Raw genomic sequence first — 131,073 nt, forward strand, 5'->3', positions numbered from 1 at the left:
GAATTTTGTCCGAAGGGTTTTGGCCCAAACTTGTCTTGCATACACACAGCCACACAATTGTTGGCCAACATTTACGAACGTAGTGACGTACTAGACGTACTAAGTGGTTTTTCATCTCTTTAGCGCCACCCTTTGGGCTCCTTCTGCTAATTTCGTGTTAGTAGAAGTTGGTGAGTGTTGATTCGTGCTTTTCTTTTCGCATTTTTCATTTAGAGCTTTTCAGTTCGTGCTTTTCAGGTCGTTTCTGAACGGCCGTTCGTCAACCAGCCATGTTGCGGAATTGGAGGAGATAACATGTTATTTATTATTGGCCTTGGAGTTATTGCTGTGACATTATTTTTTTGGTTGAATAATGATTTGATCTGGTATATTTTCTATATTTTTGGATGCATAGAATGCACTTTTTGGTTAAAGGGGTTGTAAAGGTTCACGTTTTTTCACCTTAATGCATCCTATGCATTAAGGTGAAAAAACATCTGACAATACCGGCCCCCCCAGCCCCCCCGTTTTACTTACCTGAGCCCGTTCACCTGCTGCGCTCGCCCCCGAATTCCTCTTCGCCGCTCAGCCTGGCCGTTGATTGGCTAGAGTGGATGGATTGAAAGCAGCGTAGCCATTGGCTCGTGCTGCTGTCAATCACATCCAATGACGTGGCACGCCGGGGGGCGGGGCCGAGTGATATAGTGGGCGGCTATAGCCGCCGGCTGTATCACGGGATCGCGCCCGCAAGAACTAAACACCATGCGAGGGAGCTCACATGAAGGTGTTTAGTTCTTGTGGGGAGGAGATGAGACAGCCGCCGAGGGACCCCAGAAGACCAGGTTCGGGGCCACTCTGTGCAAAACGAGCTGCGCAGTGGAGGTAAGTATAACATGTTTATTTAAAAAAAATTACCTTTACAACCCCTTTAAGTTCTATTGGCAGATAGCATGTCTAATTTTATTTGTTTTCTTTTTTATGCACAATAAAAAAATTGTGTAGATACTTGGCTATGTGTTTTATTTCAAATGACAGTTTGGGAGTAGGCAGTTACATTTAAAAAAATACAATGTAAAATTAACAAGGGACACCAACATAGTTGTATCTTTGATCTTATAAACTACGGGATAATGGTGTTGTGGTAACTTGACCAAAAAAATAAAAAAACATAATAATATTATTCTTGATATCACTAGAAAAAAACCTTTGAAAATGTGTTTTCAATAACTCCATCAGTATCACCAGCAAAGCAGCTTCATTATTATCCCATTAAAGAAGAAGAGAATTGTGCGCTGCATTTCGAGATTTCATAATTTGCCACGTCACGAATGTTAATTCTCCATTACGAATGCTAGTTTACAAGACCGACCGCTTCTGGCTCGTCCTTGCTTCCGAGCATGCGTGTTTGTACTTTGGACTTTTGTCTGGTGGACTTGTGTACACACGATCGGAAAGTCCGACAACAGACATTTGTCTGCGGAAAATTTGAAGAAATGCGAGCCAACATTTGTTGGCGGAAAATCCGACAACAATTTTCCGCCAACAATTTCCCGATGGAGCATACACACAGTCGGATTTACCGCCAACAGCCTGTCATTATTATTATTATTATTATTATTATAATACAGTATTTATATAGCGCCAACAGTTTACGTAGCGCTTTACAACTTGAGGGTAGACAGTACAAATACAATACACTTTGATACAGTAGGAATCAGAGGGCCCTACTAATCGAACATTTCCCATCTGAAAGTCAGATCGTGTGTACGGCGCTATAGTCGCAGGCGTCCCAGTACTTTTGGTAATATAGTGTATATCCCATAGTTTGCAGATGCTATAAGTTTCACACAAACCAATCAATATACACTTATTGGGATTTTTTTTTACCAAAGATGCAGCAGAATATATGTTGGCTTAAATTTATAAAGAAATGTGATTTTATTGGACATGTTTTACAACATAAAGTAGAAAATATTGGGGGGGGGTTTACCAAAATGTTTGGAATTTTTTCGTTTATATCGCAAAAAATAAAAAACACCCAGAGGTGATCAAATACCACCAAAAGAAAGCTCTATTTGTGGGAAGAAAATGATAAAAATGTAAATGTAAATGATATAAATTGTTGCATGACCGCGCAATTATCATGTAAAGTAGCGCAGTGCTGAATAGGTAGGAATGGTTCGGTCATGAAGGGGGTAAAACCTCCTGGATATGAAGTGTTTAATAAAAGTAAGAACAAAGTATAATGGCAGAACGCAGAACATGGTGAAATAGAGCGCGGCGTGACACAACACAAGCGTTTTCCTGCGCTCAGCGCACACATTGGACTGTGAATGGAACTGAACACAATGTGTACCCGAGATTCACACATTTTCACCCAAGATTCTCTCATTGAATCCTATGCTAAAAATGTCTGAGTCTTGGGGGGAGAAGAATGTCTGGTTGGTAACTAGTTAAAGCTTCTCCCTCAGTGCACAGCCTGTGTATGGCAGACAGACGATGAGCTCGGCGCTCGGCTGACGGCTTGTCACTGACATCTCCTCCATGCCTTCAGTAAGGGGACAGTTTCCTCCGCCGTACATCGATGAGCTCGGCGCTCCATTCACCAGGCGCTCTGCTCTCGTCCAATCCGGTGCCATTTGAGTCGGTGGTAGCGGGAAGAGGCGGGGTCGGCAGAGCGCGGGGAAATCAGGAGGTGGCGGGAGAAGGAGAGCGGAGGTGCTGTGTGTGTCCGGGACGGTGGCGGAGTGTGAGGAGAGGTGAGAGAGGTGAGAGAGATGACACCGGGACCGTCCCCGGGAGGTGTGTGTGAGGGAGACCCCCCCCCCGGGACCAGCGCTAGGACGAGGCTCCCATATCGGTGACCCTCCTATAGAGTGTGCGGGCTGTGTACCCGCTGAGAGGCCTGTGACAGAAATACCAATCCGGGACTACAGGCCTCTGTCACCGCTGTCCTGAGTGACACCGCACAGGGGAGCCCACCAATACCGGGACAGGGGACACTTCCAATACCGGGGGGGGGACACCTCCTATACCAATCCCGGGACGGGGGGGACACCTCCTATACCAATCCCGGGACGGGGGGGACACCTCCTATACCAATCCCGGGACGGGGGGGACACCTCCTATACCAATCCCGGGACGGGGGGGACACCTCCTATACCAATCCCGGGACGGGGGGGACACCTCCTATACCAATCCCGGGATGGGGGGGACACCTCCTATACCAATCCCGGGACGGGGGGACACCTCCTATACCAATCCCAGGACGGGGGGGGGGACACCTCCTATACCAATCCCGGGACGGGGGGACACCTCCTATACCAATCCCAGGACGGGGGGGGGGGGACACCTCCTATACCAATCCCGGGACGGGGGGGGGACACCTCCTATACCAATCCCGGGACACGGGGGGGGGACACCTCCTATACCAATCCCGGGACGGGGGGGGACACCTCCTATACCAATCCCGGGACGGGGGGGGGACACCTCCTATACCAATCCCGGGACGGGGGGGACACCTCCTATACCAATCCCGGGACGGGGGGGGGGACACCTCCTATACCAATCCCGGGACGGCGGGGGGGACACCTCCTATACCAATCCCGGGACGGGGGGGGACACCTCCTATACCAATCCCGGGACGGGGGGGGGGGACACCTCCTATACCAATCCCGGGACGGGGGGGGACACCTCCTATACCAATCCCGGGAAAAGGGGGGGACACCTCCTATACCAATCCCGGGAAAAAGGGGGGGACACCTCCTATACCAATCCCGGGAAAAGGGGGGGACACCTCCTATACCAATCCCGGGAAAAGGGGGGGACACCTCCTATACCAATCCCGGGAAAAGGGGGGGGACACCTCCTATACCAATCCCGGGAAAAGGGGGGGACACCTCCTATACCAATCCCGGGAAAAGGGGGGGGACACCTCCTATACCAATCCCGGGAAAAGGGGGGGGACACCTCCTATACCAATCCCGGGAAAAGGGGGGGGACACCTCCTATACCAATCCCGGGAAAAGGGGGGGGACACCTCCTATACCAATCCCGGGAAAAGGGGGGGGACACCTCCTATACCAATCCCGGGAAAAGGGGGGGGACACCTCCTATACCAATCCCGGGAAAAGGGGGGGGACACCTCCTATACCAATCCCGGGAAAAGGGGGGGGACACCTCCTATACCAATCCCGGGAAAAGGGGGGGGACACCTCCTATACCAATCCCGGGAAAAGGGGGGGGGGACACCTCCTATACCAATCCCGGGAAAAGGGGGGGGGGGGGACACCTCCTATACCAATCCCGGGAAAAGGGGGGGGGGGACACCTCCTATACCAATCCCGGGATGGGTGGGTAACTCCCTATACCACGGGGGGGCACCACCTATACCAATCCCGGGAATGGGGGGGGACACCTACACCAATCCCGGGAAGGGGGGGGGAACGACACCTACACCAATCCCGGGAAGGGGGGGAACGACACCTACACCAATCCCGGGAAGTAGGGGGGACACCTACACCAATCCCGGGAAGGGGGGGGAACGACACCTACACCAATCCCGGGAAGGGGGGGGAACGACACCTACACCAATCCCGGGAAGTAGGGGGGACACCTACACCAATCCCGGGAAGGGGGGGGGACACCTACACCAATCCCGGGAAGGGGGGGGGACACCTACACCAATCCCGGGAAGGGGGGGGGACACCTACACCAATCCCGGGAAGGGGGGGGGAACGACACCTACACCAATCCCGGGAAGGGGGGGGGGGAACGACACCTACACCAATCCCGGGAAGGGGGGGGAACGACACCTACACCAATCCCGGGAAGTAGGGGGGACACCTACACCAATCCCGGGAAGGGGGGGGAACGACACCTACACCAATCCCGGGAAGTAGGGGGGACACCTACACCAATCCCGGGAAGGGGGGGGGGGACACCTACACCAATCCCGGGAAGGGGGGGGGGACACCTACACCAATCCCGGGAAGGGGGGGGACACCTACACCAATCCCGGGAAGGGGGGGGGACACCTACACCAATCCCGGGAAGGGGGGGGGGACACCTACACCAATCCCGGGAAGGGGGGGGGACACCTACACCAATCCCGGGAAGGGGGGGGACACCTACACCAATCCCGGGAAGGGGGGGGACACCTACACCAATCCCGGGAAGGGGGGGGGACACCTACACCAATCCCGGGAAGGGGGGGGACACCTACACCAATCCCGGGAAGGGGGGGGACACCTACACCAATCCCGGGAAGGGGGGGGACACCTACACCAATCCCGGGAAGGGGGGGGGACACCTACACCAATCCCGCTAAGGCGGGGGGGACACCTACACCAATCCCGCTAAGGCGGGGGGGACACCTACACCAATCCCGGGAAGGCGGGGGGGACACCTACACCAATCCCGGGAAGGCGGGGGGGACACCTACACCAATCCCGGGAAGGCGGGGGGGACACCTACACCAATCCCGGGAAGGCGGGGGGGGGACACCTACACCAATCCCGGGAAGGCGGGGGGGGACACCTACACCAATCCCGGGAAGGCGGGGGGACACCTACACCAATCCCGGGAAGGCGGGGGGGACACCTACACCAATCCCGGGAAGGCGGGGGGGGCACCTCCTATACCAATCCCGGGATGGGGGGGGCACCTCCTATACCAATCCCGGGATGGGGGGGGGGACACACCACCTATACCAATCCTGGGATGGGGGGGGGCACCTCCTATACCAATCCCGGGACAGGAAAACAAAACCACCTGCAGGCCATTTTCAGGACCGGTGGTTCTCTGTGGGTTGAACTGGACGGGCTTGTGTCTTTTTATTTTTCAACCAGGCTATGTATGTTTTTTTTTTGTTTTTTTGTTTTTTGCTGTGTGTTCCTGTTGGGGAGATTCACTCTAATTGTCCTGATTACCAATGTCATTTGGAAACAAATGGGTAGTCACCAGTGGTGACTACATACCACCGAAAGAAAGCTCTGTCTCAAAAAAAAGGATAACATTCGTTATGGTATGGCATTGCATGACTGAGTAATTGTCATTCAAAGCACGGCAGTGCTGAAATTGCCTGTGCTGGAAGGGGGTGAAACGGCACCCGCTCCAGCTTCGGCTCCCCCCCCCGCAGCCTTTTGGGACACTTCACAGGTCCCAGAAGACTGCAGCCCATTCAGAGCGTGGCAGCTTCGCTTCGCGCAGTTGAAAACCAGCAGTGAAGCCCCAAGGCTTCACTGCTGGTTTCCCTTAGGATGGTGGCACCTGATACCCGATTGAAGAATCTGCTCAGGTGAAGACATTGTGGGATCCCTGGACAGTTAAGTGCCCTAATAAATGTCAGCAGCTACAGTATTTGTAGCTGCTGACTTCTAATTTTTGTGGGGGGGGGCTGGAGCTCCTCTTTAATGTGTGCAAAAATTCTCAAACGACAGCCTCACGTTCTTTCTTGTGTATGTTTGTTGCCACCTTCTTCTGGGTCATTCTTTGCTTCTGATCATGCGCGTTTTTTTTTTTCTATTCGATTATTTCTGTACTATAACACATTGAGTGACAATCAGACGTTTTATTCATGTGTGATAAAAAATTTTTAGCTTGCGCCTTTGTTTTGTTTTTTTCGTCCGAACAGTCGGAATTGGCTGTCAAAAGCACTATACTAAAACGACATTAAAGTGCCGCTAAAACTAGCGGTGCTTTACCGCTATTGGACCCGCCGCCCCAGTGTGAAAGAAGCCTAAGATAATTGTTCATTCCTACTGCAGATAACTAGGCCAGTTCTTTTAAACGACTTCTCATTTCTTTTCAGTTTTTTGGGAATATGGCTGCTAATCCAGAAAACGCTCAACTCTCGCCTTTACTAGAAACCTTGGAGGACACATCTACCTCACATACAGAACAGACGGATGCTTATCTCTCGATTGCCAAGTGAGTTAAATTGCATTTTGGAACTAGAAACATTCTAGATTTCTTTCGTGCAAATTATTGCAGTGGATGCAGGGCTTTAATTACTAAGGACTTGGGGCTGATGAGCTAACCAAATAAATGTTGGTGAACAAGGGAAGCTGTTTTCACTATGAATAACTGTGAATACCCACTCTGCTAGGTGAACAGCCTCTTCTTAAAGTGTATCCAGGGCCCAAAAAATGTAATATATTGCAGCCTTCCAGTCCTTGGATGTGGTGGCTGCATTAGTTTTTCTATATTTTGGCTTTTTTTTTTTTGTACCTGTTGATTCCCCAGGAACACAACTCCTGTCCTAGGATAGCATTGTTCATACTTCCTTTTGTAGCAGCAGAAACAAGACATGACTGTGTTATTGTCCATACCAGAGGGGAGTGGTTCTGTAATCCATAGAGATAGCTGTGAACAAAGCAAATGTCAGCAGAGTGCACAGAAAGTTATCTCACAAAAGTTCTAGGACAATCAACAGTTGTTTTTTGCACTTCCTAAGTGGATATAACAAAACACATTTAATGGTATTTTCAAAAGACCAGAGTTGATCAAATAGGAGAGGTCGGGGGTTTGCATACACTTAGTAAATCAAGCCCATGGCGTTTAATCTCCCATTCTGGTCTCTGGACCTTTTTAATGTTGAATGTTGCACTAAATAGAATATCATATTCCGCAATAAATATTTAGGGTGATGTATACCAGTTTTGTGTGTGATAATTTGACATTTGTCCTCTTTGTAGCCGTCTTAGTGGAGAAGATGGGAAAGTTTTCAATGTCTTGGTTGGAAAGCAGTTCTCCCGTCTCATTAAAGTTTTTAAGGTAAGAAGAAAAAAAGTCTTTCTGGGGCGTGCAGCGGTGACCCACTCCTGCAGGCGGAGCCAATCAGTGGGTTCCGACGATTGTTCGGGACATGTAAACAAGGCAGATCGCCGTTCTATGAGGAGGGAAGGTTGTGATTCTGTGTTCCTACAAAGCAGAAACATAGATCTCTGGCTTCCCATAGTACAAGCACCTCCCACCACAGTTGGCACTCCCTAGGCACACAGTTAACCTTTTGATCGCCCCTGATGTTAGCCCCTTCTTTGCCAGTGTCAGTAGTACAGTGCATATTTTTAGCACTGATCACTGTATTGGTGTCACTGGTCTCCAAAAAGTGACACTTAATGTCCGATTTTTGTCCATCGCAATATTGCTGTCCCACTATAATTTGCTGATCGCCGCCATTACTATTGTAAAAAAAAAAAAAAGAGAATTCCGTAAATCTATCCCATAATTTGTAGCAGAATACAAATTGGCCTAAATTCATTAAGAAATCTTTTTCTTTTTTTGCTGTTTTATAGCGGAAAGTAAAAAAAAAAATATATAATATATATATATATATATATATATATATATATATATATATATATATATATATATATAAATTTTTTTTTTTTTTTTTTTTGTTTATAGCGTTAAAAATACAGCATCGCACAACCGCGCAATTTTCAGTTAAATTAACTCGGTGCCATATCGCAAAAATTGGCCTGGTCATGAAGGGGGGGGTAAACCTTCCGGAGCTGAAGTGGTTAAAGCTGAACTTCAGGCTTTAGTAACCTTTAAATAGTTCATTTGGACCAAGCTAGTTCAAATGAACTTTTTACTTCATTAACAGATGCAGCACCTTTTATAAGCTGTACCACACTACGTTTCCCGGAACACAATACGGAATTTTTACATAGTGGGCATTTCTCATGGCAGTGTCCGTGTAAACAAACACTGTCTGCTGTGCAGGGAAAGAGCCTGTTGTTGGGGTGACATACGTCACTTTGTCCTTTTGGGGTATTCTGGGGAGGCAGAAGTGTAGTCACTGCACTGAAATGTAAAAAAAAACTGTTTTTAATGGTAGGTAGTGACACTTTGATGTACATGTAAACAGATGCTGCTCTAGGCATGTAGCTTTACTCTGCTGCATTACAGTTCAAATTTATAGGGTAACTCCACTTCAATATAGCAGCCTGGAAGGGCTGCACTAAATTTTAGGCATCTGCTGCAACACAAAAATTTGTGTTTTGGTGAGATGCTTCTAAAGGAATGTAGGCCTCGCCACTGTCCTCATTAGTCGTACAAGTGCATCAGCTTATCAATAATAAGTCACTCCCATTCAGAATCGTTATCCAAAAGACCTCTTTGGAGCAGAATCGGGGAGGACTCTGCGACAAAGGTTGATAAATCCTTACAATGTACATAGATCACCCGGATGGAATTGATTTTTTTTTTTTGTTCCTCAGCAAAAGTGGAGTTACTCTTTAAAGCGCAAGTAAACCCATCGATTTTAATAAAGTTTAAAAAAAAACTGATTTCCCAGCATGCTGGCAATGCTAACTGTCACATCACGCTCAATCAAACTGTCAAACCATCCAATGACTGGTGTCATAACTAATCACATGTGCAGCAAGATGGCAGCTTCCTTGGCTGAAAATGATAGGTTTTACTGCCACTTTAAAATTTGAGACAAAGTTTTACTCCTATTTGTAATACATTTTCATTTGTTCGCAGTAAATACCTTTTTTAGTTTTTCAGGATTCTATTTGGTTTTCTTTCACATGCCCTTAACATAGCATTTTATTTTGCAGACACACATTTCTCACCAGAATTCAGACCTCAGTAACGCAGCACTTCAAGCAATGGGATTTTGTGTATTTTACAGTAACATAGCATCCAGCTTATCAGGTATTAGTTACTGGTAATGATATTTTTTCTCCTGAGGGAAGTTTATTGCTTTTGTGTTTTTGATATTTTCTCAATACCATAGGTTTTATTACTATCATTTTTGTGCGGGGGGGGGGGCTTGTTTTGGGTTCTTAACTTTGATCCTGTTGATTTTACCTCTCCCTGGCCAAAAAATGAGGCGAGTGGTTGTCACTTCGACAATAAGACAGACAGTATTAATCCAATAGTTTGAAAGCCTTCCTCATTTTATTTTATGTGTGTTCCTAGAAAAAAAAATGCCATCCCTTCCTTTTCCAACATTTGAAGATTTCCCCAATAGGGACACAGACTTCAATAAAACCTGACAGGCTCTATACTGTCTTCTGTGCAAAACCTGGTAAAAACAAGTTGGGCCTCATTGAAAAGGTTGCTTGGAAAATAATGTGCAATCACCTGTACATGCTGTACTTCAGCAATAAGCAAAGGAAATGGAGAGAATTTTTCAGACTAGCAATTTAACTGGGGAGGCACCAATGCTGTTTTTTATCAGCAAGTACGCGTATTGATACATTGCGGTGTGATTTGCATCCATACAAAATGAATGGGAACAAATTGCACTGCAAGTAATTGCATGCAATTTGAACAAGAATGCGTTGTGATTCCTGTCCGAATGGCATGCAGGTTTCCTCGCCGCTCTAGTGTGAACCCCGGCTTGTCATAGTGTTTTCAGGCTTGGTTCACACAGGAGCAGTGCGGCGAATAGCATCGCATTCTTGTTTAATTCTGATGCAAAGTATCGGGAGCATTTTTACAAGTATCGGCACCGATATCAGTATATCTGTATCCCTGGATTTAACCATTTATAATCTTGCTAAATAGAAAATGTTGTGGACCTTATTGGCCTTCATCAGATATACAACTCCCCAAACAGTAAAAAATGTAGCCGCCACAGTAAACATCAGGCCCATTACTATACAGGTTATCTGTGTTTTGACATTTTAAATAGGAAGCGGTTTCATTTTTCTAGATAAAGAGAAACCTTGCAAGCCACAATGATATGTTGCCTCAAGAATAAAGAAACGCCTAGCTCCCTGCGTAGAACACGTCTCATATACCGTGCACCACTATAGAGAAAATTAAATATGCTGCGCTAAAGGTGTAAATACAATAATGTCAATAGTGTACATAAATGATCCAAACAAAATAAGAATAACGTAGTGTGACGTAGTACTATAACTACGTACTTATACTAATAACGTGGTATGCTATAGAGTTGTATTGTTAAATCAGTGCAAAATATGCGTATAAATCAACAAATACCACTGTGACATCAGTGCAAAATATATAAATCAACAAATGTCAATATACATAATAAACTTAATCAATAGACATAAAGTGCCATGTGCAGTCAATCTACAGCAGTAGATATATGTGCAATATTCAAAAAAAGTGCCAAGTGCCACACAATGGTGAAATATACAATATCAAAAGTTATGCTGAATGATCCGTGTTCAATAATATGGGTGTATGAAAAATGTCCATAAAAAAATCCAGCATGCTCCAAATATTTTTGTGCTTAAAAAAAACATGCTCCAGTGTACATTCTGTTAGCAGTGTTGTACTCTCATGCTGTCATAAACCTTTTGGCTCTTGGTGTACTGCATTTTAAAACATGTCCAAGTACAGTAAATGTGCTTCCTTTTAGTTATATTTACATACTGAGCTTCTGAATAGCTTATTTCATGGTGTATGATCAATGATTGCAGTTTAACTGGAAACGTCCTATATCTAGAATTAGGGGAATGTAGTTGCAGAGTACATTTTTAGCTCCCTTCATTGCTAGGTCAATGATTGAAATGACCTAAAAGGTGCCATTCTAAACCATTCCTTCCGGGTCTTTTCTTTGCCATTTCTCAGAAATTCCATCAGATGTTTAAGGATAAAATGTATGGTTCTGCACATCCCTGGAACCGGGGTGTGTGTTCAGCTGACTCAGTTTGTTAGTTCACACATTCCTTTTGAAAGGAGAGGCCTGTATGTTCTGTGCACGTTTAGATACATTCCTTAACCATTTTATGCATGTTTTTCTTTTAGCAACTGAGGTGGAAGAGTTACTGTCTTCACTTAACAGTATTGCTGTAAAATCAGCTGATAAAAACACATGCACAAGAGCACTTTGGGTGATTTCAAAACAGCACTTCTCTGCAGAAGATGTTGGAAAGGCGGTGAGTTCTCCAAAAATGTATTTAGCCAATCCACCATTGCACAAAAAGTTATATTGCTAATCTTCTTTTTTTTTTTTTTTTTTTTTTTTTTTCTTTTTGATTGAGTCCCCTCAGTAGAGCTGCACGATTCGTCAAGAATAGTTATCGCAATCCCCCCCCCCCCCCCCCCCGCCCCATTGCAATCTTGATAAAACTGTTTCACGATTCTTGCTATGCAAAGAATTCTCGCTGCTCTTCTAAAGCCACAGCCATCAAAAGAAAGGAAGAAAAAAAACAGGCAGTCTGCCAAGAATCAGAACTTTATCAGTTGAACTAAGTGTAAACATTGTAACAATTTTTTGCTAGAAAATTACTTAGAACCCCCAAACATTATATATATATATATATATATATATATATATATATATATATATATATATATATATATATATATATATATATATATATATATACCCTAGAGAATAAAATGGTGGTTGTTGCTTTATGTCACACTGTATTTGCGCAGCGGTCTTTCAAATGCAATTTCTTTGGAAAAAAATACTTTAATGAATTAAAAAAAAACTAAAGTTAGCCCAATTTTTTATGTATAGTGTGAAAGATTTTTACATCGTGAGAATCGTGATCTTTTTATTCTAAGCAAAAAAATCGTGATTCTCATTTTGGCCAGAATCGTGCAGCTCTACCCCTCAGAATGTCTTTTAATGGTTCCTTTATAAGCCTGCCTCCAAACTCATACCCCAGCATTTGACATCGATCTGTTTAAACCTGCTGTATAATTTGAATGTTGACATAGTTTTCTTGTTTTCCAGGTACCGTCAATACTTTCTACATTAGAAAACGTATTAAATAAAGATGTGCAGTCAGTTGTCATTGCCTATGAAGCACTAAATGTTGTTATAAGGTAAGAAAAAAAAATATCAAAGGGGTGTTTAACAAATGGTTATTTTGCAAAATGCAGAGTAAAGAATAAGTTCACCTTTGAAAATAAATGCCCCTCTTCTTGTTTTTACCTGAGGAAAAAAAAAATGCGTTTATTTTTTTTCCTCAGCAGCTTGCAGAGCATTGCTCCTGTAATCTGTGGATCACCGATGCAATGTCAGGCTCCTGCACAGTCCAGCTTTGTGCCTATATCCCCTTACAGGCTTTCAGTCACAAAGCTTGAGGAAGAGCGAACGGGCTAAGAGGGTGTCATCACCATCCTCACAGTCCATTGAGAACTACAAGCCATCTGCTGCTGTGGCAGACAGGTCTTGTAGTTTTTGTTTTTTTTTGTTTTTTTAATTCGGATTCCTATGAATGATGTGGCTGTGCAGGTGGAGCTGCTTTTAAAATGTCACAGTGGGGAGGTGATTCCCTGCCTGGGGAGGTGGGCACTGTGTAACTTGTAATATGTTACTAATAGTGTACTTATCCTTTAAAATGATCATACTAGACCTTTGATACAAAGATTTACAACAGGCTCTAGGACTGCTAATATTTATTTTTGCTGTGATGTCAATTGGGATTAGGTTCAGTGCAATTTTGTAATGTTTGCAAAAGAGCTTTTGTAGGTTGTGTTTGTACCTAACCATAGTGGAAGTGGTCTTATACTCAAATGCTGTGTGACCAGACGAGAATAGGTATAGTAATAGGGTAAAATGTCTTTCCTAGAAATCTTAGCTGTTTTAGGGATGGGCTATTCTCTGCTAAATGGGATAATCAAAGCTGAACTTTGATCTACACCTTCATAATGCCTTTGCGTTTTGGCCACACGAAGAACACTGAACGTAGCCTGGAACAGATTTTTCTTAGAAAACTGTGCGTTGCAAGATTTTTATTTTAGCCATTCTGAGCAAAGACCCTTTTATCATTGTTTAAAGAAGATAAGTTAAGAGAATCTGAACTCTTTTAAATGATATTTTTGCAAGTGTATGTAATGTCTCTTTAAAACAAAGCTGAATTTAAAATCTTTTTTGGTTTTGTTTTTTCCCCTAGACTGGTGGAACAGACACCTGCTCAAATGACAGATGAGGCAGTCCGATGGGCAAAGATTATTATCCCATTGGTTGTCCACTCTGCACCCAAGGTTCGATTAAGAGCCGCAACCGCATTAGAACTCGGTGTGCCACTCTTGCTTCAGAAGCAACAGGAGGTGGCAGCCTTAACAGAACAGCTCATGACCTCTGTAAGTATATCTACATAGACTGTGGTGCATGCTTGTAAGTTAGTGGTATTTAATCCTTTTTTTACTTCTGCCTCTGGAAGTATTAGCTTGGCAGTAACTGGATGTAAACAAATTTGCACACTTCTTTTTTTTTTTTTTTTTTTTTTTTAATCTGGCTCTGTGCTTGCTGGAAATGGTGGCATAAAAAAAAAATGGAATTTTCATTTCCAGTGTTACTATGTTGGGTACAAACCTTTTAACTCATTTCATTTTTTTTTTTTTTCACACATTAAAATGCACCTTTTGCATATTGCGTTTAGTGCGTTTATGGGTTTGGAAATTCTAGCATATTCTAGATAATGTGTGAGAGATATGCAGCCATCTCTAGGTGCCTACTCTTTCTGCAAGTCTGCATTCACACTAAAGTGTTTTCATAAATGTGCACAAATTTCCTGTGGGTTTATTTTTATTTTTTTTCATACATTTACAAAACGCACAAAAAGTGTCGCACTTGCAGTGCCCTTCATTGTTAATGGCACCCGAACATGGCAAAAAGACATGTAAATTTTTTGTGCAAAGTTCTAAAAGGGTGCATAGGCTACATTGCTCTGTGTAGGGATGCCCTATGCATGTGGCACGACGACAGGTAAAAAATGCCCATATGAATTTGCATGCATTGATGAAATGTTATAGTTCTTGTCCATAAATAAGAGAGGCTGGAATAAATAGTTCAGTCGCAATGTGATTGAGTGGGTGGGCTATACAGCTACCCGGATCACTTTCTCTTTACCGCTGAAAGCCGGCTGAAGAAAATGGTGCTACTGTGACCATGAGCTTGTGCTTAACCCTTCTGTCTTTGGACATAACTACTTTAGCTCTTTGGATATATGTAGTAAAACTTATTTTCCTTGGAGAAGAGGCGCTTAAGAGGGTATATGATTGCAATTTACACATTTTTAAAGGGGGACTGTAGCATTGGTAGAAAAATATTTAGAGGCCAATTACGGACAATTTTTTTTTTTTTTTTCTATCCCATGCAGTTGGGCTGTGCCCACACTGCGTGGGTTAACTGCTTGTTTTCTGTAGGGATGAACACAGCACCTACACTTGACCCTTTGGAAAATGGTGCTCACCCACATCCAGTGGTGGACTGTTCCTGATTCTTCACGTTCAGGGCTGGTCCATGGGTGTAATGTCAGGAACAGTCCACTGCTGGACCATGGGGGGTTGGAGCCAAAGGGACCGGACTTGTGCCGGGAGGATTAGGCGAGTATGTCTCGGCTCTCCGAATCCCCTAGACTAAAACGAGCAGGTAATCCATGCTGCCCCACTGCATAGTTAAAAATTACCCAGCGTTCTGCTTTAAACTAAGGTCTCTAAAGAAGACATGTGGCCACACAATGAACTCTGTTAACTCTTAAACTGTTTAAACAGTTCTTTACTGTTAATGTGATAAGGATGTGGAACACCCTTCCATAGTTGGTGGTGTGAACAGCGAGTGTAGAGAAATTCAAAAAACTTTTAGATGTGTTTCCTGGTGAACATAGTGTACAAGGATATTGAATATGGTAGACACACACACACACACACACACACACACACACACACACACACACACACTCACACTCTGGCCTGGTGTCTGTACTCAGCCTTACCAACTATGTACTGTAACTATATTGTGAAAGCAGTCTAAGTTTAGTAAGTGAGAGCCCATTTTACTTATGTGATTTTTCAGGCGCATGGTTGTCCAAGTTGTTTCCCTGACCTCTTTTTTTTTTTTTTTCCCCACTTAATATATTTTCGCTAAATACTTTCAGTTGGGGGGAGGTGGTGTTAAAGCAGGGTGTGGGTGCCTGCTTTTTAACTTGCATTAAATTTATTTGTGATCACTTAGAAGTTAAACTCCCAGGTAATTGTGTTTACAGACCCCCATTGCTAAATCCTCAATTTTGATTACATATTAATGCCAGTAGGAATTTGAATGTATTCTTTCCTCTGCTCTTAGAAAATTATTGGAGAACTCAACAAGCTGTTTAGTAACAAAAATGAGACCTACGTTTTGAAATTGTGGCCTTTGTTCGTCAAGCTGCTTGGCAAGGTAATCTTACAGTATCCATATGATTATATATGATTTTGTGGGCCTTTGCCTGTTTTCTCACAAATAATTTAATGCCTTTGCAGACATTGCATCGCAGCGGCAGCTTTATTAATTCCTTGCTGCAACTTGAAGAGTTAGGTTTTCGAAATGGATCCCCTGCAATCAAGAAGATTGCATTTATTGCCTGGAAAAGTCTCATTGATAACTTTGCACTAAACCCAGGTACATTTTATTGTATCTAAATATTCTGTAGAAGTTTTAGTGGATCTACTGTGCTTTATATAGATATGTAATTTTGGTGTGGTTTTTTTTTTTTAGTTTTGCTTCACTCATTTTTCTCTTTTTTGTGATGTTTATTCATACTACCCTGAAATTGTCAAAGTAGTACAGCCAAAGCTTATTTGGCTGCACTTCTCCTATGGATCCCAGGAGTGCAGTTCGATATACACTCCTGTGACCCGTTTTCAGCAGACAGTGGGCTGAAGCCCGCTGTCGGCTGAGGTCACAAAACCTGTCCAGGCTTAGGAAAGATTGCGACCATATGGTTGGGATCCACCCACATGCCTGGACCTGCATCCGGCTCAGCCTCTCAGCGATCCACTGAAAGCCTGGGCTAGCCGCTCCCACCCCCTCCACAGCCCAGCGCTCCAGTGAGCTTAGGGGGGTTTGGGTGCAGAGCAGACAGCGGTGGTTGACGGTCACTAGTTCTCTGCTCAGGGAGCCCTGAGAACTGAATGATCAGTGGTGTTTAATTGCTCGGTTCTCAGTCTTAGAGACGGTGGACAGATGCAGCATCAGACCAATGCGGCATCCACCTAGGTAAGTATGATTCCAAAACAAAAAAATCCCATTTTTTCTCATAAGACACTTTAGCACAATGTAAATCTTGCAGGTCTTGAACGTTAAAGTTTATGTTGTAAAGCATTAGGCACAGTTCTGTGCTAAATACCAAGTGGGCTGCACTTTAGTTAGTGCCTATTTATGGATTTAAGCCCTGGTTCACATTGCAGCATGTCAAATTGGCAGCTGTTGCCGGCAATGGCACCTTCCGAATCAGTGGGATGCCGCATTCGCGGTGCCGCACTGATTCCCAAAAGAGCTCCACACAAAAGGGAAGCTCCGCTTGCTTGCGCCCCCCGCGCCCCCCCCCTTCTGCCATATTTGGAACCTTTTGGGGGAGCGGATACCTGTTTTTTGACAGGTACCTGTCCCCACTTCTGGGAGACCTTAACAGGGCGAGATTGCTCATAAGTTCAGGCCCTCCTCCTTTCACCACAGCCAAGCCATTCAGAAAGCGCAGCGAGCTTTGCGCAGGCGGTTTCCCTCACAAGGAATGGCAGCGGCAGCACCCGAGGGCCAACTGAAAAATTGTCTGGGATGCCGACATCGCAGTATCCCTGGACAGGTAAGTGTGCTAATAAAAGTCAACAGCTTCAGTATTTGTAGCTGCTGACTTTTTAATTTTTGGAAGCGGGTGCTGGAGCTTCACTTTAGGCTAATGACTATTTTTAAGTACATACCTTGGTTTAGTTTACAGTTTAGGTTGTGGTGTATACATTTTAAATACATATGCAATAGATACACCAATAATGATCTAGTCCTTAACAAGCAATGGCCTTATGTGTCCACAGACATTTTGTGCAGTTCAAAGAGACTAAAACTCCTAATGCAGCCATTGAGTTCTATCCATGTAAGAACAGAAGCTCTGGCTTTGACTAAAGTAGAAGTGTGGTGGTATCTCTTGATACGTCTTGGATCTCAGCTGCCAATTCACTTTGAACAGGTATTACTGTACAGTATGGGTTTGTTAACTTTATTTTACTTTTTTTTTCTATGTCTGATTTTCTGTGTGATATTTGAAGATGAGTACTTTGAGTTAAAAGTACATAAACAAATTGTGAAGGCTGTTTGTTTGTCTGCAGGTTTGTTTACCTTTGATTCAAAGTGCTTTATGTGTAGATGCAGCTTCACCCCAGGCACATCAACTGCGTTCTGCTAACCTGGTTGCCTCTACACCCGCACAGAAAGGTATAGTGTGATTCTTCATTGCAATTTGATCATGGATGTTCACGCCACTCTCTTCTCTGCTGCAGTACATTTTTTGCATTATATTATAGTGTCTCATATTGTCAATCTCAGTACTGTGCAAAAGTTTTTAGGTAGATCTGAATAAATGCTTTTAAATTTATTAATGCTTGCAAAAATAGTGTTCTCAATTAACAAAATGGAAAGTAAATGAACAGAGAAATCCTAATCAAATTGATATTTGATGTGACCACCCTTTACTTTCAAAACGGCATTAATTCTTCTAGGTACACTTGCACACAGTTTAAGTAACTTGGCATGTAGGTTGTTCCAAACATCTTGGAGAACTAACCACAGATCCTCAGTAGAAGAACCCATATTTCTGTCCTAGTGGATTTACTTTAACCCTTTTGCCACCAGGTCCGTACGTCGTACGGACCTGACAGTGGGGGGGGGGGGGGGGGTGTATTGCACACAACCTGTGTGTGAAACTGACAGGCAGACTCCTGTCGGTCAGGTGAGAGAATTTGTGCGGCGCTGCTGCTGCCTGATTTCACTCACACCTCCCACCCGGTACCGGTGCATCCCGCCATGCTTCCTGAGCTTCGCTTTTCCATCGGCGGGCCCAGGAGCTCCATGGCGGTTGCTGGAGGGGGAAGAAGGGGAGCAGACACACGTCCGCTCTCCTCCCCTTCTTGTTGTGACCCGGAAAGCGACATCTCTGACGTCACTTCCGTGTCCCTGGCTAGCTCAACCAGGAAATAATGTTTTGCAGTGCGATCTGCATTGCAAAACATTTAGTGGAGCAGAGGGGAGACATGCAGGGTGCATATCTCAAAAAAAAGAGAACCTGTCATTTTTTGTCCCCTATGTGATGAAAAAAAAGTTAAGTATAACATTTTTGTTTTGCAATAAAATTGCTACACCCAAGCCCATAAAATCCGCCCCCCCCCCCCCCCCCCCCCGAAAAAAGTAGATTGCAATATACATGTTACATAATTCTACCACAAGACCTCCTCTGTAATCCTAAACTGATACCTATAGGGGGCTTTTGAAGCATCGTCTATAGAAAATATAGGGTACTGAAGTTTAGCGCCATTTCACGGGCGCACAAAAAATTAAGGTTAGGCATGTTGGGTATCTACTTGGTGCAACCTCGTTTTACCGAAAATGTGGCTAATTTATTGCGTTTGTTTGCCCTAAATTTCACGGTGTGTTTTCAGTTAAAAAAAAAATTTGCGTTTCCTATACTGTGTGACATAAAAAATTGAAACTGATTGTATTGTATTCTCTAGGGTATCTGCTTTCAGAAAATATATGTTTGTGGGCTTTGTGTAATCTTCAGGCCTAAAATTATTTTTTAAAAGTGTGTAAAAAAAAAACCAAAAACGTTTGCCCCGCTTACCTGATGGTGCTATCTGGACATTTCAGATACTTGCCCATCCAGTGGATCCTGCGTTGACCCACTGAGATGATTGCCCGTCCACAGCTCCGTCTTGTGCTGCCATGGAAAGGCCAGTTGGCTCATCCGGGTTCAGCTAGCGGGCCACTTGATGATGTGCCAATAGGCCCACCCTCTCCTCCTGTTCTTGAATGAAAGGCTATGCCTCCTGGGATATGTGATGTAAACATCCCAGGAGGCACAGCAGGCAGTGTGCATGTCATTCGCCTAAGGCAAGTGATGTGCATGGAGAGGCGAAGCTGACAATACATAAAAAAAAAAAAAAAATGATGTCCTATTCCTGCAGAGGAGGGATCATCCTAGGGATGGTGAAGGTCCACTTTAACATTATTTGTCCAGCCTTTGTAGTCTTGGCTGATAGGCATGTTGGAGCTGAAGGCAGTCACAAAAAGGCTTGAGATTGACTATAGATTAAGGACGAAAACTTTTCAAAATGGCTATAGCTTGATTAGCGCGTTCAATCCCAGAAAACTGCAGCACTCTACAACCTGATGCCTTGCATTCTCACTCCTTCACGTATAACTTGGTATAAATGGAAAGCCATACACCAATGTCTTCAGAGGCTTTATTCAGCCAACAAACTTCCTCAAATGGTTCCACCCCCATGACTACTCCTCTGATATGTTACACCAATGGGCTTAATCATGGAGGATTAACTAGCACAATTATACTTTTTTTTTTGGCTTGCAGGAAGTTTGTCATTTGCCAATCCAGTAACTCCAATGACTCCAAAAATGAACTTGAACTCCAGTCTCTTGGCATCTGTAGCATTTCCATCTGTTCATCTTCTGGGTATAGAGATGATGCTTCATTTCCTCCTGGGTCCAGAAGTTGAGCAGTTTGCCAGTAAGCACAAGCTTGTGCTCAGTTTAGGTATGTTGTAATTCCCTTTGTTGTGCATTATACTGTATTAAGAATACATTAATAATCAGGTCAACACGTATACTATTCTGCAGAGCCTCTCCAACATCCCTTGATCAGCAGCTCCTCTTTCTTCAGTAAACATGCCAGCACTTTGCTGAGTGCAGTACAAGATGGATTTATTACCATTGGAAAGGAAGCTTCAGGTAAGCTTTACTAATGCATTGGGGGAGGGGGTTGGCTAATAGTCTGGATCTACTACACACCCCCTGCACCAAAAGCATCATGGTACAAAAAGGTGGTTATAATTTGCCATACTGACATTTCTTTTCCTAGGTGCTGTGCTTTATGCTGTGTGGAAAGACATGATAGAGTTTGTGAAGGCAGCTATGGAGACAGGTAAATTAAATGTGCAACAATTATGGGGTTGTGGTTTATTGAAAGGGGAGGATCCTTAAGTGTTAAAGCGGATTTACACTGCATCTGAGCACCACAAACACCATTTCATTTGTAACCACCTCCCACTGTATTGTTAAATGACGGGGCACAGGGCAGCTCTCCTGTTCTGGGACGATGTCCTATGATGTCGTCCAACTCATGCGGCGATTGGTGGTGGGACATGGTGCATCACCGATCTCGGTAAAGAGCCCATGGTGAGGATCTTTACCCATGTGATCAGCTTTGTCTGATCACATATAAACAAGGAAATGCCGGTTATTGGCATTCCTCTCCTCACTGACAGCGTGTGAGGAAAAGAGAGCCAATCAGCGGCATTACCTCACAGGGGAGATCTGCACAGATAATTGGGGCACTAATCATCAGTGCAGCCCCAACAGTGCCCAGCAGTGATGCCAGTCATTGCTGCTGCCTTTCAGTGCCTATTAGTGCCTCCTCATCAGCGCCCATCGGTAAAGGAGGAAAGTTACTTATTTATAACCAACTAACATATCTATATATATATATATATATCTATAACTATATATAATTTATTATCTCTCTATCTCTATATTTATATTTTTTTTTTTTTTTTTTTTTTTGGGGTGGGGTTTTGCTAAAAAAAAAAATAACCCGGTAGTGATACCACCAAAAGAAAGCGCTCTTTGTGTGGGGAAAAAATGATAAAATTTTTTTTAGTTTGAGTACAGCGTTTTATGAGCGTGCAATTGTCATTCAAAGTAGGATAGCGCTGAAAATTGGCCTGGCCAGGAGGGGGGTAAAAGTGCCCAGTAGGCAAGTAATATAAATATTTAATGCAAACTGCCCCATCCATGTCTCCAGGCTTTATTTTGTTGAGAAATCACTTTGAAAAACAACCCCTCAGTATTTCTGGCTGTGGCCATCTTGAGTAAAGGCAAATGATTCATGTAGCATTTACTTCCTGGAATCCATCTGCCCTTATCTCAATGATGGCATTTAAAACTTTTTTTTTTTTTTTTTGTACAGATTTAAAAATGAAAATTTTTTTGAAAATTGTTGTTCCTTTCGCAGTTTACTTTGGGTGTCTAAGTACAAATTTGCATGTGTACAGTTAACACAACAGTTTGAATCCAACCTTAAACTTGTGTTGTATATCCTTTTTAGGTAGTAAGAAAGAACGGCAAGGCTCAGAGGTTTTGACCTGCTTGCTGCAAACTTTGAAAATTATAATTGTTTCAGATTCTCTTCAGGTGGAGAAGTGTTTGGTAAGTACATGGCAATGGTTGAGTACAGCAGGGGGATATTTGTGTTAATGGGAATGTTTGTATTTTCATGGTGATTTTGCTTTCTTTAGAGTCTTCTGGAGTGCACCGTGAAAGGACTACCTCAAAAAGTACTGGGATCTGCAGCATATCAGGTGGCAAATATGGATCTTCTTAATGTAAGATTTAATATAAGATGTTTGCCACTGCAGCACTAAGGTGCTGGGATTAATCTTTTGCACTTCTGCTTAAAGACCTGTAAATCTAAAATGCTATGTTGTGGTTTATTTTTCTAGGGTTAGGTCATATTTTTAGTAAGCAGGGTTTCTGTAAAGGTGTCGGTTGGGATAGGAGACGGGCAAATACTTATGAAATGCTTGTTTCTGTGACCGATGGTTCCATGTTTGACTTTTTGAAGGAATAAGTGATAATGAGTGTTTATAGTGAGTGTCAAATGACTGCTGTCAACACATTTGAGTTGATTGTGGCTCCTCAATAAAATGGATCATTCTCTTTTTGTATGGGTCATTGTCCAGTGGTATTAAGGAGTAATTGTTTGCTGTAAATTGGCAAACAACTGGGTATTTGCAGTTTTACACAATGAATTACATTTTTTTTCTTGTGTTTTACTGGGTCACACAAGGCTTCTGGGGAATGCATACTGCCTAACATTGGGATTAAATCTCAATCTGTTGCTTACCATTAAGGTTTTTTAACTTCATTTTTAGTAGATAGTTACGCTATGGGCTTGTGACAACCGGCTTCAAGCTTGTGCCAGTGGCATGAGTTTGAGATGCTTCTGGGGTAATTCAGAGTTTGACAGGTGCATTAACCTGTTCAGGTCCGCCCCGTAGCAGTTTTACTGCAACAGGGTGGGGCTTGTGCGCACACGTGATCCACCTCTTCTGGGTATGGCGCAGGTACAATGGACACTGTCTGCTGGCACCCGCCAATTGTTCAGTACGTAGGCAGAATGTAATGTAAACAAGGCATATAGGGAAGGCATAGATCCTGTGTTCCTGCAAAGCAGGGACATAAACCCGTGCCTTTCCCTAGTAAAAGCACCTCCCCCACAGTTCACTAAAACACTGGCTAGGCACACAGTTAACCCTTTGATCGTCCCTGATGTCCCCTTCCCAGTCAGTGTCATTAGTACAGTGACAGTGAAATGTTTCTTTTGGCACTGATCACTGGTCCCCTAAAAGTGTCAGTGTCCAAATTGTCCACCACAATATCGCAGTCCCGCTATAAGTCGCTAATTGCCACCATCACTAGTAAAAAAATAAACCTATCCCATAGTTTTATAAATGCTATACTTTTGCGCAAACCAATCAATATACGCTTATTGTGATTTATTTATTTTTACCGAAAACATGTAGCAGAATACATATTGCCCTAAATTGATGAAGAAATTTAAATTTTTTTTTTTACTTAACTTTTTTTAACCACTTCAGCGCTGGAAGGATTTGCCCCCTTCCTGACCAGGGCATTTTTTCCGATACAGCACTGTGTCGCTTTAACCACTTAAAGACCGGGCCTCCTGGAAAATTATTTAGAAACCCCAAACATTATACATTTTTTTTTCTAACACCCTAGAGAATAAAATGGCGGTCATTGCAATAATTTTTGTCACGCCGTATTTGCACAGCGGTCTTACAAGCGCACTTTTTTTGGAAAAAAATTCAATTTTTAGAATAAAAAAATAAGACAACAGTAAAGTTGGCCCAATTTTTATATTGTGAAAGATAATGTTACGTCACGTAAATTGATACCCAACATGTCACGCTTCAAAATTACGCCCGCTCATGGAAAGGCGTCAAACTTTTACCCTTAAAAATCTCCATAGGTGTCATTTAAAAAATTCTACAGGTTGCATGTTTTGTGTTAGAGGAGGTCTAGGGCTAGAATTATTGCTCTCGCTCTACCGATCGCGGTGATGCTTCACATGTGTGGTTTTACCGTTTTTATATGCAGGCGCTACTCACGTACGCGTTCACTTCTGCGCGCGAGCTTGTCGGGACGGGCGCTTTAAAAATTTTTTTTTTTTCTTATTTATTTTACTTGACTATTTTTTTCACTGTTTTTTTTTAAAAAAAAACACTATTCCTATTACAAGGAATGTAAATATTCCTTGTAATAGAAAAAAGGCATGACAGGTCCTCTTAAATATGAGATCTGGGGTCAAAAAGACCTCAGATCTCATATTTGGACTTAAATGCAATAAAAAAAAAAAAAATTTTTGTCATTTTGAAAAAATAACAGAAAAATGTGCCTTTTTAAGACGTATGGACGGAAGTGACGTTAAGACGTCGCTTCCGCCCTGCTATAGTATGGAGACGGGGGGGCCATCTTCCCCTCACTCTTCTCCATACCCAGCCGTGGACAGGTCCCAAACGCTGTCGACGGCTCCGGTAAGCGGTGGAAAGCGGCGGGAGGGGGGTGGCCCCTCTCCCACCGCGGATAACGGTGATCTCGCGGCGAATCCGCCGCAGAGACCACCATTATCCTAAACAGAACCGCCGTCCAAAAAGATGGAAACATCGGTTGTGGCAGCAGCTGCTGCTGGTACCGAGATATCCATCTTTAAACTGCCGACGTATATGTACAGGAGCCGGTCGGCAAGTGGTTAACTGACAATTGCGCGGTCGTGCGAAGTTGTAACTAAACAAAATTGATGTCTTCATTCCCCCCGCCACAAAAAGAGCTTTCTTTTGGTGGTATTTGATCACATCTGCGGTTTTTATTTTTTGCGCTATAAACAAAAAAGAGCGACAATTTTGAAAAAAAAACACTTTTGTACTTTTTGCTATAATAAATAACCCCTCCAAAAAAGTATACAAATTTTTCATCAGTTTAGGCCGATTTATATATTCTACATCATTTTTGGTAAAAAAAAAATCACAATAAGCGTATATTGTATTACCAATATGGTACACAGGTAATCCGCCCCTTCCTATGTGCCAAACACTGCGCTTATGGGACTAAAGCCTCACACTAAGCAGCCACGTAAATATTCAGAACTGTGCAAATTAATAATAAATGATTCACTATAAACTCGCCCTCACCAATAGTGAAATCAAATAGCGGCGCTAAAAAACTACAATTACCTCAAAGAAAATGTGTGTGATCACTAAAATGTGATAACCTAATTAACAGCTGTTTTTAACAGCACAATGTGAACTTGTGTTTCTAATAAACAGACATTGTGTAAACCATCTGTGTAATAAACTTATATCAAAAGCTAATAATAAACATATAAAGTCCAAAGATGAGTGAAACGTAGTGATGTAAGTGATGGTACATAACATCAAATGAAAAATCTTCAGTGATAATATCTTCCACCACACCGCTGTGATTTGTGACTTCCACTCCCCTTCAGCGAGCAAACTCGCCAGCTCTTTTTGCCTTACACTCTCGTGTTCGGCTCACAGGCTTTTCCCACACAGTAGGGGGCACAGTAATAACCTCCAATCAATCCCCGTTTAGTGTCCAGAGTATATATACAAACGCTCTATGTGGATATGAAAATCGTCATCAAATAGAAGAACAACCTGTGGCACCGGCCGGATGACCACAGGTAGCCCGTCCTGCTGGGTATACAGCGACAGTGGGAGGTGGCGCGATGATGCCGCTCAGCCCCTTATTTATTGTTTTTCCTGCTCCGCCATGACAGCTGTCCTCCTATTCAGCTGCTGTCTGGGAATGGAGATCGCCTGGTGTGAGTTAAATGACATGTAAACTACAAACCCCAGTGTGCAAAGGGTTTGTAGTTTACATGTGCAAACCCCAGTGTGCTCCCTTTGCACACTGGGGTTTGTAGTTTACATGTCATTTAACTCACACCAGGCGATCTCCATTCCCAGACAGCAGCTGAATAGGAGGACAGCTGTCATGGCGGAGCAGGAAAAACAATAAATAAGGGGCTGAGCGGCATCATCGCGCCACCTCCCACTGTCGCTGTATACCCAGCAGGACGGGCTACCTGTGGTCATCCGGCCGGTGCCACAGGTTGTTCTTCTATTTGATGACGATTTTCATATCCACATAGAGCGTTTGTATATATACTCTGGACACTAAACGGGGATTGATTGGAGGTTATTACTGTGCCCCCTACTGTGTGGGAAAAGCCTGTGAGCCGAACACGAGAGTGTAAGGCAAAAAGAGCTGGCGAGTTTGCTCGCTGAAGGGGAGTGGAAGTCACAAATCACAGCGGTGTGGTGGAAGATATTATCACTGAAGATTTTTCATTTGATGTTATGTACCATCACTTACATCACTACGTTTCACTCATCTTTGGACTTTATATGTTTATTATTAGCTTTTGATATAAGTTTATTACACAGATGGTTTACACAATGTCTGTTTATTAGAAACACAAGTTCACATTGTGCTGTTAAAAACAGCTGTTAATTAGGTTATCACATTTTAGTGATCACACACATTTTCTTTGAGGTAATTGTAGTTTTTTAGCGCCGCTATTTGATTTCACTATTGGTGAGGGCGAGTTTATAGTGAATCATTTATTATTAAGCGTATATTGATTGGTTTGCGCAAAAGTTATAGCGTCTACAAAATAGGGGAAAGATTTTTTTTTTTTTTTTTTATCAGGACTGCGACATTGCGGCGGACAGATCAGACATTTTTTTTTTTTTTTTTTTGGGACCGTTGACATTTATACAGCAATCAGAGCTAAAAATAGCCACTGATTACTGTATAAATGTCATTGGCAGGGAAGGGGTTAACCCTAGGGGTTGATCAAGGGGTTAACTGTGTTGTCTATTTCTGTAATCGTACATCACGGGACGGAGCCATAGTAATTACTATGTGGGTTATAGTCCACCTTCAGATGCTGGACACTGGCACACCCTAAACAGGAAGTTGCCTCCCTATATAACCCCTCACATACCCGGAGCATCTCCGTTTTTTCACCAGTGTTGGTCACAAGTGAAGATGTTCTTTGCTGAGCTCCACTGGAGCAATCCTTGCTGGGGCTAGCTATGCAGCTGGATCTATTCAAAGTATCTTTTAGGCCAAATTGAATGGTACCCCCTGGGCCTCGTGTCTGAAGAAACAAGGTCTTTGCTTGTAAACGCTTCTCTTTTTAGAGAGCTGGACCCCGGGATTCAGTACTTTTTGGTATTAAGGCCATAAAGTTTTACTGCTGGGGTGCTATGGTCCAGGATTGTGGGGTTCCCGGTTCCTGACGGTTTGTTAACCACTTCCCGCCCGCCCTATGGCGGATTGACATCCGGGAAGTGGTTCTGTTATCCTGACTGGACGTCATATAACGTCCAGCAGGATAACATGCCGCCGCGCGCCCACGGGGGCGCGCATCGCGGTGATCGGTGTGTCAGTCTGACACACCGCTACACCGATCCTGGTACAGAGCCTCCGGCGGAGGCTCTTTACCACGTGATCAGCCGTGTCTGATCACGCTGTCAATATGAAGAGGCGTTGATCGGCTCTTCCTCACTCGCGTCTGACAGACGCGAGTAGAGGAGAGCCGATCGGCGGCTCTCCTGGCAGGGGGGGGTCAGCGCAGCCCCCCCTCAGATCACCACACTGGACCACCAGGGAAGGGGCAACATGTGGATGGCCAGGTATGTACCCCATGGCCATCCACATGTGCCCAATCAGTGCCCACAAATGGGCACTGATTAGCACCATTATGTTGCAGTGATGCCCAACAATGCCACCCTTAGGGGCATCACTGCAAATAACCAGTGCCACCCATCAGTGCCCACCTATCAGTGCCCATCAGTGCCACCCATAAGTAACCATCAATGCCACCTATGAGTGCCCATCAGTGCCATCTCATTGGTGCCACTTAATCGGTGCCCATCAGTGCAGCCATATCAGTGCCAGTCAGTGCAGCCATATCAGTGCCAGTCAGTGCAGCCATATCAGTGCCAGTCAGTGCAGCCATATCAGTGCCAGTCAGTGCAGCCATATCAGTGCCAGTCAGTGCAGCCATATCAGTGCCAGTCAGTGCAGCCATATCAGTGCCAGTCAGTGCAGCCATATCAGTGCCAGTCAGTGCAGCCATATCAGTGCAGCCATATCAGTGCCAGTCAGTGCAGCCATATCAGTGCCAGTCAGTGCAGCCATATCAGTGCCCGTCATTGAAGAAGAAAACGTACTTATTTACAAAAAGTTTTAACCGAAACAAAGAAAAACTTGTTTTTTTTTTCAAAATTTTCGGTCTTTTTTTGTTTGTTGCGCAAAAAATAAAAACCGCAGAGGTGTTTAAATACCACCAAAAGAAAGCTCTATTTGTGGGAACAAACTGATAAAAAAATTGTTTGGATACCATGTAGCATGACCGCGCAATTGTCATTCAAACTGCGACAGCGCTGAAAGCTGAAAATTGGCCTGGGCGGGAAGGTGTTTAAGTGCCTGGTATTGAAGTGGTTAAAGGAACCCACCGTGATCAGTGAGGATAGGGTCTGTTGGTTTTACCACAGAAAACCCTGCGGCGGGAAAGGCAAGTTGAGTTTTCTAAGGAATTTTTTAAATTTTCTTATGAAATGTCTCCTTTAAAGTAAATGTTGTCATGCCTAAGTGTCATTACTGGGGGCTGTATGGAGCACGTACCGTCTCATGCTTTGCTCAGAGTCACGCTTTGTCACAGAAGCAGCAGACTTTTTTTCCTGAATATAGCCGGAAAGCGGTAAAATATATATATATATATATCTACATTTTTTTTTTCCAAAATTGTCAGTCATTTTTTGTGTAAAGCGCAAAAAAAAACGCAGAGGTGATCAAATACCCCCAAAATAAAGCACTATTTTTTTGGGGGGAAAAAGGACATACATTTAATCTAGGTACAGCATTGCATGACCACACAATTGTCAGTTAAAGTAATGCAGTGCCATATCGCAAAAATGGCCTGGCCAGAAAGGGGGGTAAGTCTTCCGGAGGTGAAGTGGTTAACCTGCATCAAGTAACAGATTTGTTTTTATTAGCCAAAAAAATGTGTACATTTAACCCCCCAAAATGTATGGTAGTTTACAAAACCTTTGATGGGGCAACTGCATTAATTTTCTGTTCAGGCTTGTTTTATCCTTTTATATTCAACTGGTGATTCTGCCATTAACACACTTCTAGATTAAAGCAGGCCATACATGGTCGAATTTAGAAAGAATTTTCTTTTGAAAATCAGAAATTTCATGCATTTTGGGATCCGATGATGCCACCATTGATTTTGAAATTCGACCAACCAAGCCTTCAATTTCACCTCATGTTGCTACAGAAAAGAATTTGCGTGGCTGGGAATCTTTTCTTTCCGGGAATTTTCTTTAATTGAACATGCGCATTTCTTTTTGGCTTCTCCCATCATTGATTAGAAAATAGTTTGTTTTTCAAAACATCTCCAACATGCCCAATTACTCAAATTCGATGTCCACACAAAAATCAGCTGTTACTTGCAGACACTAATGGTGCGAAATTCAAACAAATTCTTAGATAAGATTTTCGAGAAAAAAAAAATGTATTTCGAAAATCGACCAGTGTATGGCCTGCCTGACACTTGTTCTAGCACTTGAGTGACAGTACTTACTCTAATGTATCTGTGGAGAAGCAACGTTATTACCCAAGGGCAGGACCACAAATGCCTCCTCTCTGCCATAGAGCGAAGGACTCTGCAGGAAAATGCTAACTAATCTGTATTATCAGCTAACAAGACACACTGAGGTTTATTTACTAAAGGCAAATCCACTTTGCACTACAAGTGCACTTGGAAGTGCAGTTGCTGTAAATACGAATGGTGACATGTAAGGAAAATAAACAGCATTTTTGCTTGTACATGATTGGATGATAAAATCAGCAGAGCTTCCCCTCATTTCAGATCTTCCCCTCGGATTTACAGTGACTGCACTTCCAAGTACGCTCTCTTGAAAAGTGCATTTGCCTTTAGTAAATCAACCCCTGTGTGTGTGTGTGTGTGTGTGTGTGTGTGTTTTGTTTTTTTGGAGGTGTGAAAAAATGCTGTAAATTAGGAATGCTTTCGAAGGTGTTAAGAAGGTGTTAAGTTTATTAACCTTACTTAAGCAACTAAAATGGAAAGTGAAGCAACATTCGGTGCGACCAAACCCCCCCCCCACCACCACCATTGGCCACGAAACAGCATCAGTTCTTCTAGGTACACTTGCACACAGTTTTTGAAGGAACTCGGCAGGTAGCTTGTTCCAAACATCTTGGAGAACTAGGACATGAAATTGAGGCTAAAACTCCACAATGGAGCAAAACCTAGGATCTGGGGTGCAGAAAGATGACAGAAGGTGCTCTGGACTGATGAGTCAAAATGTGAAATATTTGGCTGTAGCAGGAGGCAGTTTGTTAGCGAAGGGCTGGAGAGTGATACAATGAGTGTTTGCAGGCAACAGTAAATCATGGTGGAGGTTCCTTGCAAGTTTGGGGCTGCCTTTCTGAAAATAGAGTTGGAGATTTGATCACGATCAGTGGTGTCCTCAATGCTGAGAAATACAGGTAGATATACTTATCTCATCATACCATATGGCAGGTGTGTGGCTCCAAATGTATACTGCAGCAGGATAATGACCCCCAACGTACAGCCAATGTCATTAGGAACCACATTCAGTGTAAAGAACAACAAGGAGTCCTGGAAGTGATGGCTTGGCTCTCACAGAGCCCTGATCTGAACGTCATCCAGTCTGTCTGGGATTACATGAAGAGCCAGAAGGATTTGAGGCAGCCTACATCCACAGAAGATCTGGGGTCCGTTTTCCAAGATGTTTGGAACAACCTACGTGTCGAGTTCCTTCAAAAACTGTGTGAAAGTGTACCTAGAAGAATTGAAGAACTAATGCTGTTTTATGGGCAAAGGGCGATCACACCATTATTGATTTGGATTTCTCTTCTGTTCATTTACTTTCCATATTGTCGATTAAAAAATAAACATGGAGAGAGCGAGAATTTCAATTTGTTGCTAAAATAAACTTCTATTTCTGAAAGCATTCCTAATTTACAGCATTTTTCACACCCGCCTAAAACTTTTGCACAGTACTGTGTGTAATTTACTAAAATTATATATAATTTTTTGGAAATGCCTATAGTATTTTAGATGTATTGGTCTTTAAACAGAGTGCTATGTGGCTTTTTTTTTTTTTTTTTGTGTGCATTAACCTATTTAAGCATGTTGACCTATTGAAGTGTCATGCATGACAGATCATCTGATTTAGTATCTTTTTGTTTACCTAGGGAACTCCAGCACTCTTTCTAATACAGCTTCACTTTCATGCTGGAATTCTGGAACATGGCGTTACTGAGGAAAAGTAATTATTGTAGTCTCTAGTGCATTACATTTTATTAAAGGAAACCATGTATTGCAGTTTAGTGATTTTTTTTTAATTGGTAATTTCTTCTATTTTTGTGTTTGTTTTTTTTTCCCCTGTACTGAACAGATTCTTTGTAAACTTTGAAGCGCTTGTAAGTTACGTCTTCTCTGGTCCTACCTCACCTTTGGCATTTTGCGAGTCTGTTCTTGGTGAACTGAATCAGGGTGCCAAGTTGCTAGAAAACAAAGAATTGCTTTGGCGCATTTGGAGTATTCTGATTAATCCACTGACTGAAAAAGTTAATCAGGTAAAATCTAATGGTATTCTCAGCTTACAGTTAACTTTTGGTATCGGGGTTAAAGTGGAATGCATACAGTATTTTTGAGTTATCCATGTATCTATCACTTTGTTACTTTGCCTGGATTAGATGGCTTTTTATATAGTTGTATTGTTACTTGTCTGGAAATCAAAATCATAGTTTTAGTGTTCATGCTGACTTGGTGCATGGGAAGTCAGATCAGTAGAAGTCTGCTTTAAATTTTTAGTATGTGCAACCTCAGGAAAATAGCCCCCTGACATTAAGATGAGCATTACTTGTAGAACTGACTAACCTAATTTTCAAATGATTGGCACTTTGGGGCTGTGTTCTTCCCCTTTTTTTTTTTTTGACCTGCGGCAGGTTAAGTGCCCATTCACACTGGGAACTGCATGTGAATCGCTCAGTAACGCTGTGCAGTTCCTGTGTAATTCACATGCAGTTCTGTGCAGTCCGATTTCAATCCATTTGAAAGGAATGAGCTGAAAATGTACTGCACTAAAAGTAGTGCTTGCACTGCTTTTGGAAACTCACTGCAACTGGATTGCATCTATTAAACCATGCGGGCAGACACACTGCGTTTGCGACTTGCATTGCATTTGGGGTGACTTTTTGCACTGACATCTGCTGATCGCAAAAGCATTGCAGGAAACCGTCAAGGAAGGAGGGCCTCCTGCTCCCCGTTCTAGTGTGAATGGGCCCTAAATTCTTGGCTTCTCTTTGCAGAACAGTACTGCTTTTGAAGGGATGAACAGAATGCAGATAATCTGAAGCAGGTGCCTTTTTTTTAGTTAAGTTCATTTTGTGGCTGGGCAAAATTAAATACCAAATTAAGTGCATATCTACAACGTGCAAATTTTTCCCATGTTTTATCCATTTTAAAAATGCTGCAAATACATAAATACCAGTCTGCCAGGAATCTAGTGTGCCTGTTTGAGGTTGGATCCTTCTCCATCACGTAATGAGAAGGTTTTCTGTAGTTAACCCTTGCACTAGGGACTGAAAGTACTCAAATATAGGTTGCGCCAAATCTAATTATCAAAGGAGGCTGACCATGTGGTTTTTAGAACGGAGTTTTATTCAGGGAAGGGATTCACTGGCCATCATACACAGAATTATGTAGGGATTCAAATGAAGTTGCTGTCTCTGTAGCTGTTCACACATTTTCCTTGTTGGCCAAAACGAGTTTTGTGTATGGGTATCAAGTGTGTAGCAGGGTAGTAAAACCTGAGAATTTAGGAACGCTACGCCGTCCATCTATGGCTGAGAGAGACATAGCACAGAAGAGTTGGCTAATACATATATATGTGTAGGTGGAGTGGTGTTTTTTTTTTTTTTTGTTTTTTTTGTTTTTTTTGTTTTTTTTTTGTTTTTTTGTTTTTTTTTTTTGTTTTCGTGTTTTTTTTTTTTTTTTGTTTTTTTTTTGACGGTTCAACCTTCCTATGAGCTAATGGTGCGTTAATCAAGTGTCAAGTGCACTGGAATTGGATCGCATGGGTGTTCACACCCATGCGAGCCCGTTATTGTCCTCCGAATTCTGAGTTCGCACTGCGATCTGTTCTGGGGGTGTCATTAATGTTGTATTGACACCAGCAGCATTCGCCGAGCGCAGCGTGAACTGCATGCGAGGGAGATGCGATGTCGCGCTGGTTCCCGCATCACAATAGTGTGAACCCAGGCTAAAGCATTCATGGGGGGTCGCTTCATTGAAAATGAATCTTATTGTATCAATCTCCAGGGAAGCCATCCAGGCCCTGGGATTTCTAGGGATGGAGGGTGGCAATTGCATTTGCAGTTTTGTCCCTAGTCAGGGAAGCCTCCATTGTTAATCACCAATAGGTAGGTAATTGAGAAATCAATTTTAGATACATATACACTTAATACCTAGAGGTCTCCCAAGAGTGTTCTCATATATTGCTTAAAATATTTAAAGTGCAAGTTCACCTTTACAGAAAATCTGTAAGTTGAACTTACACTGGATCCCCTTCCCATTGCACCTGGTCCCACTAACCTGGAGTCCGGCGATTATCTGCCCCCCCTAGCACTGACAGATCGTATAGCCGCTGTACCGGTCCAGGATTTGAAATCCCCGTGGCTTTTTCTCCTCTTCGCCTGTGGTGACAGGATGGGCTGTGCAGGTTCTGATTGGTCGGCACAGACCAATTAGAATGCTTCTAAACGTACCTCCTGACAAGGTACATTTTGGAGATTAAGCTGCGGGGGATTTCTAAGCCCCGTACCAGTGAGGCGGTGACCAGATGTCTTCTAGCAGATGATTGCCATGCTCCAGGTCAGCTGGACTGGTGGGGATGAGGAGGTCCTGTGTAAGTTCACCCTTCAGATTTTTCTGTAAAGGTGAACTTGCTCTTTAAACATTTTTCTGCTGGCACGCCGCTGTAGTTTGTGTGTTTTGTGTGTGTGTTTTTATTTTTTGTCAGTTTTCATAGAAATAATAAAATGTTGTTCTGTTTGTTCAGGTCCAGATCCTAATTACATTAGTAATTGTGTGTTGTGTTTTTTTTTTTTTTTTTGTCAATTTCTTGTCTTGCTTCAGACTAATGAGGTAAACCAAGGTGATGCCCTAGAACACAATTTTAGCGCCTTGCTCAGTGCTTTAATGCTCCCTATAAATCACATCTTCCCAGTCTCGTCCTTTCCACAGGTAAGTGGTACAATACATTTCGTATTAAGTGAAAACATCAGCTGGTACACTTGTCATGATACAGGAAGTAAACTGACCTGTTGATCACTCTTGCAGCCCACTGTGAAGACTCTGATGCGCACATGGTCTGAATTGTATAAAACATTTGCCCGCTGTGCTTCATTAGTTACTACAACGGATGAGAATGGGTGCTGTGAGGAGCTCTGCTCTCGGATACTTACAGCACTTGGGGATCAGCCAGTGGTAAGTCTGATGTAATTATCTTTTCTATTTGTATTGATGCACAACCATGTTTTGGTGTAATATAGGACAACTTCTATCTACATAAGTGGGGTGTGTGATTTTGAATTTGTGTATTATGGTTTAATTAATGTAAACACTGATCAGGCATCTCTTATTTTTTTTTTTTTTTTTTTTTTTTTTTAGGGATTCTTCATGCTGGAAAGGATTGTTCAGGTTGTTACAGTTATTGTAGATTCTGTCAACTTCTCCCCTTATAGCACTAAATTCCAACCCAAAACAAAAGGTGAGATCTGGCTTCATGCAGTGGCCTCCATAAAGGCTAAAGAGTTGGTTTTGTTGCTGCTTGTATTCTAGAAACCCTAATCTGCGGAACACGGGTTGATTTACTAAAACTGGAGAGTGCAAAATCTGGTGCAGCTGTGCATAGAAAGCCAATCAGCTTCTATCTTCAACTTGTTCAATTAGGTTTTAACATTAAAAATGGAAGCTGATTGGTTTCTATGCAGAGCAGCACCATATTTTGCACTCGGCAGTGTTCGTAAATCAACCCCACAGAGTACAGAAATGGAGATCTTAGAGCTGCACAATTTTTTTTCTTAGAGTAAAGATCACGATTCTCGGTGTAACATCTTTCACATTTCTACTGTTTGTGGGGTTTTTTTTGTTTGTTTTATTCACTGAAGTGTATTTTCCCAAAAATGTATTTTGAAAGACTGCTGAACAAATACAGTGTGACATAAAATATTGCAACGACTGCCATTTTATTCTCTAGGGTCTCTGCAAAAAAAAAAAAATTATATATATATATCTCTCTCTCTCTCCTAATTTTATTTATTTTTTTTTTATGCATGTACGTTTTGGGGGTTCCAGGTAATTTTCTAGCAAAAAATATTGATTTTAACTTGTAAGCAACAAGTGTTAGAAAAAGGCTTAGTCTTTAACCATTTAAGGACCAGGCCTATTTTTCAAACACTTTCTAGCAAAAAAAAAAAAAAAAAAAAAAGTTACTTGGAACCCCCAAATATATATTTTATAAATTTTCAGCCACCCTTTAGAATAAAATGGTCACTGCAATACTTTGTCGCACCGTGTTTGCATAACGGTCAAGCGCAGGTTTTTTTGGGGAAAAAATACATTTTTTTTTAATTAAAAAAAAGACAACAGTAAAATTAGCCACATTTTTCATCTATAGTGTGAAACAAAATGTTATGCCAAGTAAATTGATGACTAACGTCATGTTTCAAAATTGCGCCCACTCGTGGAATGGCAACAAACTTTGGCACTTAAACATCTTCATTGGCGACGTTTAAAAATTTCTACAGGTTACCAGTTTTGAGTTGGAGTGCTAAAATTATTGCTCTCGCTCTATCGCAGCGTTTTTTGCATGTGCGTTTCCTTCTGTGCACGAGCTCCACAGGATCTTTCTTTCTTTCTTTCTTTCTTTCTTTCTTTCTTTCTTTCTTTCTTTCTTTCTTTCTTTCTTTCTTTCTTTCTTTCTTTCTTTCTTTCTTTCTTTCTTTCTTTCTTTCTTTCTTTCTTTCTTTCTTTCCTTCTTTCCTTCCATGACAGAACCTCTTTAATGTTAGATCTGGGTTCAAAAAGTCCTCGATCTCACATTTACACTTAAATGAAATAATAAAAAAAAAAAAATGTATTTTGTGTTTTTCCAAAAAAAATACAAAAAATTCTCCTTTAACACAATTGGGCGTAACTGACGTTTTGACATCGCTTCCGTCATCCAATAGTATGGAGCCAGAGTGGGGGCCATCTTTTCCCATGCACTCAATGCTACTGAGGGGAGAGCATCAGAACGTCCCCACCGATATGACCTCTCCCGCCGCTGATGAAAGTGATCTTGCGGCAAATCCACCCAGAGACCACTATTATTCTAAAAAGGACCGCCCGCCATTTCAGAAAATACTGGAGTTATGGCAGCTATATGCTGCCATAACCCCGGTATTCTATGTCAAAGTACTGAGGTACAGCTTCGACGGTTTGCGGTAAGTGGTTAAACTGACCATTTACAGACCAAAGTTCCTTCCTTTAATCTAATAGAAACAAATGATATACAATGTTTCTTTTTATCTCTCAGCACCGAGCAATGTTGTGAAGCTTTGCTGGCTGCATTTTTTTTTTTTTGACCACCGAGCAGAGAATGGCTCTCCATTACATGCATCCTGGAAATTCCGGAATTGAGATCACAATTTAATGATTAATCGCGCAGTTCTAGGCGATCTATAAAATGTTAATCTTGTCTAATTTCAGCTCCTCACACTCCAACTGATTGGGCGAAAAAGAAGAAAGGGCCTCTGGGAAATCTAAATTCTTTAATGCAACTACTTGTGAGAGTAACTGAAGAATTTCACACTTTGTGCTCTGATCAGTCCCAGATTGAGGCAAATGCTTCAACGTTGTCTTCCATGGGATCTTCTATTCTGAACACCTTGTCTGTCTGCATCAGCCATGTCAGTTTACCTTCCATACTAAGGACAGTATTTTCACTACTGACAAAGCCTATTGCTATGTTCTATGCAAAGACAAAGTGAGTGCAATATATATTGTGCTTAATCTGGTTAATATTGGTTTGTGCTTTGTTCTTTAAAATGTAGCCGTAAGAAATTACACAAAGTGTCCTGTCATCGGAAACTTCTGTAGTTTGACACTCCGTACTTTTCGACTTCCACTGATCACCAGTAGCCTTGTGTTTTGACAGATAACCATTTTTTTTCTGAATGTCTGGTTTAGTAGAAAAGCTAGTTTTCCTTAACCACTTGCCAACCCGGCTCTTAAGTCGGCAAAGTGGTTTGTTCCCGCGAAACCACGTACCCGTACGTCAGCTACCTTAAGAGGCATAGCAGGCACGCCCACTGAATGGCGGGGGGGGGGGGACTTGATGCGCGTGGCCGACGAGCACAATCTCCGCCAGCCACCCGCGATTGTGGGCACGAGAGCCAGAACAGGGATTTGTATATGTAAACGCACAAATCCTCCTTTCTAACAGAGAAGAGACAGATCTGCTGTTCGTAGTAATTACAAACAGCAATATGTCTCCTGCCCCAGTCAGTCCCATCCCCCCACAGTTAGAAACACTCACGAGGGAACACATTTAACCCCTTGATTGCCTTCTAGTGTTCACCCCTTCCCTGCCAGTGACATTTATACAGTAATCAGTGCATTTTTATAGCTCTGATCGCTGTATAAATGTCACTGGTCCCAAAAAAGTGTCAAGTGTCTGATCTGTCCACCGCAATGTCGCAGTCCCGTTAAAAATCGCAGATCACCGCCTTTGCTAGTAAAAGAAAAAAAAGTATAATAAAAATACCATAAGTTTGCTGTCAACCTTCAATATCTGCAAATTATCAAAATAAAGCAGACTCACAGCTCAGGATCTGTTGAAATAAGTATATTTTGTTAATGCATTCATTTGTCAAAATATCTGTTTTTCTATAGGTTTTGTTCTCTAACTAAATTGTATCTGTTTTTTTTTTTTTTTTTAATAGGTCTTGCTCTCCAAAAGTGTACAGTTCTCTAGGCAGTAAGGTGAAGTGCTATTGTTTGTTTCTCTCTGTTGGACTAGTATGTCTGTCATTCATGATCTTATAAGAAGCTCCAATATTTTGTAATCGGTGTACTTAATGATATCTTCATTTCTAGTTGGATAAACTTCTTAGTGAGTTGCTGTCCTGTTTGGGCTCTCGATACACTGGATCCTATGACAACGATCTGCTTGAAGCGCTCTCACCTTTGCTCTGTGCCATATTTCTACACAAGAACAAGCAGTTCCGCACTCAGGCTGCACAGTTTTGGAACGGGTCGTTTGCTAAGGCAGCCACGTTGGTTTATCCAGATGAACTCAAGTAAGCATTTTAAGAGCTGCTTCTCACCAGCTTTGTTGAGCAACATTGCCAAATGCAGCCCTAACACATAGCCAAAGCAATTTGCCTTCTGTTCTATTGTGTCAGTTCACATCAACAAGCGAAAAAAGACAGGTTGCATGCTTGCGCAACTCCTTTTGATGCGCTAAATTTAATTCTAATGGTCTGCCGACCATGAATGTCTTTCTCGGCTAAGCACACCCTCTTGCATGCAGGCTTGGCCTAAGGGCAGATAGATTCCAAGATGTTAAATCCTACATGAATCATCTGCCCTTAGGGCAATCCTGCATGCAAAAGGGTGTGCTTAGCTGAGAAAGCTCCTCCTGAGGATGTATGACAATTTTGTTTAGTCTTGAAACTAGGAAGTCACTGAGAAAAATGTAAAAACTGTTTAAAACAATTATAATATACCTTCCTATATTTGACTAATGCAAGCCGCATAAGGATTAAAAATGGTCAATGTTGATCGTGGTGCAGTGTAAGACTCCTGGGCGGTCTTCCTCTTGCTTTGTGCCTGTATCCTCGTACGGACTTTCTGTTACAAAGCTAGGGGAAGAATGAAGGAACTATGAGCTTACTGAGCAGTGCTATTGTAGACCCATTCACACTACAAGTACGTCTACTGCAATGGTAGACAAGAATTTGTTGTTTCTTAATTCTCACAGAGTGGGTGGAGCCCCGCACAGCCGCACTGTTTTGAAAAAGTGACAGTGGGTGCGGGGAAAGGTTCCCCTGCCTGTTGTCGTTACCGAAGGCGAATTTATTCTTTATAGTAGTAGGTCTTCCAAAGCTGTCATCCCAATGTAAATACACTTATTAAAATTGTTTAAATGATATTATTATTTATTTATTTTTTGAATAGACCTGTTTTAAGTCAAGTTAAAGTAAAAACTCCCCTCCTGTTACCCGGCTTCACCTTTACTACTACAGCCGAGGAGTCAAGTGGCCCCTATTCTGATAATGTAAGTATTATATTGGTATATTGTCATATGTTCTATATGAACTGCCTGTTCAAATGTTTGCCTTATGCAAGCTAGCCATGTAGTGGAATGCCTAGTGTATCCAGCACCCTTGTGTACACTGATTTAAATTGATATTCCATGCAGTAAGGTTTACTGCTTTTTTTTTTTTTTTTTTTTTTTTTTTTTTTTTTTTTTTTGTAGATGGAAAACTCTCAGCTGGGAACAAAGGTTAGCGGTATTGAGGTGAAATCCACTGGGAAAAGAGACTCCTTACTGGCCAGAGCAGAAGAGCTTAAAAATAAAAGCACTCCAACAAAAATTCCACATGCTAAGGTAAGGCATGTATATTTTTATTGGTCCATGTTCTGTTTTGCTGACAGACTAGAAAGAAGTTGCAAAGATACAGTCCCTGCATAGCATTTACACACAAGTCGTAAACCGTACAAATTCATTGCACAATAGAGACAGGTTTCATTGTCTGTGTACAGGGTGAAAAAGTGGTTAAAAACAGTTTCTACAAAGTAAGATCACTGGGCACTTGATGAATCGTTGAATTTGCCTGCCTCAAAGAACATTCCACAAATGCACTTGTATACAGTATTTGTATATTTTATTCAAATTGTAACCCAGGTTTATCCGCTTTGCTTGCCAAGATCCTGGTTTTGTTAGTGTTTTTAAACTGTGTAGTATTACATACGGGGGGGGGGGGACAAAGGAATAAAAGTGCTTTTTCATTAAAGGGGAAAAAAAATGCTGCTTCTTATATGTGATGCATGCATTTAGTATATTTGTTTGTTATACTGACTTAGTGGTTGTAAACCTCAGACATGAAATATAAACAAAGCATATCCCGTCTATAGTGTGTACTTGTCTCAACTATGAGCACTAAGTGTCATTTTTGTCTGCTGCTTTGTCCGTCTGCTATCCGCATGAATCACTTCTGTCAAATTATCCTGACACCAAGAGAAAAAAGGTGACGGGGAGGACCTGCAGCTGATTGACATCCTCAGCTCTGTTCCTGTGAGCTGTGTAGAAGGGGTTTGTCCTATCCCTCCAATTAGATGTCGGACCTCTCCTCACTGACCTCTGCAGAGTAACTTCAGCTCTACACTCTGACAAGACTTATAAATTCCACACTTTGAAAGCATGTAGAGAAGACTGTAGATAAACTGGTACAACATATGTAGGAGGATTTGTTTCATCTCTGTGTATCACCTGAGGCCATTCACTTCACTGGGTATATATAAGGTTTGACAACTACTTTAATGCAGTGCTTTGAAACATTGACCCAGTATACAAATGTAGATGTGATTTCTGACGTTCCTGGTAGGCATGCTTGTTTTAGGAAAGTGGCTTAGACAGTTCAGAACCAGAGGGTCAGTATAGCAGCCAGGCAATGAGTATTTTCAAAAAAGCCTGCAATTTTCTTTTAGAATAGGGACTGACTTTCACCTACTGACTCTGTTTTAAACCGATTGCATTTTATTTTAAATAGTTAAAACTGGAGTTTTCATCTCCGAATACCAAAAAGAAAATCTTGGAAGAGGAGCAGTCATGTGACTTTGTATTTATCCCTCCTGAAGCTAAAGAGAGAGTTCTTACAGAACATCAGAAGGAAGTCCTTCGCACAAAAAGGTTGGTTCGTGGTATATGGAAATAAACGTACATGTGAAAACTGGTATGCAGAATTCTGCAGTGGGGCTGATTTATTAAAAATGGAGAGTGCAAAAATCTACTCTGCATAGAAACCAGCTTCCAGGTCTTTTTTTTTTTTTTTGTCAAAACCTAATTGAACAAGCTGAAGTTAAAAGCTGATTGGCTACTATGCAGAGCTGCACTAGATTTTGCACTCTCCAGGTTTTGGAAATCAACCCCTATGTGTCATGCCAAACTAGATTCTGTGAATGCATCACAGCAGCTAGCCAGGTTCCAGTGCTACCTGTTTTCCTAGGTTGGCAACTTTTTGTTTTAAGTGGCCATTTTTTCACTGCACTTTCTGTTCATTCTATGGTCATGTAAAGAAATGTAAGTCTTTTGTAGGACATATATCTAGATTTTAGTGTAGGTTGTTTCAAAAAATGTTATGGGTATTTACCATTGCTATGATGTTGCCCACTGCAACCATTTTCTTGCCCTTTTTCAAAAAGGTTTGCATGGCAGGCTTGAACAGAATGTCATATAAATATGCCATTCAGATGATATATCTATAAAGGGTTTGTTTTTTTTATTTCATTTAAACATGAGAATGTGTTGAGGGGCGGCACAGTGGTGTAGTGGGTAGCGCTCCCACCTAGCAGTAAGAAGGGTCGCTGGTTCAAATCCCAACCATGACACTACCTGCCTGGAGTTTGCATGTTCTCCCTGTGCCTGTTTGGGTTTCCTCCGGGTACTCCGGTTTCCTCCCACACTCCAAAGACATGCTGGTAGGTTAATTGGCTTCTGTCCAAAAATTGGCCCTAGTATATGAATGTGAGTTGGGGACCTTGGATTGTGGGCTCCTTGAGGGTACCCACACTCAGTGAACTGGATGGACTGGTGTCTTTATTCAACCTTACTATGTAACTATATGTTGAACAATGTTGCCTTAACCTCTCTTCGATTTTACCAGGGTGGACATACCGACCATGTATAACAATTTAGATGCATCGCAGGACACCACTTTGTTCACGCAATATACTCAGAGCCAGGAAAATTCATTGTAAGTACAGTTGGTTTACTGCTAAACTATTAATTTGACATAAAATTGTCAGCTCCAATTTTGCCATTCATTTTTTATTCTAGGGACAAGCCAGAAGTAAAGGTGGATGCTACAGAAAATTCTGCTCAATTCAAGGTAACAATATCATGCTTTCGTGTTAAGTCCTGGCCCACCTTATAATTTGAAAATAGTTTGTTACACGGATATTATTATGTTGCTTGTTTGTAACTATTTGCAATTTAGCTATGAGTAATACTTGTATAACCAAAGAACAATTAAAGTGGTTGTAAAGGCTTTTACTTTTTTTATGCATTGTATACATGAAGGTAAAGATCACCTGTGTACAGCAGCCCCCCCCCCCCCCCATATTTACCAGAGCCTAATCTAGATCCAGCGATGTGCATGAGAGCAGAGGCTCACCTGGATCTCTCATCCCTCATTGCCTGAGACACAGCAGCCAGAGCCATTGGATGCTGCTGTTAATTACAGGCAGTGTGGAGGGGGAGCCAGCCACACACTGTCTTACGGACACACAAAGGCAGCTTGAGAGCGCTTTTTTTTTTTTTTTTTTTTGAGCCTTTAACATCACTTTAAATATATTAAAAAAAAATATATCATAATGATGATAGCATGGTTTGGTGTTTTTAGTTCGTAATTGAGCTAAAAGCCATCAGGGAGCATTTATTGCTGTCTGGGCGATTGTTGGAGACCGACAACTCCTGGCTTTTGCAGACTTGGCACTAATAAGTTTTTTTTTTTTTTTTTTTTTTCTACAAGACTTATTGGCACTAAACTAATTATTAGTTTTTTACATATTAAATGAACAGTATTTATTTATTTTTTTGGTTTTCCAGGAAGAACATACGCCTCAAAAGGAAAGAGACGTAAAGGAAGATGAACCCAAAGCGAAAGAAGTTGCAGATATTGAAATGTTGGAGGATAAAGTCGAAGAGCCAAAATCTTTGAATGACTCTTCTGTGTTAAACACTTCAAAAGAAGTGCAAAACACCTCAAACGTCAGCAATAGTTCTACCTCGTCGGATATGGTGTTGGGAACACCGCCGCAGCCAATGAGCAGGAGACAGTCTTTTATCACTTTAGAAAAGTTTGACAGCTCTGAGAATCGCTCTTTTAGCCCTTTATCAGAAGCAAAATTTCCAAAGGCAAAAGAGGTTATTTTAGTGCCGGACAGTCAAGAAGTAAAGGCTACAAACCCAAAGCGCAAGGAAAAAGAAACAAAAATAAATAAATTACAGGCAGAGACTGAATCGCAAAATGATAAATCAAGACCTGCATCCAGAAGAAGATCAAGATCTTTACGTCAAGCTGAAGACACAGAGCAGAAACTTGAAGCACCTGAACAACCTAGTGTGAAATGTGGAAGTGTTGCTGGTGCGGCACCTGCAGAGGAAATCCAAGACAGTGAGTGTGTTCCAGAATCTCAGCCTCCTCAGCAGGAAGAAAATATTGTGGACCACGATAAGGAAAATTCAGCACCAGAGAATATTACAGACTTCAAAGAAAACACTCCACCAGAGACTAGCACAACAGTAAAGGAAGACTCTCAACTGCCTCAGAAAGCACCTGGTAATCCAATTGTGTTGAGACGCTCTTCCAGGAGGCAATCGGAAATATTGGAAGCTGTTAAGGAGGCTGCAATAGAAAAATCCCAGGGGAAAGAGCAAAAAATAAATTTGAAAAAGGTTCCTCCATCTAAAGAAACTCCTACTAAGCAACAAAGTGAAAAGCTTGTGAAAGTGGTAGAAAAGGAAGATACTGATTTTGCCAAAAATCTTGAAGAAAGTTCACAAGTTAATAAAACATTAAACAATGATAATGATGAGGAACTTCCAGACTTCAACGCCAGTGAGAAGATGACAAGAGGCAGATCTAGATATCAGACACGAAGGTCTCTGCAGGCTCTTCAGACTGCCAATGAAAATTCAGAGTCTGATCATTCAGAACCTCGTGAACCAACAGGCAAGCGAAAACGAGGTAGACCAAAGAAAATGGATGGATCTGAAAAAGAGGAAAGCTCTCAGGAGTCGCAGATGAGTGATATAGCTAATTTTGACATGGAACCAACTAAAAGTGAGTCCGTTTCTGATGTGGTCTCTGAGGTGGATTCCCAACCAGAAATAGATGGAGAAACCTACATGATTTCTACAGATAACACTGCATCGCGGGCAAAGTTTCCAAGGTTGGAGGATGGCAGGAATGCAGAATTGGGCTCTACTATGGAAATCAACAAAACATATGAACTTGGCAGCACGGCGCAAAGCTTAATGACTGAACCTTCTGCTGGTGACTTTTCCACTGCAGTTTCTGATGTATTTAGAAATTCTGAAAGCACCTCAGCATTTGACTGTCCCCATAAAAGAAGTCGGAGAGTCAGAAGGTCCAAGGGTTGTGACTGTTGTGAGGCCTTAGGAAGGCAAGAAAAGTCTTTCACGGATTTAAAATCCGAAGAAGCGGAAAGTAAATGCAAGACTATCAACTCCTCTTCTGACATGCAGTTTAACTGTACTTTCTCAGGGCCATGCGCTGTTAGCACACCACTTGTTCCAGCAAAACAGCAACCATTTTTCAAAGTCTCTGCAATAGAGATTAAATCAGATACTGAGTCGGAGCTTGAACAAACAGTTCAATTTAGTAAGAGTGAGACAGAGGAAGTAACAGAAATTTATGTTCAAACAAAAACAATAGAAGCTTTGGAATCCTCAACGGAACCTACTACAGAGGTGACAGAAATTCAAAAATATGCACCTGACAGTGTAGGCATTGAGAATCAATGTGTTAAAGAACCAAGTGCAGAATATAAACAAAATGTTGAGGCAGAAAAAGAAAACATCTGCATAACTTTTGATATAGAGACCATTGAAGCATCTACAAAGGACAAGACCTGTGCAAAACCAGAGGAGGAGCTGGAAGATGCGCAGGTTATAGTAGATGAGGGTAATGATGTGATTGAAGTTGAAGAAAAAGATCATTCTACCACACCAAGCCAGGATTTTCCTGAAGAGAACAAAGTGGGGGTGGTCAAAGCTCCTGCTAAAGATACTGAAATGGTAGACAATTCACCGGCAGAGATTAAGTTACCTACTGCTGAGGAAACTGAAGCAGAGGTGGGCAGAGCTTCTGCAGAGGAGACTAAAGCAAATGTGGGTAAAGCTTCTACGGAGTTGACTGAGCCCAAAGAAGCTATTGCTGAGGTGACTAAAGCAGAGATGGGCAAAGTTCTTTTTGAAGAAACTGAAGGACAGGTGGAAAACGTTTTTGCAGGGGAGACTGGTGTAGAGGTAATCACAACTCCTGGGAAGTCTGAAGCAGAGGTGGACAAAGCTTCTGCTGAGGAGACTGAAGCAGAGGTAGGCAAAGTTCCTGCTGAGGAAACTAAAGCAAGGGTGGATGCTGCTTATCCTGAGGCGATCGAAGCTGAGATGGACACAGCTGCTCCCAATGAATCCGAAGCAGTAGTAGACACAGTCCCTCCTGGAGAGAAGGAAGAAAGCACTGTCTGTTCGGAATCAAGGGTAGATAAGGTTACTGAGACTTTAGCAAAAGGGAAAACTTTGAACATAAATGAAGGAAACATTCACCTTGAGGAGGAAAATTCACAGAGGACTGGGGAGAATGCAGAAACTTGTATGTTGCCATCTGCTGAGACATTGCCATCTGCTGACACATTGCCATACAAGGTCACCTTGACTGAAGGAGCAAAAGTGGATGAAGATCTGACAACTGCTGCAGAGAAGTGTGCTGCTCCAAGAGGATCTGAAAATATGCAAATAAATTTGGGTGAAGGACATTCCAGCACAGATTCACCACCTAAATTAAAAGGCTTGACATCTATGGCTCTAGCCAATGACAGCCCCAGTGGAAGCTTCAGCTGGTCTCCATCTGCATCACCTTCAACCAGCATTCTAAAGAAAGGGCTAAAGAGACAACAGCAGGAAATGGACTCCCCCTCTCCGCTTAACAAGGTATACTTTCATATCAGTCAGTTGCATCTTAGTCATAAAATTGGAAGTATGTTTAAATGCATGTTAACATTGTACAGTTTTTCATTCTTCACCACCATGGTAACTGGTTTACTTTTAATGCTATATTTGTATGTATCTTAGATTGTTGCTGGAGTTGAGGGTGACTTGCTTGAAGTTGCTAGTGCATTTTTTGTGTGTGGATTTGTATTTTTTAATACAAAAACTATGTGTTTTTTTTTTTGTTTTTTTTGTTTTCTGTGAGCAGATTAGGAGAGTATCGTTTGCTGATCCAATATATCAGGAAGGATTGGCAGATGACATTGATCGCCGTAGCCCTGTGATTAGAAGCAATTCAAGTAACTCCCCATCTTCAAGAAGTCTTAAAATGTTAACGAGTACTCAGCCAAAGGTTAATATTACAATGCTTTTGACGTGTGTTTAGAGAGGTTGAATTTTAGTAGCTGCACGTTTTGACTGTACCTTAAATTCACTAGATAATCACCACCCCAACCAAAGGATTTGTCTCTCCTGGGTCTCGTGTTCTTGGATTTAAGAGTTCAAAGAAGAGTTTGGTAAGCCCAGATCATCACTTGTCATAACGGGTCCTTTTTTTTAAGCCCCCTCCCTAGAAGTTTGGACTGGTATTAGGATTTAGCTTTTTATGATTTAAAATTGCTAAATGATTCTAAACTTTTTGTTTAGATTTCAGAAATGACCAAAGAGTCCATGCCATCTCCTAAAGAGAGTGTCTACCCAGCCCTAATGAACTGTGCAGCGTCCATTGATGTCATTCTTCCACAGATTACCTCCAATATGTGGTGAGATATTTGCTTATCACATTCTGTAGAGAAGATGGATAGATATACAGTGGGGACGGAAAGTATTCAGACCCCCTTAAATTTTTCACTTTGTTATATTGCAGCCATTTGCTAAAATCATTTAAGTTCATTTTTTCCCCTCATTAATGTACACACAGCACCCCATATTGACAGAAAAACACAGAAATGTTGACATTTTTGCAGATTTATTAAAAAAGAAAAACTGAAATATCACATGGTCCTAAGTATTCAGACCCTTTGCTCAGTATTTAGTAGAAGCACCCTTTTGATCTAATACAGCCATGAGTCTTTTTGGGAAGGATGCAACAAGTTTTTCACACCTGGATTTGGGGATCCTCTGCCATTCCTCCCTGCAGATCCTCTCCAGTTCTGTCAGATTGGATGGTAAACGTTGGTGGACAGCCATTTTTAGGTCTCTCCAGAGATGCTCAATTGGGTTTAAGTCAGGGCTCTGGCTAGAGCATTCAAGAACAGTCACGGAGTTGTTGTGAAGCCACTCCTTCGTTATTTTAGCTGTGTGCTTAGGGTCATTGTTTTGTTGGAAGGTAAACCTTCGGCCCAGTCTGAGGTCCTGAGCACTCTGGAGAAGGTTTTCGTCCAGGATATCCCTGTACTTGGCTGCATTCATCTTTCCCTTGTTTGCAACCAGTCGTCCTGTTCCTGCAGCTGAAAAACACCCCCACTGCATGATGCTGTCACCACCATGCTTCACTGTTGGGACTGTATTGGACAGGTGATGAGCAGTGCCTGGTTTTCTTCACACATACCGCTTAGAATTAAGGCCAAAAAGTTCTATCTTGTTCTTATCAGACCAGAGAATCTTATTTCCCACCATCTTGGAGTCCTTCAGGCGTTCTTTAGCAAACTCCATGCGGGCTTTCATGTGTCTTGCACTGAGGAGAGGCTTCAGTCGGGCCACTCTGCCATAAAGCCCCAACTGGTGGAGGACTGCACTGATGGTTGACTTTCTACAACTTTCTCCCATCTCCCGACTGCATCTCTGGAGCTCAGCCACAGTGATCTTTGGGTTCTTCTTTACCTCTCTCACCAAGGCTCTTCTCCCCCGACAGCTCAGTTTGGCCGGACGGCCAGCTCTAGGAAGGTTTCTGGTCATCCCAAACGTCTTCCATTTTAGAGATTATGGAGGCCACTCTGCTCTTATTAACCTTAAGTGCAGCAGAAATTTTTTCCTTGGCCAGATCTGTGACTTGCCACATTTCTGTCTCTGAGCTCTTCAGGCAGTTCCTTTGACCTCATGATTCTCATTTGCTCTGACATGCACTGTGAGCTGTAAGGTCTTATATAGACAGGTGTGTGGCTTTCCTATACAAGTCCAATCAGTATAATCAAACACAGCTGGACTCAAAGGTGTAGAACCATCTCAAGGATGATTAGAAGAAATGGACAGCACCTGAGTTAAATATGAGTGTCACAGCATGGGGTCTGAATACTTAAAACCATGTGATATTTCAGTTTTTCTTTTTTAATAAATCTGCAAAAATGTCAACAATTCTGTGTTTTTCTGTCAATATGGGGTGCTGTGTGTACATTAATGAGGAAAAAAATGAACTTAAATGATTTTAGCAAATGGCTGCAATATAACAAAGAGTGAAAAATGTAAGGGGGTCTGAATACTTTCCGTCCCCACTGTAGAGATTTCTATCTATATTATTATTTATTATTATTATATTTTTTTATTATTATATAGGGCCAGAGGACTTGTACAGTTCATCCGTGCTAAAAATATAAAAACAATTGGTGACCTCAGTACACTTACACCTTCTGAAATTAAGACCTTACCAATCCGTTCACCAAAAATCTCTACTGTGAAAAAAGCTCTGAGAACCTACCATGAGCAGCAGGTGAGTTAGTTATGACTAAGTTTGGGCAGTTATATGCCATAGCCTTTGCATCGCTTACACAATCATCTTCCTATTTTTTATTTTTTATTTTTTTATTGGTTATAGACAAAGGCTAAAGGATTTGATGAATTTGCTGCCCTTGATGAAGCTGAAAAGCCAAATAATGGGCTTGATGAGAGACCGATATATGCTGAAGAAAAACTTGAAACAGGTATTGTCTTGTTCTCTGGGACGTCTGTGCTTTTATTTTCCTCTACCAGCTACCATATAGCTTTCCTTTTTCACCTACTCCATACCTATAGATATTTATATAGCATATATCACAAAGTGCAGCGCTAAGAATTAATAAAAAGTCCCAATCTTGAGAGAATATGAATATCTCAATAAAAACAGTGTAATGGGTCTAAGTCCACACAAAGTAAAGTGCTGGGAAGTATCTGTTACCAAGAAGGAAAAGTTCACACTCTTACCCCAATGAGTGTACTACTTATTCAAATGCAAACATGCTTGAAAATCCTCCACTTAGATTTCACCATACACATGGGGAGATGGATTGCATGAACACCAATAGGATCCACCTTAGACACATCATTTCAGGACATCATGTAAATGGGTATAAAAAAAGTAATTGCGCAGTATTACTGACAAGTACATTTTATCAAGAGTTCAGCAAAGGCCAGAATAATCAATGCAGTAAAAAGCGCATTTCAATACAATAAAAACAATAAATGTTTCCATCCAGTGTAATGGCGGCTGTTGAGCTTGGCAGCGCCACTTAACCCTACTCCTCGCTCCGAGTTGCGTCATAACCAAACATCAGGGGCGTGGTTATTATAGCATAAGAACTCTTTGTGACAGACCAACCCAGTCTACTAAGAACATACCCAACTCTTATTAAGGATATTTTTCTTCTTTTACTGCTAAAATTGTATTTCTTCAACTGATTACACTCGGCACAGAGGGAGCACAGCGTCTGTGATCACTATGGGTTTATTCGTAACCGCTATCACATGGTACATGGGCCAACCACAGTACCCTGTACCATGTGATTGACTGAACCCAACCAGAGATCAGTAGTGACCCATTCATGACCGTTGACAACTTTGCTGTTCAATGCTCAAGGTAAAAAAAAAAAAAAAAATCCCTGATCACCCCCATAGTAGTACAGTGTTACTATGGTACTCTGATGAAATTATGTGCAAAAACTGAAAAAAAAATGTATTTTTTATATACATACTGTCAGTCCCTGTTCACCGCTACACCAGTTGTCTGATGTACTGCACTGGTGACAGTATGCGTAACCACTTCAGCCCCGGAAGGATTTACCCGCTTCCTTAGACATTTTTTGCAGTATGGCATGGCTTCTCTTTAACTGACAATTGCGCAGTCGTGTGACATTGTACCAAAATAAAATTGACGTCCTTTTTTTCCCAGAAATAGAGCTTTCTTTTGGTGGCATTTGATCACCTCTGGTTTTTATTTTTTGCGCCATCAACAAAAAGAGCGACTATTTTGAAGAAAAATTATTTTTTGCTATTAGTATCCCAGATTTTTTTTTTTCTTTTTAAAACAAATTTCTTCAGTTTATGCTGATTTATGTATTCTACATATTTTTGGTTAAAAAAAAAAAATCACTAAGCCTATATTGAATGGTTTGTGCAATAGTTATAGCGTCTACAAAATAGGGAAAAGATTTTGTCCTTTTTTTTTTTTTTTTTTTTTTTTTTTATAGTAATGGCGATGGCTAGCGATTTCTAGTGGGACTGTGACATTTGCGGCGGACAGATCGGACACTTGACACACTTTTTGGACTTTTGACATTTATACAGTGATCAGTGTTATAAAAATGCACTGATTACTGTGGGGATGGGCCTGACTAGAGAAGGAGCCAGATCGTTGTTCCTACTTAGTAGGAACAGACTATCTGTCTCTCCTCCCCTGTCAGAATGGGGATGTGTGTGTTTACACACACATCCCCATTCTGGCTCTCATGCCCGCGATCCTTGTGCCAGCCGGCCATGCGCTGTGCAGCGGGTGTGCGACCTGCTACGGCTCTTAAAGGAGCCGCAGTATGGGTATGGTGGTTCGCCCAGCGGTGCCACTTATATCGGCGTGAGTTCGGCAAGTGGTTAAAAAAATAAATGTATTCAATTTCTTTGTTTTCAAAACATTTAAAAAAAAAAAAAACGTTGCCATGTCTTTAAATGCCTGACTGTCTACTTTCCAAAAAGGGGTTATTTGTACTGTGCATTTAACCATTTCAGCCCCGGAAGGATTTACCCCCTTCCTCATCAGAGCACTTTTTGCAATTCGGCACTGCGACACGTTTTAACTGACAATTGCGCGGTCATGCAACGTGGCTCCGAAACAAAATTGACGTCCTTTTTTTTTCCCCCACAAATAGAGCTTTCTTTTGGTGGTATTTGATCACCTGTGATTTTTTTATTTTGCCCTATAAACAAAATAAGAGCGACAATTTTGAAAAAAAACGCATTTTTTGTTATGATAAATATCCCCAAAAAATATATTAAACATATTTTTTTTCCCTCAGTTTAGGCCGATACATATTCTTCTACATATTTTTGGTAAAAAAAAATCGCAATAAGCATTTGATTGGTTTGCGCAAAAGCATTTACAAAATAGGGGATAGTTTTATGGCATTTTTATTAATAATTTTTTTTTTACTATTTTTTATTGTGACTGCAACATTATGGCGGACATGTCGGATATTTTTGGGACCATTGTCATTTATACAGCAATCAGTGCTATAAAAGCATGATCCCGCTCCCTTCGGAGACTGGGCCGCAGGGCAGGATTCCAACATAACAACCCCAAACACACCCCAAGACGACCACTGCCTTGCTAAAGAAGCTGAGGGGTAAAGGTGATGGACTGGCCAAGCATGTCTCCAGACCTAAACCCTATTGAGCATCTGTGGGGCATCCTCAAACGGAAGGTGGAGGAGAGCAAGGTCTCTAACATCCACCAGCTCCGTGATGTCATCATGGAGGAGTGGAAGAGGACTCCAGTGGCAACCTGTGAAGCTCTGGTGAACTCCATGCCCAAGAGGGTTAAGGCAGTGCTGGAAAATAATGGTGGCCACACAAAATATTTACACTTTGGGCCCAATTTGGACATTTTCACTTAGGGGTGTACTAACTATTGTTGCCAGCAGTTTAGACATTAATGGCTGTGTGTTGAGTTATTTTGAAGGGACAGCAAATTTACACTGTTATACAAGCTGTACACTCACTACTTTACATTGCAAACTGTCATTTCTTCAGTGTTGTCACATGAAAAGATATAATAAAATATTTACAAAAATGTGAGGGGTGTACTCACTTCTGTGAGAGTGTGTATCTCTATCATCTCATAGTTTGTAGACGCTATAACTTTCATAAAAATCAATTAATATACACTTATTGGGATTTTTATTTTTATTTTTTCTACCCATGACATGTAGCAGAATACATTTTGGCCTACATTTATATTTTCATTTATTTTATTGGATATGTTTTATGACAAAGTAGAAATGAATATTGTGGGTATTTTCCAAATTGTTCTCTTTTTTTGTTATCGCTAAAAACTAAAAAAAGAGAACCTCAGTAATGATCAAATACCACCAAAAGAAAGCTCTTTTTCTGTGAAAAAATAAGTCTCATTTGGGTACAGTAATAAATGACAGCACGACTGCCAGTTGAAGCAGCACAGTACTAAACAGCAATAAATGCCGTGGTCATGAAGGGTGGTAAAGCTACTCAAGTCTAAGTAATTTAACTTGCTGCCCTTTCCTTGTTTTGCTAAAAAAAAATTGAGACCATGTTTTCTTTTGGTGGTATTTAATCACGACTTAACTTTTTGCTAAACATAAAGACCAAAAAAACGAAATAGGCGCCAATGAGGGATCGCCTATGATTACGAGCAGCAATAATTATCAGTGTAAACGTTGACAGACTTTCCGGTTTTCCTTTCCTCCCACAGACATAGCATGAGAGGAAAGGACTGCCGATAACAGGCAAGTCTGTTTACATGTGATCAGCTGTAATTGGAAACCGCTGATGACATGGTAAAGGGCTGCTGTGATTCGACCTTTACCCCGTTCTGTGATCAGCTGTCTCTGAAGAACACAACGGTCACAGCACGCCTGATGCACGCAGCAGGAGGTGCACAGATGCGGCGTTCTGGGAGGACACCCGGGACGGCAAGTGGTTAAAGATTCGACATTTTACCTATTCTGTTATTTTAGTTCCATCTGATTCAGGCTGCATAATGACATACATTCTGAGCCTGCAGAAATGCAGCAGATTGCTACAATTTTGGTTTCACCGTTCCTCCCAAGCTCTTCTCATTCCTACATTTTCCAGTTGCCAGTTGAGGCACGTATGGTGGTGCTGCGCAAGTATCACTGATATTGTATTACAGCTGAGACTTTCCCATTAATGGCTTTTGTGTATCTAAATTTTATTGCACAGTAAGATTGTAAGGGGTATGGCAACCCCTCGAGTACTGGCTTTTTCCATGAGTTACTACACCATAACTGTAATCCTTCCTTTTTCAGACCTGCCTGAAGCATCTGCCACAGCACCTGTGGAAACTGCTGCAGCCACGCCAGACCTTCCAGCACAGATTAATACACTTTCTTTGCTGGTGACTACGGAGGAACTCGGAAAATATTCAGGAAGCCAGCTTTTTGAAATGCAGGAAAAACTTGGGACAATATCAAACAGCATTCTGCGGCATCTGCAGTCACGATGGAGTTCGCCACCTCACAATAGCTCTGTTTAGTTCAGCTCCATTATCATTTACAGGACATTTTTACTTCCTATTCTGATGAAAAATTTTTTAATACAAAGACTACCAACATTTTTAAGAGATCCATCATGTGGTGGTCATCTTTACTTTGAATTGTACTTCTCTATACACAGCTTCAACTAGATGTTTAAACATAACTTTCATTATTTTTGCATTTTTAAGTACCAGTCTTGCTGTATAGAGAACAGGTTTGGGGGTGCAGAATGCTGATATTTCTATGGCACCGGTAGCTCTGTGATTAGTCACCCTCTGGGAGAGTATTTAGAAGTGGAAGAAAAGATGCATTTGCACGTCCAGAGCGACCACACTGATGTCACTTGGCTTTTTCAAGGTTCAAAGGTGAAACTTATGGGCAATATGGTCCATTGTTTCTTCCCTTCAGTTTTATGAAATTGTAGTATACACTGCTATTTTTAAATGTCCACTTTTTGACCACCTTGGTTTTCTGCTTATGTACGTAATATTGTAAATTCCTTTTTGATGTGTTTTCTTATGGACTGGAAATAGTATTTTTGGTAGCTTTTGCCTCTGAAAGCTTAAAACAAGTCTCAGAGAATACCACAGTATACTAATTTACATGTTGTCTGTGTTGTATCGATACACTTTGTCCTTTTTTTTGTGTTTTTTTTTTTTTTGTTTTTTTTGTAAATTCTGTATATAGCCTCACTGCAGGTTACTAGTTTTGATAGTAATCCACTCTGTACATATAATTTAAACCGTTGGTTCCTCCAGAAATCTTAATATTCACTTTGCTGCATGTGCTCCTTTTTTAGATCTTAAATGTAAAATTAAAACTATTAAAGTACCTTTTCAAGTTTGCAGTAGTAGTGTTTTTTCTTATGAACTGTTAGTATGTATTTGTGGTGTGTGTAAATGGGTGGCTTTTAAACTGCTTTTTTTTCTTCTTTTTTCTTTCTTTTTTTTTTTTTTTTTTTTAACACCGAAGAATGCTATATACAATTTCCATGTGACTAGGACTTTGCAAATGGTGGTGTTAGTTGAGAAAATTAATATAAACCTGCAAATAAACCTGAACTTTGTTTTAAAAGACCAACAGGGAGATTCAAAACCCAGCTAAGTTAAACTTTAATAATAGAGTTTGTGATTTGTGCGTGTATATAGCACTCCTGCTTTGTAGCACTGTGAGCCTCAGATTGAATCCCACCCAGGACTTTGCATGGAATGCGCCTTTTTCATATGCTTGTGTGAATTTCCTCTGGGTAGTCTGCTTTCTTTCCGCACTTCAAAGAAATGCTAGTTAATTGGCTCCTGTCTAAGTTGGCCCCAGTATGTGTATATGTATAGGGACCTTAGATTGTAAGCTCTGTATGTAAAGTGCTGTTAATTGTTGCTATATACAGTCATTGCCAAAAATATTGGCACCTCTGCATTTATTGTCAGATAATGCACCACTTCACTTAGAAAATTGTTGAAATTGCAAATGTTTAGGCACTTTCATGTTTTTCTTTTTGTTTGTATTGGTATGACACAAACAAGGGGAGAAACAAAAAGCTAAATCTGACACATTCCACGCAAAACTCTAAAAAATTGAATGGACAAAATTATTGGCACCTTCTCAAAATTGTAAGAAATGATTGCATTCCAAGTTTGTGATGCTCCTGTAATTTGTAATGATACTCACCCGTTTCAATGCACTGGTGCTGACAATATAGAAATCACACCGTCAACCAGTTAAAATTGGTGAAAAATTTTACTCAACCTTTCTGGTGTCTGTGTGCCACACGGAGCATGGAGAAGAGAAAAAGCAGCTAAGAATTGTCTGAGGATTTGAGAATAAAAATTGTGGAAAAGAATGGACAATCCCAAGGTTACAAGTCCATCTCCAGAGATCTTAATGTTCTGGTGTCCACTGACCACAACGTTGTTAAGAAGTTTACAGCCCATGGCACTGTAGCTAATCTCCCTGGATGTGGACGGAGGAGAAAAATTGATCAGTTTTCCAAAATTTACCTGAGGAAGCCAAAATCCTTTTGGGTGAATGTGCTGGGGACAGACGAAACAAAATTACAGCTTTTTGGTAAAGCCCATCATTCTATTGTTTTAACTGCTTGCCGACCAGCCACCGTCTTATATGGCGGCAGGTTAGCACTGCTGGGCGAATCGCTGTAGCTGTACGGTGGCCGCTTTAAGAGATGTAGCCGATGCGGGTTGTCGGCGGCCATAATGTCTGCCGGCGACCCACGATCGCTCCCCATTGCCAGAATGGGGATCTGTCAATGTAAACAGACAGATCACCGTTCTGTTGGAAGTAGAGAGAGATCGTCTGTTCCTACTGATCAGGAACAGCAATCTCTCTGTACTCCCAAGTCAGTCCCCTCCCCCCCAGAGTTAGAAACCTCTCCCTAGGGCACACCTAACCCCTTGATCGCCCCCTAGTGTTAACCCCTTCCCTGCCAGTGACATTTACACAGTAATCAGTGGCTATTTTTAGCTCTGATCGCTGTATAAATGTCAATGGTCCCAAAAAAGTGTACGATCTGTCTGCTGCAATCCCACTAAAAATGGCTGATTAATGCCATTGCTAGTAAAAATAAAATAAAATACTAATGCCATAAAAATATCCCCTATTTTGTAGATGCTATAACTTTTGCAAAAACCAATCAATATACACTTTGTACATATTTTTGGTTATAAAAAAATTGCAATGAGTTGGTGAGGTTGAAAAGACACAAGTCCAACCTTTTGTGTGTGATTATATGTCAATATTACATTGTATATCCCTGTATGTTGCGGTCGTTCAGGTGCTTATCTAATAGTTTCTTGAAACTATCATTGACCACCACCTCTGGAAGGGAATTCCACATCCTTGCCGCTCTTACAGTAAAGAACCCTCTACGTAGTTTAAGGTTAAACCTCTTTTCTTCTAATTTTAATGAGTGGCCACGAGTCGTCTTAAACTCCCTTCTGCGAAAAAGTTTTATCCCTATTGTGGGGTCACCAGTACGGTATTTGTATATTGAAATCATGTCTCTTCTCCATCGAGAATAAGTTCAGTGCTCCCAACCTTTCCTCATAACTAATATCCTCCAGACCCTTTATTAGCTTAGGTGCCCTTTCTACTCGCTCCATTTCCAGTACATCCTTCCTGAGGACTGGTGCCCAGAATTGGACAGCATACTCTAGGTGCGGCCAGACCAGAGTCTTGTAGAGTGGGAGAATTATCTTTTTATCTCTGGAGTTGATCCCCTTTTTAACGCATGCCAATATTCTGTTAGCTTTGTTAGCAGCAGCTTGGCATTGCATGCTATTGCTGAGCCTATCATCTACAAGGACTCTACAGGTCCTTTTCCATCCTAGATTCCCCCAGAGGTTCTCCCCCCAGTGTATAGATTGCATTCATATTTTTGCCACCCAAATGCATTATTTTACATTTTTCTACATTGAACCCCATTTGCCATGTAGTTGCCCACCCCATTAATTTGTTCAGATCTTTTGCAAGGTTTCCACATCCTGCGGAAAAGTTATTGCCCTGCTTAGCTTAAAGAGGAGTTCCACCCAGGGGGTCCATTAAAAAAAAAATTAAAAGTCAGCAGCTACAAATACTGCAGCTGCTGACTTTTAATTGGACACTTCCCCTGTCCCTGGGTCTAGCGATGCGGGGGATCGAAGCCCCGCTCGTCTCCCCCTCCGTTCAGCGGCGCCGGCATTGCAACTGTGGGCGCCAGGCTGTGGCTTCACAGCCTGGCACCCACTGCGCATGCGCGCGCCGTGATTGGCCGCTCAGTCACCTGGGACCTGTAATGGGTCCCAGATGATTGACAGGAGGGAGGGAGCAGAGCGGAGCCCTTCCTGTGCTGAGGGGGAAGTGATGTCACCAGCCCAGGCACTGGAAGGGGCAGACTACCAGGGACCCCCTAGCAACAGGCATTTAGAGGTAAGTTAAAAAAAAAATATCCAAATTTTTTTTTGTTTGTTTGTTTTTTTTTTTAGGATTTTTCATGTATTTTTGGGTGGAACCCCACTTTAATATCGTCTGCAAATACAGAGATTGAACTGTTTACCCCATCCTCCAGGTCGTTTATGAACAAATTAAATAGGATTGGTCCCAGCACAGAACTCTGGGGGACCCCAATACCCACCCCTGACCATTCCGAGTACTCTCCATTTATCACCACCCTCTGAACTCGCCCTTGTAGCCAGTTTTCAATCCATGTACTCACCCTATGGTCCATGCCAACAGATTTTGTACAGTAAACGTTTATGGGGAACTGTCATTCTTTTGCAAAATCCAGATACACCACGTCTACGGGCCTTCCTTTATCTAGATGACAACTCGCCTCCTCATAGAAGGTTAATAGATTGGTTTGGCAAGAACGATTCTTCATGAATCCATGCTGATTACTGCTAATGATACCGTTCTCATTACTAAAATCTTGTATGTAGTCCCTTATCCCCTCCAAGAGTTTACATATTGATGTTAGGCTAACTGGTCTGAATACATATTGGTCTATACTGATATATATATATATATGTTTTTATTTATTTTTTTAATGTTATTGCGCAAAAAATAAAAACTGCAGAGGTGCTCAAAAAATGCCATCAAAAGAAAGCCTCTTTGTGGGGAAAAAAAGGATGCCAATATTGTGTGGGTATAGCGTTGCATGACTGCGCAATTGTCAGTTAAAGTGCATGTAAACCCAATGTCATCCTTTCTAAACTACTGCCATAGGGGTTATCTATAAGGATATACATGCCTCCTGCATGTATCCTTACCTGTCAAATGTCTCCTCTCTGTCTGTTATGAGACTTGAAAAACTGCATATTCTGTGGGCGGGTCTGTTGTCTGGAGCTTGGTGGGTGGAGTCATGATCTCAGTAGACTCCCCGCCCTCCTCTACACTCCCCTTGTCAATATGCATTTTCTCCTGTGTATTTCTTACACTGAACTTCTGCTATGATCTCTAACATCCAGTGAAAAGACAGGAAAGTAACCACATGACTTCAGCATGCCAAATCATTCTGAGGTGTGGAACAGCCAATCCTTACAGAGTGCTGAAGAAAGGAGTGGGGGTGGGAACTAAAAAATAATGCATGTCTCAGGCTAGTGCACGAGATATGTAAATCACCTGTCACTCACAGCAAGGGGGAGGATTTGACAAAGTTTTTCTCAGTTTGTCAAGATTTTTCTCACTGAACAATAAAAGAGGATTGCTCAGAGATGGAGTAATGCTGTGTGGCAAGACTGGGCTCAAATGATAGGAAATCTTATACTCTACAGTATGATATAAAAAAAAAATAAAAAATGTTGGGTTTACATCCACTTTAACCACTTGCCGACCGCCTCATGACGATATACGTCGCCAGAATGACACGGGCAGGCAAAGTAACGTACAGGTACGTTACTTTGCTCCCGCGGGCGGGGGGTACAATCGGACACCCCCCCCCCCCCCGGTGCCCGAAGCGGTCGGTATTTCTCCACCCGGCGATCGGAGGTGAGGGGAGGCCATCCATTCGTGGCCACCCCCTCGCGATCGCTCCCGGCCAATGAAATCCTCTGCTGCTGTAATGTAAACAGTGGCAGAGGAAGTGATGTCATCTCTCCTCGAGGCGGTCTTTTCGTTCCGGCGCCGAGGAGAGAAGACATCCAAGTAAGTGCACCAACACTACACTAACAGTAGAACACTCTAGGCACACTTTTCACTCCCCGATCACCCCCCTGTCACAGTGACATCAATAGCAGTTTTTTTTTTTTTTTTTTTTTTGCATTGGTGTCAGTTTGTGACAGTTATAAGTGGTAGGGCAGTTAGGGTTAGCCCCCTTTAGGTCTAAGATACCCCCTAATAAAGATTAACCCCTTAATCACCCCCCAAAGCCAGTGTCACTAAGCGATCGTTTATCTGATCGCTGTATTAGTGTCACAGGTGACGCTAGTTAGGGAGGTAAGTATATAGGTTCGCCGTCAGTGTTTTATAGCGACAGGGACCCCCATATACTACCTAATAAAGGTTTTAATCCCCTGATTGCCCCCTAGTTAACCCTTTCACCAGTGATCACCGTATAAGGCCTCTTTCATACGGATGATCCGTATGTCCGTTTTTCATCCATCCGTTTTCGGATGAAAAACGGACATACAGTCATCCCTATGGAGCGTCGGATGTCAGCGGTGACATGTCCGCTGACATCCGACCCGCTCCGATCCGAAAAGTGTAACGGAGGAAAAACCTACTTTTTCCTCCGTTTTCGGATCGGATCGGATGACGACGGACACTACGGACCGTCATCATCCGATCCCCCCATAGGGGAGAGCGGTGCTCTGACAGGTCCGTCGCTGCACAGTGTGCAGCGATGCACCTGTCATCTTCCTGCTCAGCGGGGATCGGCGGAGCTATCCCCGCTGAGCAAGCGGATGTTCACGGGGCGGATCATGACTGATCTGCCCCGTGTGAAAGAGGCCTAACTGTTACGGGTGACGCTGGTTAGTTAGTTTATTTTTTATAGTTTCGGGGCACCCACCATTTATTACCTAATAAAGGTTTAACCCCCTGATCGCCCGGCAGTGATATAAGTTAGGTTTTAGGGTCAGATAAGGTCTGCGTTGCCCCAGGCAGCATCAGGTTAGTGCCAGTAGCGCTAGCACCCACGCATGCAGCATACACCTCCCTTAGTGGTATAGTATCTGAACAGATCAATATCTGATCTTATCAGATCTATACTAGCGTCCCCAGCAGTTTAGGGTTCCCAAAAACGCAGTGTTCGCGGGATCAGCCCAGATACCTGCTAGCACCTGCGTTTTGCTCCTCTGGCCCAGCCCACCCAAGTGCAGTATCGATTGATCACTGACACTTACAAAACACTAAACACACATAACTGCAGCGTTCGCAGAGTCAGGCCTGATCCCTGCGATCGCTAACAGTTTTTTTGGTAGCGTTTTGATACAGTCGCTAACAGTCAGGAGCTTTTTTGCCTGTGAGTCTCACTAGTGTACCACTAAATTTAGAGCCCAAAATGGCAAATCGAAGGTACACTAGTGAAGAGGCCTACACGTTTCTGAGCATGACATATAGTGAAGAGGAAGTCACTCATTTGTCAGATTCAGGCCCAGAATACGATCCTGTAGAGGACAGCGGCTCCATGACAGATAGCTCTGACGACAGAGTCGTGGTCCCTGCCAAGGTCAGGCGTACCCGACCCCGAACTTCTTCTTCTGTCCTTGATGTGCAAGAACCGCAGGTCCCTCGTATGGAGCAGAGAAGTACTAGCGCTGCTATTCCTTCTGATGAACTGGCAAGCACCAGCGGCCTAGTACACCCTGGTCGTACATCCAGCACTGCAGTAACACGTGGTGATGTGGCGAGTCCCATAAGTGCAGTTCAAGCTGGCGAGGTGGCAAGTACAAGTAGTGTCCCGCTGCCACCAAGAAGAAGACGAACACAGGCATGTTGTGCCCATAGTGCCCTTCCTGCTGCATTCGCCAATCCGAATTGGGAACCCACTACTTCTGCAGCACCCGTACTTCCCCCATTCACTGGCCAACCCAGCATTCAGGTGGAAACAGTTGATTTTACGTCACTGGATTTTTATTCGCTGTTTTTCTTTCTTTTCAATCTTAGTTTATTTCAAAAGCAAGAAAATAAAGGATATAACAGAGAAATACTGTTCTTTACAATATAACAGCACAAACAGTATACATAGAGTAGCGAAGTGTACCATATCTATATATATACAGGGGTGATCATTCTAACATGTATCTTTCGGTGGATTACTGGTCTATCATATTGTACTTATAGATTTTTGATATAGGAGAGGAATAACATGCAAGTGGGAACCAACATATATTAACCACTTCAATACCGGCGTATAGTCATATGACGTCCACAGATGGGATCTCCCATCCTGGGTGGACGTCATATGACGTCCTGGGATTCCCGGCCGTCTAGGGGGCGCGCGCGCCCGCCGTGTTCCTCGGGACCCTGTGCGTGTGCCCGGCGGCCGCGATGTCCGCCGGGCACCCGCGATTGCCGTTAACCGGGCCGGCATGTGGATCTGTATGTGTAAACACACAGATCCACAGCCTGTCAGCTCTGAGGAGAGCGATCTGTGTTCTCAGAACAGAGGAACACTGATCGGTCTCCTCCCCTAGTGCATCCCCTCCCCCTTCAGTTAGAATCATTCCCTAGGAAACATACTTAACCCCTCCCCGCCCCCTAGTGGTTAACCCCTTCACTGCCTGTCATATTTACACAGTAATCAATGCAATTTTATAGCATTGATCGCTGTATAAATGTGATTGGTCCCAAAAATGTGTCAAAAGTGTCTGATGTGTCCGCCATAATGTCGCAGTCACCAAAAAAAAATCGCGATCGCCGCTAAAAAAATATTTTTTTATAAAAAATGCCATAAATCTATCCCGTATTTTGTAGACGCTATAACTTTTGCGCAAACCAATCAATATACGCTTATTGCGATTTTTTTTACCAAAAATATGTAGAAGAATACGTATCGGCCAAAACTGAGGAAAAAATGTGTTTTAAAAAAAAAAAATTGGGATATTTATTATAGCAAAAAGTAAAAAATATTGTGTTTTTTTCAAAATTGTCGCTCTTCTTTTGTTTATAGCGCAAAAAATAAAAACCGCAGAGGTGATCAAATACCACCAAAAAAAAGCTCTATTTGTGGTGAAAAAAGGACGTCAATTTTTTTTGGGTACAACGTCGCACGACCGCGCAATTGACGTTTAAATTGTGACAGCGCTGAAAACTAAAAATTGGCCTGGGAAGGAAGGGGTGAAATTGCCCTGTATTGAACCGGTTAAATCTTGCGGTTTCGTGTGTTGGTGTTGTCCGAGGTCTCCTTTTCATCAAATTAGTATGCTGTAAGGATCATGTATTCACCTATTATATATATATTCAAATCGTTTAACTATTCTGGGTATAAGATCTTTAGTTACATGTATGAATTATTAGTTCAGTACTTAATAGGAAAAAACAGAAAGTTGGAAATGAGGTCGTGTGTAGAAGTAAGGGATGGTTTCTGAGGTGATAGGCACCCAGCATGGCTAATCGGTGGGTAAGGGTGGGATATCTCTGACCCATAGGGAGAAGTCATCAGAATAGCGAAACATTGACCACGAGGTCCAGGTGGTGGAAAACTGTTCCTCCTTCCCCGCTTCCTGCGCCAACAGACGCTCCAGATCTCTTATCTGATCCACTTCAACAGCCCATTCTCCCAAGGAAGGCACATCTGCCGTTTTCCAATGTCGTGGGATCACTGTCCTAACTGCTGCCAGAAAGTGGCGCAGTACATCTTTTTTAATCGACTTAAGGGGGCCCGGGAGTATAGATAATAGGGCTATCTCTGGTGTGGGCTTAATTGACGTCGCCATCAGCCTGCTGTATAGGTCAAATACCTTTTGCCATAGTTTCCGGATTGGAGGGCAAGCCCACCAGATGTGAAGCATTGTCCCGCTAGAGGACAAGCATCTCCAACAAATGTCTGTCAAAGAGGGGTTAAACTGTTTGATATTCACTGGACATCTGTACCACCTCGTTAACAACTTAAACCCTTTTTCTTGGGTCTTAGTTGCCAGGGAAATCCTATGTGTTAGGATAAAACTTTTTTGCCAATCAGTGGGGGAGATGGAGTGCCGCAGTTCCGTTTCCTATTTCTGTGTATATGTTGGGAGGTCAGGGGCAGATACGTTCATTAGTAGGGAGTATAACAATGATACTACATGTGTTGGTGGGTCAGGTTGTAGGAGCAGCTCGTCAAAGTCTGATGGGTCATCTAGGATCTCTGAGATGGAGGGGAAAGTGTGTATGTATGACATTATTTGGCTCCTTTGTAGCCACATTGTTGAGGGCCCTAAGTCCGTCCGAGAGGATATGTCCGTTCTCAAGGATGGGTCAGCGCGTAAGACCTGTGCCAGACGTCTATGGCTGTCCCTACTCCAGGGTCCAAATCTCAACTTATTTGCTGCTGGGGAGAAGGCCGGAGTCCCAAAGAGAGGGGTCATTGGGCCCTGAAGTTTAGACAGTTTACCCGCTGAGATCAGGCGGTCCCAGATCTGGAGAGTTTGACGAGTAAGAGCAGTAGAAAGTAGGCCGTCTCCACGCCGAGCCGCAGGGGTCCACGGCAGCCCCGTTAAGATATTTCTCTAATTGAACCCAAAGTTTGGAGGAAGAGTGATGGAACCAATCCACTATACGTACGAGTACCGCTGCCTTATGGTATGTAGAGGCATCTGGGACCCCCGCACCCCCCCCTGACCTTCGGGAGAATCATTGTGTCATATTTTATCCTGGGGCGATGTTCCTGCCATATGAATTTAGAAAAGATCTGGCGGAGCCTTTTGAAGAACGAGGTGGGGATAAGGATAGGGATGGTCTGGAAAAGGTATAGGAATCGAGGGAGAACATCCATTTTCAAGACATTCACCCTACCCAGCCTGGAGAGCTGTTTAGAGGCATATGTGGCCAAGTCTGCTTGAGTTCTAAGAAGCAAAGGGGTGAAGTTGCTGGAAAATAGTTGAGACGCGACTGTTGGAATATGGATTCCTAGATAGCGAATAGATGTAGAGCTTGTCTTAAAAGGGAAGGAAGACGCGAGCTGTTGGAGAGCTGCTGCTGGGAGTGAGATGTTGAGGATTTCCGACTTATTAAGATTAACTTTAAAGTTACTAACCTCTCCATACCTCTGAAACTCCTGCATGATGGAGGGTAGGGAAGCTTGTGGTTGAGTTACAAATATGAGTAGGTCATCAGCAAATAGGGCAATTTTAGTGTGGAGGGGGCCTATACTAACACCATGAATAGCCGGGTTATTTCTAAGGGCAACGGCTAGATGTTCCATAACAATCACATAAAGAATGGGGGACAGGGGGCACCCCTGCCGCGTTCCATTGTGTATGGTAAACTTTGGAGATAGGGAACCGTTTAGTCTAATCCTAGCGGAGGGAGATGTGTAGAGGGACATTATTCTGGAAATCATGTTTTGGCCTAGACCTAGTTGTTGCAATGATAGGTGGAGAAATTGCCAGTCGACGCGGTCGAAGGCCTTTTCCGCATCGACTGTGAGAAGGCACAATGGGATATTGTGGGCTCGAGCATACTCCGCAATGAGAAGTGTTTTCAGGGTGTTATCTCGCGCCTCTCTTCCGCTCACAAAGCCAACCTGATCTAGGTGTATTAAGCGGGGTAATAATGGTTGCAACCTATTAGCCAGCACCTTTGCATACACCTTTAGATCTACTCCTATTAGCGAGATAGGTCGGTAATTGGCACAGTCAGGTCTTTGTCTGGTTTGGGGATGAGGGTGATATGTGCCTCTAAGGTTTGTGGCGGGAACACTGATCGCTCAGAGATGGAGTTAAATACTTGTGTTAAGAAGGGAGTAAGGAGGGGAGCAAATTGTTTGTAAAATTTTGGGGTAAAGCCATCAGGACCCGGGCTTTTACCAGATGGGGTAGAAGCGATGGCGCGGGCAACCTCGTCTTCCGAAATCTGGGGGCCTCAAGGTCCTCTATTGCTTCGTTATCTAGAGTGGGTAGTGCAGTTTGCGCGATGTAGGAGGCTTGTGTTTCCGCTGCAGTAAGGGGAGATTCAGTGGGGCTTGCTGTAGGTATATTATATAGGGATTGATAGAAGTCCCGGAACACTTGTCCCATCTCAGATGGTGATGAGACAGTTTTCCCAGAACTGTCCCGTATGAGGGGTATGAAGGTGTTAGGTTGTTTGGTATGTAGGGTGCGAGCCAGGGATCTGCCACATTTATCTCGGAATTTGTATTGATGAAAAGCTAATTTGTTCGCAAACGTGCGGGCGGATGCCTCATATAACTCTCTAAGCTGAGTGCGAGCGGAAGAAACCTCCGCAAGCACTTCCACCGTCGGGGAGCGCTTATGAGTAGTTTCTAGTGTTCTTAGCTTGTGTATTGCCTTAGCTATTGCAGCTGAGCGTTCTTTTTTCATGCGGGCTCCCATTTGAATAAACCTACCCCGCAATACTGCCTTCAATGCCTCCCATTTAATGGGTGGTGAGGTGTCATCTGAAGTGTGATCTGTGAAAAAGTTTGATATCGTCTCCGCTATCTGTGTATCAAACCCTGGTTCAGTCAAGAGAGAGTTATTTAACCTCCATGTCCATTCTTTTATTGGAGTAGAGGGGATTGTAAGCGTCAGGAATATAGGTGAGTGGTCGGACCAAACCATAGGGTCTATTTCGCTATTGGGGGACCAATCTAGGCAGCCGTGATCGACTAGAAAATAATCTAAACGACTGTATGATTGGTGTACGTTGGAGAAATGTGTGTAGTTTCGTGAGTCCGGGTACAGTATTCGCCATACGTCAATGAGATGCATGTTGTGGATGGCACGTTTTAGGACCCGTATTTTCGGGAAGGATATAGAGGAACGGGATGTCGATGAGTCCAAAAGTGGCTCCAAGGGGATATTGAAGTCCCCTCCGAGTATGATCTTGCCCTCCGCGAAACCCGCCAAAATCTTAAGGTACTGCAAGGCTGATGGGACTTTGTGTGTATTAGGTAAGTATACGTTAGCTATTGTCAATTTAGTCCCACATAAGGAAATTTTTGCAAAAACATATCTGCCCTGGGGATCTGCCACATGATCGAGCAGCTCAATAGGGAGTGTTTTATGAAACGCAATAGATACTCCGTTAGATTTTTGTGTCGGGTTGGTGCTGTGAATCCATCTATTAAAGTATCTATTGGAGCAGGAAGGAGTGGAGTCAGAATGGAAGTGGGTCTCCTGTAGCAAAAGTATGCTGACCTGTCTTTTGTGCATCTGATATAGAATTTGCCCACGTTTCGACGCGACGTTAAGTCCGTTTACATTATACGAACAAAATTTCAGGTGGGGGCATAAAGTCACCGTGTGAGCCATGCTGGAGTGCCAAAACTGTAAAGGGGAGAGAGTAATAGAATATGGAGGAAAGGTATAGGGAGCAAAAAAAAAGAGAAAAAAGAAAGAAAAAAGAAAAAATGAGGGGGGAAGAGAAAGAGAAAAACCAAGGAAAGAAAAAAGAAAGGGGATGGGGGAGAGAGGAGGAGGAAATAAGAAACAAGCGTGTGGATAATGAAAGAAGTAAGGTATAAATGAGAAGACACCTAGAAAGATGTGTCTGGGAAACTAATGTGTTCGCTAATGCAAAACACTGCGTGAAAGATCACGCTTTAGGCACAAACCGTGCCTGTCCTATTGCGGGGGAAAGATTGAGATGAATGGACCTGAGCCGTGGTCCCGACAGCAGACCAGGCATGTAAGTAATATGTATGGCACATTTAACATTTAATACTAAACGAGTGTGGGGCATAAGGCAGCTTAACAGCAACAAGTGGTAACAGTCCACCAAATATGTGCATTGGATTTAAATGATTAACCCTGGGGTAAACATAAAACAATTACAGTGGCTCTGGCATATAAAGAAGGTTATGGAGCCAAAACAATATTGTGGGTACATGGAAGGTATAAGGTGCGGGGGGATCCCCCTGAGGGGGCAATCCTCTGCCCCATGCGTAGCGCCCCTAATGCCGCGTACACACGGTCGGACTTTCCGGCGGACTTGGTCCGGCGGACCAGAGTGTGCCGGACAATCCGCCCATGTGTAGGCGCCAGCGGACTTTTCCGGCGGACTTTTTCCCCAAAGTCCGCCAGACCAAGATTTGAAACCTGTTTTAAATTTATCCGCCGGACTCAGTTTCGGGCGGAAAGTCCGCTCGTCTGTGTGCTGGTCCGACGGAAAGTCCGCTCGTGTGTATGCTGGTCCGACAGACCGGATACGACGCGAGGGCAGGGTATTGCATCTCGCGCTCGCTGCAATAGGAAAAACAGATTTTCCTATTGCGGTGAGCGCGGGGCATGCCAGGCCCTTAGGTCTGGTATGGATTATAAAGGGGAACCCCCTACGCCGAAAAAACGGCGTGGGGTCCCCCCTAAAATCCATACCAGACCCCAATCTGAGCACGCAGCCCGGCCGGTCAGGAAAGGGAGTGGGGACGAGCGAGCGCCCCCCCCCCTCCTAAACCGTACCAGGCCGCATGCCCTCAACATGGGGGGATGCTTTGGGGGAGGGGGGCGCCCTGCGGGGCCCCCCACCCCAAAGCACCTTGTCCCCATGTTGATGAGGACAAGGGCCTCTTCCCGACAACCCTGGCCGTTGGTTGTCGGGGTCTGCGGGCGGGGGGCTATCGGAATCCGGGAGCCCCCTTTAATAAGAGGGCCCCCAGATCCCGCCCCCCCACCCTATGTGAATGAGTATGGGGTACATGGTACCCCTACCCATTCACCTAGGGAAAAAGTGTCAATAATAAAACACACTACACAGGTTTTTAAAATAATTTATTAAACAGCTCCGGGGGGTCTTCCTCCGGCTTCGGGGGTTCCTCTGGTTCCTCTTCTCCCGGCGTCCGGTTGGTTCTTCTCAGCTCTCTTCTCCCGGTGTTCCAGTTTTTCGGCCGGCTCCTCTGCTGTCTTCAGGTAGCTCTCTTGCCAGCAGAGGTCCGGGCTTCTGGGCTTCTGGGCTTCTGGGCTTCTTGGCTTCTTCCCTCTTCTCTTCTCCAGATGTTGACACGACGCTCTCTCCGGCTGGACTGCTCTCTGAGGGCTCCGTTGTGACTTATATAGGCGGAGACCCCGCCCCCTAATGATGTCACAGTCCCTGGGCATGCTGGGACTGTGACGTTTTAGGGGGCGTGGTCAATATCGCCCGGTGACCACGCCCCCTAAAACGTCACAGTCCCAGCATGCCCAGGGACTGTGACATCATTAGGGGGCGGGGTCTCCGCCTATATAAGTCACAACGGAGCCCTCAGAGAGCAGTCCAGCCGGAGAGAGCGTCGTGTCAACATCTGGAGAAGAGAAGAGGGAAGAAGCCAAGAAGCCCAGAAGCCCAGAAGCCCGGACCTCTGCTGGCAAGAGAGCTACCTGAAGACAGCAGAGGAGCCGGCCGAAGAAATGGAACACCGGGAGAAGAGAGCGGAGAAGAACCAACCGGACGCCGGGAGAAGAGGAACCCGGAGGAACCCCCGAAGCCGGAGGAAGACCCCCCCGGAGCTGTTTAATAAATTATTTTAAAAACCTGTGTAGTGTGTTTTATTATTGACACTTTTTCCCTAGGTGAATGGGTAGGGGTACCATGTACCCCATACTCATTCACATAGGGTGGGGGGGCGGGATCTGGGGGCCCTCCTATTAAAGGGGGCTCCCGGATTCCGATAAGCCCCCTGCCCGCAGACCCCGACAACCAACGGCCAGGGTTGTCGGGAAGAGGCCCTTGTCCTCATCAACATGGGGACAAGGTGCTTTGGGGTGGGGGGCCCCGCAGGGCGCCCCCCTCCTCAAAGCACCCCCCCCATGTTGAGGGCATGCGGCCTGGTACGGTTTAGGAGGGGGGGCGCTCGCTCGTCCCCACCCCCTTTCCTGACCGGCCGGGCTGCATGCTCGGATCGGGGTCTGGTATGGATCTTTCGGGGAACCCCACGCCGTTTTTTTCGGCGTAGGGGGTTCCCCTTTATAATCTATACCAGACCTAAGGGCCTGGTATGCCCCGCGACGGGGCTCGCAAGGTGTCAATCTTGCCGATAAAAGCGGCAAGATTGATTTCCTTTTCTAGTCCCGTCGCACATGAGTCACGTTCAAAATGAACGGACTTGTCCGTGTGTGGGCAAGTCCGTTCATTCTGAAAGTCCGCCGTACCTCCGGCGAAAGTCCGTCGGAAAGACGGGCGGACTTAGCCCGCCGGAAAAGTCCGGTCGTGTGTGGGCAAGTCCGTCCGTTTTAAAGTCCGGCGCACCTGGCGGACAAAGTCCGTCAGAAAGTGTGCCGGACCAAGTCCGCCGGAAAGTCCGACCGTGTGTACGTAGCATTAGGCTTGTATAATCTAAAGCAGAGACTGTGTAAAGCCAGGTGCCAGACCCCCCCCAGGGCAGCACCCCCCACCCCCGCCACACATCCCCCACTGCATATAATATCAGGAGAGGGTGAGAGGAATCAGTCTGAGACAAAACAGAACATCTTTAAAGGATAACAGAAAAAGAGACATAACATTGGTATACATTCGCTTTACCTGACGTTCGTCAAAGTGAAAGGCACAAAAGTGACTTCAATCTATGTTCTCACCCGAACCCCAGCCAAATAGTATATTGGCAAAGAGCAGGGAAAGAGCCAGTAGATCCGAACCCTGTATTCACTATTTCTCCTACCAGGTTTACTGGAGGTCTTAGCTTTCAAGTAGAAAAAGCACAGTTGAGGGATCAATAAACACATCATGCCGCCTAAAAAATGCAGCAAAACTACCGGGAGTCCTTGGAAATATAATTGGCATGGTAAGACAAGGCAAGCCATCAGTCACCAGTTAATCTTCTGGAGAAGTAGGTCTTCTTATCCCTGGGCCGGAAGAGACTGATCTAGACCTAGGACGTCTGCGGCGCTGTGGAAGTGGACCAAGTCCCAGCTGTCTTGATCTATCCTCTGGAGGGTCTAACCAGTTTAAAACGTCTACTGGTTCTTGTTCAATAAAGAGAAAAAGGTTGGGCAGTTGATCTGGATCAGAGAGCGTGAACCTGCTGTCGCCCCGTGTCACCTTGATGCTGAAGGGGTGACCCCAGGTATAGGTAGCTCCGGCTTGCCGTATAAGGTCAAGTAGAGGGCGCACCACTCAACGCATGTACAGCGTGTTGCGAGATAAGTCAGGGTACAGGTGGATAGGGGCTCCAAAAAAGTCAACAGAGCCCAGGTTCCATGCCTTTCGCATGATCTCTTCTTTTAAGGTGAAATAGTGGACCCGACATAAAACATCGCGGGGGCGACCATCTCGGGCCCCTCCTGGGCCTCCCACCCTGTGAACACGATCCAATTCAATTGGTGATGCTGCCTCTCTTCCCAGAACTTTATTGAGGATAGTTATGACAGTGGGTTTCAATTCTGCTCCAGATGTTGCCTCCGGTATGCCTTGCAGTCTGATGTTATTTCTGCGACTGCGATTTTCGCTGTCTTCTATGCGGAGTTGCTGGTGGCGTAGGCGCCGCATATGCGTCGCGGATGAGGATTCAAGGGCTGTTATACGTGCCTCATGGTCATCTTGAGCATTGGTTAAGACCGATACTGCTTCCTCATTAGCTGTGACTTGTTGCCTCAGAGCGTTCAACTCCACATGTAGGGAAGCTTCCATTTTGCTAGCCCATGATTCAAAATCAATTCTGAAAGCAGAGAGAAGAGCAGCAGCTTCCGTTCTAATGGGTTCTCCTGATAAGGGATGCGTAATTGACTGAGATTCCCTGGCGCCTGTGTCAGGTGGTGTGGCTGACCTCGCAGAGGAGGCTGATGGCTCTCCCTTGGAATTCTGGGGTTTTTCATTATTGTCCTCTGCCGTGTAGGCTGCTGCTGTAACGGAAGTGGGAGGCTTGGCCTTCCCCGGGTTGCGGCCGGGCGCCATCTTGTCTTTGGGAGTCCGGGGATCAATCGGCGCTGTTCTAAGAAGATACCTCTGTATGGTGCCTTGTTGGGGGTCAGTAAGCTCCGTGGAGTGTGAACTAGCTGCCGCCATGTAGTATGCAGGTGTGTTATGCTATGGAAATAGCCTGTAGCTGTCGGGATAGCACGGAGCTCAGGGGCGTGGGTCCTCAGCCATCCATATTCGGACACTCCCCATCAAAACCCAGCCTCTATAGGGGCAAGGGGGACTGGGGAGGAGGGGCAGGCCTGAGGAACAGCGGCGTCACCCTGCCAGCATGGGCGCAAAGCTGACACACTGTGCGTGCGGGGGTTCGCAGGGGGAACCACTGTCCAGGTAGGGTACAATATCTGTGGGTGCAGGCCCGTCTTGTAGGCTAGGCCGCAAGATGGCGGCCGTCCCTGGATGTCTCTGAGAGGACCTTTTCTGAGGTTTCCGGGGTCAGTGAGGGGTCTGTGCAGGCTATCAACTTGCCGGTTATGCCCAGGGGGTGGTCGCTGTATGTGGGGGTGAGTGGAGTGTCCCCCTTACCTCCGGTTGCGGCACCAAGGATCGGTGATGCTATAGGCCTCACAGGCCTCGGGCCTGCCGTAGGCCGTGGGTGTCCGGGCCTGCTTTCCCTATGTCATCTGGGGTCCCCTCGCGGTCCGGTCCGCTCCTGATGCAGCGCTCCTATCCGCAGGCCGTCCGATCAGCTTCCGTACCGCCGATCGCGGTACTCGAGGCCGGGGATTCCGTGTGTCCCGTAGGCCGCAAGATGGCGGCCGGCGTCTGTGGAGTGAGGCCGGCCGCGGCCTAAAAACAGCCCAATCCGCTGGCCAATTTATTCAAGAGACCCCGGGGGAGACTCTGCTTGTGTCCAGTGGCCGTCAGGTAGAGATTGGGGCAATCTTAGAAGCTTATATGCTCCGGATGGCTGTAGATTGCAGAGGGCTAAGCGGAGCTCCTCTGCAGTGCATCCATTCACCTCAGCGCTCGGACACGCCCCCCTATTCGCTGTTTTTCACCGAAGATCTCTATAGATCTTTTGTGGACCAAAGCAATTTGTACGCTGGTCAACACATCGCCACTATTCCCCAGTCCTCCCTTGCCAGAGATTGGAAACCAATTACGGTTTCCGAATTTAAGATCTTTCTGGGCCTTTCCCTCAACATGGGCATAACTAAAAAGAGTGAGTTGCGGTCATATTGGTCCACTGACCCAATTCACCATATGCCCTTGTTCTCTGCCTCCACGACCAGGGCACAATATGAGCAGATTTTGCGGTTCATGCACTTCAACAACAATGAACTCCGTCGTCCTCGTGGAGACCCTGAATACGATCGGCTCTACAAAATTCGGCCCCTCGTAAACCACTTCAACGTTTTGCAGACTTGTTTACTCCCCATCAAGTTGGCTGCATTGGTGAGTCCCTGATTACATTTTCTGGCAGCTTGTCATTCAAACAGTACCTTCCCAGCAAGTGTGCCAGATATTCAAATCCAACATTAAAATAAAAAAGCCTATCAAATTAAAATTTGGAATGATCTGAAGGGCAGATCGCCGATTCTACCAACAAAATGGCGGCATGTTGGGTTCTGAACATTGCACTGAAAGTATTTGAAAGAGGAACTATCTGTTACTCATGGCAACCAATCATGTCCTATTTACATACGGTATGAATGGCAATTGCTGACTGGCTGCCATAAACAGCACAGAATCTGCTCAGACACTTTCACTCGTGAGGTTGATTTAATAAAGGCAAATCGACTGTGCACTCTGCAAGTGCAATTGCTCCAGAGCTTAGTAAATAAGGAAAAGCTTCACACTGCAAAAAGTACCAAATCACATGCAAGGAAATGTTTTTTTTTTAAAACGGCATTTTTGCTTGCACATGATTGAAGCAAGTCAGCAGAACTTCTACTCATATTCTAAGTTCTGGAGCAACTGCTCTTGCAAAGTGCACAGTGTATTTGCCTTTAGTAAGTCAACTCCATGGTTTATTTGTTTTTTCGCACTGCATACATTTGTTTTTGGGCCATTGGCCATCTTCAGTGCAGGGAATATAAACCTTGAGGTTGATTTACTAAAAGCAAATACACTGTGCACTGCAAATGCGGTTCCTCCAGAGCTTAGTAAATGAGGTAAAGCTTCACTTTAGAAAGAATACCCAATCACATGCAGGGAAAATCAGCAGAGCTTCTGTAATCAGCAACTGTACTTGCAGTACACAGTAAATCAACCCCCATGTCTTCTATGGTATAGGACTTGGAGACCAACGGTAAAGGAAAATCAAGACCATACGAAACTGGGAACATGCTATATGAGGCTAGTATAGATCAATACTTTTAACGTAATCAATAATTTTGCTACAGACTGCTGAGGTCCGAGGGCTGAACATCATATACCGTACCTAAGAGTCTCATGTGGACCTTGGGCCACAGGTTGGGAACCAGGGCAATGTCTGAATGGAGAGCCAGCAGGGGACCCAAGATGAGGATCTGGACTGCTCTGTGTAAAACCATTACACAGAGCAGATACAGTGGGGACGGAAAGTATTCGGACCCCCTTAAATTTTTCACTCTTTGTTATATTGCAGCCATTTGCTAAAATCATTTAAGTTCATTATTTTTCCTCATTAATGTACACACAGCACCCCATATTGACAGAAAAACACAGAAATGTTGACATTTTTGCAGATTTATTAAAAAAGAAAAACTGAAATATCACATGGTCCTAAGTATTCAGACCCTTTGCTGTGACACTCATATATTTAACTCAGGTGCTGTCCATTTCTTCTGATCATCCTTGAGATGGTTCTTTACCTTCATTTGAGTCCAGCTGTGTTTGATTATACTGATTGGACTTGATTAGGAAAGCCACACACCTGTCTATACAAGACCTTACAGCTCACAGTGCATGTCAGAGCAAATGAGAATCATGAGGTCAAAGGAACTGCCTGAAGAGCTCAGAGACAGAATTGTGGCAAGGCACAGATCTGGCTAAGGTTACAAAAATGTTCTGCTGCACTTAAGGTTCCTTAGAGCACAGTGGCCACTTAACCACTTCAGCTCCAGAAGAATTTACCCCCTTCCTGACCAGAGCACTTTTTGCGATTCGGCACTGCGTCGCTTTAACTGACAATTGCACGGTCGTGCAACGTGGCTCCGAAACAAAATTGACGTCCTTTTGTTCCCACAAATAGAGCTTTCTTTTGGTGGTGTTTGATCATCTCTGCGATTTTTATTTTTTGCGCTATAAACAAAATAAGAGCGACAATTTTGAAAAAAACGCATTATTTTTTGCATTTTGCTATAATAAATATCCCAAAAAAAATATTAAATTTTTTTTTTTTTCTCAGTTTAGGCCGATACGTATTCTTCTACATATTTTTGGTAAAAAAAAAAAAATCGCAATGAGCGTTTATTGATTTGTTTGCGCAAAAGTTATAGCGTTTACAAAATAGGGGATAATTTTATGGCATTTTTATTAATATTTTTTTTTTTACTAGTAATGGCGGCGATCAGCGATTTTTATTGTGACTGCGACGTTATGGCGGACATTTTTTACACATTTTTGGGACCATTGTCATTTATACAGCAATCAGTGCTATAAAAATGCATTGATTCCTGTATAAATGACACTGGCAGTGAAGGGGTTAACCACTAGGGGGCGGGGAGGGGTTAATCAGTACTAGGGGAGTGTTTTCTAACTGTAGGGGGGATGGGCTGTGTGTGTCACTACGCTGATCACTGCTCCCGATGACAGGGAGCAGTGATCAGTGACACTTGTCACTAGGCAGAACGGGGAGATGCTGTTTACATCAGCATCTCCGCGTTGGTCCTCTCCGTGAGGCGATCGTGGGTATCCCCGCGGCGATCGAGTCCGCGGGACCCGTGACCCAAATCACGGAGCTCGCGGCAGGCGCGCGCATACGGCGGCAAATTCAAAGTAACGTACAGGTACGTTACTTTGCGCAGCTGTGCCATTCTGCCGACGTATATGTACAGGAGCCGGTCGGGAACCGGTTAAATGAAAGACGTTTGGGACGACCAGAACCCTTCCTAGAGCTGGCCGTCCGGCCAAACTGAGCTATCGGGGGAGAAGAGCCTTGGTGAGAGAGGTAAAGAAGAACCCAAAGATCACTGTGGCTGAGCTCCAGAGATGCAGTTGGGAGATGGGAGAAAGTTGTAGAAAGTCAACCATCACTGCAGCCCTCCACCAGTCAGGGCTTTATGGCAGAGTGGCCCGACGGAAGCCTCTCTTCAGTGCAAGACACATAAAAGCCCGCATGGAGTTAGCTAAAACAACACCTGAAGGACTCCAAGATGGTGAGAAATAAGATTCTCTGGTCTGATGAGACCAAGATAGAACTTTTTGGCCTTAATTCTAAGCGGTATGTGTGGAGAAAACCAGGCACTGCTCATCATCTGTCCAATACAGTCCCAACAGTGAAGCATGGTGGTGGCAGCATCATGCTGTGGGGGTGTTTTTCAGCTGCAGGGACAGGACGACTGGTTGCAATTGAGGAAAAGATGAATGAGGCCAAGTACAGGGATATCCTGGACGAAAACCTTCTCCAGAGTGCTCAGGACCTCAGATTGGGCAGAAGGTTTACCTTCCAATAAGACAATGACCCTAAGCACACAGCTAAAATAACGGAGTGGCTTCACAACAACTCAGTGACTGTTATTGAATGGCCCAGTCAGAGCCCCGACTTAAACCCAATTGAGCATCTCTGGAGAGACCTAAAAATGGCTGTCCACCAACGTTTATCATCCAACCTGACAGAACTGGAGAGGTGGGGTGCTGTGTGTACATTAATGAGGAAAAAAAATGAACTGAAATGATTTTAGCAAGTGGCTGCAATATAACAAAGAGTGAAAAATTTAAGGGGGTCTGAATACTTTCCGTCCCCACTGTAAGTATAACATGTTTGTTATTTTTAAATGAAAAAAAACCTGAGACTTTAGTATCACTTCAAATAGTTTTATTTTCGTAATAGGACAGATCCACTCACAAGAACTATAAAGATATATATTTTTATTATTTCCTGAAATGAAAAAACATACAAGAGCCTAAAAAAAAATAAAAAAAATAAAAAAAATCACAAAGCAGTGTTATTTCCGCACTTAAGAAAGTTGCATATCCTCATTCTTCCAGCAGTGGCAGTAAGCAGTCCTTCCATTATATTGAAGGGGTTTCCTATGAGCACCATCCAGTGTTGTCATACTAAAGGGCTTGTTCACATGTCCATTGAGCTGCATACCTCCACACATGTATAGTATGAGCAGGCCCCATAGGAAACAATTGTTTTCTATGTGTCCTGTTCATTCACATCATGTATGCATGTTGTTGTGCAGTAAACAGATACGGTGTGAAGAAGCTCTGTGCTGGTTCACACATAATAGGGTGACTGGCATTTTTCTGCACTGGAAGAACGCCAGTCACACAGTTGTCATCTATGTGGCCTGTGCACACTGTGATGCAGCCTGGAGCAGCGGTAAAATACAGACATGCTGCGTTGTATCATAGCGCACAGGAAGGCACTGCATGTCATTGTACAACAGCTCATCACACTGCACCGCTCTATTGTGACATGAATGATGTGTCACTTTGTGCGCTTCACATAAGGTTTGCATAAAAAAAAAAAAAGAAAAGGGAGCCGTGTGATGCAGTAAAACGTGCATCACTCCGCCTCCTACCGCTGGCTCACTGCGACAGCTGCTTGCACACACAAAACCGCTCCAGTTTGATGTGTGGGTAGTGTGAACAAACAAGATATTTGGGGGGCACACCCTAAAAGATGCATTAAAGATGGTGCAGCTATAAGACCATACAACAGAACAAAATATTACAGCGCACACATGCAAAAAAAGACATTTACCTCCTACTGCAAGGCTATTTAAAACACCTAAACATTTTCAAAAAACATTATAAAAAAATATGGGGATTTGGTCACACCATATTGCTATATGGTACTTAAGCCCACTTACTGCAACAAAGTACCCCATGATTAGTGGGTCCTACACTATCCATAGAATGGGAGATCCTGCTTCTCTGAACCATGGGAGCAATACACTCCTCTATATGGGAGAACTAAAGGTCTCCACCCATGACACAGGTGGACATTAATGAGAGGCACTGATGAGGGATTGGGGTGCTCCAGCCCAAAAGGATTTGGTCAGAATCCATACAATAGACAAACAAGATATTTGGGGGGCACACCCTAAATGATGCATTAAAGATGGTGCAGCCATAAGACCATACAACAGAACAAAATATTACAGCGCACACATGCAAAAAAGACATTTACCTCCTACTGCAAGGCTATTTAAAACACCTAGACATTTTCAAACAACATTTAAAAAAATACGGGGATTTGGTCACACCATATTGCTATATGGTGCTTAAGCCCACTTACTGCGACAAAGTACCCCATGGATTAGTGTGAACAAACCCCTAATGATCAAAATAAAATATTTGTCTTCCTCTTCCTGCTTATAGTTGGCGAATCACACTTTTTTTGCAAAAAAAAAAAAAAAAATAGGATTTTTTCGTCATACTTACCTGTAACATCCCTTTCTTGGAGTACATCACGGGACACAGAGCAACCATAATAATGACTATATGGGTTAAACGCCACCTACGGTGGATGGACACTGGCAGATAGTCAAACAGGAAGTCCACCCCTATATAACCCCTCCTACACAGGAAGGACCTCAGTTTTGTAGCAAAGCAATGAATATCCCCAAAAAGATGGGAGGGACCTCTGTGTCCTGTGATGTACTCCAAGAAAAAGATTTTACAGGTAAGTAAAAATCCTAATTTCTTTATCGTACATCACAGGACACAGAGCAACCATAATAATGACTATATGGGATGTCCTAAAGCAATGCACTTGAGGGGAGGGAGACACAATCACATAAACTGCCACCTGAGAAGGACTCCTTCTGCCTCCCAAAACATACTGCGGCCAAAGCAGTATCCTCTGTGGCTTTGATATCTATTTGGTAACATTCTGTGAATGTATGAACAGAAGACCATGTGATGGCCTTAAATCCTGAGCCACTGACACCTGATGGCAGATGGCCCAAGATGCCCCCCACACAACTGGTAGTGAGCGCTTTTACCAAAAAAAGGGATGGGGGACTTTGCCCATTCAAGCCATAGGCTCAAATGATAAACTGGCAAATCCAATGAAAAATAGTTAACTTGGATGCCTCCTGCCCATCCCAGGCTCTACTGGCAGCATAAACCAGGATTCCTGAACTGACCAACTTAAGTAATTCTGAACGCCAGAACTACCTCCAGAGTATGCAGTGATCTAACTCCTGCCAACTGAGGATCAGAAAAGAAGGCGAGACATTGTCTTGATTCAAGTAAAAAACAGACACCATACTAGGCAAAAAATGGATGAGAACACAACATCACCTTAATATGATGCAAGACCAAAAAAAGCTCCTTGCATGAAAGAGCCACCAACTCTAACATTCCACTTAGTGAAGTAATAGCAACCAAAGAAGCCATCTTCCAAGATAAAGCACTAACAGAATCTCCCTGGTTCAGGGTTGAAGTTGTGCAAGGATAGTCAAGATCAAATTCAAGTCCCAAGGACACAAGAATGGCCTGACAAGCGAGACTGTCTACATTACACGCTGTATGAATCAAGGAGTGAGAAACAACCGCCCCTGGAAAAAAAATGTATAGGGACGAACCCTGACCGTTAACGGTACTTAAGGCCAATCTCCTTTCCCCTACCGATTGGAGAAAGAAAGAGAAAATCCCCCACTTACATATTTCTGCAGGTGCCACTGCTTGGCTTCACCCCAATCAAAAAAATATTTCCAAGTCCTGTAATTGAAGTTCCCTGAAGCTGGCTTCCAGGGGCTCAACAGTGCTGAGATACAAGACTCAAGATCATTAGGTCCCGCTAGACTGGGAGTGTTCAAGAAGCGACCCCCGCAAGACTCGCTATGTCGGTGTACCAAGCCCTCCTGGGCTAATTCGGCTAACACTATTATCAGTGTTACCACCTCCCGGATTCTTCGCAAAAGATGTGGGAGAAGTTGAAACAGAGGGAAGCGTCAAATAAGGGAGCACTGGTCCCTAAGGTGTTACCAGTGCATCTACCCCTATTGCCAGTGGGACCCTCATCTCGGACACAACTTGTCCGAACTTGTTGTAGAATTTGGAATTTAGTAGATTCACTTGCAGTGTTCCTTTTGCCATAATTCTTTACCTGAGATGTGCACCGATGATTAAGACACAGTCCTTGTGCTGTCCCAAAGATGCTGCTTGCAGGACTTTTTTTAACGTCCTGCAAGCACAGCGCCCCAGTGTGAAAGCACTCGGGCTTTCACACTGGGAGTGCAGATGAGGCATTTTTCAGGCGCTATTTTTAGCGCTAAAGCGCCTGAAAAATGACTCCAGTGTGAAAGGGGTCTTAATGCGGTGCTTGGTTTTCGGGGTCCTGTACGTGGCTAGGCTCCCAAAAAGTCTCACACATGTGGTATTCCCATACTCAGGAGAAGCAGCAGAATGTATTTTGGGGTGTAATTTCACATTTACCCATGGCATGTGTGAGCAATATATCATTTAGTGGCAACTTGGTGTAAAAAAAAAAAAATTGTCATATTACCAAAACTTGTGGCAAAATAAAAAATATTCCATGGATTCCACATGCCTATCAGCAAATAGCTTGTTGTGTCTACTTTCCAAAAAGGGGTAATTTGGGGGGGTTGAACTGTCCTGGCATTTTATGCACAAAATTAGAAGCTCATGCCACACATCACCCACTCTTCTAACCACTTGAAGACAAAGCCCTTTGATACTTTGTTTTCTAGCAAAAATAAAATATTTTTTTCATATAGGTAACCCCCAAACATTTTTTAAACGCAAAGGCCCCACAGATTAAAATGTGGTGGGTGTTGCAATTTTTTTTACAATGTATTTGTGCAGCGATTTTTCAAACGCAATTTTTTTGGGGAAAAAAAACACTTATTTGAATTTTAATGCACTAAAACACACTATATTACCCAAATGTTTGGTAAAATATAAAAGATGATCTTATGCCGGGGACAGATACCAAACACGACATGAAATAGAAAAAATATATAGCTGGATAGCCGCACTCCAAATATTCACCTTTATTGCAAAAATTTTAAATCAAGACATCAAAGGTAAGTACAGACTAATTGCACAGCTGCTGTGCAGTTAGTCTGTATTTTTTATTTAATTATTTATTTAGCTTTTATTTATTTATGTATTTTTACACTGTTCCTTTAGTTTTTTTTAAAATCATTTTTATTCTTATCACAGGGAATGGAAATATCCCCTATGATAGCAATAGGTAGTGACAGGTACTCTTTTTAGAAAAAATTGGGGTCTATTACACTCTAGATTTTTCCTCTGCCCTCAAAGAATCTGACCAGACCAAGATCGGTTTGATAAGATGCTTTCCCAATTTCCCAATGGCGCTGTTTTTATTGGGCAAAACCAAAGTCATGAAATGCTCGTAGCTATCAGTTTCTTAAGCCATAGAGATGATTGGAGCCATTCTGGTCTCCGATCAGCTCTATGGTCAGCTGGCGGAACCACTGGCTGCATTCTCTGGTTCCCTAATGGAACAGGAGAGCCCGAGAAAACCATGGAAGATGGCGGGAGGGGGGTTCCTCGCACTGCTTGTAAAAGCAGTCTAGCAGCTAATTAGTCACTAGGATTGCTTTTATATGAAAGCTGACCGCTGGCTGAAAAGAACGATACCAAGATGATACCTATACCTGCAGGCATCATTCTGGTAAAATCACTCAAAGTCCAGCAACATACCAGTGTGTCGCTGGTTCTTGTTGGGTATATATTGTAATATTTTTTTTCATGCAGTCTGTGGGCTGAACAAAAAAAAGAGATTGATCGGTGGTATGCCCACCATTAGAATACCGCCCTGCATCCACCCACTTCTAATAATGGGCATACATGCACCGTTTTTTTTTTTAACTGTGGTGGTGAAATCACCTCCTACAGCGTCGGAGTCCCTGATTTACGTACCGTGAGAGAAAACCCTGTTGCTGTCAAAATAAATAAATCTGTGCTGCAGCTGAATGGCGTACCTGAAAAGCAAACAATGGTAACAATAAAACATTAACTCAATAAAATAACTATTTTTATTGCAATTTGTGCAAAAAAAAAAAAAGAGTAAAAGATATATGCTGAAGCATGGGGGAAATTCACCCCTAATGTTAGGGGCAAATCCCCCTCTCCACCCTGGCCCCCATGCTTTGGCATATATGCTCTTTTTCTTCTTTTTTTTTTTTTTAACTGTGGTGGCAAAATCACCTCCTACAGTGCTGGAGTCACTTCTTTACGTATCATGAGAGTAAATAAATAAACCCGTGCTGCAGCTGAATGGCGTACCTGCAAAGCAAATCATGGTTAACAATAAAACAAAGTAACATTACAGTATAACAGTAAGACATACCATACCTACAAAGCAAATACAATAAAACATTACAGTTAAGCATGAAATACTGTAACAAAAGAGAGAGAGAACAACAGATAGAGAACAATAGAGAAAGAACAATAGAGAGAGAGAGAGAAGAAAAATAAAATGACAAATATTTTTGGCTTTTTTAGTTTTTTATTTTTTGGGTTTTTTTTGCACTTTTATTTTAACTGTAAATGTTCCAGATTAGGGTCTCTTGTGATGGCCATCTCATCTTTTGAGACCCTGTGTTAGAGTGCCATAGGGCTGTGCAGTGCTGTACCCTACACTAATACTCCACTTGTGTGTGGTAGGGATGGAAACATTCACAGATGCAGAGACCAGGTTAGTCAGGACAGGAGGGACAATAATAGCGGGAGTCACACCTATATTCGTGTTTTCTGCAGACACAACATCTTTGGGGTGCTCTTTGGGCAAGGGTAACCCACGAAGGACTTCTGGAAAGTGCCTCTCATGCAGCCGGCTCACTGCATTTGCATTGGGAAGTTGGGCCACAGCACCGTCCGGAAACAGAAGGGCTGTGATGATCTCTTCCTGGAATTTTAGGAAGAATCTAGTTTGTTCTGATGCTTTGTATAGCACATAAGCGTTTAGCAGAACCAATTGGAAAAAATATACAGACACTTTTTTATACCAGCGTCTGGCCTTATGGGCAATTAAGTACGGCACCATCATTTGGTAGTTGGAAGTCCACCCCTCCCATGTTAAGATTGTATTCGTGGACACAGAGGGGCTTCACAACACCAGTCGCTGTTGGAATTTCTACTGCCATATCTGCGTGAAGGGAGGACAGAACGAAAACATTTATCCCTCCACTTCACTGCGAGTAAAATATTACATCTCAAGCAGGCTCTCTCCCTCCTCATCTAAGTCTGGATTCTACAAGCTGTTGGGGAAGCCCCAGAGATTAGATCGCACGGTGCCACATGTGCCAATTCCACAATCAAAAAGGTGACTAAAAAGTGGCACACTTGTGTAAGTGTCCACTTATAAGGCATACCCCTATACGAATAAAGGTGACATCAAGTCCCAAACAATCTTGCCAGCGCTCCCTATATAGTCTGGGCAGTTGGCACTAGTTTTGTTAGTGTAGTGTTGGTGCAACTCATAGTTAGATGTCCTCTCACTGGAACTGAAAAGGGCTCCACGAGAGCAGGTGACATCACTTCCTCTCCCTGTGTTTGCATTACACAGGCAGATGACAGTCTCTCATTCGCCAGAACCAATCACCAGGTGCAGGCTAGAAATCATTGGCCTGTGCCTGGAGACTAATCGGTTCTGGAACCAATCCGATCGATGTGGGTGCGTGCACCCGACGTACAATGGCGGTGATTCGCCCAGGAGAGCCAACGTGCCGCAGTACAACTTTGGTGGCTGGTCCTTAACTGATTAAAAATATATCCGATTCTGTTAACACTTCATCTATTGTTAAAATTAAGTCAGAAAATGATGAAATGATATATGACCCAAAAGGAATCTTAAAAACATTCCAGACTTATTACAAGAATTTATACAATTTACCAAATCAATTAGCAGATACAGATGTGGTAAGTTATCAACAAAATATACAACAATATATTAAAGATACAGCATTACCACCATTAGCAATAACAGAAATAGAACAACTTAAACAAGAATTTTCAGAGATAGAAATACAAAAAGTAATCGATTCATTAGTGATAGGGAAAAGTCCAAGCCCAGATGGTTTTACCCCACGGTTTTACAAAACATTTAAAGATGTCTTAATCCCTATTGTTAAGAGAACTTTTAACTCAGTGTCTACCTCTCAACCATTTGTCCCACATAGTCTACAGGCATATATCTCTCTCATACCTAAACCCGAAAAAGATCCCTCTATATGTGGCAATTATAGACTTATTTCCTTGACTAATATTGATATTAGATTGTATTCAAAGATTATCGCCAACAGAATTACCCCAATAATACCAGCACACATACACTTAAACCAGGTGGGATTTGTAAAGGGACGAGAGGCGAGGGACAATACGTTAAAAACATTGACATTGGTGGAATATGCCCGGAGACGCTCCATCCCATCCTGCTTGTTGGCAGTGGATGCCGAAAAAGCATTTGACAGGGTGGGATGGAGCTTTCTCAAGGAGACATTAAAGCAGTGGGGGATTGGTCCCCTACTGATTGATAAAATAATGGCCCTTTATCATAACCCAATGGCTAGAATACGAGCTAATGGGGAGTTATCGGACACGATTCATATCACCAATGGAACTCGCCAAGGATGTCCATTGTCCCCAATTCTGTATATATTAGTTATGGAACACCTCTTAATAGCGATTCGGAAGAACAATGATATTAAAGGCATTAAGGTTGGTGAGATAGAATATAAAATGTCAGTATATGCAGATGACGTGTTATTGTACATCACAAATCCGTTGGTGACTATACCAAATCTAATAGCAGAATTTAAAAGATTTGGAGATCTGAGTAATTTTAAGGTGAATTATAATAAATCTGAGGCCTTAAATATTTCTCTGCCTAACTCTATGGTTGAGCTCCTAAAGAAAAACTTTTCATTTAAATGGCAGGAGGAGGCAATTAGATACCTCGGAATTTTTATCCCTAGAGAGATGAATAGGATACAGGAATTTAACTATCTCCCATTAATACATAAGATTACAAAGACGCTACAACTTTATGATAAAGGGACCTTTTCCTGGATGGGAAGGATTAATATTGTAAAAATGGACATACTGCCCAAGATCATTTATATATTCCAGACAATACCTTTATATCCCTCAAGAACCATAATGAATCAAATTCGTAAGGCTATAGGAAGTTTTATTTGGGCAAAAAAGAGCGCCAGAATAAACAGGAATACACTATATAGATCAAAAAAAGATGGAGGACTGGCTCTCCCAGATATCTCGTTGTATCTTAAAGCAATTTTTATAACCAGGATTGTGGATTGGTTCCATAATATGGATTGCAAACAATGGGTAAAATTGGAGGAAGAAGTCACAGACATAAAACTGAAATCATTACCTTGGATTAAGAAGGAATGTAGACCCAGAGAGGGGGATATGCCCTCCTTGGTCGTGTCAACTTTGAAAGCATGGGACGATTTGATAAGGAGGGGGATAGGATCTACATTGAGAGGCCCAATGACCCCCCTCTTTAGCAACCCGGAATTCCCACTTGCATTTAAAACCAAGACCTTTCTGAATTGGCAGAGGAGGGATGATACGAGGATTGTAGAAATATTAGAAGAGAATAAACTCCCCCCATTGGAGACCCTTGGTGCCAAACATAGCAAGAAATGGTTTCAGTATGGGCAACTTCAGCAATTTATTTCATCTTTGATGAAGGAGTCCATATTGAATAGACCACTTTTAGGGTTAGAAAAAATATTGTTACAGAAATATAGACCCTTGCATAATTTATCCGTTTTGTATAAATACTTAATTTCAGAAAGCAAGGAGGTAGAGTTACAATACATAAAAAAATGGGAGGAAGAACTAGGGAAAACTCTCCCCAGAGCTGAATGGGAAAAAGCAATTATAGTAACACATAAACTGTCAATTTCCACTAGGCATCAAGAAAGAAACTATAAAATACTAGCCAGATGGTATATATGCCCAGTGGATATGAACAAAATAAGTTCAGATAACTCAGATAGATGTTGGAGATGTGAAGGAGCAAGAGGTACAATGTCGCATATCTGGTATTTTTGTCCAGAAGTTCAACCATTGTGGGAAAAGGTGTTTAAAAATTATAGGGTTACAACAGGGGCAAAGATACAACCAGATATATATAAGGCGATATTGTCAATGATCCCTGGATCAATAAAAAACATAAAAAAGGGAACCTTGAAACACTATCTTACTGCGGCGCGTACCGTTATAGCTAGAAAGTGGAAAAACAAAATAGCCCCCTCCATAGAGGAGTGGGAATGTGAAATGGGAGCGATGAGATCCTTAGAGGAGAGGATAATACTAGAGAGAGGGAGTTGACTATATACAGGAAGTCTGTGGGAAGTGTCTAGAGTCTCGCCGCTGTAGGGGAAAGAAAAATTGGGATATAGATGGAGCAAATATTGTGATGAACAGTTGGAGAAAGTGAGAGAAATTTTTTAATTTTTTTTTTTTTTTTTTTGAGTGGGGATTTGTAGGAGGATTGTTGAGTGTGTGGGTGATTGGTATGGAAGGAGGGTATTAGGATAGTAATGTGTGATAGATTCAGGGGCCGTGCTAAGATAGGTTAATGAATCTATACAGTAATGTATACCGATGGTGCTAATAAAGATCATGGAGTTATATAGAATGATCTGAATATTAAATGTGAACAAGACAATATTCACACCTTTTTGTCTGTAGATGTGTGTATGTGTATATGTTTTATAAAAATTTTTTGTAAAAAGGTTTGATAAATAAAGATAATTTAAAAAAAATATATATCCGATTCAAGTATGTGTTCTTAACCCAAAAAAAGTGATTTTTACCAATCTCAGATTCCTCCAAATCTAAATTTTTATTTTATTTTATTTTTTGTGATCCGACTTCCTGCTGTGGGCTCTGGGCAATGGGCTTTGGACTTTAAGCTATGGGCTTTGGGATTTGTAGAGTACATGACTGCAACTAACGTGCACTGCTTGTTCCAAACAAACATGGGGGAGGGGGGGGGGCATTAACTAGTGGATGTGGATGGATAATTACGGTAAACAAAAAAAATAAATCCGACCTCCTCCTCCCCTATAGCCAGCCAATCACTCTCCTTCTTTGTACGATGTTAACGAAGTGACACTAAACTCTGGTTTAAAAAAATATATTCAAGTTTAAGTATGTGTTCTTAACCCCAGAAAAGTGATTTTTACTGATCTCAGACTCCCCCAAATCTCCATTTATGTTTTTCTGATCTAACTGCTTGAAAAGAGTTTTGGGCTGTGGGCTGTACACTGCGGGTTTTGGGATACAAGGTTTGGGCTGCGGGCTAAAGGAGAGATATGGGAGTTATTGGAGAATGACAGCAGAAGGCAGGAACATACAGAGACCATTTCATAAAAAATACTTTACAAGGACATTAACTAGAATGTCTATCTTATCTATAAAATCTATCTACCTACCTTTTTTTATAAAGAAGACTAAAAACATACATACAATCTTATCATATCACTATCTTATCTATGCTTACAAAATATTTTTTTTCAGACAAACAGAAGCGAGAAGAAAGGGAGAGGTTCAGGGGTTAAAAGGAGGATGTGATAAGAAATAAGAAACACACAGTAAGAAACAATTTCATGACAAATAATTTGCAAGTAAGTTGACTATAATATCTATCTTATCTATGACATCTATACAAGAACAAAATACATACATACATACATGCTAACTTATTATATCACTATCTTACCTATATTTACAAAAAATATTTTTTTTCTATTTTTTTAAATTTCAAACAAGCAGAAGTGAGGGGAAGTGGAGAAGTTTAGGAGTTAACAGCAGATGTGACAAGGAATCAGAGACACACAGATAAGAATTTTCATTAAAAATAAATTACAGAAACATTAAGCAGTGGATCTGTATGGATTATTAAAAAAATTATACATTTAGTGCCATGAAAAAAAAGAAAATCCGGCCTCCTCCTCCCCAATAGCTGGCAAATCACACTTTTTGTTGGATGGTAAAGGAGTGATGCTAAACGCTGGTTTAAAAAAAAATATCCATTTCAGGTATGAGTTCTTAACCCAAAAAAGTGATTTTTACTGGTTTCAGACTCCTCCAAACCTCCATATTCTTTTTTTGTGATCCGACTTCCTGGGCCGTGGGCTATGGGCTTTGCAGTGTACATGGAGCAGTGTACATGACTGCAAATAACGTGCGCTGCTTGTACCAAACAAACAGAAGTGAATGGGGAAATGAAAGACATGGGAACTCATGGAGGATGTTATAGTACATGGAAGCAGAAAAAAAAGGTAAGAAATTAGCCACTTCAGCCCCGGAAGGTTTTACCCCCTTCCTGACCAGAGCACTTTTTACAATTTGGCACTGCGTCGCTTTAACTGCTAATTGTGCGGTCATGCAATGCTGTACCCAAACGAAATTTGCGTCCTTTTCTTCCCACAAATAGAGCTTTCTTTTGATGGTATTTGATCACCTCTGCCGTTTTTACTTTTTGCGCTATAAACGGAAAAAGACCGAAAATTTTGAAAAAAAATGATATTTTCTACTTTTTGTTATAAAAAAAATCCAATAAACTCAATTTTAGTCATACATTTAGGCCAAAATGTATTCGGCCACATGTCTTTGGTAAAAAAAATGTCAATAAGCGTATATTTATTGGTTTGCGCAAAAGTTATAGAGTCTACAAACTAGGGTACATTTTCTGGAATTTACACAGCTTTTATTTTATGACTGCCTATGTCATTTCATGAGGTGCTAAAATGGCAGGGCAGTACAAACCCCCCCCAAATGACCCCATTTTGGAAAGTAGACACCCCAAGGAAATTGCTGAGAGGCATGTTGAACCCATTGAATATTTTTTTTTTTTGTCCCAAGTGATTGAATAATGAAAAAAAAAAAAAAAAAATTACAAAAAGTTGTCACTAAATGATATATTGCTCACACAGGCCATGCGCATATGTGGAATTGCACCCCAAAATACATTTAGCTGCTTCTCCTGAGTACGGGGATACCACATGTGTGGGACTTTTTGGGAGCCTAGCCGCGTACGGGGCCCCGAAAACCAAGCACCGCCTTCAGGATTTCAAAGGGCATAAATTTCACTCCTCACTACCTATCACAGTTTTGAAGGCCATAGAATGCCAAGATGGCACAAAACCCCCCCAAATGACCCCATTTTGGAAAGTAGACACCCCAAGATATTTGCTGAGAGGCATGTTGAGTCCATGGAATATTTTATTTTTTGACACAAGTTGCGGGAATGTGACAATTTTTTTTTTTTTTGCACAAAGTTGTCACTAAATGATATATTGCTCACACAGGCCATGGGCATATGTGGAATTGCACCCCAAAATACATTCTGCTGATTCTCCTGAGTACGGGGATACCACATGTGTGAGACTTTTTGGGAGCCTAGCCGCGTACGGGGCCCCGAAACCCAGCACCGCCTTCAGGATTTCTAAGGGCGTAAAGTTGTGATTTCACTCCTCACTACCTATCACATTTTTGAAGGCCATAAAATGCCCAGATGGCACAAAACCCTCCCAAATGACCCCATTTTGGAAAGTAGACACCCCAAGCTATTTGCTGAGAGGCATGTTGAGTCCATGGAATATTTTATATTTTGACACAAGTTGCGGGAAAGTGACAATTTTTTTTTTTTTTTTTTTTGCACAAAGTTGTCACAAAATGATATATTGCTCAAACATGCCATGGGCATATGTGGAATTACACCCCAAAATACATTCTGCTACTTCTCCTGAGTACGGGGATACCACATGTGTGGGACTTTTTGGGAGCCTAGCCGCGTACGGAGCCCCGAAAACCAAGCACCGCCTTCAGGATTTCTAAGGGCATAAATTTTTGATTTCACTCCTCACTACCTATCACAGTTTTGAAGGCCATAAAATGCCAAGATGGCACAAAACCCCCCCCAAATGACCCCATTTTGGAAAGTAGACACCCCAAGCTATTTGCTGAGAGGCATGTTGAGTCCATGGAATATTTTATTTTTTGACACAAGTTGCAGGAAAGTGACAATTTTTTTTTTTTTTGCACAAAGTTGTCACTAAATGATATATTGCTCACACAGGCCATGGGCATATGTGGAATTGCACCCCAAAATACATTCTGCTGATTCTCCTGAGTACGGGGATACCACATGTGTGGGACTTTTTGGGAGCCTAGCCACGTACGGGGCCCCGAAAACCCAGCACCGCCTTCAGGATTTCTAAGGTCGTAAAGTTGTGATTTCACTCCTCACTACCTATCACATTTTTGAAGGCCATAAAATGCCCAGATGGCACAAAACCCCCCCAAATGACCCCGTTTTGGAAAGTAGACACCCCAAGCTATTTGCTGAGAGGCATGTTGAGTCCATGGAATATTTTATATTTTGACACAAGTTGCGGGAAAGTGACAATTTTTTTTTTTTTTTTTTTTGCACAAAGTTGTCACAAAATGATATATTGCTCAAACATGCCATGGGCATATGTGGAATTACACCCCAAAATACATTCTGCTGCTTCTCCTGAGTACGGGGATACGACATGTGTGGGACTTTTTGGGAGCCTAGCCGCGTACGGAGCCCCGAAAACCAAGCACCGCCTTCAGGATTTCTAAGGGCATAAATTTTTGATTTCACTCCTCACTACCTATCACAGTTTTGAAGGCCATAAAATGCCAAGATGGCACAAAACCCCCCCAAATGACCCCATTTTGGAAAGTAGACACCCCAAGTTATTTGCTGAGAGGCATGGTGAGTATTTTGCAGCTCTCATTTGTTTTTGAAAATGAAGAAAGACAAGAAAAACATTTTTTTTTTTTCTTTTTTCAAATTTCAAAAGTTTGTGACAAAAAGTGAGGTCTGCAAAATACTCACTATACCTCTCAGCAAATAGCTTTGGGTGTCTATTTTCCAAAATGGGGTCATTTGGGGGGGGTTTGTGCCATCTGGGCATTCCATGGCCTCCGAAACTGTGATAGGCAGTGAAGAGTGAAATCAAAAATTTACGCCCTTAGAAAGCCTGAAGGCGGTGCTTGGTTTTCGGGGTCCCGTACGCCGCTAGGCTCCCAAAAAGTCTCACACATGTGGTATCCCCGTACTCAGGAGAAGCAACAGAATGCATTTTGGGGTGTAATTTCACATATTCCCATGGCATGTTTGAGCAATATATCATTTAGTGACAACTTTGTGCAAAAAAAAAAAAAAAAATTGTCTTTTTCCCGCAACTTGTGTCACAATATAAAATATTCCATGGACTCGACATGCCTCTCAGCAAATAGCTTGGGGTGTCTACTTTCCAAAATGGGGTCATTTGGGGGGGGTTTGAACTGTCCTGGCATTTTATGCACAACATTTAGAAGCTTATGTCACACATCACCCACTCTTCTAACCACTTGAAGACAAAGCCCTTTCTGACACTTTTTGTTTACATGAAAAAATTATTTTTTTTTGCAAGAAAATTACTTTGAACCCCCAAACATTATATATTTTTTTAAAGCAAATGCCCTACAGATTAAAATGGTGGGTGTTTCATTTTTTTTTTTTCACACAGTATTTGCGCAGCGATTTTTCAAACGCATTTTTTGGGGAAAAAACACACTTTTTAAAATTTTAATGCACTAAAACACACTATATTGCCCAAATGTTTGATGAGATAAAAAAGATGATCTTAGGCCGAGTACATGGATACCAAACATGACATGCTTTAAAATTGCGCACAAACGTGCAGTGGCGACAAACTAAATACATTTTTAAAAGCCTTTAAAAGCATTTACAGGTTACCACTTTAGATTTACAGAGGAGGTCTACTGCTAAAATTACTGCCCTCGATCTGACCTTCGCGGTGATACCTCACATGCATGGGGCAATTGCTGTTTACATTTGACGCCAGACCGACGCTTGCGTTCGCCTTTGCGCGAGAGCAGGGGGGGACAGGGGTGCTTTTTTTTTTTTTTTTTTTTTCTTTATTAATTTTTTAATTTTTTTTCTTATTTTTAAACTGTTCCTTTCATTTTTATTTTTTTTTTATCATTTTTATTGTTATCTCAGGGAATGTAAATATCCCCTATGATAGCAATAGGTAGTGACAGGTACTCTTTTTTGAAAAAATTGGGGTCTATTAGACCCTAGATCTCTCCTCTGCCCTCAAAGCATCTGACCACACCAAGATCGGTGTGATAAAATGCTTTCCCAATTTCCCAATGGCGCTGTTTACATCCGGCGAAATCTAAGTCATGAAATGCTCGTAGCTTCCGGTTTCTTAGGCCATAGAGATGATTGGAGCCATTCTGGTCTCTGATCAGCTCTATGGTCATCTGGCCGAATCACCGGCTGCATTCTCAGGTTCCCTGTTGGGCCAGGAGAGCCAGAGAAAAACATGGAAGACGGTGGGGGGGGGGGATCCCTCCCACTGCTTGTAAAAGCAGTCTAGAGGCTAATTAGCCGCTAGGATTGCTTTTACATGAAAGCCGACCGCTGGCTGAAAAGAATGATACCAAGATGATACCTAAACCTGCAGACATCATTCTGGTATAACCACTCAAAGTCCAGCAACATACCAGTACGTTGCTGGTCCTTGTATTGTAAACTTTTTTTTCATGCAGCCTGTGGGCTGAACGAAAAAAAGATATTGATCGGTGGGTATGCCCACCATTAGAATACCTCCCTTCATCCGCCCACTTATATAAATGGTGCATGTATGACCATCATTAGATGCCGTAGCATAGGGGCATCCTCCCGCAAAAGGCAGGAGCAAATTGCTCCTCCACCCACTGCTGCCCCCACGCTTCGGCATATATGCTGAAGTATGTAACTGTGGTGGTGAAATCACCTCCGACAGCGCTGGAGTCACGGCTTTATATATCGTGGGAGCAAAAGCTGTTGCTGTCAAGATAAATAAATCCGCGCTGCAACTGAATGGCGTACCTGCTAAGCAAATGATGGTTAACAAAAATCAAAGTAACATTACAGTATAACAGTAATACTTACCATACCTGCAAAGCAAATACAAAAAAAAACATAGTAAAAAATAAAACATTTAACGCAACCTGTGCCTACCTAAAATATATATATGCCGAAGCATGGGGGCATCCTCCCGCAAAAGGCAGGAGCAAATTGCTCCTCCACCCACTGCTGCCCCCACGCTTCGGCATATATGCTGAAGTATGTAACTGTGGTGGTGAAATCACCTCCGACAGCGCTGGAGTCACGGCTTTATATATCGTGGGAGCAAACGCTGTTGCTGTCAAGATAAATAAATCCGCTCTGCAGCTGAATGGCGTACCTGAAAACAAAAAAGTGGTTAACAATAAAAAAACAAAGTATAAAAAAATTGCATACCTATAAAGCAAACATGATAAAAACATAACAAAAAAACATTGCAGTATAGAATGCAGAACAATAGAGAGAGAATAGAGAGAGAGAACAATAAAACGACAACTATTTTTGTTTTTTTTTATTTTATATTTTTTTTGTATTTTTATTTTTTTATTTTTTTTTTTATTTTTTATTTTTTTTTAACACTTTTTTTTGTAACTTTAACTTTTAACTGTAACTGTACCAGGTTTGGGTCTCTCAAAATGCGATGGCATCTTGGGAGACCCTGTGTTAGTGTGCCTAGTCTGTGCCGTGCTGAACCCTACGCTAATACTCCACTAGTGTATGGTAGCGTTCAAAACATTCACCAATGCATAGACCAGGATTGTCAGGACAGGAGGGACAACAATACCGGGTGTCACGCCTAAATCCGCGCTTGCTGCAGACACGACATCTTTTTTGGGGGGCTCGTTGGGTAGGGGTACTCTGGAGGACATAAGGAAAATGCCTCCCATGCAGCCGGCTTACTGCATCTGGTTGGGGAAGGTGAGGTGGAGCACCGTCTGGATACAGAAGGGCTCTGACGATCTCTTCCTGGAATTTAAGGAAGGATCCAGTCCGTCCTGAAGCTCTGTATAGGACATGAGCATTCAGCAAAGCCAATTGAAATAAATAAACAGACACTTTTTTGTACCAGCGTCTGGCCTTACGGGCAATTAGGTACGGCGCCAACAACTGGTCGTTGAGGTCCACCCCTCCCATATTAAGGTTGTATTCGTGGACACAGAGGGGTTTCTCCACAACACCAGTCGCCGTAGTAATTTGGGTCGTCGTGTCTGCATGAAGGGAGGTAAGAACGAAAACATTCTTATTGTCCCTCCACTTCATAGCGAGCAAATTATTATACTGCAAGCAGGCTCTATCCCCAGCCTAAGACGGGACTCTACAAGCCGCTGGGGAAAGCCCCGGCGATTAGGTCGCACGGTGCCACATGCTCCAATCTGATGATCAAACAAGTGACTAAAAAGTGGCACGCTCGTATAATAATTGTCCACGTACAAGTGGTACCCCTTTCCGAATAAGGGTGACACCAAGTCCCACTCTATCTTGCCAGCGCTTCCTATGTAGTCAGGGCAGTTTATCGGCTCTACGTGACTATCTTTGCCCTCGTAAACCATGAATCTACATGTATAGCCTGTGGCCCTGTCACAGAGCTTATACATCTTGACCCCGTATCTGGCACGCTTGCTGGGAAGGTACTGTTTGAAGGACAAGCGGCCAGAAAACTTAATTAGGGACTCATCAACGCAGACAACTTGATGGGGGGTAAACAAGTCTGCAAAACGTTGGTTGAAGTGGTTTACGAGGGGCCGAATTTTGTAGAGCCGATCGTATGCAGGGTCTCCACGAGGACGACAGAGTTCATTGTCGTTGAAGTGCATGAACCGCAAAATCTGCTCGTATTGTGCCCTGGTCATGGAGGCAGAGAACACGGGCATATGGTGAATTGGGTCAGTGGACCAATATGACCGCAACTCACTCTTTTTGGTTATGCCCATGAGGAGGGAAAGGCCCAGAAAGATCTTAAATTCGGAGACCGTAATTGGTCTCCAATCTCTGGCAAGGGAGGACTGGGGAATAGTGGCGATGTGTTGACCAGCGTACAAATTGCTTTGGTCCACAATAGATCTATAGAGATCTTCGGTGAAAAACAGCGAATAAAAATCCAGTGGCGTAAAGTCAACTGTTTCCACCTGAATTCCGGGTTGGCCAGTGAAAGGGGGAAGTACGGGTGCTGCAGAAGTGGTGGGTTCCCAATTCGGATTGGCGAGCAGGAAGGGCACTATGGGCACGACGGGCCTGTGTTCGTCTTCTTCTTGGTGGCAGCGGGACGCTACTTGTGCTTGCCACCTCGCCAGCTTGAACTGCACTTATGGGACTCGCCACGTCACCACGTGATACTGCAGTGCTGGATGTACGACCAGGGTGTACTAGGCCGCTGGTGCTTGCCAGTTCACCAGAAGGAGTAGCGGCACTAGTACTTCTCTGCTCCATACGAGAGCCCTGCGGTTCTTGCACTTCAAGGACAGAAGAAGTTCGGGGTCTGGTACGCCTGACCCTAGCAGGGACCACAACTCCGTCGTCAGAGCTATCTGTCATGGAGCCGCTGTCCTCTACAGGTTCGTATTCTGAGCCTGAATTTGACAGATGAGTGACTTCCTCTTCACTATCTGTCATACTCAGAAACGTGTAGGCCTCTTCACTAGTGTACCTTCGATTTGCCGTTTTGGCCTCTAAATTTAGGGGTACACTAGTGAGACTCACAGGCAAAAAAGCTCCTGACTGTTAGCGACTGATTCAAAACGCTACCAAAAAACTGTTAGCGATCGCAGGGATCAGGCCTGACTCTGCGAACGCTGCAGTTATGTGTGCTTAGTGTTTTGTAAGTGTCAGTTATCGATCGATACTGCACTTGGGTGGGCCGGGCTGGGCTGGGCCGAGGGGCAAAACGCAGGTGCTAGCAGGTATCTGGGCTGATCCCGCTAACACTGTGTTTCAGGGAACCCTAAACTGCTGGGGAGTATAGATCTGATCGGATCAGATATCGATCCGTTCAGATACTATAGCACTAAGGGAGGTGTATGCTGCGTGCGTGGGTTTTAGCGGTACTGGCGCTAACCTGACGCTGCCTGGGGCGACGCAGACCTTATCAGATCCTAAAAACTTAACTTATATCACCGCCGGGCAATTAGGGGGTTAAACCTTTATAAGGTAATAAACGGCGGGTGCCCTAAAACTATAATAAACTATAATAAACTGTAATAAACTATAATAAACTACAAAAAACAAACTAGCTAACCAGCGTCACCCGTAACACTTATACGGTGATCGCTGGTGAAAGGGTTAACTAGGGGGCAATCAAGGGGTTAAAACCTTTAGCAGGTAGTATATGGGGGTCCCTGTCGCTATAAAACACTGACAGCGAACCTATATACTTACCTCCCTAACTAGCGTCACCTGTGTCACGAATACAGCGATCAGAAAAACGATCGCTTAGCGACACTGGCGACGGGGGGTAATCAAGGGGTTAACTTTTATTAGGGGGGGTTAGGGGGGTACCCTGGACCTAAAGGGGGGTACCCTAGACCTAAAGGGGGCTAACCTAACTGCCCTAACACTTGTAACTGACACAAACTGACACCAATGCAAAAAAAAAAAAAAAACTGCTATTGGTGTCAGAGTGACAGGGGGTACAGGGGGGTGATCGGGGGGTGATCGGGGGGTGACAGGGGGGTGAAAAGTGTGCCTGCGTGTTCTACTGTAAGTGTAGTGTTGGTGCACTTACTTGGATGTCTTCTCTCCTCTGCGCCGGGACGAAAAGACCGGCTCGAGGAGGGATGACATCACTTCCTTTCCCTCTGTTTACATTACAGAGGGAAAGGAAGCGTTTTCATTCGCCGGGAGCGATCGGGAGGGGGTGGCCAACAATGGATGGCCTCCCCCTCACCTCTCATCGCCCGCGAACGAGAGCCGACCGCCTATGGCACCGGGGGGGGGGGGTCCGATCGGACCCCCCACCCGCGGGAGGCAGATCACGTACAGGTACGTGATTCTGCCTGCCCGTGCCATTCTGCCGCCGTATATGTGCGTTAGGCGGTCGGCAAGTGGTTAATTAATGAAAAATAGATAACAGGGCCATCACCTAGTGGATGTGTATGGATTGTTACTGAAGAATTGGAATATTGTTTAGCGTTTCAAAAAACAAAACAAATCCGACCTCCTCCTCCCCTTAGGCTCTATTCAAACTATGGAACATGTTAACATCAATGCATTTTTTGCCTCTGCGTTTTTGGAAAGGGTCGGGGACTTTTTTTCCCGCAAAATGCAGCGTTTTGCATGTAATAGACTTAAATGGACCCGCATCCAAAATGCAATTACCACATTTTTGCAGTGATTTTCGTTTTTTTAAATTTCTTTTTTTTACACTGTATATAGCTGGTTGCCAAGGAGGGGGCCGGGAAGCCCGCCGCCGCGTCCGTAACCACATCAGCCCCGGACCATTTGGCTGGCAAAAGACCAGAGGACTTTTTACAATTTGGCACTGCGCTGCCTTAACTGGTAATTGCGCAGCCATGCAATGTTGTACTCAAACAAAATTTGCGTCCTTTTCTTCCCACAAATAGAGCTTTCTTTTGATGGTATTTGATTGCCTCTGCGATTTTTATTTTTTTGCAATATAAACGGAAAAAGACCGAAAATTTTGAAAAAAAATGATGTTTTCTATTTTTTGTTATAAGAAAAATCCAATAAACTCAATTTTATTCATACATCTAAGCCAAAATGTATTCAGCCATATGTCTTTGGTAAAAAAAATGTCAATAAGCGTATATTTATTTTCGCAAAAGTTATAGCGTCTACAAACTAGGGTACATTTTCTGGAATTTACGCAGCTTTTAGTTTATGACTGCCTATCTCATTTCTTGAGGTGCTAAAATGGCAGGGCAGTACAAACCCCCCCAAATGACCCCATTTTGGAAAGTAGACACCCTAAGGAAATTGCTAAGAGGCATGTTGAGCCCTTTGAATATTTTATTTTTTGTCCCAAGTGACTGAATAATGACAAAAAAAAAAAAAATTTAACAAAAAGTTGTCACTAAATGATATATTGCTCACACATGCCATGGTTATATGTGGAATTGCACACCAAAATACATTTTGCTGCTTCTCCTGAGTACGGGGATACCACATGTGTGGGACTTTTTGGGAGCCTAGCCACGTACGGGGCCTCGAAAACCAATCACGCCTTCAGGATTTCTAAGGGCGTAAATTTTTGACTTCACTCCTCACTACCTATCACAGTTTTGAAGGCCATAAAATGCCAAGATGGCACAAAATCCCCCAAATGACCCCATTTTGGAAAGTAGACACCCCAAGCTGTTTGCTTGTAGGCATGGTGAGTATTTTGCAGCTCTCATTTGTTTTTGAAAATGAAGAAAGAAAAAAAAATGAATTTTTTTTTTTTTTTTTTATTTCAAAACTTTGTGACAAAAAGTGAATTCTGCAAAATACTCACCATACCTCTCAGCAAATAGCTTGGGTTGTCTACTTTCCAAAATGGGGTCATTTGGGGGGGGGGGTTGTGCCATCTGGGCATTCCATGGCCTCCGAAACTGTGATAGGCAGTGAGGAGTGAAATCGAAAATTTACACCCTTAGAAAGCCTGAAGACGGTGATTGGTTTTCGGGGCCCCGTACGTGGCTAGGCTCCCAAAAAGTCTCACACATGTGGTAACCCAGTACTCAGGAGAAGCAACAGAATGTATTTTGGGGTGTAATTTCACATATGCCCATGGCACGTTTGAGCAACATATCATTTAGTGACAACTTTGTGCAAAAAAAAAGTCTTTTTTCCGCAACTTGTGTCAAAATAGAAAATATTCCATGGACTCGACATGCCTCTCAGAAAATAGCTTGGGGTGTCTACTTTCCAAAATGGGGTCATTTGGGGGGGGGGGTTTAAACTGTCCCGGCATTTTATGCACAACATTTAGAAGCTTATGTCACACATCACCCACTCTTCTAATGACTTTTTTTAATTTTAATGCACTAAAACACACTATATTGCCCAAATGTTTGATGTAATAAAAAAGATGATCTTAGGCCGAGTACATGGATACCAAACACGGCATGCTTTAAAATTGCGCACAGACGTGCAGCGGCGACAAACTACATACATTTTTAAAAGTCTTTAAACGCCTTTACAGGTTACCACTTTAGATTTACAGAGGAGGTCTACTGCTAAAATTACTGCCCTCGATCTGACCTTCACGGTGATACCTCACATGCATGGTGCAATTGCTGTTTACATATGACGCCAGACCGACGCTTGTGTTTGCCTTTGCGCGAGAGCAGGGGGGACAGGGGTGTTTTGTTTTGTTTTTTTAATTACTTATTTTGCTTTTTTTATTTTATTTTTAAACTGTTCCTTTCATTTATATTTTTTTTAATCATTTTTATTGTTATCTCAGGGAATGTAAATATCCCCTATGATAGCAATAAGTAGTGACAGGTACTCTTTTTTGAAAAAATTGGGGTCTATTAGACCCTAGATCTCTCCTCTGCCCTCAAAGCATCTGACCACACCAAGATCGGTGTGATAAAACGCTTTCCCAATTTCCCAATGGCGCTGTTTATATCCGGCGAAATCTAAGTCATAAAATGCTCTTAGCTTCCGGTTTCTTAAGCCATAGAGATTATTGGAGCCATTCTGGTCTCTGATCAGCTCTATGGTCAGCTGGCGGAACCACCGGCTGCATTCTCAGGTTCCCTGTTGGGACAGGAGAGCCAGAGAAAACCATGGAAGACGCTGGAAGGGGGGGGGGACATTCCCTCCCACTGCTTGTAAAAGCAGTCTAGAGGCTAATTAGCCACTAGGATTGCTATTACATGAAAGCCGACCGCTGGCTGAAAAGAATGATACCAAGATGATACCTAAACCCGCAGGCATCATTCTGGTATAACCACTCAAAGTCCAGCAACATACCAGTATGTTGCTGGTCCTTGTTGGGCATATATTGTAATCTTTTTTTCATGCAGCCTGTGGGCTAAACGAAAAAAAGAGATTGATCGGTGGGTATGCCCACCATTAGAATACCTCCCTTCAGCCACCCACTTCTAATGATGGGCATACATGCACCGTTTATATATGCCGAAGCATGGGGGCATCCGCCCCAAAAGGTAGGAGCAAATCTCTCCTCCGCCCCTGCTGCCCCCATGCTTCGCCATATATGCTCTTTTTTTATTTTAACTGTGGTGGTGAAATCACCTCCTACAGCACTGGAGTCACGGCTTTATGTATCGTGGGAGCAAACGCTGTTGCTGTCATGATAAATAAATCCGCGCTGCAGCTGAATGGCATACCTCCTAAGCAAATGATGGTTAACAATAAAACAAGGTAACATTACAGTATGACAGTAAGACTTGCCAAACCTGCAAAGCAAATACAAAAAAAAATATGCCTAAAATATATATATATGCCGAAGCATGGGGGCATCCACCCGCAAAAGTTAGGAGCAAATCGCTCTTCCGCCCCTGCTGCCCCCATGCTTCGGCATATATGCTGAAGTATGTAACTGTGGTGGTGAAATCACCTCCGATAGCGCTGGAGTCAAGGCTTTATGTATCGTGGGAGCAAACGCTGTTGCTGTCAAGATAAATAAATCCGCGCTGCAGCTGAATGGCGTACCTGAAAACAAAAAAACAGTTTAAAAGAAAACACAGTAAACAGTAAAGTGTAAAAAAAATTACATACCTGAAAAGCAAACAGGATAAAACATGATAACAATAAAACATTACAGAATAGAATATAGTAAAAAAGAGCAGAACAATAGAGAGAATATAGAGAGAGAGAACAATAAAACGACAACTATTTTTGTTTTTTTATTTTATATTTTTTTTGTTTTTTAATTTTTTTTTTTTTTACACTTTTTTTTTAAACTAACTTTTGTAACTGTAACCGGTTCCAGGTTCGGGTCTCTCAAAATGCGATGGCATCTTGGGAGACCCTGTGAAAGTGTGCCTAGTCTGTGCAATGCTGTACCCTATGCTAAAACTCCACTAGTGTATGGTAGCGTTCAAAACATTCACCAATGCAAAGACCAGGATTGTCAGGACAGGAGGGACAATAATAGCGGGTGTCAAGCCTATATCCGCGCTTGCTGCAGACACAACATCTTTTTTGGGGGGCTTGTTGGGTAGGGGTACTCGGGAGGACATAAAGAGAATTCATCTCATGCAGCCGGCTTACAGAATTTGGTTGGGGAAGGTGAGGTGGAACACCGTCTGGAAACAGAAGGGCTCTGACGATCTCTTCCTGGAATTTAAGGAAGGATCCAGTCTGTCCTGAAGCTCTGTATAGCAAATGAGCGTTCAGCAAAGCCAATTGAAATAAATAAACAGACACTTTTTTGTACCAGCGTCTGGCCTTACGGGCAACTAGGTACGGCGCCAACAACTGGTCGTTGAGATCCACCCCTCCCATATTTTGGTTATATTGGTGGACACAGAGGGGTTTCTCCACAACACCAGTCGCCGTAGTAATTTGGACCGTCGTGTCTGCATGAAGGGAGGTAAGAACGAAAACATTCTTATTGTCCCTCCACTTTATAGCGAGCAAATTATTACACTGCAAGCAGGCTCTCTCCCCCAGCCTAAGACGAGAATCTACAAGCCGCTGGGGAAGGCCCCGGCGATTAGGTCGCACGGTGCCACATGCTCCAATCTGCTGATCAAACAAGTGACTAAAAAGTGGCACGCTCGTGTAATAATTGTCCACATATAAGTGGTACCCCTTTCCGAATAAGGGTGACACCAAGTCCCACACTATCTTGCCAGCGCTTCCTATGTAGTCAGGGCAGTTTGTCGGCTCTACGTGGCTATCTTTTCCCTCGTAAACCATAAAACTACATGTATAGCCTGTGGCCCTGTCACAGAGCTTATACATCTTGACCCCGTATCTGGCATGCTTGCTGGGAAGGTACTGTTCGAATGACAAGCGGCCAGAAAACTTAATCAGGGACTCATCAACGCAGACAACTTGATGGGGAGTAAACAAGTCTGCAAAACGTTGGTTAAAGTGGTTTACGAGGGGCCGAATTTTGTAGAGCCGATCGTATCCAGGGTCTCCACGAGGACGACAGAGTTTATTGTTGTTGAAGTGCATGAACCGCAAAACCAGCTTGTATCGTGCCCTGGCCATGGAAGCAGAGAACACGGGCATATGGTACATTGGGTCAGTGGACCAATATGACCACAACATACTCATTTTAACTATGCCCATGTTGAGGGATAGGCCCAGAAAGGTCTTAAATTCGGAGACCGTAATTGGTCTCCAATCTCTGGCAAGGGAGGACTGGGGAATAGTGGCGATGTGTTGACCAGCGTACAAATTGCTTTGGTCCACAATAGATCTATAGAGATCTTCTGTGAAAAACAGCGAATAGAAATCAAGTGACGTAAAATCAACTGTTTCCACCTGAATGCCGGGTTGGCCAGTGAATGGGGGAAGTACGGGTGCTGCAGAAGTGGTGGGTTCCCAATTAGGATTGGCGAATTCTGCAGGAAGGACACTATGGGCACGACGGGCCTGTCTTTGTTTTCTTGGTGGCAGCGGGACACTACTTGTACTTGCCACCTCACCATCTTGAACTGCACTTATGGGACTCGTCACGTCACGACGTGTTACTGCAGTGCTGGATGTACGACCAGGGTGTACTAAGCCTCTGGTGCTTGCCAGTTCACCAGAAGGAATAGCGGCGCTAGTACTTCTCTACTCCATACGAGAGCCCTTCGGTTCTTGCACCTCAACAGCAGAAGAAGATTGGGGTCTGGTAAGCCTGACCTTGGCAGGGACCACAACTCTGTTGTCAGAGCTATCTGTCATGGAGCCACTGCTGTCTACAGGTTCGCATTCTGAGCCTGAATCTGACAGATGAGTGACTTCCTCTTCACTATCTGTCATGCTCAGAAACGTGTAGGCCTTTTCACTAGCGTACCTTCAATTTGCCATTTTGGGCTCTAAATTTAGTGGTACACGAGTGAGACTCACAGGTAAAAAAGCTCCTAGACTGTTAGCGACTGTATCAAAATGCTACCAAAAAAACTGTTAGCGATCACAGGGATCAGGCCTGACTCTGCGAACGCTGCAGTTATGTGTTTAGTGTTTTGTAAGTTACAGTGATCGATCGATACTGCACTTGGGTGGGCTGGACTGGGCTGGGCGGAGGGGCAAAACACAGGTGCTAGCAGGTATCTGGGCTGATCCCGCTAACACTGCGTTTTGGGGACCCTAAACTGCTGGGGACGCTAGTATAGATCTGATCAGATCAGATATTGATCTGTTCAGATACTATACCACTAAGGGAGGTGTATGCTGCGTGCGTGGGTGTTAGCGGTACCGGCACTAACCTGACGCTGCTTGGGGCGACGCAGACCCTATCTGACCCTAAAACTTAACTTATATCACCGCAGAGTGATCAGGGGGTTAAACCTTTATTAGGTAATAAACGGCGGGTGCCCTGAAACTATAAAAAACAAACTAACTAACCAGCGTCACCCGTAACAGTTATACGGTGATCACTAGTGAAAGGGTTAATTAGGGGGCAATCAGGGGGTTAAAATCTTTATTAGGTAGTATATGGGGGTACCTGTTGCTATAAAAAGCTGACGGCGAACCTAAATACTTACCTCCCTAACTAGTGTCACCTGTGACACTAATACAGCGATCAGAAAAACGATCGCTTAGTGACAATGGCGACGGGGGGTGATCATGGGGTTAAACCTTTGTTAGGGGGGTACCCTAGACTTAAAGCGGCCTAACACTAACTGCCCTACAACTTATAACTGTCACAAATGACACCAATGCAAAAATCAGAAAAAAAAACGGCTATTGGTGTCACTGTGACAGGGGGGTGATGGGGGGTGAAATGTGTGCCTAGAGTGTTCTACTGTAAGTGTAGTGTTTGGTGCACTTACTTGATGCCTTCTCTCCTCGGAAGCCGGAACGAAAAGGCTTCACGAGGAGAGATGACATCACTTCCTCTGCCTCTGTTTACATTACAAAGGCAGAGGAAGCATTTCATTCGTGAGGGGGTAGCCACGAATAGATGTCCTCCCCCTCAGCACGGATCGCTCTTGTAACGAAGCCGACCGCCGCAGGCACCGGGGGGGGGGGTCCGATTGGACTCCCGCCCGTGGTCAAGCAGGGACATACAGGTAAGCCCTTATGCCTGCCCGTGCCATTCTGCCGACGTACATAGTCGTGCGGCGGTCGGCAAGTGGTTAACAACCGATGAGTCATCAGCTGTCAGCGGGCTTCCCCGCTGAATGTAAAAAAAAAAAAAGAATTGACAGCTAAAAAAAAAAAAAAAAAAAAAAAAAAAATCATGAAAAATAGCGTGGGGTCCCCCCCCCCAGGTTCTTCCCCAAGAAGAAGATAATTTTAATAAAAGACTTGTCAACAAACTGTCTACTGTATTATTTAATACTACACTACTTTTTTGGTGAATGGGTAGGGGTAGTGTACCTAGGGTTGCCACCTGTACGGGAATGACCCAGACAGTCCAGGTTTTGACAGTTGTGCCCGGGTTTCTGTCCTCCTGAAACCCCTGCACAGCAGCACACCTCTAGTCCCACGGATGACTGGAGCCAGCGTGGGAACTCAATGGGGGGTAGCCTTCAATGCAGTTGCTGCGGTTCCACTCTCTCTCTCGCACCCCCACCCCCCCCCGCCTGGATGATGACATGAGCAGCAACTCAGCGAGGAGTATCCTTCACTGCTTCACTCTCTTCTCGCACTCTGCTCCGCCCCCACGCGCGGCCGCTGCCAGTGTGTGAATGCTCAACTGTGCTAGGACACCTCCAGTGACGATCTTGCAGAGGAACCCATGGGAGACAGCTGCTCCACCACCCAGCTCCGCCCCCTAACTCCGGCCCTGTCCCCAACTTCCCACACACATCTTTGCAGTGGCTCCAGCGACAGCCCCTACTCCTGCCAGTAAGTCTCTCTCTAATGGAGGTGGAGGGGGGGGGGGGCGCACTGATACAAGGGGACTCTGAGCTAATGGGGGTCTTAAAGGGGGGGTAATGTAAAGGGACACTAATCTAATGGGGGTCTTTAAGGGGGGGGTGGCTGATTAAGTTCAGTACATACCATCTGAATGATGCAATGTGACCTGTTAATATAAGTGCACATAGCTCCCTCTGCCACAGAGCAGCACAGACATGCAATATAGACAGTCTGGGACAGAGAGTAAAATGATCAGATAAGTCCTTGTAGTGTTTGTAAAAATACTTCTGGAAATATGTGATCTTTAGAGAGGAAAATATGAAAACCGGTATGAATTTCTGCAGCTACACATTGTAGGTGGGCTAAGAAATCAGTAAACATTCTGGGTGTCAACAGAGCGGGAAAAAAAAAAAATGTGTAAAAGAGGCAGTAAACATATTATGATTGAATATAATAGAAAATTTGTGCAGATACTGTACATATGAAAGAAAAAATAAAACTTAGTTCTAGCTAGGGTTGCCACCTGTCCAGGTTTCACCTGGACAGTACGGGTTTTGAAACATGTGTCCGGGTCTCTGCCCGCCTGAGACCCATGCACATTATTCAGACCTGCCGGTGGCTCCCTGTGCAGCGTGCCTTGCCTAAACTGTGCCACCACGGCTGTGTCCCGAGTTCGGGTCCGCAATGGTATCTGCTGCTGCTGCTGCTGCCTCCCTATCTACCCCTTGCACTGTCAATGTCAGCGGCGTGTGCCGCACCTCCGTCCGCTCAGTGTACTGCAGACGGGACACAGAGGCAGAGGCGGGTTGCTCTCCTCTGGCTGGCTGAAGAAGGGAGATGGAGGTGAGGTTGAAGGCGGAGCCCCTGCGTTCCCTGCTGCTCTTTTGAAAAGTGTGTGGAGATTGCGGTGTCAGACTAGCTTGTAAAGTAAGTTTTTGTGATCTTAGTATGTCAGGATTTCAAAGGGTTCTTCGCACCCCCATACATACATACATACAGTCCTCACCAATTCCCCCCCCCATACACCATCCATATATCCAGTCCTCCCCTCCCCCCAATGCCATCTATATATACAGTCCCCCCATATATATATACACACACACACACACACAGACACAGAGAGAGAGAGAGAGAGAGAGAGAGAGAGAGAGAGAGAGAGAGAGAGAGAGAGAGAGACACAGTCCTCCCCCCATACAGTATGCATACATACGGTCCTCACCCCCCCCCCCCATACAATACGCATACATACTTAGGCTCATGTATCATGCACAGCTTAACTATTATCAGCCAATGCCTTACAGGAGGACTCCCCTGTCCCCCCATACTACACCAGGAGACCTCCCCCCACCCCCCAAAATGACACTGGGATGCTCCCCACCAAACATTATTCACTATATTGTACATTACACACACCTGCACTATATTGTACATTACACACTACATATACACTATATTGCACATTACACACACCTGCACTATATACACTATACTGTACATTACACACACCTGCACTATATTGTACATTACACACTACATATACACTATATTGCACATTACACACACCTGCACTATATGCAATTGGCTACACCCACTGTTCACCGCTGCACATGCCACATTACTACTTCCCTAGGGCACACAGAGGTGTCCCAGGTATTTTACAATCTCATAGTGTATGCTACAAAAAAAATACCAAGCCCCGCTGAAGTGTTCGGGTTTGGCTCAAAGAAAAGGTGGCAACCCTAAATGTATCCCATACTCTTTCACATGGGGGGTAGGCCGGGATCTGGGGGCCCCCTTGTTAAAGGGGGCTTCCAGATTCCGATAAGCCCCCCGCTGGCAGTGCCCCCCCTGCCCCAAAGCACCCATTCCCCCATGTTGAGGGCATGCGGCCTGGTATGGTTCAGGAGGGGGGGGGGGTGCGCTCGCTCTTCCCGGCCCCCTCCATAGCAACCAGCTATATACAGTGTAAAAAAAAACAAAAAACTTGAGACGAAAATCGTGGCAAAACTGTGGTGAAATCGCTGTAAAAACCTGTGTCCAAAAACGCAGCAAGCACCACAAAAAGCACTGCAGAAATGCTCAAAAGCAACATGCATAGATGTGAATCGAGCCTTATGCCCCATACACGCAATCCGACTTTCCGACAACAAAACCGTGGAATTTTGTTCGAAGGTTGTTGACTCCAACTTGTCTTGCATACACACGGTCACACAAATGTTGGCCAACAATTACGAACATAGTGACGTACATGACGTACAGTGAGCCGATAAAAAGGAAGTTCAATAGTCATGTGATATCTCCATTACGAACGCTTCCGGCTCGTACTTGATTCCGAGCATGCATGGACTTTTGTGAGACGGACTTGTGTACACACGATCGGAAAGTCCGACAACAAAAATTTGTTGGTGGAAAATTTGAGAACCTGCTAGCCAACATTCGTTGGCAGAAAGTCCAAGAACAAATGTTCAATGGAGCATACACACGGTCGGAGCTTCGGCCAACAAGTTCACATCCAACATTTGTTGTCGGAAAATCCGATCATGTGTACGCAGCATTACAGTCGGCCAATCACTCTCCTTTTTTGTAAGATGTTAACCACTTGAGCCCCGGACCATTATGCTGCCTAAGGACCAGAGGTCTTTTTCCAATTTGGCACTGCGTCACTTTAACTTTTAATTGCGCGGTCATGCAATGCTGTACCCAAACGAAATTTGCGTCCTTTTCTTCCCACAAATAGAGCTTTCTTTTGATGGCATTTGATCACCTCTGCCGTTTTTATTTTTTGCGCTATAAACGGAAAAAGACCGAAAATTTTGAAAAAAAATGATATTTTCTACTTTTTGTTATAAAAAAAATCCAATAAACTCAATTTTAGTCATACATTTAGGCCAAAATTTATTCGGCCACATGTCTTTGGTAAAAAAAAAGTTAATAAGCGTATATTTATTGGTTTGCGCAAAAGTTATAGCGTCTACAAACTAGGGTACATTTTCTGGAATTTACACAGCTTTTAGTTTATGACTGCCTATGTCATTTCATGAGGTGCTAAAATGGCAGGGCAGTACAAAACCCCCCCAAATGACCCCATTTTGGAAAGTAGACACCCCAAGGAAATTGCTGAGAGGCATGTTGAACCCATTGAATATTTTTTTTTTTTGTCCCAAGTGATTGAATAATGACAAAAAAAAAAAAAAAAAAAATATTTACAAAAAGTTGTCACTAAATGATATATTGCTCACACAGGCCATGGGCCTATGTGGAATTGCACCCCAAAATACATTCAGCTGCTTCTCCTGAGTATGGGGATACCACATGTGTGGGACTTTTTGGGAGCCTAGCCGCGTACGGGGCCCCGAAAACCAATCACCGCCTTCAAGATTTCTAAGGGCATAAATTTTTGATTTCATTCCTCACTACCTATCACAGTTTTGAAGGCCATAAAATGCCCAGATGGCACAAAACCCCCCCAAATGACCCCATTTTGGAAAGTAGACACCCCAAGCTATTTGCTGAGAGGCATGTTGAGTCCATGGAATACTTTCTTTTTTGACACAAGTTGCGGGAAAGTGACAATTTTTTTTTTTTTTGCACAAAGTTGTCACTAAATGATATATTTCTCACACAGGCCATGGGCATATTTTGGAAAGCTGCAAAATACTCACTATACCTCTCAGCAAATAGCTTGGGGTGTCTATTTTCCAAAATGGGGTCATTTGGGGGGGTTTGTGCCATCTGGGCATTCCATGGCCTCCGAAACTGTGCTAGGCAGTGAAGAGTGAAATCAAAAATTTACGCCCTTAGAAAGCCTGAAGGCGGGGCTTGGTTTTCGGGGTCCCGTGCGCGGCTAGGCTCCCAAAAAGTCCCACACATGTGGTATCACCATACTCAGGAGAAGCAACAGAATGTATTTTGGGGTGTAATTTCACATATTCCCATGGCATGTTTGAGCAATATATCATTTAGTGACATCTTTGTGCAAAAAAAAAAAAAAAAAAAAAAAAAAAAAAAAAGATTTGTCTCTTTCCCGCAACTTGTGTCACAATATAAAATATTCCATGGACTCGACATGCCTCTCAGCAAATAGCTTGGGGTGTCTACTTTCCAAAATGGGATCATTTGGGGGGGGTTTGAACTGTCCTGGCATTTTATGCACAACATTTAGAAGCTTATGTCACACATCACCCACTCTTCTAACCACTTGAAGACAAAGCCCTTTCTGACACTTTTTGATTACATGAAAAAATAATTTTTTTTTGCAAGAAAATTACTTTGAACCCCCAAACATTATATATTTTTTTTAAAGCAAATGCCCTACAGATTAAAATGGTGGGTGTTTCATATTTTTTTTTCACACAGTATTTGCGCAGCGATTTTTCAAACGCATTTTTTGGGGAAAAAACACACTTTTTTAAATTTTAATGCACTAAAACACACTATATTGCCCAAATGTTTGATGAAATAAAAAAGATGACCTTAGGCCGAGTACATGGATACCAAACATGACATGCTTTAAAATTGCGCACAAACGCGCAGCGGCGACAAAATAAATACATTTTTAAAAGCCTTTAAAAGCCTTTACAGGTTACCACTTTAGATTTACAGAGGAGGTCTACTGCTAAAATTACTGCCCTCGTTCTGTCCTTCGCGGTGATACCTCACATGCATGGTGCAATTGCTGTTTACATTTGACGCCAGACCGACGCTTGCGTTCGCCTTTGCGCGAGAGCAGGGGGGGACAGGGGTGCTTTTTTTTTTTCTTTATTATTTTTTTGCTTTTTTATCTTATTTTTAAACTGTTCCTTTCATTTTTATTTTTTTTTAATTAATTTTATTGTTATCTCAGGGAATGTAAATATCCCCTATGATAGCAATAGGTAGTGACAGGTACTCTTTTTTTTAAAAATTGGGCTCTATTAGACCCTAGATCTCTCCTCTGCCCTCAAAGCATCTGACCACACCAAGATCGGTGTGATAAAATGCTTTCCCAATTTCCCAATGGCGCTGTTTACATTCGGCGAAATCTAAGTCATGAAATGCTCGTAGCTTCCGGTTTCTTAGGCCATAGAGATGTTTGGAGCCATTCTGGTCTCTGATCAGCTCTATGGTCAGCTGGCTGAATCACCGGCTGCATTTTCAGGTTCCCTGTTGGGACAGGAAAGCCAAAGAAAAACATGGAAGACGGTGGGGGAGGGGGGGGGGGGCATTCCCTCCCACTGCTTGCAAAAGCAGTCTAGAGGCTAATTAGCCACTAGGATTGCTTTTACATGAAAGCCGACCGCTGGCTGAAAAGAATGATACCAAGATGATACCTAAACCTGCAGGCATCATTCTGGTATAACCACTCAAAGTCCAGCAACATACCAGTACGTTGCTGGTCCTTGTTAGGCATATATTGTAAACTTTTTTTTCATGCAGCCTGTGGGCTGAACGAAAAAAAAGATATTGATCGGTGGGTATGCCCACCATTAGAATACCTCCCTTCATCCACCCACTTCTAATGATGGGCATACATGCACCATTTATATATGCCGAAGCATGGGGGCATCCTCCCGCAAAAGGCAGGAGCAAATTGCTCCTCCACCCACTGCTGCCCCCACGCTTCGGCATATATGCTGAAGTATGTAACTGTGGTGGTGAAATCACCTCCGACAGCGCTGGAGTCACGGCTTTATATATCGTGGGAGCAAACGCTGTTGCTGTCAAGATAAATAAATCCGCGCTGCAACTGAATGGCGTACCTGCTAAGCAAATGATGGTTAACAATAAAACAAAGTAACATTACAGTATAACAGTAAGACTTACCATACCTGCAAAGCAAATACAAAAAAAAAAATAGTAAAAAATAAAACATTTAACGCAACCTGTGCCTAAAATATATATATGCCGAAGCATGGGGGCATCCTCCCGCAAAAGGCAGGAGCAAATTGCTCCTCCACCCACTGCTGCCCCCACGCTTCGGCATATATGCTGAAGTATGTAACTGTGGTGGTGAAATCACCTCCGACAGCGCTGGAGTCACGGCTTTATATATCGTGGGAGCAAACGCTGTTGCTGTCAAGATAAATAAATCCGCGCTGCAACTGAATGGCGTACCTGAAAACAATAAAATGGTTACCAACAAAACACAGTAAACGGTAAAGTATGAAAAATCTGAAAAGGAAACATGGTAAAACATAATAACAATAAAACATTGCAGAATAGAATAGAGTAAAAAAGAGAAGAACAATAGAGAGAGAATAGAGAGAGAGAGAACAATAAAACAACAACTATTTTTGGTTTTTTTATTTTATATTTTTTTTTGTGTTTTTATTTTTTTTAATTTTTTTTTAATTTTTTTTTTTACACTTTTTTTTAGTAACTTTTAACTTTTGTAACTCGTTCCAGGTTTGGGTCTCTCAAAATGCAATGGCATCTTGGGAGACCCTGTGTTAGTGTGCTTAGTCTGTGCAGTGCTGAACCCTACGCTAATACTCAACTAATGTATGGTAGCGTTCAAAGCATTCACCCATGCAAAGACCAGGATTGCCAGGACAGGAGGGACAATAAGACCGGGTGTCACGCCTAAATCCGCGCTTGCTGCAGACACGACATCTTTTTTGGGGGGCTCGTTGGGTAGGGGTACTCGGGATGGCATAAAGAAAATGCCGCTCATGCAGCCGGCTTACTGCATTTGGTTGGGGAAGGTGAGGTAGAGCACCGTCTGGAAACAGAAGGGCTCTGACGATCTCTTCCTGGAATTTAAGGAAGGATCCAGTCTGTCCTGAAGCTCTGTATAGCACATGAGCATTCAGCAAAGCCAATTGAAATAAGTATACAGACACTTTTTTGTACCAGCGTCTGGCCTTACGGGCAACTAAGTACGGCGCCAACAACTGGTCGTTGAGGTCCACCCCTCCCATATTAAGGTTGTATTCGTGGACACAGAGGGGTTTCTCCACAACACCAGTCGCCGTAGAAATTTGGGTCGTCGTGTCTGCATGAAGGGAGGTGAGAACGAAAACATTCTTCTTATCCCTCCACTTCATAGCGAGCAAATTATTATACTTCAAGCAGGCTCTCTCCCCCAGCCTAAGACGGGAATCTACAAGCCGCTGGGGAAAGCCCCGGCGATTAGGTCGCACGGTGCCACATGCTCCAATCTGCTGATCAAACAAGTGACTAAAAAGTGGCACGCTCGTATAATAATTGTCCACGTACAAGTGGTACCCCTTTCCGAATAAGGGTGACACCAAGTCCCACACTATCTTGCCAGCGCTTCCTATGTAGTCAGGGCAGTTTGTCGGCTCTACGTGACTATCTTTTCCCTTCGTAAACCATAAATCTACATGTATAGCCTGTGGCCCTGTCACAGAGCTTATACATCTTGACCCCGTATCTGGCACGCTTGCTGGGAAGGTACTGTTTGAATGACAAGCGGCCAGAAAACTTAATCAGGGACTCATCAACGCAGACAACTTGATGGGGGGTAAACAAGTCTGCAAAACGTTGGTTGAAGTGGTTTACGAGGGGCCGAATTTTGTAGAGCCGATCGTATGCAGGGTCTCCACGAGGACGACAGAGTTCATTGTCGTTGAAGTGCATGAACCGCAAAATCTGCTCGTATCGTGCCCTGGCCATGGAAGCAGAGAACAAGGGTGAATGGTAAATTGGGTCAGTGGACCAATATGACCGCAGCTTACTCTTTTTATTCAACCCCATGAGGAGGGAAAGGCCCAGAAAGGTCTTAAATTCGGAGACCGTAATTGGTCTCCAATCTCTGGCAAGGGAGGACTGGGGATTAGCGGCGATGTGTTGACCAGCGTATAAATTGCTTTGGTCCACAATAGATCTATAGAGATCTTCGGTGAAAAACAGTGAATAAAAATCCAGTGGCGTAAAGTCAACTGTTTCCACCTGAATTCCGGGTTGGCCAGTGAAAGGGGGAAGTACGGGTGCTGCAGAAGTGGAAGGTTCCCAATTCGGATTGGCCAATGCAGCAGGAAGGGCACTATGGGCACGACGGGCCTGTCTTTGTCTTCTTGGTGGCAGCGGGACACTACTAGTGCTTGCCACCTCGCCAGCTTGAACTGCACTTATGGGACTCGCCACGTCACCACGTGATACTGCAGTGCTGGATGTACGACCAGGGTGTACTAGGCCGCTGGTGCTTGCCAGTTCACCAGAAGGAGTAGCGGCGCTAGTACTGCTCTGCTCCATACGAGAGCCCTGCGGTTCTTGCACTTCAAGGACAGAAGAAGATTGGGGTCTGGTACGCCTGACCTTAGCAGGGACCACAACTCTGTCGTCAGAGCTATCTGTCATGGAGCCGCTGTCCTCTACAGGTTCGTATTCTGAGCCTGAACTTGACAGATGAGTGACTTCCTCTTCACTATCTGTCATACTCAGAAACGTGTAGGCCTCTTCACTAGTGTACCTTCTATTTGCCATTTTGGGCTCTAAATTTAGGGGTACACTAGTGAGACTCACAGGCAAAAAAGCTCCTGACTGTTGGCGACTGTATCAAAACGCTACCAAAAAACTGTTAGCGATCGCAGGGATCAGGCCTGACTCTGCGAACGCTGCAGTTATGTGTGCTTAGTGTTTTGTAAGTGACAGTTATCGATCGATACTGCACTTGGGTGGGCTGGGCAGGGCTGGGCCGAGGAGCAAAACGCAGGTGCTAGCAGGTATCTGGGCTGATCCCGCTAACACTGCGTTTCAGGGAACCCTAAACTGCTGGGGAGTATAGATCTGATCGGATCAGATATCGATCCGCTCAGATACTATAGCACTAAGGGAGGTGTATGCTGCGTGCGTGGGTTTTAGCGGTACTGGCGCTAACCTGACGCTGCCTGGGGCGACGCAGACCTTATCTGATCCTAAAAACTTAACTTCTATCACCGCCGGGCAATTAGGGGGTTAAACCTTTATAGGGTAATAAACGGCGGGTGCCCTAAAACTATAATAAACTATAATAAACTGTAATAAACTGTAATAAACTACAAAAAACAAACTAGCTAACCAGCGTCACCCGTAACACTTATACGGTGATCGCTGGTGAAAGGGTTAACTAGGGGGCAATCAGGGGGTTAAAACCTTTAGCAGGTAGTATATGGGGGTCCCTGTCGCTATAAAACACTGACAGCGAACCTATATACTTACCTCCCTAACTAGCGTCACCTGTGTCATTAATACAGCGATCAGAAAAACGATCGCTTAGCGACACTGGTGACGGGGGGTAATCAAGGGGTTAACTTTTATTAGGGGGGGTTAGGGGGGTACCCTGGACCTAAGGGGGGGTACCCTAGACCTAAAGGGGGCTAACCTAACTGCCCTAAAACTTTTAACTGATACAAACTGACACCAATGCAAAAAAAAAAAAAAATGCTATTGGTGTCAGAGTGACAGGGGGTACAGGGGGGTGATCAGGGGGTGATCGGGGGGTGATGGGGGGTGACAAGTGTGCCTGGCGTGTTCTACTGAATGTGTAGTGTTGTGCAGACTTACTTGGATGTCTTCTCTCCTCGGCGCGGCGACGAAAAGACCGCTCGAGGAGAGATGACATCACTTCCTTTCCCTCTGTTTACATTACAGAGGGAAAGGAAGCATTTTCATTCGCCGGGAGCGATCGGGAGGGGGTGGCCAACAATGGATGGCCGCCCCCTCACCTCTCATCGCCCGGGAAGAAATGGCGACCGCCTCGGGCACCGGGGGGGGGACCGATCGGACCCCCCACCCGCGGAAGGCAAATCACGTACATGTACGTGATTTTGCCTGTCCGTGCCACCTTGCCGACGTACATCGGCGTGAGGCGGTCGTCAAGTGGTTAAAGAAATTACACTAAACTCTGGTTTAAAAAAATATATTACAATTTAAGTATGTTTTCTTAAACCAAAAAAGTAGCTTTAGGCTATGGGCTTTTGGGCTGTGTGCTTCCTTCTTTCCTAGCCGCCCAATCACGCTTCTTTTGTGTAAGTTGGTAAAGAAGTGACACTAAACTCCGGTCCATTTATTATTCTTTATGATCCAACTTCCCGAAAAGGGCTTTGGGCTATGGGCTTTGGACTTTAGGCTATGAACTATGTGCTTTGGGCATTAGACTTTATGCTATGAGCTTTGGGCTCTAGGCTATAAGCTTTGGGCTATGAGCTTTGGGCTCTGGGCTTTATGCTATGGACTATGAGCTCTGGGCTTTGCAGTGTACATGACTGCAACTAACATGCACTGCTCGCTCCAAACAGACGTGAGGGGAAAAAGGAGGGGTGTAGGAGTACCATTAACTAATGGATGTTTATGAATTTCTACTGAAAAATAAGGGTATTGTTTAGCGTAAAAATAACTCCAGCCTCCTCCACCCCTTAGCCGGCCAATTCCTCTCCTTTATTCTAAGATGTTAATGAAGTGACACTAAACTCTGTTTTTGTTTTTTTCTTTTCTGTGGCAATAGCCTGGAGCGTTCACCTGAGAGGTAGTAGCTCAATCAGGATGAATTGACTCCTTTTCAGTGGTAAATGTCTGGAGTGCTCACCTGAGAGGTAGTAGTTCAATCAGGATGAAGCGACTTCTTTTCAGTGGTAAATGTCTGGAGTGTTCATCTGAGAGGTGGTAGTTCAATCAGGATGAATTGACTCCTTTTCAGTGGTAAATGTCTGGAGTGCTCACCTGAGAGGTAGTAGCTCAATCAGGATGAAGCGACTTCTTTTCAGTGGTAAATGTCTGGAGTGTTCATCTGAGAGGTGGTAGTTCAATCAGGATGAAGCGACTCCTTTTCAGTGGTAAATGTCTGGAGTGTTCATCTGAGAGGTAGTAGCTCAATCAGGATGAATTGACTCCTTTTCAGTGGTAAATGTCTGGAGTGCTCACCTGAGAGGTAGTAACTCAATCAGGATGAAGTGACTCCTTTTCTGTGGCAATAGCCTGGAGTGTTCACCTGAGAGGTAGTAGCTCAATCAGGATGAAGCGACTCCTTTTCAGTGGTAAATGTCTGGAGTGTTCATCTGAGAGGTGGTAGTTCAATCAGGATGAATTGACTCCTTTTCAGTGGTAAATGTCTGGAGTGTTCATCTGAGAGGTGGTAGTTCAATCAGGATGAAGCGACTCCTTTTCTGTGGCAATAGCCTGGAGTGCTCACCTGAGAGGTAGTAGCTCAATCAGGATAAGGCGACTCCTTTTCAGTGGTAAATGTCTAGAGTGATCACCTGAGAGGTAGTAGCTCAATCAGGATGAAGCGACTCCTTTTCAATGGTAAATGTCTGGAGTGTTCATCTGAGAGGTGGTAGTTCAATCAGGTTGAAGCAACTCCTTTTCAGTGGTAATAGCCTGAAGTATGTTTTTTTCTAGGCATCATCTGCTATAAGTAGAAAATAGCACAAACATATACTTATTGTTGTACATTACCCCATGTTGTTTTCAGGGGATCTGAAAGAGAATACTATACATTGTGAATAGCCAGGATGGGGGCTCCATTTTCATCAAACCCCAGGACATAATTAATGTACATATTGTCTTCATTTTCAGAATAATAATGATATGGAATAAATGTCCGACACAAGGGACAAGTCGTGTTCAGTTGAACCCATCTGTGGATACAATCATAATGGAATGTGTGAGTACATTGTAATTCAATAGATTCCTCTGCACTATACTCACTGAAGCAGATGGAACAGGTAGGCTGTTCCATTGCCAGTGGTCTCTGGGTAGGCTGCTCCATTGCTGGTGGTCTCGGAGGTGCTGGGTGCTGATCCCTGTTGTGATCTCCAGGAGGACGGCGCATGTTGTTGGCTCCATCCTCTCGTCTCCTCCGAAGCTGTCCTCGTGTGCGGTGGGCGATTGGTGACTCTCCTCCCTCCTGGCGTGATCACCTTCCACGGGTCCGGTGTCGTGGCATCTTAATGCCGGTGTACGTGAAAAAAAAAACTAAAAATATTTAATATTTATAATAATAGTAATATATACAATAATAATATGATAATAGCAAAAAATTTAAAATAAAAACGCTAATAATCACAGGAAACACAATCTGACAATGTGAAAATTAAGTGTGAACCTTGCTCTATGATAAATTAAGAATTAATGATAGGAGCTGCTCCCCTCAAAGTGTAGACAACGCTAACTTGAGTAATATTTAACAGTGATAAGGGGGCGCTATTAATAAAGTGCTAATAACTGATCATACCAACTAATACTTTTCAGGCCTGGAAACTTTGACTGGGAATACCTCGGTCATGTAACACTAGCCAAATAAATGTTATATCATTTTATAGATTTTACATATAATTAAACTGTAACAAAAAAAAATTAAAAAAAAAAGAATTGCGCTAGGAGCGTGATAAATGTGAAAAATAGAAAAATTATATAAAAGGGAACCGTGATAGATATCCTGCAGCTGAACACTATAACCCCGATATAGGGCACAAAAAGGTATAGATAAAAATAAGAGTGCAGCGCCAGATAAATACTAAAAGTGACTATGATATGTATAATGATACTGTATACAATATACTACTATTGTAACAATAATGATCAATAGTTAAGCGTAAAAAAAAGTCAAGTGAAAAAATGTGAAAAGTGAAAAAAGTGAAAAGTCAAGTGAGAAAAACACTAAAAATTAGTGACAGATACAGTTCATAAATGAAAATATCCAAAAGGAAGATTTCCAATGCGTGACTCAGGGTCTTAAGCTTTCCACCACTTGTGCTGCCCATCACCTTTCAATAAAAACAATGGAGGCTTACCAGAAAGCCTGCGACCGCCCTTATTCAGGGGGGTCTAAATAGGCTTAGTAGAGCAACAGGAATGCTGCTAGGATCTCCCAGACCTTCTACACAGGTGGCCGGTCAGCTTCAATGAAGATCATCCTCAATGGCGCACTTCCAGGAGACAAACGCTATACACCAATGGACGCGCGCTTCCACGGACCAGGCGTGAGCATTTAGTGGATTACCTAATTATTACTTATATCCTCTATTGATGACCCTTTCCACCAGGAAGGCTCGCTTAACCAGAGACTTCTTTAAAAACCAGATAATCCTCCCAAGTGCGATCCCGGACCCACTGAGAGCCTGTCCATGCCCTCAACCCAAGGGGGCGACCCCAATCTGTGAGGCTTACAAGTGGTCACATGTTTAATGGCCCCCCAATGGGGAATCAAATGGGCAGGAGCACCTTATTGCGTTGTTGAAGTAATAGTGTGTTCAGATCAGAAGAGTATAAATACTGCATCTGTGTTGAAGAGATTTGTAATAAACTAATCAGTAATAGATTTTTTCAATAATGAAACCCCAGCAGCACACTAATGTCCGTTTGTCTCCTGGAAGTGCGCCATTGAGGATGATCTTCATTGAAACTGACCGGCCACCTGTGTAGAAGGTCTGGAAGATCCTAGCAGCATTCCTGTTGCCCTACTAAGCCTGTTTAGACCCCCCTGAATAAGGGCAGTCGCACGCTTTCAGGTAAGCCTCCATTGTTTTTACTGAAAGGTGACAGGCAGCACAAGTGGTGGAAAGCTTAAGACCCTGGGTCACGCATTGGAAATCTTCCTTTTGGATATTTTCATTTATGAACTGTATCTGTCACTAATTTTTTGTGTTTTCATATGCATGTTTACTGGCAATGGAGTAATTACATATGGACTATTTTTTCACTTGACTTTTTTTTGCACTTAACTATTGATCATTATTGTTACACTAGTAGTATATTGTATACAGTATCATTATACATATCATATTCACTTTTAGTATTTCTCTGGCGCTGCACTCTTATTTTTATCTGTATAATTAAACTGTACTATGGTCATTTTACCACTTCAGCCCCGGAAGATTTTACCCCCTTAATGACTAGAGCATTTTTTGTGATTCGGCACTGTGTCACTTTAACTGACAATTACACAGTCGTGCGACCTTGTACTCAAACAAAATTAATGTCCTTTTTTCCCACAAATAGAGCTTTCTTTTGGTAGTATTTGATCACCTCTGCGTTTTTTATTTCTTGCGCTATAAACAAAAAAAAGACAATTTTGAAAAAAAAGTAATATTTTTTACTTTTGCTATAATAAATATCCCCAAAAAATATATGAAAAAACTAATTTCTTTCTCAGCTTTGGCTGATATGTATTCTTCTACATATTTTTGGTAAAGAAAAAATAAGTGTATATTGATTAGTTTGCGCAAAAGTTATAACATCTACAAAATAGAGGATAGATTTATGGCATTTTTATTATTTTTTTTATTATTAATAATGGCGGTGATCTGCGATTTTTATCGCAACTGTGGCAATGTGGCTGACAGATCAGACACTTTTGACACTATTTTGGGACCACTGACATTTATACAGAGCTAAAAATAGCCACTGATTACTGTGTAAATGTCACTGGCAGGGAAGGGGTTAACACTAGGGGGCGATCAAGGGGTTAAATGTGTTCCCTCACCTTGTTCTAACTGTAGGGGGGATGGTCTACCTAGGACATGAAATCACTGCTCCCGATGACAGGGAGCAGTAGATCCCTGTCATGTCACAAGGCAGAACAGGGAAATGCCTTGTTTACACAGGCATTTCCCGATTCTGCCTCTCCTTGTCACGATCGTGGGCCACCGGCGGACATCAAGTCTGCAGGACCCACAGGTACGCACCGCCGGCCTGGGATTACGAAGGGACGTATGGTTACGACCTTTTGCGCACCTCTGTCATTCTGCCAACGTACATTGGTGCTCGGGAAGCGGTTAATGGCTATGTATGCTGGGCATAATTCTCAGTATCTGTTCTTATTCTGTATGTATGGACCCTGCACAGTACCACTTCTCTTGTCCTGTATGCCGAGTGTAATTCTAGGTATCGGTTCTTATTCTGTATGTATGGAATCTGCTAAGTGCCACTTCTCTTGTCCTGTATGCTGGGTATAATTCTCAGTATCTGTTATTATTTTGCATGTATGGACCATGCACAGTACCACTTCTCTTGTCCCCTATGCTGGGTGTAATTCTTAGTAACTTATTATTGTATGTAACTTCATACTGTGTCACTGAATGATCCTGAGCAGGGTCGTCATCAGGGTTGTTCCACGGTTCTCCTGAAGGGGGCCCGGACAGCAGGCGGATCAGGCGGTGGGGTGGATAAGAGCAATTGCAGAACAATGCCCTGTGCTGCTCTCTGCAGCAAATTAAAGCCGGTTTCTTCCTCTCTCTGTGCTGGGGGGAGAGCTGGGTAGGGAGGGAAAATGTGTACTAGGAGTAATTTTGGGGGGGGGGGTTGTGGATTTGTGGAGAAATTGGGGGGGGGGGGGGGGTTGTGCTACAAAGAGGGATGGGGGAGAGATGTGTGCTAGGAGGAGAAATTGTGGGGGGAATATGTGCTAGGAGGAGGGATGGGGGGGATTTGTGCTAGGAAGAGGGATGGGGGGGTTGTGCTAGGAAGAGGCATGGGGGGGATTTGTGCTTGGAGGGGGGATTGGTGGAATTTGGGTGTGAAGAAGTGATGGGGGGAGATTATTTCTAGGAGGGGGGTGGTGGAGGGGATTTGTGCTGGGAGAAGGGATTGGAGAGGATTTTGTGCTAAGAGGAGGGATTGGAAGGGATTTGTGCTAGGGGGAGGGATGGGGGATTGGTGTTGTGAGGAGGGATTGGGGGGATTGGGGGGATTTGTGCTGGGAGGAGGGATTTGGGGGATTTGTGCTGGGAGGAGGGATTTGTGCTGGGAGGAGGGATTGGGGGGGATTTGTGCTGGGAGGAGGGATTGGGGGGATGTGTGCTTGAAGGAGGGATTGGGGGGATTTGGATTTAAAGAAGTGATGGGGGGGGGGGGTTTGTGCTGTGAGGAGGGATTTGTGCTGGGAGGAGGGATTTGTGCTGGGAGGAGGGATTGGAGGGGATTTGTGCTAGGGGGAGGGATTTGTACTGGGAGGAGGGATTGGGGGGGTCTGTGCTAGAAGAAGTGAGTGGGGGGATTTGTGCTGAGAGGAGGGATTGGGAAGATCTGTGCTGGGAGGTGGAATTGGGGGGATTTGTGCTAGGGGGAGAAATTGTGGGGGGATTATGTGCTAGGAGGAGGGATGGGGGGGATTTGTGCTAGGAGGTGGAATGGGGGGGATTTGTGCTAGGAGGTGGAATGGGGGGGGATTTGTGCTAGGAAGAGGGATGGGGGGGGTTGTGCTAGGAAGAGGGATGGGGGGGGTTGTGCTAGGAAGAGGGATGGGTGGGTTGTGCTAGGAAGAGGGATGGGGGGGGTTTGTGCTTGGAGGGGGGATTGGTGGGATTTGGGTGTAAAGAAGTGATGGGGGGAGATTTTTTTCTAGGAGGGGGGGTGGTGGAGGGGATTTGTGCTGGGAGAAGGGATTGGAGAGGATTTTGTGCTAAGAGGAGGGATTGGAAGGGATTTGTGCTAGGAAGAGGAATGGGGGGATTTGTGCTGTGAGGGTGGATTGTGGGGATTTGTGCTGTGAGGAGGGATTGGGGGGATTTGTGCTGTGAGGAGGGATTGGGGGGATTTGTGCTGAGAGGAGGGATTGGGGGGATTTGTGCTGAGAGGAGGGATTGGGGGGATTTGTGCTGAGAGGAGGGATTGGGGGGATTTGTGCTGAGAGGAGGGATTGGGGGGATTTGTGCTGGGAGGAGGGATTGGGGGGACGTGTGCTGGGAGGAGGGATTGGGGGGATTTGTGCTTGGAGGAGGGATTGGGGGGATTTGGATTTAAAGAAGTGATGGGGGGGTTGTGCTGTGAGGAGGGATTTGTGCTGGGAGGAGGGATTGGAGGGGATTTGTGCTAGGGGGAGGGATTGGAGGGGATTTGTGCTAGGGGGAGGGATTGGAGGGGATTTGTGCTAGGGGGAGGGATTTGTACTGGGAGGAGGGATTGGGGGGGTCTGTGCTAGAAGAAGTGAGTGGGGGGATTTGTGCTCGGAGGAGGGATTGGGAAGATCTGTGCTGGGAGGTGGAATTGGGGGGATTTGTGCTAGGGGGAGGGATTGGGGGGGGATTTGTGCTAGGGGGAGGGATTGGGGGGGATTTGTGCTAGGGGGAGGGATTGGGGGGGATTTGTGCTAGGGGAGGGATTGGGGGGGGGATTTGTGCTAGGATTTGTGCTAGGGGAGGGATTGGGGGGGGGATTTGTGCTAGGGGAGGGATTGGGGGGGGGATTTGTGCTAGGGGAGGGATTGGGGGGGGGATTTGTGCTAGGGGAGGGATTGGGGGGGGATTTGTGCTAGGGGGAGGGATTGGGGGGGGGGGATTTGTGCTAGGGGGAGGGATTGGGGGGGGGGATTTGTGCTAGGGGGAGGGATTGGGGGGGATTTGTGCTAGGGGAGGGATTGGGGGGGGATTTGTGCTAGGATTTGTGCTAGGGGAGGGATTGGGGGGGGGGATTTGTGCTAGGGGAGGGATTGGGGGGGGGATTTGTGCTAGGGGAGGGATTGGGGGGGGATTTGTGCTAGGGGAGGGATTGGGGGGGGATTTGTGCTAGGGGAGGGATTGGGGGGGATTTGTGCGATCTATGCTAGAAGTTATTGGGGGATTTGTGCTAGGAGGAGAGATTGGAGGGGATTTGCGCTAGAAGGAATTGGAGGGGATCTGTACTGGGAGGAGGGATTTGGGGGTCTGTGCTAGAAGAAGTGATTGGGGGATTTGTGGTGGGAGGAGGGATTGAGGGGGTCTGTGCTAGAAGAAGTGATTGGAGAGATTTGTTCTAGGAGGAGGGATTGGAGGGGATTTGTACTGGGAGGAGGGATTGGGGGGTCTGTGCTAGAAGAAGTGATTGGGGGATTTGTGGTGGGAGGAGGGATTGGGGGGGTCTGTGCTAGAAGTAGTGATTGGGGAGATTTGTTCTAGGAGGAGAGATTGGAGGGGATTTGTACTGGAACGAGGGATTGGAGGGGGGTTTGTACTGGGAGAAGGGATTGGGGGGATCTGTGCTAGAAGAAGTGATTGGAGGGATTTGTGCTGGGAGGAGGGATTAGGGGGGGATTTGTGTTAAGATGAGGGATTGGAGGGGATTTGTGCCAGGAGGGATTGGAGGGGATTTGTGCCAGGAGGAGGGATTGGAGGGGATTTGTGCTAAGGAGAGAGATTGGAGGGGATTTGTGCTAAGGGGAGAGATTGGAGGGGATTTGTGCTAGGAGGAGAGATTGGAGGGGATTTGTGCTAGGAGGAGAGATTGGAGGGGATTTGTACTGGGAGGAGGGATTGGGGGTATTTGTGCTGGGAGGAGGGATTGGGGGCGTCTGTGCTAGAAGTGATTGGGGGGATTTGTGCTAGGGGGAGGGATTGGGGGGATTTGTGCTATTGGGGGGGATTGGGGGATCTATGCTAGAAGAAGTGATTGGGGGGTTTGTGCTGGGGGGAGGGAGTGGGAATATTTGTGCTGGGAGGAGAGATTGGGGGGATTTGGGCTTAAAGAAGTGATGGGGGGGTTTGTGCTTGGAGGAGGGATGGTGGGGATTTGTGCTAGGAGGGGGGATTTTTGCTGTGAGGAGGGATTAGGGGGATTTGTGCTAGGAGGTGGGATTGGGGGGATTTGTGCTAGGAGGGGGGATTGGGGGGATTTGTGCTAGGAGGAGGGATTGGGGGGATTTGTGCAAGGAGGAGGGATTGGGGGCGATTTGGGCTAGGAGGAGAGATTGGGGGTGATTTGTGCTGGTGGGGATTTGTGCTAGGGGGAGGGATAGGGGGGATTTGTGCTAGTGGGAGGGGGATTGAGGGAGATCTATGCTAGAAGAAGTGATTGGGGAAATTTGTGCTGGGAGGAGAGATTGGAGGGGATTTGTGCTGGGAGGAGGGATTTGTGCTGGGAGGAGGGATTGGGGGGATTTGGGCTTAAAATAGTGATGGGGGATTTGGGCTAGGAGAAGGGATTGGGGGGGGTCTGTGCTAGAGGAAGTGATTGGGGGGATTTGTATTGCGGGGAGGTATTTTTTGGGGGGGAGATTTGTGCTAGGAGGAGGGATGGGGGGGATTTGTGCTAGGAGGTGGAATGGGGGGGGGGGGATTTGTGCTAGGAAGAGGGATGGGGGGGGGTTGTGCTAGGAAGAGGGATGGGTGGGTTGTGCTAGGAAGAGGGATGGGGGGGATTTGTGCTTGGAGGGGGGATTGGTGGGATTTGGGTGTAAAGAAGTGATGGGGGGAGATTTTTTTTCTAGGAGGGGGGGTGGTGGAGGGGATTTGTGCTGGGAGAAGGGATTGGAGAGGATTTTGTGCTAAGAGGAGGGATTGGAAGGGATTTGTGCTAGGAAGAGGAATGGGGGGATTTGTGCTGTGAGGATGGATTGTGGGGATTTGTGCTGTGAGGAGGGATTGGGGGGATTTGTGCTGGGAGGAGGGATTTGGGGGATTTGTGCTGGGAGGAGGGATTTGGGGGATTTGTGCTGGGAGGAGGGATTTGGGGGATTTGTGCTGGGAGGAGGGATTGGGGGGGGATTTGTGCTGGGAGGAGGGATTGGGGGGACGTGTGCTGGGAGGAGGGATTGGGGGGGATTTGTGCTTGGAGGAGGGATTGGGGGGATTTGGATTTAAAGAAGTGATGGGGGGGTTGTGCTGTGAGGAGGGATTTGTGCTGGGAGGAGGGATTGGGGGGGGATTTGTGCTAGGGGGAGGGATTTGTACTGGGAGGAGGGATTGGGGGGGTCTGTGCTAGAAGAAGTGAGTGGGGGGATTTGTGCTGGGAGGAGGGATTGGGAAGATCTGTGCTGGGAGGTGGAATTGGGGGGATTTGTGCTAGGGGGAGGGATTGGGGGGGATTTGCGCTAGGGGGAGGGATTGGGGGGGATTTGTGCTAGGGGAGGGATTGGGGGGGGGATTTGTGCTAGGGGAGGGATTGGGGGGGGGGATTTGTGCTAGGGGGAAGGATTGGGGGGGGGGATTTGAGCTAGGGGGAAGGATTGGGGGGATCTATGCTAGAAGTTATTGGGGGATTTGTGCTAGGAGGAGAGATTGGAGGGGATTTGCGCTAGAAGGAATTGGAGGGGATTTGTACTGGGAGGAGGGATTTGGGGGTCTGTGCTAGAAGAAGTGATTGGGGGGTTTGTGGTGGGAGGAGGGATTGAGGGGGTCTGTGCTAGAAGAAGTGATTGGGGAGATTTGTTCTAGGAGGAGGGATTGGAGGGGATTTGTACTGGGAGGAGGGATTGGAGGGGATTTGTACTGGAAGGAGGGATTGGAGGGGGGTTTGTACTGGGAGGAGGGATTGGGGGGATCTGTGCTAGAAGAAGTGATTGGAGGGATTTGTGCTGGGAGGAGGGATTAGGGGGGGATTTGTGTTAAGATGAGGGATTGGAAGGGATTTGTGCCAGAAGGAGGGATTGGAGGGGATTTGTGCCAGGAGGAGGGATTGGAGGGTATTTGTGCTAGAAGGAGAGATTGGAGGGGATTTGTGCTAGAAGGAGAGATTGGAGGGGATTTGTGCTAGGAGGAGAGATTGGAGGGGATTTGTGCTAGGAGGAGGGATTGGGGGTATTTGTGCTGGGAGGAGGGATTGGGGGTATTTGTGCTGGGAGGAGGGATTGGGGGCGTCTGTGCTAGAAGTGATTGGGGGGATTTGTGCTAGGGGGAGGGATTGGGGGGATTTGTGCTAGTGGGAGGGATTGGGGGATCTATGCTAGAAGAAGTGATTGGGGGGTTTGTGCTGGGGGGAGGGAGTGGGAATATTTGTGCTGAGAGAGATTGGGGGGATTTGGGCTTAAAGAAGTGATGGGGGGGTTTGTGCTTGGAGGAGGGATGGTGGGGATTTGTGCTAGGAGGGGGGATTTTTGCTGTGAGGAGGGATTAGGGGGATTTGTGCTAGGAGGAGGGATTAGGGGGATTTGTGCTAGGAGGAGGGATTAGGGGGATTTGTGCTAGGAGGAGGGATTGGGGGGATTTGTCCTGGGAGGTGGGATTGGAGGGGATTTGTGCTGGGAGGAGGGATTGGAGGGGATTTGTGCTGGGAGGAGGGATTGGAGGGGATTTGTGCCGGGAGGAGGGTTTTGGGGAATCTGTGCTGGGAGGAGAGATTGGGGGGGGGTCTGTGCTAGAGGAAGTGATTGGGAGGATTTGTGCTGAGAGGAGGTTTTTTGATGGGGTGGATTTGTGCTAAGAGGAGGGATTGGGGGGGATTTGTGATGGGAGAAGTTTTTTTTGGGGGGGGGACTTGAGCTAAGAGGAGGAATGGGGGGGGGTTGTGCACACCATGTGTGATGTGCATCCCTGTTACCTGCCCCCCATGTATCCATCTATAAACTATACACAGTGACAGATCTCAGATCATTGCAGTGCAATGTCCCCTCCCCCTCCTGGGTGTGTGTCTCATCTCTGCCCCCCCTCCTGTGTGTCTCATCTCTGCCCCCCCTCCTCCTGTGTGTCTCTCATCTCTGCCCCCCCTCCTCCTGTGTGTCTCTCATCTCTGCCCCCCCTCCTCCTGTGTGTCTCATCTCTGCCCCCCCTCCTCCTGTGTGCGTCTCATCTCTGCCCCCCCCCCCTCCTGTGTGTCTCTCATCTCTGCCCCCCTCCTCCTGTGTGTCTCTCATCTCTGCCCCTCCCCCTCATGTGTGTCTCTCATCTCTGCCCCCCCTCCTGTGTGCGTCTCATCTCTGCCCCTCCCCCTCATGTGTGTCTCTCATCTCTGTCCCCCCTCCTGTGTGCGTCTCATCTCTGCCCCCCTCCTTATGTGTGTGTCTCATCTCTGCCCCCCCTCCTGTGTGCATCTCATCTGTGCCCCCACCTCCTGTGTGTGTCTCATCTCTGCCCCCCCCTCCTGTGTGTGTCTCATCTCCCCCCCCCCTCCTGTGTGTGTCTCATCTCTGCCCCCCTCCTGTGTGTGTCTCATCTCTGCCCCCCCCCCTCCTGTGTGTGTGTCTCATCTCTGCCCCCCCTCCTGTGTGTCTCATCTCTGCCCACTCCTCCTGTGTGTGTGTCTTATCTCTGCCCCCCCTCCTGTGTGCGTCTTATCTCTGCCCCCCCTTCTCCTGTGTGCATCTCATCTATGCCCCCCCTCCTCCTGTGTGTGTGTGTCTCATCTATGCCCCCCCTCCTCCTGTGTGTGTCTCATCTATGCCCCTCCCCCTCGTGTGTGTGTCTCATCTATGCCCCCCCTCCTCCTGTGTGTGTCTCATCTATGCCCCCCCCTCCTGTGTGTGTCTCATCTATGCCCCCCCTCTTCCTGTATGGACGCGCACCCTGGAGCCAAATGAAAAAATCAAGTACAGGCACGTGATTTTGCGCTCAAGGGCCACCCTGCTGCAGTATATGTACATGGGGCGGTCCTTAATGCAGAGCTCCACCCAGCGCTCCTCTTGCACAATTGGCACTTTTGGGGAGAAGGTGGGAAGCATAACCTGATTTTGAACAGGTACCCACTTTCCACTTCCGTTCCGAGTGCCGCGGAGCTCTGAACGGAAGTTCTCCTCCCTCGCCCCCTTCAGTCTTCTGGGACACTGACAGGTCCCAGAAGACTGCATCCACCAATCACGATGCACAGCGTGACTCACGCATGCGCAGTGGGCATCCTGCTTTGAAGCCGCAAGTTGTCACAGCTGGGTGCCCCTAATGAAGATGCCAGCGATGGGGACCGAAGACAGCGGGTGAGACTGGCTGGGGTGAGCACTCCGCTGGATCATGGGACGGGTGAGTGGTTGTTTTTTAAAAGTCAGCAGCTGCAGTTTTGTAGTTGTCGACTTTTATTTTTTTCCATAGGTGGCTGGAACGCCTCTATAACCGATCCCCCCCCACCGCACATCATATGACGTCATCGGGTTTGAGCGGTGATATCTGAATGATGCCTGCAGCTACAGACATCATTCACATATCTTCTTTTAGTGCCAGATGCTGACCATAGAGATTTCCGGCAGACCTGATGGTCCCCGGAGTCTCTATGATCATTCGGAGGCCAGGCGCGATGTTATGATGTCACGCCCGGCCCCTGCATTTGAAAAAATGTCACTGCCTCGGCTGGGAAGCCGAGATCTTCTTCCTTTTTTTATTTTTTTTTTTTATTTCAGGCTTCCCAGCCTAGAGGTGAAATGTGGGGACTTATTGAACCCAATATGTCACTGCAAAGAGGACCTGTCATGCTTATTCCTATTACAAGGGATGTTTACATTCCTTGTACTAGGAATAAAAGTGATTAAAAAAAAAAAAAAAAGTTTCAAACCAGAAAAATAAAAGTAAAATTAATAATAAAAAAAAATGTTTAACCACTTGTCGTCCGCACTATAGCCAAAAGACAGCTACAGTGCGGACTTAATCTGCCGGGTGGGTGTCCCTGGACGTCCTCCCGTGCTTGAGCAGCCTGCGCGCCCCCTGCAGGGCGCGCTCTGTGATCAGCGAGTCTATGAGACTTGCCTGATCACAGATCGTAGTAAGGGTTGATCCCGACCCCTTACCACGTGATCAGCCGTCAGCCAAATGACAGCTGCTCATGCGATGTAAACAGAGCCGGTAATCGGCTATTTTTCCTCCTCACGCTGATAGCGGGAGGAGGGAAAAAAAAGCCGATCACCGGCGGCTGCAAGAGGGACATCTATCCCGATTGTGGCTGGCCCTGCGAGCTGTCCTCTCCTTCCCTGCACGAGCGGCGGCTCCCGTCCCGGATCTCTGCTCTCGTCTGCAGCCATGGATCAGTGACACCTCCTCAGCCTGTGCTCCATCCGCAGCCTATCATCTGTTATCTACTCACAGAGAACTTTGTTTCTTGCCTATATGTAAGTGGCTATATTTCATGTTACTATATTGAATAAAACAGTTTTACTTAGAGGCGCTCTCCTCTCTTTCTTTTTTATGGATGACTCCGAGCTGGCTTCACTCCTAAGAAGAGCTGCCCTTTGCTGACTGTGTTACTACCAGTCAGCATGATGACATCACGGAGCTGGTGGATGTTAGAGACCTTGCGCTCCTCCATCTTCCATTTGAGGATGCCCCACAGATGCTCAATAGGGTTTAGGTCTGGAGACATGCTTGGCCAGTCCATCATCTTTACCCTCAGCTTCTTTAGCAAGGCAGTGGCCGTCTTGGAGGTGTGTTTGGGGTCGTTATTTTGGAATACTGCCCTGCGGCCCAGTCTCTGAAGGGAGGGGATCATGCTCTGCTTCAGTATGTCACAGTACATGTTGGCATTCATGGTTCCCTCAATGATCTGTAGCTCCCCAGTACTGGCAGCACTCAGGCAGCCCAGACCATGACACTCCCACCACCATACTTGAATGTAGGCAAGACACACTTGTCTTTGTACTCCTCACCTGGTTGCCGCCACACACACTTGACACCATCTGAACCATCTGCTAAAAGGAGAGATGGGGGGGATTTGCGCTAAGAGGAGGGATGGGGAGGGGGATTTGTGCTAAGAGGAGGGATGGGGAGGAGGATTTGTGCTAAGAGGTGGGATGGGGGGATTTGTGCTAAGAGGTGGGATGGGGGGATTTGTGCTAAGAGGAGGGATGGGGAGGAGGATTTGTGCTAAGAGGTGGGATGGGGGGATTTGTGCTAAGAGGTGGGATGGGGGGATTTGTGCTAAGAGGAGGGATGGGGAGGAGGATTTGTGCTAAGAGGTGGGATGGGGGGATTTGTGCTAAGAGGAGGGATGGGTAGGGGGATTTGTGCTAAGAGGAGGGATGGGGAGGGGGATTTGTGCTAAGAGGAGGGATGGGGAGGGGGATTTGTGCTAAGAGGAGGGATGGGGAGGGGAATTTGTGTGAGGAGGAGGGTTTGGTTGGATTTGTGCTGATTGGAGGAATTAATGGGATCTGCGCTAGAAGTAGTGATTTGTGCTGGGAGGAGGGATTGGGGGGGGGATTTGTGCTGTTATGGGGAATTTTGGGGAGTAGATTCCTGCTAGGAGGGGGAAATGGGGATGATGTGAGTTGGGAGTGGGGGGCAAACATTTGAACTGGGTGGGGGGGGGTCTGTCAGGTAGGATGTTCGGGGCCCCTGTGATCTCTAGTGACAGCTTTGATCCTGAGTGTGAAAAGTAATCTCTCTTCCCGCAAACCAGAAAGGAGGAGAGAAGAGAAAACACTGACAGGTCATCACAGCACAAGCCGGGTCCAGCTCTCTATTGCCCCCCCCCCCCCCCCCCCCCCAGACACACACACACACGGACCCATCAGAAATTTTGGGGCCCCTTACACAACTTTAGGTCTGGAGCAGGAGAGGGGCCCCTGTGATGAGGAGGTGGGATTTGTGCTAAGAGGAGGGATGGGGAGGGGGATTTGTACTAAGAGGAGGGATGGGGAGGGGGATTTGTACTAAGAGGTGGGATGGGGAGGGGGATTTGTACTAAGAGGAGGGATGGGGAGGGGGATTTGTACTAAGAGGAGGGATGGGGAGGGGGATTTGTACTAAGAGGTGGGATGGGGAGGGGGATTTGTGCTAAAAGGAGGGATGGGGAGGGGGATTTGTACTAAGAGGTGGGATGGGGAGGGGGATTTGTGCTAAAAGGAGAAATGGGGGGGATTTGCGCTAAGAGGAGGGATGGGGAGGGGGATTTATGCTAAGAGGAGGGATGGGGAGGGCGATTTGTGCTAAAAGGAGAGATGGGGGGATTTGCGCTAAGAGGAGGGATGGGGAGGGGGATTTGTGCTAAGAGGAGGGATGGGGAGGAGGATTTGTGCTAAGAGGTGGGATGGGGGGATTTGTGCTAAGAGGAGGGATGGGGAGGGGGATTTGTGCTAAGAGGAGGGATGGGGAGGGGGATTTGTGCTAAGAGGAGGGATGGGGAGGGGGATTTGTGCTAAGAGGAGGGATGGGGAGGGGGATTTGTGCTAGGAGGAGTGTTTGGTTGGATTTGTGCTGATTGGAGGAATTAATGGGATCTGCACTAGAAGTAGTGATTTGTGCTGGGAGGAGGGATTGGGGGGGATTTGTGCTGTTATGGGGAATTTTGGGGAGTAGATTCCTGCTAGGAGGGGGAAATGGGGATGATGTGAGTTGGGAGTGGGGGGCAAACATTTGAACTGGGTGGGGGGGGGGCTGTCCGGGTAGGATGTTCGGGGCCCCTGTGATCTCTAGTGACAGCTCTGATCCTGAGTGTGAAAAGTAATCTCTCTTCCCGCAAACCAGAAAGGAGGAGAGAAGAGAAAACACTGACAGGTCATCACAGCACAAGCCGGGTCCAGCTCTCTATTGCCCCCCCCCAGACACACACACACAAGGACCCATCAGAAATTTTGGGGCCCCTTACACAACTTTAGGTCTGGAGCAGGAGAGGGGCCCCTGTGATGAGGAGGGATGGGGAGGTGGGATTTGTGCTAAGAGGAGGGATGGGGAGGGGGATTTGTACTAAGAGGAGGGGTGGGAGGAGGATTTGTGCTAAGAGGGGGGATGGGGAGGGGGATTTGTGCTAAGAGGGGGGATGGGGAGGGGGATTTGTGCTAAGAGGAGGGATGGGGAGGGGGATTTGTACTAAGAGGAGGGATGGGGAGGGGGATTTGTGCTAAAAGGAGAGATGGGGGGGATTTGCGCTAAGAGGAGGGATGGGGAGGGGGATTTGTGCTAGGAGGAGGGATGGGGAGGAGGATTTGTGCTAAGAGGTGGGATGGGGGGATTTGTGCTAAGAGGAGGGATGGGAGGGGGATTTGTGCTAAGAGGAGGGATGGGGAGGGGGATTTGTGCTAAGAGGAGGGATGGGGAGGGGGATTTGTGCTAAGAGGAGGGATGGGGAGGGGGATTTGTGCTAAGAGGAGGGATGGGGAGGGGGATTTGTGCTAGGAGGAGTGTTTGGTTGGATTTGTGCTGATTGGAGGAATTAATGGGATCTGCACTAGAAGTAGTGATTTGTGCTGGGAGGAGGGATTGGGGGGGATTTGTGCTGTTATGGGGAATTTTGGGGAGTAGATTCCTGCTAGGAGGGGGAAATGGGGATGATGTGAGTTGGGAGTGGGGGGCAAACATTTGAACTGGGTGGGGGGGGTCTGTCAGGTAGGATGTTCGGGGCCCCTGTGATCTCTAGTGACAGCTCTGATCCTGAGTGTGAAAAGTAATCTCTCTTCCCGCAAACCAGAAAGGAGGAGAGAAGAGAAAACACTGACAGGTCATC

The 131,073-nt window shown here is 44.4% G+C and overlaps 1 protein-coding gene across 3 annotated transcripts; it reads left to right on the plus strand.

Moving 5' to 3' along the window:
* Positions 1-2,575: 2,575 nt before the first annotated feature.
* On the plus strand, positions 2,576-54,487 carry RIF1 (replication timing regulatory factor 1). 3 transcript variants are annotated; one of them, XM_073634190.1, is made up of 36 exons: positions 2,576-2,747; positions 6,791-6,909; positions 7,677-7,755; positions 9,552-9,648; positions 11,722-11,852; positions 12,662-12,753; positions 13,827-14,016; positions 16,001-16,093; positions 16,177-16,315; positions 17,725-17,876; positions 18,016-18,121; positions 20,271-20,453; positions 20,537-20,647; positions 20,778-20,840; positions 22,023-22,123; positions 22,213-22,299; positions 31,340-31,413; positions 31,543-31,723; positions 34,287-34,394; positions 34,491-34,637; positions 34,821-34,920; positions 36,903-37,179; positions 38,138-38,177; positions 38,292-38,494; positions 39,375-39,474; positions 39,676-39,807; positions 40,970-41,109; positions 42,083-42,172; positions 42,256-42,307; positions 43,027-46,155; positions 46,421-46,564; positions 46,650-46,727; positions 46,858-46,973; positions 48,703-48,856; positions 48,962-49,067; positions 53,415-54,487. In XM_073634190.1, the coding sequence occupies exons 2-36, from the start codon at positions 6,803-6,805 to the stop codon at positions 53,639-53,641; spliced, it is 7,329 nt and encodes a 2,442-aa protein (XP_073490291.1). In that variant the 5' UTR covers positions 2,576-2,747; positions 6,791-6,802; the 3' UTR covers positions 53,642-54,487. The 3 variants fall into 3 exon arrangements, with proteins under 3 accessions (XP_073490291.1, XP_073490290.1, XP_073490292.1); XM_073634189.1 differs by having other exon boundaries at positions 2,576-2,738; XM_073634191.1 differs by having other exon boundaries at positions 2,576-2,738; positions 22,213-22,275.
* The last annotated feature ends 76,586 nt before the right edge of the window (positions 54,488-131,073 follow it).

This window comes from Aquarana catesbeiana, linkage group LG06, assembly GCF_042186555.1.
Source record: "Aquarana catesbeiana isolate 2022-GZ linkage group LG06, ASM4218655v1, whole genome shotgun sequence".
Lineage (NCBI taxonomy): Eukaryota > Metazoa > Chordata > Amphibia > Anura > Ranidae > Aquarana > Aquarana catesbeiana.

What these genes read in the sequence shown, in the direction of transcription:
- RIF1 (XM_073634190.1), top strand. Translation starts at nt 6,803, where the DNA reads ATGGCTGCTAATCCAGAAAACGCTCAACTCTCGCCTTTACTAGAAACC. An exon ending in GCACTAAATGTTGTTATAAG is followed by an intron (nt 12,754 to 13,826) that starts GTAAGAAAAAAA and finishes TTTTTCCCCTAG; the next exon opens with ACTGGTGGAACAGACACCTG. An exon ending in CAGAGCCAGGAAAATTCATT is followed by an intron (nt 42,173 to 42,255) that starts GTAAGTACAGTT and finishes TTTTTATTCTAG; the next exon opens with GGACAAGCCAGAAGTAAAGG.